The sequence below is a fragment of the Pinus tabuliformis genome, chromosome 5_1 (assembly GCF_031772625.1).
Source record: "Pinus tabuliformis cultivar Carrire ecotype Pingquan chromosome 5_1, CPIR1, whole genome shotgun sequence".
Classification (NCBI taxonomy): Eukaryota; Viridiplantae; Streptophyta; class Pinopsida; order Pinales; family Pinaceae; genus Pinus; species Pinus tabuliformis.
In genome coordinates, this window is record NC_142305.1 from 494,471,811 (window position 1) to 494,615,989 (window position 144,179).

A 144,179-nucleotide genomic window follows, 5' to 3' on the forward strand; every position below is an offset into this window, starting at 1 on the left:
GCAAATGAACAGCAAACCATCAAGAAAAACACTTAACACGATATTTTGATAAAGGAGTTCACCCCTCCTGGGCTACATCTCCTTGGTATAGTCTCCATGGCTTTGACCTCTGTATTTGCTCAAGATGGAAAAAATTATAGTTCACAATGTTCTACAGCTCATGAAATCTACTTCAATGGACTCATAGTATCCCAAAATCCCTAAGATGACTCTTCAAACTCTGCAAATGGACCACAGTTGTTCTGGGCTTGACCTCCTCCCTGGTGGCCCTAGGATCCATAAAAATTCAATGTGGAAAAATCACATACATAATTGCCCCATTTCCTTTGAAACATATTCCATTGTGTTCAGAATGTCAAAACTATCTAAGAACACCTTTTTTTGATCTCAATTTGGTTGAAAATTGCCCATGTTATTGTTGGACACCTAATCCTAAATGGGTTAGTGTGGAAGCCAAAAGACTAAGCAGTCCAAGAGACCTTGGGATCTGAAACCCAAGAGTCATATGTTGTACTATAAATGTATATCTCATGGTAATAAAAAAACGTATTGCATGCTTTATCTTTCACATTGTCTTTGCTGTCCATGTGTGTTTAACATGGTATCAGAGCCGCTTGTTTTTCTATGGCCTGTTATGTGCATGTCAGTCCTGCACCTTTGCCCATAATCCTGTGTCTGAGCTACCTTGAATAGCGCTGATGTGGTCTTCATTATCTCTATCACTGTGTACATTTTTTGCTAATGCGCTACTCCTGACTGACATCTCTGTCCATTACTCCTGTGCTGCTCACCTCTGTCCATGGTATTTTTAGCGCTGACCTGATTTGAAACGTTTTCCTTGTACCTGCGCTCTGGGCCTGACACGGTATCTCTGCGCTTGTCAGCAAAAACGCTTCTGCCATTATTAATGTAACAGCCACTTGCAATTTCAAACCCGCCAATTCGAGTTAGTTGAGGAATATGAACCAGTGACGGTATGACCGCTTGTATGTCTCTCTAAGAGTAAACTTGGTCGACCGTGTGGATTGCCGACGGTGTTCAAGTATCAGTTCCATTTGCCGAGCGCTGGTGTTTCGAACCATATCTCCCATATGTCATTTCTAGCTTAATATGCAGAGATTCCCTCACGCCTGTTATCGTCGCAAGTTTCAGAAGACTCTCCTCCCTGGTGATGTGAGTGGCTTATGCCCTTGAGCCAGTGTAGCTCCATGTCTAGTCTTAGCGATAGAGCCGTGTATTTAACATCTCCCCAGAAGTAGAAGAACTTCATGAAAGTCTGAGCACACAAGCTCAAATTTTGAGCCTTGGCAATCGAGTCCCTTAGCCAAGCAGAGGTTGAGTTCGTTTTTTAAGGTGCTGGTCACTGTGTGGAGAATATCTGAAGATGCTGGTGGTTCGAGCTATCCTTTTGAGAGGCAGCTCTAATGTTTAGTCACGGTTAGGAGTATCTTTCACTGTGGTCAAGTTTCCCTTCCTCCTCGGCTGCGTGTTACTCAATGTCTTGAGCGTATGGGCTGTAAGGGATGAAGCACTGTACAAGGAGGTCGTACTTCATAATCTGGTCATGAAACAAATACTTAAGAGGTTGTACTCTGCTACTGTGTATGACCACGAGTTCTGGAAGCTGTATTGAGGACGACGAAGGTCATTTTCCATCTTTATCGTTGTTGTAGCTTCACTGTGGGACTGCATGCTATCTCAGGGTCAATCTTTATGTGTGATACTGTTGAAATAATGACCACTGCCAATTGCTGTAGAGATAACCATATTTTTCCCTGGAAGGTTGGCTTATAAGCTTCTCAACTTTATCACCGGGACGCGATGAAGTGCCTTGGTCGCGATTTTCAACGTTGTAGCTTCTTATAACCTGCTTACCTTTCTGACTGGGATGCGATGAAGTGCTTCTGTGCCTGATCGTTGCGGGTTGGTCGACCTGATGCGAAATTATCCAATCATGCAGTGCCCACTCTACATCTGTCCTTGTCCATTTGTCACCATGAAGCATCCTTCCCGGCTCTTTCTTGACAAATAGAAAGCGTTCGCTGTCGCTGTCAATACCATGGAGATGCTGGACGATTGAAGTTACAGATTCTTCGGTAAGCTGCCCTTTGAGGCTTGAAAACATTCGCGCTTCATCTTTATAGTACTGGCGTTGCTGTAATGCCTCCAGTATAGATCTCCCAAAACGATTCTGAGCTCAAAGAGATTTAGCATGCGACTGCTCAACACCTTTCGAGGCAGTCACGCGTGCCGAGGACGAATTTAAGAGGTGGGTGTGGAGCATGTTTAAGTGGCTCTACTTTATAAGTTTCCACCTTCAGGTAAGCTCTCTGCAACAGTTGGCAAGCTCTTTGACCGCTTGCAGGGTGGATATAGAATTTGACATAAGCTCCTTCAAGATCGAATTCTTGGACAATTAACAACATGAATGCTCTTTGATAATGGCGGTAATGGTTTGACTCAGAAGTTGCATCTTAGATGTGATTGCTTGCTAGCTTCCCGTGAATACTTTTGTGTTAATTTCATAATATATGAGCAACAGAATGAGGCCGGCATTTCTCATGCTAATTTCCGCATCATTAATCCCTCACTCCTTCCGAGCTTTACTAATCCTTCTTTTCATTTCCTTGTAAGTTGTGTAAATCTGATCTGGAGCTGTAAATCTGAATAAGATAAGGACCAACACAGTAGAAGGTATCGTGGGAAAGCAAGCACTCGATAGCCTCGAAGCAAGAGCGCTTCTTACCAAAGATTCAAATGGGGTTGTAAGTGTGCATAATGTCATTTTGTCTCTTGTTAAGAAAACGGAAACAGAAATGAGATTCAAACTCACCAATGCAAGTCAAATAGAGGAACTACCTGAGAAGGATATTAAAGGTATTTGGGTTGAAAGCGAAAATACCGATATTTTCCGTAAACTAGCTACAAACTTGTATTTTCTGTGGTTGTTTCAGTTGAGCAGCATATCATTGTACCTGTGCTTGAAATCTTAATGAGTATAGAATATGGTGAGCTCCAGTATTGTAGCAATAATGCTACAATTCCTGGGGCTTCCTGTCTCTCATTTTATCAACCCGGTAGTTCGTACAAACTTGGAAGTGACGGTGTTGTATGCACAAGTACTAGCTCTTGTCGCAACTGTCACTTGGTCAGCTGGCACAAGTCCGCTAGGGCTCAAGCCAACTTCTATATGCTCTCAGAAGAAGCTTGCTAAATGATGGACGAAAGCTATCTCAAAGAAAACTAATCTACTTGGCAAAAATGAACTGAAAGCCAACCAAAGCATGGAAACCCTAGGAAACCCTAATCTGACTAGTTTGACCTCTATGATGCAATAGTGAGAGTGAAAATGTCTAAGAATGATGCCATTACCTCTAGTGATGTGAAATGCATGAACTCAAACTACTTTCATTAAAAAGAACATTGTTTTCATGTTTTTTCTTAAATGGTTGGAGTGATTGTGATTTTGTTCTTATTAGGGTTTGGTTGTGCAGAGGTGGTGCAAAGGGAAGGAAAGCTTGGGAAAGGTCAGGGAGGCTAGGAGAGGTCCCAGGGGATCGCTAGCATCATCCCACAGACGTTCCTCACGTTCAGATGCTCAGCAACCGAGTGAGTGGGCTCCTACAGGATGTCTGCAGGGGATCCTACAGGAAACTCAGGAATCCTACAGGAAGTCTATTAATTTCTACAGGATGTCCTACCGTGGGTGTTTTGGGTGATGGTGAAATGATGGAATGGTATGGGGGGGATATGTAGGATGGAGATTAAGCTGATGATGGCTCAAGAGTAGAGAAGTAGGATGGAGAACGAGTGTATGAAGTTGGTTGGTGGATGGAAGGCTAGAACAACGAAAGGTCAAGAAAATGAAGCTACGTGGGGAATGGAAGAGTTGGAAGATAACCGAGCTAATCAGAGGTCAAGGATGTGGCTTTGGGTGTGGTCAAGATGGAGAAGAAGGAAATGGAATGATGTGGAGCAGTGTAAATAAAACAAATTGCTTATGATTGTTCACCAAAAACGAGAATTCATTAACCTATGCTACCTGTGCTATGAACTCAATGAACAACAATGTAAATCATGAAGAGTAGTTGTGCATGCAGTTAAAATGAAGAAGTATGACTCAAGATTGAAGTGCATGGAAAGATCTATCATGAACGTGACAGTGTTGCAGTTTGCATAAAGGTAAAAGACTGCGTTTTTTGGTGGTTGGTGTAGACTGCACCCCAATCTCAAAACAGAGATGGCAGTGGGGTCTCTCTCAACCTATTTCTTGGAGCTCCAGTAAATTACAATCCTCCTATTCTAGCTAAGCAACTGAAAGCAATTTAACCATAAGCTAATCCTACTCAATCTCATAAAAACTAAATCAGCAGACTGTAATTTCGAATTGCATGTTAAAGCAAAGAAACAAAGTGCTGGAACGAAAGGTAAATAACACTACAAAACAGAGGAGGTCTATTGCTCTCAGGTTGGGCCCTAACCTGAGAGCTATAGCTCCCTTAAAAGCTCAGAACTAGATCCAAATCTGCTTGCCTTTATTCATAATCAAAAGTCTAATGTCATGCCAAAACTGGCTTACACAAAAACAAACACCGAGCTTGTAACTCGTGCTCAGAGATTACAATGATAATTCCAAAGGTCAAAAAGCTTCTAACATAGGCTACGGCCTGCATATTTATACATAATGAAGATCAGGCTGGCTTCCTTCATTCGTGGGGCTTGGCTGTCCAACTGGAGTCAAAACTGCTGTAAAACTGTTGATCCTGTAGAACATGTTGGCTGCCTTTGAGCTCGGTGGGGAGAGTTGTTGGAACTCGGAGTTAAGGTGATAATTACGAGGGAAGTCATTTAAGACTGTAGACAATCTCCCTATAAACCTGCAACATCACCTTTGTTGTCTCCTTGTCTCCATTTACATGGTCTTTTGCTCTCTTTAATGACAAAAACCTGAAATCACCATGTATTAGCCACATAGATATAATGCCTGCCCTTCTTCCTACAAACAACACGAATATACTAAGAAATGAATGCATAAGTAATAAAAGATGAATGGTTGAGCAAGTAAAGTAGGCCAAAATGAGCCCAAATTGTACCAAAAATTGGGGCTCATCATCACCCCCCAGCTAAACCATTTGCTCATCCTTGAGCAACTTTGCTCCTGCTCCTTGTCCTTGGCCGAGAACTAGGGACCGGAACATGCTCTTCCTTTCCTGTTTTTGGTGGCCCTGCCTTTTCTGCCCCTGGTGGTGACGAGGGTGGAACTTCTTCCCTCTTTCCCGTTTCCTTGAGCCGGGCTTCGGAAGGCGATTGGCCTATCTTTCGTGTCCAGGAAGTGACTTTTGGGCTTCCCTTCTCGGGGGTGGCCGATGTTTTAGAGGGAGTTTTCTCACTGGGTGAAGTAGGGACACTCCCTAAAGTGGGTTGGCTGCTGGGTGGAGGCTGCGGCTTGCCCGTTTTTATTCTTTGACTTCTCCTGGCTTCAAAAGGTAGAGGGATCTCCCTCTCTCTCTTCTCCTTTGGCTTTGCAGGTGTACTGAGGGCGGCTAGCGCAGCTGCTGCCTCCTTTTCGAGAATGCCAGCCTTCTCTTTCTTGCTTTTTACTTTCCCAGGGCTCCCTGTAGAAGGCCCCTTCCTTTCTGATTTCGGGCTTCCTGTAGAAGACCCTGCTTTATCCACTTTCGGCCCTCCTGTAGAAGACCCTTTCTTTACTAATTTTGGGCTTCCTGTAGAAGACCCTGTCTTGACCAATGTCGGGCTTCCTGTGGAAGACCCTTTCTCTGTTTTTGGGCTTCCTGTAGAAGCCTGCGTCTCTATTTTTGGGCTTCCTGTAGAAGCCTGTTTCTGCTTTCCTGTAGGCGCTGTTCTTGGGCTTCCTGTAGAAGCCTGCTTCTGTTTTCCTGTAGGGACTAGTGTCGCCACCTTGGCTTGCTTTGCTGCAGGGGTTTTACCTTTTGGTTTGGTTGCGGATGCTAATGAGGTACTGGGGCTGACGTGGACTTCCCCAGCTTTGCCCGTTCTGCTCTGCAACCTTCTTTCCCTTGCTGACAAGATGGGGGAGTCAGCTTCCTCCTCAGCATCTTTTTCCTTTTGCTTCTTCTCCCGTTGTTGCTCCTGCACTGTAGTCGGGGTCCTCGGGCTAGTTTCCTTCTTTCCCTCGGCCTCTGATTCTTCTTGTTCACTGCTAGAGGAACCTCCTTCTTCAGCCAGCATCCTTATGTCTCCATCTCTTGTTAAATTTCTGAATGATTCCCATGAGAGGGGAACCTTATATGAATGGAGCGCATCCTCCACAAGAAGCTTGATCAACCCATGGTGGGCTACCTGATCTGGTATGCCGTCTTTGAGCTTTGTAGCACACTCAATCAAAGACTGTAGCAGGAAATAAGGAATGCTCAGTTTCTGTTCTACAGGAAGATCAATCCGGTGTCTTAATTCAGTGAGCAACCGAAAGTGATATGCATACACGATGCTATAACGACCTTCACAGGTTATATACTTCATGATTTGCAAGCTGACTTCGTTCCATGGTGGCAACAAACTTGTTCTTCGCACCCCATTTTTGTCCTCCGAGAATTCCTCCTCAGGTGGGAAGAATTCTTTCTTGGCCTGCTGGCTCAACTTCCGTTCTTCCTTATCCCACGGCAGACCCAGTGGAAGTTCAGTGATTCTACTGATAGATTGCGGGGTGAGCTTGAGGCTTAGGCCCCTGAAATTCACTGTGGCCAGCGTCTTGGATTTCGGCCTCAGGGCCTGCAAGAATTCCTCGGCCACTTCATCATCGTAACCCTGCAGCTTATCACAAAATGATATCCATTGTGCTCGTGTGAAGAGCTCCACCACTTCCTGATTTCTCCTTAACTTGTCTGAATCAGTGGGTTCTCGTCTAATAAACCCACCCGGCATGATAACACAGTTTTCTTAACCGGAGGTGGTGATTGTGGAAGAGATTTTAGTTTACTGAGACAGAGCGTAGAATAATGCACATAACCCACAAAATTTTATCCCTGAGGAACTTAACACAGTCTAATTACTCAACATCCTGTAGAATGACAGTATAGGCACAACAGACAACAATTTCACCGTTTTCCTATGACCAGACTGTGGACAACAATTCTGCCACCTTTAATAACCAGTTGCATGAAGAGTTCAGGGTTACCTCTTTAATTGGCCACCTTTTTACGTGAGGCACCCGCTTTCCTGTAGAAAACTGCGTTCCTGTAGGATGACAGCGTTCCTGTAGAATGCCGCGTTCCTGTAGAATGACAGCGTTCCTGTAGAATGTAGCGCGCGATTCTCGGGAGAGACTGCAGTCGGTCTGCGCCTTGGGTGTGCTTCTCAATCGCTCTGATAGCCAAAGGCTCGGCATATCACACTACAGAAGGATCAGGATAGTCGCTCGAGTTCAAACTGGTGGTTGATACATGCATGAATGCAATCTAGCCAATTAGATTTTGAATTCGGCGGAATTCATGGCGCGGGGGTGAGCTGTCCCCGCCGGACCGTTGGGTGACGTCACCCCATCATTCAACTGTGCGTTCACTTGCTGCCGCATCAATTCCCACAGATCTGCCGCCGCCTCTTCGGTTAAACTCGTTTTCTCGACGGGATTTCTCTCACGTGCGTGCTGCTATTCTCTTTGTCATGGCCGCCACTCACACATCCAACTAGACCATTAACTGACCGACGTGGCCGGCCAAATGGCCATACGGTCGCTCAACCCATTCACCTTTACACTTAGCAATCAATCAAAGTAACATTCATGCAGTCTGATGGAAGGAAGGGTCGAGACACTTACCTGCATGGCTGCACACGATGTTTCGGCTCTTTGGGACGCTGATGAGTCGATTTACTTGCTGCTGGTGAACTTACACAGTCCCGGAGGTCCATGTTCACGAGCTGCCGATGATGGATGGAATGCTTTGGTTGCATGCGCCCACGTTTCACTTCATGTGGCCTGCGCGGTGAATGGTATCCACTCTAGCAGGCTTAACTGTTACAGGACTCCCGCGGGATGTCTTGGAACAGTTCTTCCTCCTTGGGTGCATGCTGCACGACGATGGATGGCCTCACGATCATGCTCTCGGAGCTTCTGGCGGACTGTGATGAATATGGTGTGAGATCTCTAGCGTTTTTCCATTTACAGTTTGCTTTTTTCTCGAGACTCATCGATCTGCTTTGCTGGTGCAGGTACTTTGTTGCATGTCGACAAGGATGGTGGAACAAGATAACAACAATGTGCATGGTTGACAACAGTGGCGTGCATGCATCCAAACCCATCCTTAGCCGTGAGATCTACTCATGAAATGAATTCTAGGCCGTTCTGAGCTTCTACAGGAAGTTTCCTGTAGAAATACAGAGCTTTCTATAGAAAGGCGGCTCTTCCTGTAGAAAGTCCGCACCTTCCTGTAGAAAATCCGCATCTTCCTGTAGAAAATCTGCATCTTCCTATAGAAAATCTGCATCTTCCTGTAGAAGACTCAAGCTGTAATGAAATTGCACATACCTTGGAGAAAATGAGTATTCTTGGAGGGGGTGCTAGTGAGGTGTCCTGGCTGCATGATGAGGACCCTTGGCTTTGAGTTGAGAGGCTTCCTCTCCTCCATAGAACACCTGCATGCAATTTTACATAATAACTTGCTGACTTTGTTTTTTTCTTTTTTTTTTCGAAAGATAGCAGGGGCGCCTCAGTGAGGTTTTCACCCTTGCCATCTGCCTTAAGCGCCTCAAAGAGGTTTTCACTCAAGGATCTTTTCCAATCTCTTTTTCTTTTTTTTTTTGAAAGACAATAGGGGCGCCTCAATGAGGTTTTCACCCCTATCACCTGCCTTGGGCGCCTCAGAAAGGTTTTCACCCAAGGATCTTTATTATTTATTTATTATTATTATTATTATTATTATTATTATTATTTTAGATTCTTCAGGGTATGCCCAAAGCAGAGGCAGAACCCTTCTCTATGACCAATACTGCCTTCTCCATAGTTTTGATGAACTCTTGTCTTGAGGGAGGCTTCCTGTAGATCTTCAATCGATGCCCATTGACAAGCATGGGGATGGCTTCCTCATCAATGGTCTGAATAAGAACAGATCCATTGTCATGACATTTTTCCACTGAATATGGCCCTAGCCATCTGGTTCTCAGCTTCCCCTTGAAATCTTTGTATCTGGAGTCATACAACAAAGCCCAATCTCCCGGCTGAAACTGCTTGTCATGGAGATGTTGGTCATGCCACACCTTTCTCTGAAGTCGAACCACTTCTGAGTGAAGGAGGGCCTGCATTCGGTGCTCATCCAGTCCATTCAACTGCAAGAGCCTTTCTTGTTGTGCATGGCTGAGATCTAGATCCAGCTGAGCTGCCATCCTTAAAGTGTTGTATTCAAACTCAATGGACAGCAAAGCTTTCTTCCCATAGACCAGCTCATAAGGTGTGAAGCCGGTGGTGGTCTTCCAAGTGGTGTTGTAAGCCCATGTGGCTTCAACCAGGCGATCTGCCCAGTCCTTTCTGCTGCTGCTCACCACCTTAGTCAAGATCCCTTCTAATGCTCTATTGGTGACTTCCACCTGCCCATTTTCTTGAGGGTGATAGGGGGTGGAAGTCCTATGCTTGATCTTGTGATGAGCTAGTAGATATTCAACCAGGTTGGAGGTGAACTGGCTCCCTTGATCGGTGACCAGCTCTCTTGGATAGCCAAACTTATAGAAGATGTTTTCTCTTAAGAACTCGGCCACCTTTTCTTCTGTTGCTGCTTTGATTGCTTTGGTCTCTGCCCACTTTGTCAGGTAGTCAGTGCACACAATGATGCAAGACCTTTGCCTCGAAGGAGGGTTGATTGGGCCCACAAAGTCCATACCCCACTTCTCAAATGGCTCAAGAGTCATCTGAGGTTGGAGAGGCATCTCATCCCTTTGGGTTGGTTTCCCCATTCTTTGGCATTGGTCACACTGGCTGACATATCTTCTGACATCTTGATGAAGTGTGGGCCAATAGTAGCCTGCCTGCAGGATTTTGAAGGCAGTTCTCTTTGCTGCAAAATGTCCTCCACAAGGCCCATCATGACAGGTGAGGAGGATATTAAAGACTTCCTCCTCCCTTACACAACGCCTTAAGATCTGATCGGGGCCAAGCTTGAACAGATTGCCCCCGATCCAAGTGAATGAGGCACTTTTTCTGATGATTCTGCTCTTCTCTCTCGAAGATAGGTGCGGAGGGAACTGTGCTGAAACAAGGTAGTTTGCTATATCAGCAAACCATGGAGAGAGTATTGAAATAGAAAACAGATGTTCATCGAGCATCTGGTCATCCACTGTTCCATCCTCATCTGCAGACAAATCCAATCTAGATAAAAAGTCAGCAACAACATTCTCTCTACCTGGTTTGTCAACAATGGTCAAATCAAACTGCTGCAATAAAAGTAACCATCTAATAATACGAGCATTCACATCTGGTTTATTCATTAAATATCTGATTGCAGCATGGTCAGTATGTACAAATGTTTGATAGCCAGTGATATAATGTCAGAACTTGTTCAGTGTATGGACCACAGCTAAGAATTCTTTCTCAGTTACGGTGTAATTCAGCTCAGCTTTGGACAAGTTTTTGCTAACAAAGTAAATGGCATATGGAAGTTTCTGCTCTACTTGTCCTAAAGCTGCACCTATGGCTTTGTTCGAGGCATCAGTGTGGATGTGGAAAGGTAGGGCCCAGTTTGGACCTCTCAGGATTGGGGCTGTCACCAACTTGTCTTTCAATTCATTCAAAGCCCTCTGACAATCGTCAGTCCAGTTAAACTCCACATCTTTTGCCAACAGGACAAACAATGGCGAGGCAAGCTTGCTGAAGTCTTTAATGAATCTCCGGTAATATCCTTCTAATCCCAAGAAACTCCTAACATCCCTTACTTTTTGAGGAGGTGGAACCTTTTTGATGAGAGCAATTTTGTTAGGATCCACCTGTAACCCTTGACAAGAGATGGTATGGCCTAGCATGGTTCCTTCAGTCATTAGGAATTCACATTTTTCAGGACTAAGGGACAAGTTCATCTCAATGCATTTGGTTAGGACTTTTCCCAGATTGGACAACGCTTCCTGGAAGTTGGCCCCATAAGGAGTGAAGTCATCCATGTAGATTTCCACTGCATCATGGACCAGCTCCGAGAAGATGCTTAAGACAGCTCTCTGGAAGGTAGCAGGAGCATTGCATAGCCCAAAGGGAAGGACTCGGTAGGCAAAGGTACCCCAAGGACAAGTGAAGGTGGTCTTATCTTGGTCTTCCGGGCTGATTTGGATTTGGTTGTACCCGCTAAACCCATCCAGGAAAGAGAAGAACTTCTTTCCTGCCAGTCCATCCAACACTTGATCTATGAAAGGTAGAGGGAAATGGTCTTTCTTGGTAGCTTTGTTCAGTTCTCTGTAGTCCACACAGATTCTCCATTTCCCATTTTTCTTGGGATCCAACACCAGAGGGGACACCCATTCACTATCTGAGATGGGGTAGATGAATCCGGCATCCAACAGCTTTTGCAATTCTTCTTTGACAATGTCCTTAAGGGCTGGATTCATTCTCCTCTGAGGTTGCCTAACCGGTTTACAATCCTCTTTGATGTATATGTGATGGGTACAGACCGAAGGATGGACTCCTTTCATCTCCTTATAGCTCCAAGCAAAAGCATCTAGGTGGCTGGCCAATAGACTACACAGCTCCTTTTCCTGAGAAGGAGACAGGGAGGAGCTGATCTTTAACGCTCTCTCAGGGCCGAACTCCACATTCTTGACTCTGGGAGTGACAGGGTTGGTTGTACAGAGATCCACTAAGGTGCTAGCTTGGGCATCCTCCACCAATTTCTCTAAGGATAGTGCACTGGAAGGTGGATTCTGGATCAAGGTCTCAATCAAGTCATCCTCGGTTGGGGGGTCTCTTCTAGTGGTATCTAGGGTGCACAGAGGTGCTGAGTACACCTCATCTTCTTCTCCTTCTTCCAACCAGAGTGGTAAGTCATGCTCTAAGGAGGGTTGGGCAGGAGGGTATAGGACTAGCTGCTTGGACATGGGACCATTTTTGATGGTCATGTTTCCTGCACGACAACTTATGTAAGCATCTACAGTAGCTAACCAAGGCCTTCCCAAAATGAGAGGATATCCAGTAAGCTTTGCCTTTGGTTGCAGAACCAGGAAGTCTGCAGGGTATTCCCAAGAGTCAATAGAGACCAAGACATCCTCCACAATCCCTTCGGGAGTCACGGTGGAGCGATCTGCTAGTTGCAGTACTGTCGAGGTCTTCCTCAAGGAATCCTGAAGATTAAGTTTGAGCATAGTATCCCTGGTCATCACATTAATAGCAGCCCCCAGATCAATCAAGGTGTGAGGTATGATGGTGTCATTGATGTGGACATCCACTACAGGACTTCCAGGATCTAGGTACTTTGGGCAGATGACTTGTCCTAACATAAGGTCAGACAGTTGTCCTATGACATTGATGGTTGAGGCATCTTTCTTTCGCCTACCTGGGTGTTTGAAGCACTTTTCCTTAACCAGTTTGTTGTATATTGGCACATCCTTGATGGCTTGGAGAAGTGGTATTTTCACACACAACTACTTGAGCTCTCCCAGAAGCTCATCCTCCTCTGGGTTGGGTTGTGTGGTGGCTGTTAGTCTCTCAGGAAAGGGTGGAATAGCCTTTGGTTCACTTTCCTGTTTATCTTCCTCATCCTCTGGGGGAGGAGGTTGGCGATCCGGAAGGGTCTTTCTAGATCGAAGATTGATCTCCTGGATCTCCACAGCATAGGTAGGACATGATGTTTCCCCAGTGTATACCTGCTGGGCCTGTCTATTGTTGGGGTTCAGGTTCGGTTGAGCAGGCATTTGAGGTTGTCTTGGAGGAGCAAGAGGTAAAGGCTGAGGTTGAACTGGTGGTGGAGGAAAAATGGCAGGGGGAGTGTTGTATTGGGGCCTCCACCCCGACTGAGGTGCACTCCACTGAGGCTGTGATTGGGCATGTGAATGATATGAGTGAGAAGTGGGTTGAGTAGGGTACTGAGGTGGATAAGACCATGGAGGAGGCATGGACCAGGAAGGATGAGCAGGGGGACCCCGGGAAGGCATAGGAGTCGATTGGTTGGGGCTATAATAAGCTTGAGGTGCCCCTTGCATTCCCTGTTGATAAGGTCTAGATCCTTGTGGCCTCCTTTGGTTGATGAAATAGAGAGGTTCAGTGGGGGCTTTTGTCCCTTGGTACATGGCTTTAAACCCAGGTAAGGTTGGACACTGATTTGTCGGATGGTCCTCCTCACAAATGAAACACACTTCAACCGAATGCAATGGGCATTCGTTCTTGGGGTGTCTTCTTGTGCACCTAGGGCAGAAGATGGCCAAGGCTCTCTCAGCTTCTTCTTTCTTCTGCTGGATCCTGAAGGTGTCCAGCTGCATGGCAATGGTCTGTCTCACCTCACTCTTAAGATCTTCTAATTGGTTTGCAAACTCATGTTGGGAGAAAGGGACACCAGTGGAGAGGAGATTTCCTCTACCTCGTTTCCTAGCTGCCCTGGAGTGATTTCTAAACACAGTCTTGATGTCCTCATAAGGCAGTTGGTAAATGTCCCCCCCAGCTAACATGTGAAGGGTATCTAAGAGGTCTTCAGGGACTCCTCGGAGCAGGACCAACTTGAGGGATTCAGGGTCAAGTGTGCACTTGGCCCGCTTATAGCTGAGTTGGAACCTCTCCTCATAATCCTCTAAGGACTCATCATTTCCCATGGTCATCCGAAAGATTTCTCCCTTGGCTTCCTTGGACCTACAATAATCCCGGTACTTGGTATTGAAGGCTTGCTGCATTTGAGCCCAAGTAGTGATACTATTCCCAGGTAAGCCCATGAACCAGCATAATGCTGCATCCTTAAGAGTTGAAGGGAAGAGTTTCAGCTTTTGCTCATCTTCAGTATAGTCATAGGTTCTACAAAGGACAGCAAACTCGAACAGGAAGGTATCAGGATCTTCAGTAGTCAGTCCATGGAAGTGAGGTAAGGCAGAGGGGCTAATGTTCTTCATTTTCATCTCTCCATTGGTCTCTCGGATGGGGAAGGCTCCTTCTATTCTCTCATCTTCTCTTCTATTGTCAGCCATAGCTTCAGATGGAGTGGTCTCTGTTAGCTACCTATACCAATAGGTTTCATATTTCATGATTGGCAAAGAAAGTTTCAAATATGCTCTGCTTTGAGGATGCAAAGATCACATATTTCCAAGAGGAGACCAGGTGTGTATATCGCTTGATAGGGACTCAATTTGATGGATGGTCCAACAGCCTAATCTGGATCATGCCAGGTTTTAAATTTTTAGTTGTAGAATAGAGAAAGAAGTCTGTCCAAACTGTTTAATCTTGGTAGACAAGTAGCTTAGGTAGAGAAAGTAAGGCTCCCAACTGCTTAATCTGGGACCTTGGAAGCAATAAGGGTAGAATTAGATAGAAAATCAAAAGGAAAAAGCCAAAGAAAAGAAAAGGCAAATAAAGGGTCTGCAAGCCTAAGTGCACCCTCCAAGAAGAAACAAAAAATGCTAGGCAAGTAGATGGGTAGGCAGATGGGGTTGCAGAAATATCATTCCTTACAAGTAAATGTGTGCTGAACCTATTCACAAAGCAAAATCAATGAATTGAGAAGGTGTTCTTCTCCATCAGGTTGCAGCAAAGAAAAGGCGCATGTCTAACCTCCCATTTTCCCCTTTTCCCATTCATTACTAACATTCCCTCATCAGTTGAGATTCATGGAAAAATTTGTGGTTTCATGGTGGTTCTTGTTCCTTTAAAAGCCACATTTCTTGTCTAAAGTTCTTTTCATTTTGATCTACTCCCTAAAACTAAGTGATTTTCAAATAAACTTAGTGATTTCGCCCCTCATCCACCCTTTTCATCCATATTAATCCCTAACTTCTATTATATAATTCCCCTATGTTACCCTTTCCCTACTATTATAACACCATGGTGTATAAACCCCAAACATTGTATAAATATCCCTCCCATTGGCATTATAGCCATATGTTCTCTGTTAGGGATCAAATTGACATCTGGTCAGTTTGACAAACCTTAGCCTTACCCCCCTCCCCCCTTCTGAATCCATTTGACCCATTAAACCCTCTATTGGCTAATAAAACCTTATGAAAAGACCCCTTTTACCCATAACCCGCTCTATTCACAAAGTACACAAAAAACCCACTTTTTCGACTTATCCAAAGTATCGGCGCGATATTATTTTTATTTGAAAATACATTGAAAAACCATCAAAATCCGCTACATCCCAAAGGTTTCCGCCGAGCACAAATCCCAAAAGAAATATTAATTTAATCCCGCCCCCCTTTCGTATTGTCCGATCACCTCACTGATCCGTCAACCGTCGGATCGGACCCCTTTGATCCGACGGCCCTCATACACATCGGACCGGCCCCGACGTCCGACAGATACCTTCCGATATCTGTCAGAGGGTGACGTCAGGCCTCTGCCACGCGTCACCCCCACAACGTATCGGAGGTACGTCTGACAATTCTGCCTCCGTATCAAAAGCGGTGCGATGTGAAACCGCTAACCACTTCTGGTTTCGGTTAATCCGCCCGGCCAACGTCATCGCCACGTCAGGCCCACGTCAGTGCTACCCCGCCGTCGCGTCAGCACCCTCGTCCGCCCCTGCGCTAATATGCCTGCCACCTCATTATCCTCGTGGACCAATCACAGCTTGCCACATCACCCGTTGACGTCATGCTGACGTCACCCGACCTTGACCCCACCCGGTGACATCATGCTGACGTCATCCAAAAAAAAGGCGCCAATGTCCCAAAAATCCATATTTTGGCCAAATTTTCGCGTTTTTTACACTTTTCGCCAAAAACGCTGTTGCTTTCTCTGCATGGTTTTTACGTTCAACCGTGCACCACCTTGCTGAACTTGACCTGGAGACCTCCGGTGCGCCATTTCTACCCGCATTCGTGACCGTTGCTCGCTACAATTCCAGGTATTTATCCTCCTAAATCCTTCATACACCTTGTTTGTCTGTAAATTCCCTCAAAAAAGCTTAAGAGACAGAGAAACTTATAATTCGCTGGCAAAATCCCTGTGCCTAGCCCCCATTTGCAACTGTGAGGTCGAAAATCATCAGCTGAGCCTTGTTTGCCTAAATTTTCACCAAAAATTGCACTCTGTTCGCGCAATCGCGAACCGGTTACTCAAACTGTACCTACTTGCTATAAAAGAGAGATTAAGACCAGACATTGGTCTTATTTGCACTTTAAGCAGTATTTCAATTGTTGCAGCTGATCATTTATCCTTTATCCCTGAGTAATTCACATTTCTCTGTTAAAGAAAACTCCTTTGTGTTACTCTGCATAGTAACACCCATCTATAATCCTAAGAGAGACCATGGATCCACCAGTAGCTCCTGTAGCATTGAACATTGCTCCATTGAATGCCCCTCAGAGAGAATTGGAGTGGCAACCTCTGGCAGACATGGACTATCAAATCTCAGAGGAAATGCTAATGAGAACCAAGTTCCACATCCACCTGCTCAATGAATTGAAGGCCAAACATGAGACTGGAACAGATGTGCTGGGCATATGGGATTCTTTTCTCCCTATCTTCAAGCTCCCTCAGGTTAACCAATTCCCTGATTTAATCCACCTATGTGCTGAATGCTATGACCCTACTCAGAGGGCTGTGCTTGACCCTTCAGGCTCAGTTGTTTTCTACATCACCCCTGAAGCTATCAAAGAGATGCTCTGCTTCAAGACTCAGAAGAAATTGGTCCCTTTATCACTAATAGACTTGATAAATCAAGGGGCTAAATTGACAGATGCTCAGGTCACTAAACTAAATCAGCTATACATTGAGTCTGACTCTGTGCAATATCCTCCTTTGAACCAAGTATACCTCAACCAGTTGGGCAGGGACTTGGTAGACATGATTAGTCCCATTCTGGGCTATAACTCAGTGGAATTGGTAGATCAAACTGTGCTGGTAATAATGCTCATGTTCGCTCCGGGCAAATCTCCAATCTGCTATGACTATGCCACTTACATCTCCGATAAAATGCATGAGCAGCTAATGAACTTGGCCAGAGAAAGGGTGTTCAGATACACCTCTTATATTTACCACTTAATCTTATATCATCAACATCAGAAGTTCTCTTTTCCAATCAAAAGAGTGGATGCCCAAGGCAATCCAAGATCAGTGGTCTATTGGTCCTCTGCCTTCCACTGTAAATCCGAGTCTCCTTATACTTATTGTGAGTTCATAGATCTCTTCATCCACCCAGCTATGTCTATGCTGATGAGCTCACCTCCTCCAAGACTCACTGATGATATGCAGAGAATTCTTCAGTTATCCAAATCATACAGCATTGGGGACTGGTACTTTTACCAGAACCACACCGTCATCAGGATATATGGGTGTGAATTGCCTCCCTACAGACTACCCAGATATGTACCCATGAGACTGTTTGCCCTAGAATACTTCAGGCAGTTTGGCAATGTTGATGTGCTTCACTTTTCAGGCAAAGGCAAGAAAGCACAGTTGAAGGTCAGGAACCAACTTGGCCACTTTATCTATAACAAGAGGGAGGAAGGTTGGAAAGAAGCAGACAGGATGCTTGAGTCCCTTGGCCTTCAAACCAGTTTCCTTTGGAAACCTTATGACCCCAATCACTTCATAACTTTGAGAAGGCTCAAATATAAGCTGTTTAGATATGATCATGTAAAGATTCCTCACATTGAAAAATATGCAAACCAAGTAAAATGGAGGAGAGGAACCCTAGAAGAGCCTGTTACACAAGAAGAGCTGAATCAAAGAGCAGTAAGGAATCTAAAGAAGATGGCTGACCTTGAACTTTGTTCACAGGTGTTTACCCTTCCAAGCACACAAGTGGGAGCAGTTGCATCCTCCTCGACTGCAAATCAGCAAGCAGCCAAAGCCACTGAGAATATATCTAGCAAAGGCAAGGAAAAGGAAATGGAGACCGAACAACCACCTCATGAGAAGGTGCAGCAACAACAGCAGCAGGTAGAACAACAACAACAACAAGAATCACAGCAAGAAGAAGGGCAGCATGACAAAGAGCAGCCCCCACAGCAAGAAGGGGCAGTTGAGACCCCAATTTTCACTGAGCAGCAGGCTCAAAACACGGTGCCTCCTAGGCAAGAAGCTACTACCGAAGCCTCAGTCCTCCAAACTCCACAAAAGGAGGATATAAGCAGGAAAAGGGACAGAGAGACTCCCTTAACCACATCAATAAGTCATGGTGAGAAAAGGCACAGAATGAATCCCCTTTCAGAGGAAGAGATGCCTATAGGGCAATCTTTGGGCATGGGCCCACCTAGTATGGAGGCATCTGCAAGTTCCTTCCAGCAGGAACAAGAGAGGACAGTGGGAGGAGAAGTCAGCTCCTCAAGCCAGCATAAAGAAGGTGAACTGGGCATCAAGCAGCAGTTCATTGACATAAAGAAGAGGAATGAGCCAATAAAAATACAGCTATATAATCATTTGTTGAAAATGGCTCCCACCAACCAGCAACGACTAATGTCTGCATATGATGTCCAGGAGGGCAAGATGATCATGAGTCACTTCATGCCAACTACATTGCAGCCACAGTCCCCTGCAGATTATATAAGGACCAATCTTCAGGTCCTTGCCAAGGACATCCACCCAATGGACAAAATTGAATTGCATAAGCAAACAGGTGAGATGGTCTATGCCTCCTTGGCAGACAAGACATTGGACAATTATAGGCTAGAAAATAGACTTAATAATACAACCTCCCAACTTGAGTTGGAGAGAGCATCCTCTCAAGCAAAGGACAATAGAATAAGGTCCTTAGAGGATATAATTATAGAGATTGGGCATGATCCCAAGGACATTAAGGGCATTCAAGAAATATTGAAGTTGAGGGATGCAGACATGGCAGCGTTGAGGAGAAAGATCAAAATCCCAGCCACAATTCACCCTCAAACAGATGAAGTAGCCCAGCAGAGGCATGATCAAGATGCCACAGCTTTACTGGTGTCTCTATATAAGCAGCTAATCCAGACTCAAGAAAAGCTGGGAGAATCAGAGGCTGCACAGGCAGCATTACAGGCAACTTTGAAGCAAAAATAAGAAGGTCAGACCTCCCAGCCTCCTCCTCAAATAATTAACCTTGAGGAAGCTGCTCCAACTACTGTTCCTCCTCCTCAACAAAAAGAACAGGCGGCACCATCCACCTCAGCACCACCACCAACAACAGAGCAGGCCTCAAGCCTGGACATGCAAAAGCTGAGAAATGAGATTCAGGCCCTGGAAGCTCAAATGATAGAATTAAAGGAGGCCAGGGAGAATTTAGCCAAGGTAAATGATAGATATGACAAATCCAAGCAGACTGTGGCAGAAAAGGGCAGGGAGATAAAGGCCCTCAAAGACAGGATAAAGGAGCTAGAAAAGGAGCTCAAACTTGATAAAGTTGTAGCTGAGCTCAAGACAGTGCTATGGGCCAATATTGGCCAGTCTATCACTGACCAATGGCAGTACATTGAGACAATTCATGAGCAGTTAGAGCTCATTGCAAAAGCACAGAAGGAAATTCAGAGATCAAGGGCTTCTCTAAGCAATATGCCTGAAGTTGCCACCAGGATGATCAATGTGCTTAATAATAGAACAAGTACTCAGTTAGCAACCATGGGAATTTCCAACAGGACTGAGACTATTCAGTTAATAAAGAGGGTCCTTACACTGAGAAGCCTAGTGCAGACATTAGAGAGAAGAACCCAAGACATGCAGACCGAGGTGAACAGATTTATGGATAAATTTGTGGTATTACAGAACAGAGGTCTCCCTGGCTTACTGAACAGCGCAGGAAGACTATTTACACATGAGCAGTATGCCAAGAGGGTCAATACATTCGCCACAAGTCAGATCACTGAAAGGCCCACCACCTCAGAAGAAACAGGGCCAGCTACAGGACAAAGTCTCTACAACAGAGTAGAGAATCTATTCTTTATAATGAATGAAATTAAACACCTGTTTGAAGTGCCTCCCAATTTTTATAAATACACAGAGGCAGATGAGACTATGGATGCAATTCTTAGGCATCAACTGCCCACACAGGAATGGTGGACTAAGGCAATACAGATGATCTTATAGACCAGGAAGCCATTCACTAAGTTTTTTCATAGAAAATACAAATTGGCATGCACAGGACAGTTTAATAGAATCATCATACATTAAAAGGTGAAAGCTAAGCCAACTCAGCAGAACTTTCGGCCAACAAAGCAAGATGGACAGCTACAGGTGACTGGGCCAAGAAGCTACAACAGAGCAGCCCCAAAAGCACATTTTCCGGCATTAATGCAAATCATTCCAACCGACTCGGTGGCCTCCAAAAGCCAAAATATCTTCTGACAGACATAAAGAGCATTTATGTTGTATTAAAGGCAGCAATAACTTCTTATCTGCTGTTCTGTACAAAGTTGGTGAAATATTTATTTCTCAGATGACTCAACGCCTTAGATATTTTGTATTACCGTTTGTATATATTTGCCCCTCGCACAAGCTTGCAGGGGTTGTTGTTGATTTCTTTTGAAGAAGTTTCTTATGCTGTAATCTTTTCAGAGTTTAATAAAGGAAGTGATGGAATTTCTCAAGTTCTGAGTTGTTTGAATGCGTTCGTGGTGTTTGTTAAAAGTTGCAGGATCCCTGTGCATCTCACAATACAATAAGTCTTTCTGTAACTCTCTTCGTTATGTGTTTCAATCTTTTACAATCCATACATGTTTCTAAGTTCTAGTATTTAACAGCAAAGAAAAAGAATAGCCTTCAGGATTTATTCACGAAATACCCTGAGCTCAATCTATGTTGTTAATGAATGTTTTCCTCAGTTATAATCTTGATAAGTGTAATTCTTAATTGCTACACTTTCAGAATATATCTTTCACAGTGACCCTTGTTTCAGGAATTCAGATTTGCTCCTGTGCAATATACTTCACTTTCACAGCATTAGCTTAATGGAGAATTCTTAATTGCTTTCCATTGGCTAAACATGCATCATCATACATCATCACTTAAGCTTTAATTTTGTTTGTTGGGATACCCAATAGGCCCTGCAGTCTGAACATTCTCACTCAAGCATTTCAAACAGTTCACAGCTCTAGACTCCATTGCCCAATGAATTACAACTGTCTAAACACTACATCTTAAGCATTGAAAGACATCCTTCAACCAAAACATAAACAAAAACCTGAGCATAATAGCTAGCCTAAAACACTATCAAAACAGAGACATATCATAAAGAGAGAGCCCTCTCTGATTGCAATTTGGCTAGAAACTGCAATCCAAAGATTGGTTAGTGGTTACCCCGGCCGTATTCCCTTGGGAGTCATAGGGAACAACCTGGGTGTTAACAGTCTCTAACTCTTCTTCTTCTATAGGGTCTTTGTATATCTCAGGATGTTCACCTATAGGTTCTTTTGGGTCACTATCACCAAAGAAGAGAGAAGGGTGACTCAGTGATGTGGTGGGGGTGTTGGGTAGGAATTTGCCTGATTTATCTCGGTTCCTACGAGGCATGAAATGGAAAAGAATTTCTCTTTTTTGATTGTTTTTGCTTTTTTTCCCTTGGTACCTGCAAAACTGAAACAGATTGATCTACAACTAACTATAAAGATGCAGAATTAAACTGAAAGCAGGAAAGAACTAATCTACTTTGCTCAAATGAAATTGCAGGAATGGAAACACTAGTCTACGCTTGCAGAATTGAAAGGCTAGTCTATGAAAGCAGGAAATGCTAGTCTATGAAAGCAGGAAATGCTAATCTATGAAAGCAGGAAATGCTAATCTATGAAAGCAGGAAATGCTAATCTATGAAAGCAGGAAATACTAATCTATGAAAGCAGGAAAGGTCTATGCTACTTTTGCAGAATGGAAATGAAATAAACTACTTAGCAGAAGGCAAGAGTAAGAAAATAGAAGAAAATCAACAATTACTAATACTCTGATGCTTCCCCGGCAACGGTGCCAAAAAGATGGTGAGCTCCAGTATTGTAGCAATAATGCTACAACTCCTGGGGCTTCCTGTCTCTCATTTTATCAACCCGGTAGTTCGTACAAACTTGGAAGCGACGGTGCTGTATGCACAAGTACTAGCTCTTGTCGCAGCTGTCACTTGGTCAGCTGGCACAAGTCCGCTAGGGCTCAAGCCAACTTCTATATGCTCTCAGAAGAAGCTTGCTAAATGATGGACGAAAGCTATCTCAAAGAAAACTAATCTACTTGGCAAAAATGAACTGAAAGCCAACCAAAGCATGGAAACCCTAGGAAACCCTAATCTGACTAGTTTAACCTCTATGATGCAATAGTGAGAGTGCAAATGTCTAAGAATGATGCCATTACCTCTAGTGATGTGAAATGCATGAACTCAAACTACTTTCATTAAAAAGAACATTGTTTTTATGTTTTTGCTTAAATGGTTGGAGTGATTGTGATTTTGTTCTTATTAGGGTTTGGTTGTGCAGAGGTGGTGCAAAGGGAAGGAAAGCTTGGGAAAGGTCAGGGAGGCTAGGAGAGGTCCCAGGGGATCTCTAGCATCATCCCACAGAAGTTCCTCACGTTCAGATGCTCAGCAACCGAGTGAGTGGGCTCCTACAGGATGTCTGCAGGGGATCCTACAGGAAACTCAGGAATCCTACAGGAAGTCTATTAATTTCTACAGGATGTCCTACCGTGGGTGTTTTGGGTGATGGTGAAGTGATGGAATGGTATGGGGGGATATGTAGGATGGAGATGAAGCTGATGATGGCTCAGGAGTAGAGAAATAGGATGGAGAACGAGTGTATGAAGTTGGTTGGTGGATGGAAGGCTAGAACAACGAAAGGTCAAGAAAATGAAGCTACGTGGGGAATGGAAGAGTTGGAAGATAACCGAGCTAAACAGAGGTCAAGGATGTGGCTTTGGGCGTGGTCAAGATGGAGAAGAAGGAAATGGAATGATGTGGAGCAGTGTAAATAAAACAAATTGCTTATGACTGTTCACCAAAAACGAGAATTCATTAACCTATGCTACCTGTGCTATGAACTCAATGAACAACAATGTAAATCGTGAAGAGAAGTTGTGCATGCAGTTAAAATCAAGAAGTATGACTCAAGATTGAAGTGCATGGAAAGATCTATCATGAACGTGACAATGTTACAGTTTGCATAAAGGTAAAAGACTGCATTTTTTGGTGGTTGGTGTAGACTGCACCCCAATCTCAAAACAGAGATGGCAGTGGGGTCTCTCTCAACCTTTTTCTTGGAGCTCCAGTAAATTACAATCCTCCTATTCTAGCTGAGCAACTGAAAGCAATTTAACCATAAGCTAATCCTACTCAATCTCATAAAAACTAAATCAGCAGATTGTAATTTCGAATTGCATGTTAAAGCAAAGAAACAAAGTGCTGGAACGAAAGGTAAATAACACTACAAAACAGAGGAGGTCTATTGCTCTCAAGTTGGGCCCTAACCTGAGAGTTATAGCTCCCTTAAAAGCTCAGAACTAGATCCAAATCTTCTTGCCTTTATTCATAATCAAAAGTCTAATGTCATGCCAAAACTGGCTTACACAAAAACAAACACCGAGCTTGTAACTCGTGCTCAGAGATTACAATGATAATTCTAAAGGTCAAAAAGCTTCTAACATAGGCTACGGCCTGCATATTTATACATAATGAAGATCAGGCTGGCTTCCTTCATTCGTGGGGCTTGGCTGTCCAACTGGAGTCAAAACTGCTGTAAAACTGTTGATCCTGTAGAACATGTTGGCTGCCTTTGAGCTCGGTGGGGAGAGCTGTTGGAGCTCTGAGTTAAGGTGATAATTACGAGGGAAGTCATTTAAGACTATAGACAATCTCCCTATAAACCTGCAACGTCACCTTTGTTGTCTCCTTGTCTCCATTTACGTGGTCTTTTGCTCTCTTTAATGACAAAAACCTGAAATCACGCCACATAGATATAATGCCTGCCCTTCTTCCTACAAACAACACGAATATACTAAGAAATGAATGCATAAGTAATAAAAGATGAATGGTTGAGCAAGTAAAGTAGGCCAAAATGAGCCCAAATTGTACCAAAAATTGGGGCTCATCAAAATATTGGAAGTGATGTTTGGTGATGTACCTCTGCTATAGAGGGTCTCAAACTTCCTCATCTCATTGGATGTGTGGTTGTGAATATATTAAAGACACTCCATATTTATTTCTCTGTCCTGGAGCTGAATACGTTGCATATATTACCACTGTGGTGTTTTCTCTGTAATGATGGAGCTTCTTTGATGTTATAACACTTATCTACAGCCACTGTTCTTCCTAACATTTGCTGGTATATTCTACTTCAGATCTCTGTTATTATTAGAGTTGATATATCAGAGGTATATGTAATCCATTCCTGTAGTTGAAGTTCGAATTTCAAAGAAGGAAGAAGTCATACAAAGCGTATCTTGGTATACCTGAGCATTTTAAGGGTGAAACATATCTATTGTATCTGTGTTGGAAGGACTTTGAGCCTCTCATTCTTGCTGGACTCAAATCTGTTTGTGATTGGCTAAATTCTTAGCTGGAATTAGTTGAGTGTTCATTTCTTTGTTGAGACAATGGCTAGATTTGATGATGTATTAGAGTTACTGAATACACTAATACACTCCACTATTGGTGGGAAGGTAAATGTTAGCAAAGACACTCTTTGTGACATTCAGACCTGCCTGCATGATGCACAAGAAATGATTTATTTTTTGCAACTAGAATCTCAGTTCCGACAAGATGAGCTTCAACAGATTTGTCATTCCAAATTGTTTTCTGCTCAAAACAATATGTTGTTCAAGGTTAAACCAGCAAGTGGTGAAATTAGTAAGATTGAGGTTGAATCAGATCCAGAATCCAATAAAGCAGTAGTTGTATATGCAGATGCAGAAACTCAGTCTGCACTTCCCAAGCCCATCATCAGACCTTGGGAACAGCTTGTCCACAACAAGCACAGAACTAGTCTTGGATATGACAAGGACTTGTCCTTTCATATTCCAGACTATGCCAAGCCCATTCAGTTTCAGAGTGCTGGATTCATTCATGACAGTTCAACTGCTCCTCATGACAGTTCAGCTTCAGCTGTTCCAGACTCTGCCCCTCTTCCACAGCAACAGCAACAACAACAACAACAACAGATCATAAAATGCCAACACTGTGACCGAGTTGGCCATTTCAAAGATCATTGTTTTGATCTTCATCCATGTAAGCACTGTCATAAAACCAATCATTCTTCACACAGATGCTTCAAAAACAAACGTCCTGCAAGAACAAAGATTCATCTTGGATGGATCGCTTCTTGGCAATGGGCATCAACAGCCAAGAAGATATTCCAAACACATGTCAGAACTTGTTCCAGAATATTGAACAGTCTTGCAGTTGAGTTTTCTCCATCTTCTCACCTTGTACCTGACAAGGGGGGAAATGATGGTCATCTACAAGCTTCAAAGCCACATCAAGCGAGCCTGAGCCACAACCTGCCATACCAGTTTCAGAGTTGTAGCCAGCAACAAAGATGCCCCTGAAAATGCCTTCAGCTGGCAATCTGGGACACTTCCTCTAGCAGAAGACTCCAGCTTCTTGCCAGTTTTGGAAGAATTCCAGGAATTGCAGAGTTGTTGGTCATCCTTAAACCATCACAAATTGAGAACACTTCCTCTAGCAGAAGACTTCAGCTTCTTGCCAGTTTTGGAAGAGTTCCAGGAATTGCATTAAGCATTCCAGAGTTGTTGGTTATCCTTAAATCATCACAGGTTGAGACTTCCCTTTTCAGGTTGAAGTTTTACCTTTTATGCGGGGTGAGACCTCCCTTTTATGGTTGAAGGTTTCCCTCTTTAAAACAATAGGATCACTTCCTCTAGCAGAAAACTTCAGTCTCTTGCCAGTTTGGAAGAGTTCCGAGAACTGCACTAAGCGTTCCAGTGTTGGTGGTCATCCTTAAACCACCGCCCTTTATACCAACATTTCATAGAGCACATTCAGCCTAGTGCTGCCATGCATTTTTTGCACATTTTGTATTACAACTCTCTTCTTGGACTCATACATAACCCTTCGGATTAAGGGGGGGAATGTTGGACACCTAATCCTAAATGGGTTAGTGTGGAAGCCGAAAGACTAAGCAGTCCAAGAGACCTTGGGATCTGAAACCCAAGAGTCATATGTTGTACTATAAATGTATATCTCATGGTAATAAAAAAACGTATTGCATGCTTTATCTTTCACATTGTCTTTGCTGTCCATGTGTGTTTAACAGTTATGAGAGAAACAGTTTTTCCCTAGAAATATTCTCCAAATCTAGAAAACTTTAGTTAATCCCGCTAAAATTGGGGATGGTTCCAACTTTAGCAGAATCCACCAAAATATCCACCAACTGTAAAGCATGCTTAATTAGATCTTAAGTGTACATAATTAGCACTAATCATCATTTAATATTAAGCACCTTTTATTAAGGGATAGGCCTGATTAATTAGGTTAAGCACAGTTTAGCATTAGATTAGTGGCTGACTGTTTTGTAAATGCTAGTGGTTAACAGTGGTGGTCACATGCGCATTAACTATTAGCGTTAACTGCTAGTGGTTAACCCCTAAACCTTTGGCGCTTAACCTTATAACAATGCACGCATTCCACCATATGTTAAGCCTTAATGTGTAGTGGAGTTGGTAATGTGTGTGGCTACTGGAGGGGAGGTCACACGGTCAAACCCCAGTGCCTCCAACAAATTTTTCTCCTTTGTCCTCCTAGCCTGCCAAAGCTGTTGGGAGGTGCCACGTGGGAGCCTCTAGGTTTGCCACGTGGAATTCTCTCATTAGCCCAAAATTAACCAATGAAATTGTGCCAAATCACCAACTTGAAAACCAATCAACCAGTGACACTTGGCGAGCCCTCATTGAGCATTGACTTGACCATGTTACCTACCCAGTCACCTGTCACGTTAGCAGTACAGACTGCTGACTGGGTAGTACCTGCAAAAAACTTTATTGTTTGATTTAACGGTCAACGGGCTCTAACTTCCTCATACGAATTCTGTTTTGAATGAAATGAGTTGCATTGGGATCATATCATCGCGACGAACAAAGTTGTTTAGCTTTTGGTTGATTCCGAGCACTTTTACTTTTGAGCTATTTTTTTCCCCTAATCTAGATTTCGATCAGTAAGTTCTTCCACTTTATGAGATACTCTGAAATTGATTGATTTCGTAGCTGTCAATTTCTTATTTCTGTGACTGCTTTGGGTTCCAATATGGATTTTCCTTCTTCGTCAAGTTCTGGAAATATTGTTTGAACTGGGATCTTTTACAACTTTTTAATGAGTGCCCACACTTCTTCGTCATTGTTCCATTCATTCTTTGCTTCGTTTATCCAATCTAGTTGGATAATAGAAATGGCACAAAACAATGCTTCCACATCCTCATCCTTTCTTGAGAATGCATATGCAACAACATTTTGCTTCTCTTTTTTGTAGATGATTTCAAAGTCATAACCCAACATCTTTGTGACCCATTTTTGATGTTCTTCTGAAGATAATCTTGGTTCTAAAAAGTATTTAAGACTATCGTGATCCATTTTTACCTTGAAGTGTCTTCCCATTAGGTAAGGTCCGAAGTTTAGAGGAACACTTCTTGGAATCAAATGAATAACATGATCATGATCACGAATAGGTGGGAGGCCTTTGGGAGTTTCAAATACCTTGGAATTATTGTCCAAGGCTTTTTGGAGATCTAGAGAAATAGATGATTTCGATATGGGAACCTCTAGCAAACATAATTGTGAAATTACACCTCGTTGTTCTTTATTTAGAAGCTTTGCCATTCTGTTAGACCTTATTATCTTTCTTGGTTTCCGTGTGATACCCCTTAATTCAACTGCTTTTCCTTTCAAAAACAAAATCATGAAAAGTTCTTGAAAATTAAAAGCTATTGTACCCAAGGATTGTAGCCATTAGATTCCTAGTACAACATAAGCACCACCCATTCGAATGGAAAGCATTGGGTTGTTCAATAAATATTCTCCCATGGATAGCTTGATATTATGGCACTTTCCAGAGAAATTTATGGTTCCTCCACTTGCAACCATCACTTGACACTCTGGTGTTGGATATAGGAAGAAATTCAATTCCTTGGATATCTTACAATGAATAAAATTATGGGTACTACCCAAATCAATCAACACTATTACCTTTTTCTTCTTGATATGTCCTTCTATCTTGATAGTTTGAGGAGTGGTAATTCTGGCCAATGCATTACAAGATATGGTCGGATTCATTTCTTCTTTCTCTAGGGTTTGTTCCTGGTGTATATCCTCTTCTTTTGACGTTTCTTGTTCCTTTTTCTTACTCCTTTTCACAATCTATGTAAAATAATTTCTTCTCAGTACACTTATGACCTTCAGTGTATTTGTTATCACAACTGTAACAAAGCCCTTTTTTCCTATTTTCTTCCAATTGTTGTGGTGTCAACCTTGTAGGTTGCGAAAGGCTAGGGGCAACAACACTTCCATCTTTATATTTATGAGTGGTAGGATTCCTTGTTGCCATAATTTTTCTTTCAATTTTTCTTGCCAACCTGAATGTCTTCTCCAATGAATTAGGTTCCCAAAGACGCACCTCATGTTGAATGTTATCCTTTAAATTCCCTATGAAGACATCAATCCTCTGCTTCTCTAGAATATCATTTACCCTTATATTCAATTTTTGGAAGTCCTTAATGTGCTCTACCATTGAACCCTTTTGTTTGAGATTTATCAATTTGCTAAAGAAAGTGTTTCTCTTTGTATCCTCATAATGTGCTATCATTTCATCTGTAAAAATTGACCAAGTGACAATTTGTTTATGGGAGCAAAGCCATCGATACCATACAAACTGATTGGGTTCCAAATATAAAGTTGCAATGTGTACATTTTGTGTGTTTTGCACATTATGGAGATCGAAATATTGTTCCATCTATAGTATCCATGTTACAGGATCCTTGCCATCAAAATTCCTCATATCGATCTTTGGAATGTGGTGGGTCTTTATTCCAATGTTAGAGTCAATGAAATCATGATTAACATTTCTTTTGTTCTCATCATGAGTTTTCTCTATTACCTTTTCACCATTAGGAAGCCTTTCTTGTAGCAACTTTGTCAAACCTTCCTTCAAACCTTCCATGTCTTTCTTCAAATCTTCAACATTGTCATTCTTTGATTCATGGCTAACATTTTTTTTGTTCTCATTCTGAGTTTTCTCTACTACCTTTTCGCCATTAGGAAACCTTTCTTGTTGCAACTTTATCAAACATTCCTTCCAACTTTCCATGTCCTTCTTCCAATCTTCAATGTTGTCTTTCATACCATCAATCTTAGCTTCCACGTCTTTCTTTAAACCATCCATCTTATCTTCCATGTCTTTCTTTAAACCATCCATCTTAGCTTATGTTACTTTTTGTGAGAGTGAAATTTGTTGCTCTTGGTCTCGTAATTTTTGATATATCATGTTGCATTTCTTCCTCTTCTTCATGAGTCATGCTAGAGATTTCAGGTTTCTTACTAGTTGTTTCCATTTTATTTCTTCGGGGCATCAATGATAATTATGCTTCACTATGCCCCTTGAATTTCTTTAAATTAACTTTTCAAATCAGACTTATGCAAAATTTAAAAACACTACACACCCTTTTTCACTTTATAGGATCCCGATATTGAATCTGATATATCTCTGAAATTTTGGATCTCCAAGATCTAAAATTGCGAACTGTGGTAGCCCTCTCAGTCCTATTACCAATGCCACCAATCTGATCAAAATTGGATTCTCCAAGAAAGTGTTATGCTCTATCTCTCAAGATGACCTGATTATACACATTATTAATAGAGAGAACTTGTATGAAGTGCCACATCTCACTATTTCAACCTTCGGACCTGAAAGCAATGCTCAGAAAACTACAGTCCATCCTCTTTCTGTAACTTCTCACAAAATTTCAATCTGATACTCAGAGAGAAAGTTATGACTATTTTCCCAAGGTCACCTGTTTGGGATGTAATTCGGGAGCCTGGAAAAACCCTAAATGTCTTGAACCATATCTCTAAAAATATAGCGAAAGAATATCTTAAATTTGGGCCTCACCTTAACTAAGATTTTAGCTTAAATGGGAGTTAATTTCAGTGTCTGAACCTTCGTAAAAAAAAATATAGCGAACATGCCATGATGACCTATTTGAGATGGAATTCTGGAGCTTGCAAAAACGCTAAGTTCCTCAGATCACATCTCCAAAAATATATGGAGACAAGATCTGAAGTTCAGTCCCAAGTATCATCAGGATTTTCAATCAAATGGGTTTTTTTTAGCTTCTGAAACATTGCAAAAAAAAAATTATAGTGAAAATTCCACGATGACTTGTTTTGGAGTAGCGAAACCCTATAATCCAAAGCTCTGATACCAAATATTATGAAACCAGCTCACAAAAAGATAGAAACGATAGATCAACGAATTAGAAATCAGCCTCTTCGAGGGGGCAACCTCCTTTACATTACACAAATGAACAATTCTTGGATGATACAAATGAAAAGACCTCCTTTCTATATATAGGAGTCTAAGCGGTCCCAATACAATCAAAGCCTACATAACAATAATATTGTAGGGCCGCAAAAATAAAAATAGTGGGCTTTTATGGGGTACAATAATAACAACATGGGGACTATATGGGCACAATAATACAATAAGGGGGTTTCACTAATAACAATAATAGTATAGGGACCTAACATCCACCACCGATGCCCATGTAGTAGGATGAAAGATCCTTAAGAAAACATGGCATGAAATAGGCAGTGTGGCATGGAGGAAGGTCAGATATGAACTGTTGAATCAATTTCTAATGATGACATGACTAACTCATGGCTGAAAGCGATGGATGGTTTCTGCGCTATGAAGAAGTCCCAAACATGAAGACTCCTAGATAATGAAGAAAAGTTCATGACATCGTGAGGAGGAGCTATTCAAACAATTGGTTGTCCCATCATCTCCACCTGAAGAGCTATTATAAATCCCTAATTAAGAGGGAGCCTGGAAATAAGTTTCTTACTTGGTAGAAACTTGGAAACAAAATTCCTAATCCAAGAGGGAGCTTAGGTACATTCCTTTACTGGAATAGATATGTCCTCCCTAATTAAGAAGGAGATATAGACACATCATTCTTGTCTTCACTTGGGAAGACATAATGGAGGATTGGGTAAACATCTGGCATCCGATGTTCTTTGAGGATGTGTTAGGGCATCCAAGATAAGAGTAGTTGTAGAGGACCGATATTCTTTGAGGACTGGGAATCCAAGATAAGGATAGTCTTGTTTGACCACACCCTGAGAACCCAGGTGGGGTATGTTCCGAGAGAGGCAACGATGAGATTGTCTATACATCATTAGTCTCACCAGCATTGTGCTCAGATCTCATGGAGAGATAGATATTTTAGTCAAGGCCTTTCTATGTGATAATGTTGGTTGATATGATGCTATACAAATGGCTTACCAATCCATCTCTTCTTATGAGAAATTTTTCAAATTGAGAATTACCAGGTACCATTATGAATACCTCCCTAGTTAAGAGGGAGTGTTGAAAAGTGTAACTAGGTTTGGTCTTCATAATGACATGTAATTTTGATTTTATGTAATTGATGAAAAGAAGAAAAATGAAATTATTATTGTAATGTTTGTCTCATGGGTTTCATGAGAAAGGAATTTTATTTTTAGTAATGGCTCCTATTGTGAACATTTAGGTTTTTTCATATATTCATAAAAGTCAAATTGAGTCAATGTCATGTATGAAGGACTCTTCTTGGGTGATCAGGAGCTCAGGACCAAGTGTCGTAAAATGGTAAAAAATGAAAGTGCTTAGAACTGATTTGAACCTAAATGACCAGATAGAGCTCATCTTTCTGATTCCGGCACCGCAAACGGTTCGGAAAACGGTCGCCGTATGAGAAAGTTATGCCAAAAAGAAGAATTGCCCAATAACATTGAAATTTTGAATTTTTTTCAAAAAAAATTTAAAATAGAATATTCCTAGAATATTCCAGGGAATATTCCTTTTGGGAAGCGAATGGCTGGATGCCACGTGGCAGGCCTGGAAGCCGCCATGTGTCCAAGGTGACATCAGCAATTTTGGGCGCATGTTTAAAATTTAAGTCGAATTGTGGTTTGAACCCGGGACTTCCCTTGTATCATTACAACGCTTTACCATTCCACCAGATGGGCGAGTCATGATATGAATACAGCGGGAATCGTTTATGAAGTTTATCGTTGTTTAGGGCGGGGCCCGAAGGGGGCCAGCCCCTAAGGGCCAACCCCCATATAATACGACCGTGGCGCTAAGAACCAAGCACCAACCTAACCCGCCAGCGCATATAACCCAAACGGTCATGTGATATATGTGTTCACATTCAAGTGTTAAACGCGGAGTCAACTGTTAGTCCCACCGGAGTTTACGTGCAATCCAATGCAAACCGCCCATCAATCCCGCCCGATCTCAAGCAACAGTAAAACAACCAGCTTAATGCGCGGTTTAAATTGGCGGCATGCTTGGCAGAGAGCACCAAAATGGGTGGGCTTGCCATATTTAGCGGCCCTATCTGGCCTTAACTAAAAGTCTAACTGGAGTTTTTCAAGGGCAATTGCCAGTTGGGAGTAAATGGCCATAACTTTAGCTAAGAAAGTTCGTTTTGGACGAATGTTTTTTTGATTTTGGGTCTCTTCGACCTTCTAAAGCCATTGGCACAGGTTTCACAGCCATCTGAGGTCGTTTTCAGGTGGTTTTGCTTCGTGGAAGTTCCAGGAGCCACTAGGGCCAAATCAGTTTGGGAGCTGCATTGGGAATTGTGCAGCCATTGAATGTGGAAAGAAGGTCATTCCTGAAGGTTTTCAGTATTCTGAATCTATTTCTACAACTCGTTTTTCCTGTTGAGGCATTCTTCTCACTATTTAGCTTCAGGGAAGCTTTCAGGGCCACGAGGGCCATTTCAGTGTTTGAACTGTTTGGGGGCTATGTTCATCCATTTTTGGTGATTCAAAAGCCTATGTCTACTATTTTCGACCTTCTGAGTCTAATGGAAGAGGTTTCAGAACCAATTGAGGTCATCTTCACCTCGAAATTCTCCATGCAAGTCTAAAGGGCCACCGGGGCCAATTGGGGAAAGTACTGTATAAGGTACAATTTCACTGTTTAGTGTTTGGGAAAGAGCATGTTTAGCTAATTCCTATCTTCTGATTCTGTATTTACAGTCAGATCTGTCTTTCGAGACACTCATATTCTTGTATTAGCCTTTGTAGCATTTTTAATACAAGAGGACAAGCCTAGTTTGAGAGGCTTGGTCCAGCAGATGTAGCCCAGAAGGGGTGAACTGCTTTATCATTTTGATGTCTTTATTTTCTGAAGATGATATGCTAAACAAAACTGATATAAAGTATTAAATAGCAAATATACATAACTTGCATACACACATAATCACCTATTCAGCTGCAGAAAGTTATTTGTCTTATTCCACAAGACATCAAATTTCAAGTATGTGTATGTCAAAGACTTCTAAATGTTTACTTTGTTATTTCTTTAGGCAGAGCCTATAGAGGGCTGGTAGCCTCTGGAACTCATCCTCTCTTTAGAGGTGACATGTCCGGTGAATGCCCCTACAGTCTATCTCTGTATAAGAAATAAGAAGTTTTCACATTTTCAGAGGTCACTTGGAGTGTATAGCTCACATTTGAAATTATGGAAAATGGATACCTTGCACCCTTAAACAAGTACATTCCATTTTCAGATCAGATGGTATCAGAGCATAGGTTTTCTTGATTGCTTGAAAGGTGTCTTAAGCAGTGTTGAAGATTGACTGCTTTATTATTCTGCAAATTACTTGTTGTTTGAGTTTGTTGAAGCTCTTTGGTTCATTTTTATAATGACAACTTCCATAAGTGAGTTCTCAAAATCGTCCTCCTTCACAAGATTCTTTGATGAAGGCTTGAAGCAAGAATTTTTCATCATGATGAATATGGTGAGAGAAATGTATGAGGATGAAAGGCAGAGCTCTAGACTTCAAGAGCAGTTGAATTCCATGAGGGAAGAGAAGCAATTTCTTTCTGACCAATTGCAGGAAATGGAAGGCCAACTTCATATTGCAAACATGAATCTGGAAAGGATGCATGAGTTGGAGACACAACTCCTTGTTGCCAAAGAAGCCTTAGCCAAGTATCAGCTTGAAGAAGAGGTAAACAATTCTAGTTTGTCTTCAAATTCTTATAAGAATGTTTATGTTGGTTCTTTTGAGAAACATACCAGAGGCATAGGGTCCAAGTTGATGTCCAAAATGGGATATGAAGGAAAAGGATTGGGCAAACATGCACAAGGTATAGTTGAGCCAATAATGGTTGAGGTAAGGCCTAAGAAATTGGGTCCTGGCTATGGACAATCTTATGGAGAAAGTTCCAAAGTAGCCATGAAGGCAATTGAAACAGTTCCTAGAAGGAGTTTCATTTCAGGTTCTCTATCTCAAGGTTGTAAAGGTTGTATCCTTGAGGAATGCAATAGTTTGAAACATACCTTGCAAGAAGAAGGTGTGCATAAGAATGCACTTGAACAAGAGAATTGTGAAAGCTCTAAAACCATTGAAGGGATTGATGGTGTTCCAAAAGGAGCTTCTTCTTCATTTGATTCACCTCCTCATGAAGGTAATGAAGGTGAAAAAGAAAGGTATAAATCTGATTTCAATCATATTTCCTTTGATCATGTAAAGCATGGTAAATTTCCACATAAGCATTGGAAAAAAATTGTATGTTCTTTTTGTGGTTTGGTTAACCATAGTGTTTCTAGATGTTGGAAAAGAATGGCAACATACAGGAAACTTTTGAAGGAAAGGAGGCAAGAAGCCAAAGTTCCATTGAACAATGCAAATCATGTTGTCAAGAAGATGAACATGTGTTGCACTTATTGCCATAAGCATGGACATATTGCTGAAAGGTGTTGGACTTTGAATCTAACAATGCTTCCATGAAAGTTGAAGAAATTGGAGAAAGAGTATGGCAAGAATGGGAAGGAAGTTTCCATCATTGATATGTGTCAGGATGATACACATGTTGATATTGATGTGTAGTTAAAGGAAGCGTCTTTGAAATGGATTGGTAATAAATGGTTAGAATTCTTATCCAATTAAAGTTGCATGTCTTTTGATTGAATGCATTTCTTTGTTAAGGGAATGCAAGTTGCAGGATGGAAAAGCTGAGTATGAGACTCACTCTATCACAGCAAAAGTTATATTCATTTCAGCTTTGAAAGTACATGTACATGTGATCGAGGATCTTGTACTTATGATTGTACTTAAGAGAAAGTTGAAGGATAAACTGCATGCATGAGAATGATATGCATGAGCACAGGGATCATGATGATTTCCTTGTCTATTAAACATGTATGTGTGATTAACTTGAAGGGTTGATTACTTTGTTTTTAACCATGCATGTAAGGTAATATTGACTTGGAAAAAGTTAATTTGGTCTCCAAGATTGTAAAAAGGAGAAATGATGAAGTGTTTCATCTTTGTAAAAGCCTTCTCATTTGGGAGGCAGCTCTTCTTTTGGAGCGGAGGTGCCATGGATGGGCATCGTGACAGCTGGCAAGCCCACATGTTCAGAGGAAGATTTCAGCTCATATATCAGCAAGTTTCATTGCTGGTTCCTCCAATTTCAAATTTTTCTGGCGAAAGAACTTGGTCGGGATTCGATATGTATTTGGCTTATGCAGCAAAAAGTCGCCATGACGATAGTTGGCAAGGCAAGACATTTTTGGCATCAATATGAACTTTTGGCTGAACGGAAGAGGATATTTCTATTCCTCAAGTGCTGTACAATTCAGTTCAGAGATTCAGTAAGCTTTTGGGGACCAAAAGCCCTCTCATTTGGGAGGTGTGATCAGGAGCTCAGGACCAAGTGTCGTAAAATGGTCAAAAATGAAAGTGCTTAGAACTGATTTGAACCTGAATGAATGGATAGAGCTCTTCTTCCTGATTTCGGCACTGCAAACGGTTCGGAAAACGGTCGCCGTATGAGAAAGTTATGCCAAAAAGAAGAATTGTCCAATAACATTGAAATTTTGAATTTTTTTCAAAAAAAAATTAAAATAGAATATTCCAGGGAATATTCTTTTTGGGCAGTGAATGGCTGGATGCCACGTGGCAGGCCCGAAAGCCGCCACGTGGCCAAGGTGACATCAGCAATTTTAGGCACATGTTTAAAATTTAAGTCGAATTGTGGTTTGAACACAGGACTTCCCTTACAGTATCATTACAGCGCTTTACCATTCCACCAGATGGGCGAGTCATGATATGTATACGGCGGGAATCGTTTATGAAGTTTATCGTTGTTTAGGGCGGGGCCCGAAGGGGGCCAGCCCTAAGGGCCAACCCCCATATAATACGACTGTGGCACCAAGAACCAAGCACCAACCTAACCCGCCAGCGCATATAACCCAAATGGTCATGCGATATATGTGTTCACATTCAAGTGTTAAATGCGGAGTCAACCGTTAGTCCCACCGGAGTTTGCGCGCAATCCGATGCAAACTGCCCATCAATCCCGCCCGATCTCAAGCAACAGTTAAACAACCAGCTTAATGCGCGGTTTAAATTGGCGGCATGTTTGGCGGAGAGCGCCAAAATGGGCGGGCCTGCCATATTTGGCGGCCCTATCTAGCCTTAACTAAAAGTCTAACTGGAGTTTTTCAAGGGCAACTGGCAGTTGGGAGTAAATGGCCATAACTTTGGCTAGGAAAGTCCGTTTTGGACGAATTTTTTTATTTATTTTGAGTCTCTTCGACCTTCTGAAGCCTTTGGCATAGGTTTCACAGCCATCTGAGGTTGTTTTCAGGTGATTTTTCTTCGTGGAAGTTCCAGGAACCATTAGGGCCAAATCAGTTTGGGAGTTGCATTGGGAATTGTGCAGCCATTGAATGTGGAACGAAGGTCATTCCTGAAGGTTTTCAGTATTCTGAATCTATTTCTACAACTCGTTTTTCCTATTGAGGCATTCTTCTCACTGTTTAGCTTCAGGGATGCTTTCAGGGCCACCAAGGCCATTTCAGTGTTTGAGCTATTTGGGGGCTATGTTCATCCATTTTTGGTGATTCAAAAGCCTATGTCTGCTATTTTCGACCTTCTGAGTCTAATGGCAGAGGTTTTAGAACCAATTGAGGTCATATTCACCTCGAAATTCTCTATGCAAGTCTAAAGGGCCACAAGGGCCAATTGGGGAAAGTACTGTATAAGGTACAATTTCACTGTTTAGTGTTTGGGAAAGAGCATGTTTAGCTAATTCCTATCTTTTGATTATGTATTTATAGTCAGATCTGTCTTTCGAGACACTCATATTATTTTATTAGCCTTTGTAGCATTTTTAATCCAAGAGGACAAGCCTAGTTTGAGAGGCTTGGTCCAGCAGATGTAGCCCAGAAGGGGTGAACTGCATTATCATTTTGATGTCTTTATTTGCTGAAGATGATATGCTAAACAAAACTGATATAAAGTATTAAACAGAAAATATACATAACTTGCATACACACATAATCACCTATTCAGCTGCAGAAAGTTATTTGTCTTATTCCGCAAGACATCAAATTTCAAGTATGTGTATGTCAAAGACTTCTAAGTGTTTACTTTGTTATTTCTTTAGGCAGAGCCTGTAGAGGGCCAGGTAGCCTCTGGAACTCATCCTCTCTTTAGAGGTGACATGTCCGGTGAATGCCCCTACAGTCTATCTCTGTATAAGAAATAAGAAGTTTTCACATTTTCAGAGGTCACTTGGAGTGTATAGCTCACATTTGAAATTATGGAAAATGGATACCTTGCACCCTTAAACAAGTACATTCCATTTTCAGATCATTGGGCATGTTACATTTTGTATTAGTCATCAAAATAAAAATGAAATCCCTCCAAGGTAAGCACAAGACCTCTCCTTCAAGTCGGATCAAGATGAAAGAAAGATAATCTCCAAAAGGAATGACAACCTTGTCTCCAAGTCATGTCGGCTAATTTGCATGGGAAAACTATTATTTATAAGAAGCTTGAATTTCATTCTAGGCACTAAATTTGTTCATGCATTTGAAGTACAACAGAAAATGGGAAAAGGATAAGTAGAAGCCTCTCATCTAGCGCAAGAAGAAGGAGAGGAATATGAGCTATTTAGGCATTGTTTTGGTTACTTTTTCCTCACACGTGTCACATATATTAAAGGTTTTGCAGTATGGTTTCCTCAATCAGCGAAGAAGCAGACAATAATATCTTTATGTAAGCATATATCACTGTCGAGTTCATAAGATTGGTTCTCCTAGTCAAGCGAAGAAGGAAGATATGTAGATTTTCATGTAGATTCACAGCTCATGTAATGTACTAAAACACAAGACAAGAATCTACTCAACTCTTTAAACAAAAAAAACCAATTATCGATGAAAACAATAATCGCCAAGAGGAAGATAATCAATGGCACATAATACAATATTTATCCGGGGAAAGCCACATCTCAAAACCCCTACTATCTATATTGCATTAATCAGAAATCCAAGATGAAAATACAATACTTGTTCTCACTAGAACAATTTTTGCACAAGTATGATCAGGTCTCTGTCTCACAAGCCCGCACTAACCAACACTTAGCCAATTTCTACTGTCTAATGAGCCCCTATTTCTTTGCATGGTTCCTGAGAGGAATAGCCCATATTTAATTGGGAATTCCTTCTTCCATAACTGCACAATCCAAATCTAGGTCCTCTTCTGATTGCATGCATGATTTGTACAACTCGGATCATTCTACAACTGATAGTACATTGCCCCTGCACTCTAGTCTCAACTGGGTCTTTCTCTGAACTGACATGCATGAGTTTCTCATGAGGGAATCTTCAGTTAGCTAGAGTATCACTTAGGATGCACCAGTGCACCAACTCACTGCTAGACCTCTACTAGTTCCACAAACAGTTAGAGCTAGCTTAACTGTCTATACCTCAGTCAAACTGATTTATCTAATCACAACTCAAATAAAATCAGTCTGAACCCCTAAAAATTAGGTATCACACTTACATGACTTCAGATAGACTTCCAACTCGAAATTCCTAAGCTAATTAAGTCAATTAAACTTAATTAACTATTTACAAGTTGCTATGAGAATAGAATTTGATTTTAATTCACAGTTTAATTCAAGGACATAGTAAACTAGAATTTCTTGTTGCCATTTCTCAACACTCCCTCTCAACAAGAAAGGGATTATCAGCTACCTCAATTATGTCTTTGTGAAACTCGAATTTACATCTTGACAATGCCTTTGTCAAAATGTCTGCATCTTGCTCCCATGTGGGAACCTACTCCAACAACATAATCCACCTCAATACAAAATCTCTGAGATGATGATATTCGATATCAATATGTTTGGACAGATCATGAAAAACTAGATTTTTAGAGAGTTTGATACCCAACAACATAATCCACCTCAATACAAAATCTCTGAGATGATGATATTCGATATCAATACAAAATCTTGAGATGATGATATTCAATATCAATACAAAATCTCTGAGATGATGATATTTGATATGAATATGTTTGGAACGATCATGAAAAACTGGATTTTTAGATAGTTTGATACAACTCTGATTATCGCAGTAAATCAAAATAATAAAATTCAAATTTGGTACATTGTGATTTTGTTTTTATTAATAAAATTACTAATACCTTTTTGGATTTAAAAAAATCATAATACACATATTACATCAAAATATATAAGTAGCACAATAAGTTAAGATCCATTTTACCTCATAAAATAGAATAATTATTATGTACCCATATTTAAATTTAATTAATAAGCACATAAACTTACAATATAACAATATGTTTAATCGTAGATATTCACGTCCACTTTGCCATAGATATTATTAACTTGTAAATAGACTTTACAATACCATGAGCCAATACCATGGCTCATCAATACAACATGCCCAAAAACTATCTCTCATTTCACACTCAAAATATTTTATAAATATTTTATTTGAATTTAATTTTATAATATTTTTTATTAAATTTAAAAGAAAAAATATTATAATTACTTTTAAGATATATTTACATCTCTATCACATGAAAATATATAAGATATAAATAGTGGTTATAAATTAAGATCCATTTCACCATATACATTAAAATTATAATTTTGTTACCATATTTAAATTTCATTAATAAGCACACACAAAACACTTAATACTTGAATTATAATAAGAATTTTAACCATGGATATTCACCATTACTTTATGTTGGATATTATTAACCATACCATATCATGGGCCAATACGATGGCTCATCAATACCACATGCCCAAAAAAAAAAAATACTTACAATTAACAAGACTTTTTACCATGGATACTATTAACTATACCATACCATTGGCCAATACCATGGCTCATCAATACCACATGCCCAAAAAAAAAATACTTACAATTAACAAGACTTTTTACCATGAATACTATTAACTATACCATACCATTGGCCAATACCATGGCTCATCAATACCACATGCCCAAAATCCATTCTCATTTCACAATCAAAATATTTTATAAATATTTTTTTAATTTAATTCTATTACATTTTTGGGCCAAGAGACACTCTCCATCCCAGTATGGAAGAGTTGTTGTAATGTCCACTTATATTATGTTATCTAAACATTTTGACCTGATCAAATTAGATAAAAATAGAAAATATATATATATTAATTAAAACATTTTGAACTAAAAAATAAATCTGATCCAAAGTATGGATCTAGGCTTGTGTTATTTAAACATTTTGGAGCATGGATATAGGTTTGTGCTATTTAAACATTTCGATTCGATCAAATTAACAATGGTTTTGGGGATCAAATTACCTATGGTTTTTCGCATGGTATTCTTCTTTAATGTAGCCTATATTTAAAGGCATAAAATTTTAATTAATTTTCCTTCTCTCCAAAGCGGCGTGTTATTTTAAGAAACTAGATAGATAAATAATTGATCTTACTTTTATTGGAAAAAGGGTTATTTTAAGAAACTAGATAGATAAATAATTGATCTTACTTTTATTGGAAAAAGGGTTTGAAAAAATATTTATAGGAAAGACAGAAAACTAAAGAGTAGGAAAACCACTTTTTTAATAATTTTTAATTGCCTGAGCATAAACCAACTATATATTTGTGCCCAGAGGGGCCAACCTAGTATGGCAGAGGTAATGTCCTATTTATCATTTTGAGCAAGTCAAATTACACAAAAATAAATATTTAATTAAATTAGAAGATTAATGTAATATAAACATTTTAACTTGGTCAAAATAAAATAAAAATAAAAAATAACCCTATAAAAATAAAACAAAAATAAAAATGACTCATATATTGAGAACCCATGGTATTGAGAATTCATAATATTAAGGCATGGTATTCAGGTGGAATATAACCTATTTAAAGGGGTAAATTAAATTATCCTGAATCCATCTTATCTCGAGATTCACCAAGGCCTAAGAGAGATCCAATCCCTTGAGATACAAACTTTTAAAAAGATATTTGATCTGTCTGTGCACTGGGTAGATATGGAGTTAAGATGGATCTACGCTGGTATTTGAATTTTATGAGTGTTTGTACTCTTACTTTCCCTGATTGAAGATACACTAGGTAGATATGGAGTTAAAATGGATGTATACTGGTATTTGAATTTCTTAAGTGTTTGTACTCTTAGTTTCCCTGATTGAAGATAAACCAATCGAGATTCATTAACTATCTATAAAGCTTAGAGTTTACTATAACTATTTGAAGATAAACCAACCTAGATGAAAGATTGATCGACCTTCAAATTTTTTTCTATGTTGCATCTAAAAACCCATCGCGTATAGCACTTTGTCGTATTTTTTCTATGTTGGATCTAAAAAACCATTGAGTATAGCACTTATCGTGAGGGATTTTAAATTTTAAATCGGGCAAGGAGTCTGGTGGGGGACATAGATAGCCTAACAAGCATCATACTTGAGTTTTTTGCTCCCACATCTATCCAGAAAGGCAACGCCGGGTTGGAATTGGGATAATTTTGGAGAAAAGAGGCCGATTCCATACTATCTCACACTCTTAACCCATGAGAATTGATGATAAGGTTAGGAGTGTGGGATGATATGTCTCAAAAATTATCGCAATGGCAACCCTGCGTTACCTTTCTAAAAAATTCTCGGAGCCAAAAATAACTCAAATATAACGTCAACTATGGCATCTATGTCACCTCCCAGACTCACTACCTCCAGATTTTCCAGACATGAACCTAAGCATTTTTATTAAAAAAAATCACTTTGAATGTTATGAGAGCAATTTTACTAATGTGTCCATCTCATCAAATTTATTCTCCATATTATTGGAGGTTTGGTATGCCATGATATATGTACATCATCTATCTCATAGTATGATGTGTAAGGTTGTCTGTAGGTCAACAAAGTTGATATTTTTACTCATATTAGCCAAAATAAAAAAATTTAAAAATCTTGACTCATAAAAAAATTTACACTTGAATAAACATTGGATCTTCTACACTCATGTTAAATCATTGTTTAAGATGAATCTTTTTTCCCCTTGGAAAAATCTTAATTTTATTCATAAGACAAAATTACATGTTGTATATGCTAAAAAGCATATGCATATGGTCAGTTCTTGTTTTCACAGGAAACAGGGAAATAAAAAATATAAAAACTATTCTTTTCTTCCTTTCTTTTTTTCCACCTTTCGCCAATCTCCATTGTTGGGAGTGGCTGTTACAATGGAAAGCTAATTTTCATTTGTATGTATGGGAGATTCTTTGTCAGAATTGGATCCTTCTGATCCATGAGTTCGCTTATTGCCACTTATTTCCATTCTTGTTAGTTGAGATTCTTGTTGCTGCAAAGGGTTGCTGGGGTCTTTCTCCTCCTTTAGTGTGTTGTTTTGAACCTTTTGATCATTCGTTTCTGCTTTATATTCTGTTGTTTCTGTTTTTTCTGCTTCTTCATCCAGGGAGTTGTATATTGTCATCATTTTGTCTTTTTTTGTTGCTTCTTGTTTTTTTTGGGGATTTGTTTTGTTTTGTTTTGCTTGAAGACGGGCAATATGGAGATGTCCAGTTTGTAGACATCCATGGCATTGGAAGGCTGTGTTTTCATAGTCTAAAGGTTGAGTCCATTGTGTATTATTGAAATTCAATGTTATGATGTCTCGTAATCCCTCACTAAGATCTACTTCAACACATATCCTGGCAAAAGTAAAAATCCCTCTTGTAAGTTTGTCCCGTCAATTTTTAGGAACTTTCCCAGGGTGTTCCATATGGCTATTAAAACTTTGTGATGCCCAGAAGTGTAATGGGAGGTTGTGTAGCTTGACCCAAACTGGCATCTTTGATACCACCATTGTGTTGACGTCCAATTCTGGAAACCAAAGTCTGTCCCTTATTGAGGATGCGTTCCCTTTCCTGCACTGTTCTAGATCTGACTATAAAAAACTCTTTGGGGCATAAGTATATTTCACAATTTGGTGACCAGACTTCATATATCCATTGGTGCAAAACATCATATTTAAGCCAAAACCCAATAAATCTGCATATAACTGATTTGGAATAGAGACCTGTGTACAAGTCATTTACCTCAGGCATGGCCATGGTGAGAGCAAGATTCTCATATTTTTGTTCTACAATGTAGGGCCCTGGTAGCTCGAGGATTTGGTTTCTGCCTTTTCCTTACCTTTAATTGCATTCTTAAAGGACCCTAAGCTCTTTGAGATGGTTCCAATGCATCCACTCCGCAGACACAGGGTGATCATGATGGTCAAAGTTTGTGGTAATGCCATAATCTTGAAGTGTGAGGTTATCCTGAAAACTGAGACCTCAGTAGATCAAATTTTACCTGCATGCTGGCATGCCGAGGTGGTTCTAGATTTTATACCTTAACTCTTGAATTCTCATCCCCTTCCAAATCTTCCAGCGAATATTCCTACCTTCCAGCGTTTCAAATATTTAAAATGAATCTATATTAGTAAATAAAAAATTATATACCTCCAAAAATAACAAACATTCACTGGAATTGAAAAACCATATTTATTTCACTCCTAAAATTATATTTACAAAAATATTTGGGAAGTACATTCATTTTTTTATTTACTTGTGTAATTTTTTGAAAATTAGAAAATGAATGTCTTACACAACTTTTACACAGCTGGTTTGTTGGGTCCCTATAATACTAGTGATTACCCCATTACTATTGTAGTTGTACCCATTATTAATATTGTTGTGCCCTTATTATCCCCATATTGTTATTATTGTGCCCCATAGAATCCCTCTATTGTTATTTTTGTCGCTTTATATTATTATTGTTAGGTCGGCTAGGTTATATTGTGACTCCTTGGACTCCTATATATAGAAATGAGGTCTTTTCATTTGTATCATCGAAGAATTGTTCATTTATGTAATGTAAAGGAGGTTGCCCCCTTGAAGAGGCTGAATTCTAAGACGTTGATCTATCTTTTCTATCTTTTTCTTGAGCTGGTTTCATAACATTTGGTATCAGAGCTTTGGATTCTAGGGTTTCGCTGCTCCAAACAGGTCATCGTGGCATTTTCGCTAGAACTTTTTTCTACGACGTTTCAGAAGCTAAAAAAAAAACCCATTTGAGAAGACGTCGCACTGAATCTCGGGTCCAAATTTTAGAGCTTTTTGTGCTACATTTGCGGAGATATGATCTGAGGAAGTTGGTCTTTTTGCAGACTCCTGAATTACATTCCAAACAGGTGACCTGGGGAAAATCATCATAACTTTCTATTTGAGCATTGGATTGAAATTTCGTAAGAAGCTGCATAAATAGGATGGACTTTAGTTTCTTGTATATCTATTTCAGAGCCAAAGGTCGAAACAGGGACACGTGGCACGTCGTACAAGTTCGCTCTACTAAACTAGTCTATAATCAGGTCACTGTGGGAGATTTGACATAGCTCTTCCTTGGAGAATCCAATTGGGATCAGACTGGTGGAATTGGAAAGAGGACATAGAGGGCTACTACAGGTCACAATTTCAGAATTGGATGATCAGAAATTACAAAGATACATCAGAGGAAATATCGAGCTCCTACAAAGTGAAAAAAGGTGTGTAGATTTTTTTAAATTTTTGCTTAAGCTTGGTTTGAAAAATTATTTTGAAGGAATTCAAAGGGCATAGTAGAGCATTGTTATTGGTAATTGATGCCCAGAGGAAAGAAAATGAAAACACCTAGTAAGCAACCTGAAAGCAGTAGCATGACTCATGAAGAAGATGAAGAAATGCTACATGATATATCAAAATTACAAGACCAAGTGCATCAAATGTCAGTCTCACAAAATCTAATAGAAGCTAAGATAAATGTCATGGAATCTAAGATAAAGGGCGTGGAAGATAGGATGAATGGCAAAGAAGCTAAGATGGACGATTGGAAGACAGATTTGAAGACAGACATGGAAGAATTGAAGATAAATATGAATAAGTTGCTACAAGAAATGGTCACTAATGGTGAAAAGGTAGTAAAGGAAACACATGTTGAGAACAAAAGAAATGTTAATCATGATTCCATAGACCCTAATGTTGGATCGAAGACCCGCCATATTCCAAAAATCGATATGAGGAAGTTTGATGGCAAGGATCCCGCAACATGGATATTACAGATGGAACAATTTTTTGATCTCAATAATGTGCAAAACACACAAAAGGTACGTATTGCAACTTTATATTTGGAACCAAATCAGTTTGTATGGTATCAATGGCTTTTATCTCATAAAAAAATTATCACTTGGGCAATTTTTACGGAAGAATTGACAGCACATTATGAGGATACAAAAAGCAACACTTTTTTTAGCCAATTGATAAGTCTCAAACAAAAGGGTTCAATAATGGAGCACATTGAGGAGTTCCAAAAATTGAACATAAGGGTAAAAAATATTCCAGAGGAGCATAGGATTGATGTGTTCATAGGGACTTTAAAGGATAATATCCAACATGATGTTCGCCTTTGGGAACCTGATTCATTAGAGAAGGCATTCAGGTTAGCAAGAAAAATGGAAAGAAAAATTATGGCAACCAGAAAGCACACCACTCACAACTATAAAGATGGAAGTGTTGTTGCCCCTAGTCTTCCACAACCTATAAGGTTGACACCACAAAAATTGGAAGAAAAAAGAGCAAAAGGGCTTTGTTACAGTTGTGATAGCAAATACACTAAAGGTCATAAGTGTGCTGAGAAGAAATTATTCTACATAGATTGTGAAGAGGAAGAAGAAAAGGAGCAAGAAAGGTCAAAAGAAGAGGATATACTCCAAGAACAAAGCCTAGATAAAGAAGAAATGAATCCGACCATATCTTGTAATGCATTGGCGGGAATTACCACTCCTCAAACCATCAAGATAGAAGGACAAATCAAGAAGAAAAAGGTAATAGTGTTGATTGATTCAGGAAGTACCCACAATTTTATTCATTGTAAGGTAGCAAAAGAATTGAATTGCTTCTTATATCCAGCACCAGAGTGTCAAGTGATGGTTGCAAATGGAGGAACAATAAATTGCTCTGGAAAGTGCCATAATATCAAGCTATCCATGGGAGAATATGTATTGACTAGCCCAATGCTTTCCATTCCAATGGGAGGTGCTGATGTTGTACTAGGAGTCCAATGGCTACAATCCTTGGGTACAATAGCTTTTAATTTTCAAGAACTTTTCATGAAATTTTCTGTGGAAGGAAAGGAAGTTGAATTAAGGGGTATTGTAGGGAAACTGGGAAAGATAATCAGCTCTAACGATATGACAAAGCTTCTAAAAAAGGAACAAAGAGGTGTAATTGCACAATTATGTTCGCTAGATGTTTCCACATTGGAATCATCTATTTCTCCAGATCTCCAAAAAGTCGTGGACAATCATTCCAAGGTATTTGAGACTCCCAAAGGTCTCCCACCTATTCGTGATCATGATCATGCTATTCATCTGATTCCAGGAAGTGTTCCTACAAACATCAGGCCGTACAGATATCCCTATGCCCAAAAGAGTGAAATTGAACGTATGGTTGCAGAAATGCTAGAGGCTGGTATAATTCAACCGAGTCAAAGTTCTTTCTATGCTCCAGTAGTATTGGTGCACAAGAAGGATGGATCATGGCGCATGTGTCTGGATTATAGGGAGCTCAACAAGCTCACTATTAAAGATAAGTTTCCCATTCCTGTCATTGATGAATTACTGGATGAATTGCATGGATCAATTTACTTCACCAAGTTGGATCTTCGTTTAGGATATCATCAAATCAGAATGAAGACTGAAGACATTTCAAAAACAACATTTAGAACTCATGAGGGTCATTATGAATTTTTGGTCATGCCTTTTGGCCTTACCAATGCACCTTCAACATTTCAAGGTTTGATGAATTCAATTTTCAAACCATTCCTTAAAAAATTTGTGTTAGTATTTTTTGATGATATACTAATCTACAGCAAGTCTTGGAAGGATCATGTTGAACATGTTGACAAGGTGCTACAACTATTGGAGGAGAAACAATTATATGCAAAAGATCCAAATGTTTCTTTGGAGTACAAGAGGTGGAATATCTGGGTCATATTGTATCTCATGAAGGAGTTAAGGTAGACCCTAGCAAAATTAAAGCCATTAAGGAATGGAAAATTCCCACATCCATAAAGCATTTGCGAGGATTTCTCAGGTTGACAGGGTATTATCGCAAGTTTGTTAAGAATTATGGGAGAATAGCAGCACCTCTAACAACATTATTGAAGAAAGATGCATTTTCATGGACTCCAGAAGCAACAAAGGCCTTCGAACATCTTAAAGAGGCAATGTGCCAAGCACCGGTCTTAGCTACACCGGACTTCACAAAAACCTTTATTGTGGAATGTGATGCTTCAGGAAATGGAATTGGTGCTGTTTTAATGCAAGATGAAAGACCCATTGCTTTTGAAAGTCGTCCAATCAAGGGAAAGTTTTTACACAAAGCTATTTATGAGAAGGAAATGTTGGCAATACTCCATGCACTTAAGAAATGGCGACCCTACCTAATGGGAAGACACTTCAAGGTAAAAACGGATCATGATAGCCTTAAATACTTTTTAGAACAAAGATTATCCTCTGAAGAGAAACAAAAGTGGGTCACAAAGATGTTGGGTTATGACTTTGAAATCATCTACAAAAAAGGGAAGCAAAATGTGGTGGCAGATGCACTCTCAAGAAAGGATGAGGATGTGGAAGCATTGTTGTGCACCATTTCTATTATCCAACCAGATTGGATAAACGAAGCAAGGGAGGAATGGAAGAATGATGAAGAAGTGTGGGCACTTATTCGAAAGTTACAACAAGATTCTAGTATGTCTGATACATTTAGCTGGCAAAATGATTCATTATGGTACAAAGATCGCTTATACCTCTGTAAGAATTCCCAGCTAAAACAAAAGATTCTTATGGAATTGCACACTTCTCCCTTAGGAGGGCACTCGGATTTTTAAAAACTTACCACAGGGTTAAGAAGGATTTTTTTTGGGATGGCCTTAAATCAGATATTCAAAAGTTTGTGGCGGAATGTTTGGTTTGCCAACAAAATAAAGTTGAAACAATTAAGACATCGAGTCTATTACAACCTTTATCCATTCCAAGCCAACGTTGGGAGGAGGTTTCAATGGATTTTATCACAGGTTTACCCAAGTCTGAGGGAAAGAGTGTCATCATGGTGGTAGTTGACAAACTTACCAAGTATGCACACTTTTGTGCATTATCACATCCATTTAAAGCCAGTACAGTTTCTACTGCATTTATGGAAACAATTCAAAAGCTACATGGAAACCCAAAGATTATTGTAAGTGACAGAGATCCCATTTTCACTGGGAATTTTTGGACAGAATTATTTTCTTGTCTTGGTACTCAGTTAGCTCATAGCTCATCTTATCATCCCCAATCTGATGGGAAAACTGAGATAGTAAACAAATGTTTGGAAGGATATCTTCGTTGCTTTGTATCTGATAAACAGACACAATGGGTCAAATGGTTGCCTCTGGCTGAATGGTGGTATAGTACTTCCTTCCATACAGCAACAAAAATGACCCCATTTATGACACTTTATGGGTATCAGCCACCATCCATCACATCATATTTAAGAGAAAATTCTAAGGTTCAAGCAGTGGAACATCACATCAAACATCAACAACAAGTCCTCCAACTCTTAAAGGATAACCTCGTGTTGGCACATAATAGAATGAAACAACAGGCAGATCAACATCGTAGCGAAAGAAGTTTTGATGTAGGTGATTGGGTATTCCTACGGCTACAACCATATAAGAAAATGTCCCTCAAGCAAGCTAAGAAGGATAATAAATTATCACCAAAGTATTATGGTCCATACAAGGTGTTGCAAAAGATTGGTACTATGGCATACAAATTGTAGCTTCCTGCAGCTTCTCGATTGCACCTAGTTTTCCATGTTTCATGTTTAAAGAAGGTTATAGGCAACAAGCTCCCAGTTCAAACAATATTGCCAAAACTTGACGAGGAAGGAAAAATTATATTGGAACCAGAAGCAGTCACAGAAACAAGAACTCGACAGCTACGAAATCGATCAATTTCGGAGTATCTTATCAAGTGGAAGAACTTATCCGCTGAAGATTCCACATGGGAGGATGAGAATTTTATACAGAAGCATCCAAAAATTCTCAAGCGTTGAGGACAACACTTTTTTGAAGGAGAGGGGCATGTTGGGTCCCTATAGTACTAGTGATTACCCCATTACTATTGTAGTTGTACCCCTTATTAATATTGTTGTGCCCCTATTATCCCCATATTGTTATTACTGTGCCCCATAGAATCCCTCTATTGTTATTTTTGTGGCTTTATATTATTATTGTTCGGTCGGCTAGGTTATATTGTGACTCCTTAGACTCCTATATATAGAAAGGAGATCTTTTCATTTGTATCATCGAAGAATTGTTCATTTATGTAATGTAAAGGAGGTTGCCCCCTCGAAGAGGCTAAATTCTAAGGCGTTGATCTATCTTTTCTATCTTTTTCTTGAGCTGGTTTCATAACATGGTTCATGTAGCTTTAAAAATGGCTTAACACGAGGCACTTGCCCATATAAGGTCAAGGCTCTTGTGTCCATGTATCTGTGAGTTGCATCAATGGCTACTCACGGACTGCTCAGTCACCTCTTTCAAAAGCTACACTTGTTCGGCATTCCTCAGATTTCCCTACATGGAAATGGGTTTGCTCAATGTGCAGACATCCTTGAGTTTCAGAAGTTCGTTCCGTGGTTTCTGCAAAGGCAGGGTGCTGTTATGCCTCACTTCTCCATGGCGATCGCTGACGGGAAGAATTAAAGAATTTGAACAAAGTTGTGAGAGACATCTTCACTAGGAAGTTGTCAACCTACAGAGGCAGGGTGTTGTTATGCCTCGCTTCTCCACGGCGATCACTGACGAAAAGAAGTAAAGAATTTGAACAAAGTTGTGAGAGACAACTTCACCAGGAAGTAACAATCTAAACTTTGAAATGGGAACTATAAACTCAAAATGGGAACTATGGCCAAAAAACCCCGAAAAAACATAAAAAACAGTGCTAAAAATGAAAAGTGTGTATACTGGAATGATGATTTTATTTTTTAGGGGTCAATTTTGAACATGTTTTAAAAATGGCAGTGACTACGAAATTTTCATGCAAAATATAGCTTCAAAACGAAAAAGTGATGATACTGGAACGATGATTTCTTTTTTTAGGGTCAATTTTCAAACTTTTAAAAAAATGCTAGTAAAACCAAATTTTTATGTGCCAAAAAAAGTTGTTTATGAGAAAAAAAACAAATTAATGTTTTTGGTAGAATATCATTTTTCTTTCCTAAGTATAAATTCAACACGTTCTCAACCATAACATGCTAGATACAAAATAAATTGAAATTTTTTCAACTATAAAATTAAAAAACCATGACATGATGATCTGGAATGAACTTCAAAAATTGCAAACCTGATGATGTTGCCCATTCTGCAGTATTTGAATACTTCTTGGCCCATATTAGTGTTTTCCCATCACTTTTTTTGATACGAAATTGATGTTGGAAGCTAATGTCATTAAGTTGTTCAATGCATTTCCCCTCACCATATGATCCCAGAATAAACCTTCGCATGTCAACAGTTTCTTCCAACACATCAAAAGTAGGCTCTGGCATGTATGATTTCTTAATACATTCAATTAGTGATGGAAAGCTCCCAACTTCCTTCCTCCTCAATGAGACTGAAAAATGACTAAACATCTGATCAATATGGTCATGAGTGTGCCCAACAAGAAGGAAATCAACCTTTACCTTTTGAAAAATTCTCAATTCAACAAGCATGTTTAGATATCCAAAAACAACCTGATTTTTGTTTTCACGGCAAGCGTTGTGACCCTATTGTAGATACAAAACTTCAGGAAGATTACCAGACCAATGATAAATCACATCATGAATTATGGTTATGGTCAGATTTGCATCATTTTGAATATTTGGAGCTGTGAAGTACACCCTTGGTAACATTTTCCATTGAAGACCATACAACTGACCAAGTGAAACTGAATAAAATTTTCCTCCTGTAAATTTTTGGGTGTGTGAACAAAATGTGGTAAAAGTGTTTTCTTCTGGTCCATACCATCAATTATCAAACCCACACCCGTCCTCCCACACCCGCCATACCATGGTAAAGGTGGCCGCATTGAACTTGAGATGCCTCTTCCTCCAATTTAAAATCAAATTTTCCTTGCAATTAGATTCTGCCCACAATTAGAGCGTTTACCTCACGATTAGATTCATGGATTGCTGCAAATTTTCATCGAACGGGACAATTTGGCGGCTCCATATTGTTTGATGAGCTAACACCAACATAAATGTGTCGGGAGGTAGCCACATGGCTCAGCTGCCCTGAAAATGGGCGACAAGGAAGGTTAGCTTATTGTGGGCTCTGGCAGCGCACTTAAGGATATAGATTTTGATCTGCCAACCAGTACAAACACTCTCAGCGACAAACAGCTATTAATTACCAGTTTTCTTATGAATATAGATTTTGATCTATATGCACAGTTTGATATACAGGTATTAGTCTCTGAGGAGGAAGAGGAACTCTTGTTCTGGGATTTCTCTGCTTAATATCGTATTGTATGCCCAATAAGCATTGTTTGGGCGATTCATAGTAGATGGGGTGATTCTAAGAATTGTCGGGTGGCGGGGCGATTCTCAGAATCGCCCCGCCACCCGACGATTCTCAGAATTGCCCCATGTGCGCATGACGTAGCAGCTTTTGCTCTGAAAGGGAACTCTGCTATTCTCAGAATTCCCCATTCTGTATTAAATGTACCCATTCTGTATTAAATGTACATACAATTGCTTTCAGCAATTGTTGGATTATGATGAGACAAACACAAATATTTTAATTCAGGCGAAATGATTCAAAATTTGAACATTTCAATCTGGAAATTTCATGTTTAATGACTCGTTATTAGCACAATTACTTCACTCCAAAAGATCTCACTGTCTCTACAAACATTTCACTGTGATTTATGTGTGCAGAAGTAGCTTTAGGCTGTAGGTGGAGCTTAAAAATCTAGAAAATTGCCGACATTTTGAAAACTAATTGGGGGTTTTTGAATGTGTAACAGGCGGTGTAACATCCATGGACGATTTCCTCGAGAAGTTTTTTCCACATGTCTACCGACGAAAGCAACATCACTTGCGTGAAACAAACTACTGTAAATCATAGTTACCAAGTTCGAATTCGAATTCAGATTCGAATTCGATTTGATATGATAAAAATTCAAATGAAAATTTTCTAATTCGGAAAAAATTTGATAGTATACATCATAAAAATTTGAATATATATACTTTATTTTTTGTAATAATAAGATATTTCCACTATTTTTTTCTAATTCATCTTAGATTTTAAATAATTTTGAATAATTCTAGATTATCTAACCACTTTTAAGATACAATTAAAAATAAAATACCCATACTTCCTCTTCCCAATAAGAACTTAAATCCAAAAAGTCTAATAGATAAATACATATTTAGAAAATCACTATTCTAAACTTATTTATTTAAAATCTTTCAAAATATAAATATATTTAGAAAATAAATAGTAACCAAGTTCCAGTTTTTTTTCTTATTTTTCCAACACTACAAAACAGATTGAAATTGAAAAGAAAAACTTTTCCAATTTACACATTTTTTTACATTTTTTTTTTTAAATAAACACAATTATGTATTCAAACTTTAGAACTTAACATTATATGTATATGTCCAAGAATCTTGAACAAAACCATCCTAACATCTAGAAACTAAAACTAACTCCTGACTCCTTAAAAAGCACTAACATTTCGGAAGCCAGTTCACACCATGATTTGAAAAGGCTCAAATGAATAAAACTGTAAAAAAACCGACTCGAATTTCCTTGAATAATTTGCTCTCCGAATCGAATTGATGAATTTCTGAATTTTTTTCCGGATTCGGACGTATTTGGTAACTATGGTATACATTATATATTCTCATATTTAGTGCAACTTCACGTTTTTGGAGTTGTTTTGTTGACATTATAACTTTGATATATATCGTACAGTGGTATATACATTACAATGTGTTGATAGGGTCATCTGTGGAAACAACTTTCAAGAACGCTTTTGAATTTGTGCGAGAATCAAAACATAATATGGACAATAGAATTGTGGAAACAAAATTTATATTCATTCAACATATCAGCGTTATATAAAGTGGCAGTGATGATATATGGATGACATTGATATTATTTTATTACTTACACTTTGGGCATTTCTCTATTGTAACATTTCTAATACATTGCACCATTTTTCATTCATCGCATGAGGTTGTTGGCGCTCATTTCCACATTAGATTCCAACAACCGAATAGGAAACACAATCATCGATGTTGTTTATTCTCTCCGTGGATTTGGAGGCCTGAAGAAATAGGAAAAATGATGGTTAGTATCAATTGCACATGTCGTGATGCTAAAATTTCCAAAGACTATGGATATTTTTCTCAGACATCCTCAAACGGAGAATACAATTGTTATGTTAATTTTTCCCACGTCCTAGGAATTTCTTTTGCCCCGATTCAGTCCTAATTGCTATTCTACCAACAAACAAAGCCATCTGAGCTCGTTCACCCATCTGATCCCTAGCATCATATTTAAATAATCTTTCAATTGTATCATGAGGTTGTGCTCTCGTAATCTCTTCAGATAAAATTCAAGGTGCAACTTGTTCCTGGTTGCGCAATGGATCGTTTGGGAAGAATTCCACCTGTGGCCCTGCTGCTGCTGCTCTACATGGGGGATTCCCTGCAAACACCCATTAATGCCCAGGAACTTTCAGTTACCTCTGACTGGCTGGGAAGGAGGCGGTCAGACCCTTAAACACCAACACCACATCTCAGTCGTCCACAACCAAAAACCCTAATCCATCACAACTGTAGATTTTGAACACTAATTACAACTGTGATAAAGTTTAATTGCCGATTAGTCTAACCATCTAAATGAATCTGGAACCATCATCGACTAAGGGTAGATGTAGGTAAGCCTACGTTGTTGAGCGCATGTCAACCGGTATAAGACAATCACATTATTAAATTGAAAACAAGTACATTATACAATTGGAGCACCATGACACGATAATTCGAAGTTGACGTATTCCTTGACCTTTGTACCCTTCGTGGTGGCGGCGAGGAATACGTTAGCCTATTTATTTGGTACGATCTACTTGAAACTAAGGTTTAGCATTTGAAAATCATATAATTTATATATATATATATTAAAAATTAAAAATTTTGTATAGTACGAAAAAACTAAACTCTAGTGTTATCGCTGTCACTGCCTACCATAGTGACATAATAATACAAATAAAATTTAAATCGGTCAATCATGTTATGTTGATAGTGTATTTGTAAACAAGTTGGTGTATTTTGTAACATCAGTCAATATAAAATTATAATAGCCGTATAAAACTAATAGCACAACAACAATTCTATGTTGACATAGCCTATATGATGATTATGCTCTACTGATTATTGTGTATTGATTTGGACTTACTAATTATTTCACGGAGAAGCTACAACACCATAACCGATATGCGCAAGAAGATAACTATTCATTTCTGAGCCATGCTCCATTGCTCAATATAGGTCTCTCCGTTAGGGTATTGCATTTCTCTATATGAGAAACTTTGTGGCTGTCAATAAAAGATCATCGTTATAGTTACCAATTGTATTAAAACCCTTCAAACCCATAAAAATTGTAGTAAGGAATCATGGTCCAATGATGTGTCTTAAACGCACCACATAAACAATAAAAATAATTATCAAATTTATTATCTAATGACAAGTTATGGATTAAACAATAATTTGATACACACCATGAAGTTTCAATAACTCGACGATGCATTGAATATATGTAATGTTAAGCTCCATTGATTTTTCCATTAATTGCTGCCTTGATTTATGGAATTGCAGCTTTTCTTAACTTATGGAAACCAACTGCAGTAGTTTCCTTAAGTTAAGAAAATCAACTGCAATTACTAAATTTATAATTGGAAGCTACTGAAGTGGTCCATCACTTTGATCTGATCTCTACCTTGATTTGTGGTTTTTCTAACACATAGCTTTTAGAAGCTTGATGGAAGCTTAGCTATATGTTTATCTGTTGGTCCCCAAGCTCATATCTCAACCCCCTTCAGTTCTACACCATCTAGCTGAGATAGCAGAGCTCGGAAGTGCCTTCAGATCTTTTGTGTTCTTTTTCTTTTGCTTGGATTGAAGCTGGAGTGCTGAAGAAGAAGCTTGTGGACTGTGGCCTGCATCAATACATCACCAATGGCTGGAGGTAACTCGTATCCCTGGGCATTAAGATTTAATGATTCTTTTCAGTTATTCCGCATATAAAAGAATCGTTGTTGAAATTGAAGAATTTCTTACATTTGGTATCAGAGCAAAGTTTACCTCTGTCTTGGTGTGAGATTTAGCTTCACACTTTTCGGTTCGTAATTTTCAGTTTCTCGATTTATTGGTAACGGCCATTAGTGTATTATATGATTGGGTTATGCATGGTATTCGTGAGGTTTTAGATGTGAGTGGTGTTATTTTTGGTTTATTTTCTGAGAATAATTTCAGCTTATCCACTTGCAATCACCGAAGCCGTTACATACATTGCATGACGTGAATGGCCGCCTCTAACCAGCAACCATCTGAATCGTTCCTTTTTCGAGGACGAATATGCTTAGTTTGGATCTTGAATTCAGGAATTCCCAAGGTCGAAACTGATTGAGATCAATCTCGGTTTTTAGTATTTGCTGAGCGGATCAGTTGAAGAGACTCAAAGCAATTGAAGGGTTTCGAGTTTAGGTCAGCGTAATTATTTCAGATTCCTGTTATAATGACCGTGCTTTCATTAAGAGCCGCTAAAATTTGTTGATTTATCTGTTAATAGAAGTTTGCGGCTACTATTGTTTTGTAGCGGTGAGCGTCTATGCAATGAGTAGATCCCTTGATTTTTCAACATGAAACAGAAAATTTCATCTGCGGCATCCATTCTTAGTCTACCTACACTACTAATTTGTTCCTCATCATCACGACAAATGATCGTGCCTTCTTACTGGGTGTGATAAATTTCTTTCTTTTATGAATTTTAACACCTGGTAATAAAAATGAATTTTTCCGCAAAGTGCGTGCTCTAACGATGCCACAAGCATAGGAGTTTAATTTACGTGATTTGTTAAAGATTTAGAAACCAGAAGGATAACATAAATTGATAGGCTCCTATCAAACTAGAGATCAAGAGAACCCTATGAGTTCACCATCATTGCATTGGTTAGTTCACTGTTATTTCATCGGTTAATGTGTCAAGATTTGGATGTGGAGGAATGCGGCCATTGATTATGACTGCGCTTCTGAGCTTTCTTTTTTCTCAGCATGATAAACATATTATTATGTTTGTCAAAATGCCTCTCGTGAATTACATGATAAACATGTTATTTGTAAAGTTTGCCTACCGTATCCCAAACTTTACCATATGTTATGTCCACGTGAATGAGGGGATTAATATATATTATGGTTTTGGTTATAACAATATTCCTTTTCATATAATCATACCATTACCTTGCCACGTATTTGTGATACGTTGGTTTTTGTTTTATATGGTATTTACATAACCTTTTCATGACCTCCATTTTCAGTAACAGGATACCCGGATTCTATCGAACTAAAGCTTGTTTTCTTTATCGAGAAAATTAAAGAGCGATTGCCATCGCGGTTTTTATTTTTATTTTTTTATTATTTTTCCCCTTTTATTTTTGGAAGTCTCGCACTCAATTGCGAGTATGCAGATATGAAATTATGCAGGTATGCATGGTTTGCCTATTGTTATATGAATTCAAGGGCTAATTGTTTACAACGGCATTTTAGATTTTTGAATAGGCACAGTTGTTTACGGAAGCCATTCTTCTTCTGTTCTCATGATGATTTTATTTTTATTTTTAAATAAAGAAGTAGTTCCAGCACTGAAGCTACTATTTATAGGTAAAAATTTACTCAAATGACCTGGGCATGTATCCATGGCAAGAAATATGTAATGTAAATTTTAATCTTGTGCTTAGTTTCCACTAACGAAGGAAAGGAAAAAGGAAGTTAGTGCAATTATGGGACAGTTAGAATAAAAGTCACATAAAAGAAACAGTACGAACTAAATGACTTTTATTAAAAATTATGCTATACCCATAACAAGTTTTATATAGACCGTATACAATATATACGCAATACTCACAATGTATGGAAGTATTGTAATATTGTTTGAAGCACATTATTAAGCAGGTCATAAAGGAATTATGGCAGACCGTATTTTGAATATATTATTTATTTATTTAGGTTTATTTTGATCTTCGGATCATATGCATATTTGGAAATTTTTGCAAATGATTGGTTATGTGAGAATTGAATTCTCATGGGTATAAATTATTTTTAATTGTGGAGGCTAGAGTTTAAATATGAGGTTTTTGTATTCATTTTATAAAATATTAGGGGAAATGAATATAAGGATGACCTTTAAAGTATTACTTAAAGAAAATAACTCTAAATTGTGAGCAAAATAGCTTGTTTGCTGGTCTATTTTGTTGGTTTATAAACTCCAGGTTCAGTTTATAAATTGAACAATCAATTTGTAGTCATTTTCGGTAATACTGACTGCTTTTTGATTATGCTGGAGAATTATTACCAGTTTTATGGAGTTTATTAAAATGTCATTTTGACTTACTCCTTTCAGTAAACATTATTTTTCTCTCTGGTTAAGTTTTGTTTATGCAACAAAATTAATGTCTGGTGATCCATGTAATTTTAATTAATTAGAGAGTAGCCACAACATCTTTAATTAAATAAAATTATATATTGATTGGCAAGATCACATAAAGATTATTTAGACATTAAATTGTAATTAATTACACTGAATATAATAAATTTTATCCCACAGGAATTTTTATTATATTTATGTGATTAATTAGGATAAAATTTCATAACCTACCCACAGGAGTTATGAATTAATAAGTTTTATCATAAAGTTTCATTGAATCTGCTTGAATTGAAAATTTAGCCCACAAGCAATTTTCATGTCCTTTGATTCAATTCTTTTTAGCATGTTTTACATTGGTAAAACATGAAAGTTCATAAAGTTTTATTGAATCTGCTTGAATTGAAAATTTAGCCCACAGGCAATTTTCATGTCATTTGATTCAATTCTTTTTAGCATGTTTTACATTGGTAAAACATGAAAGTTCATAAAGTTTTATTGAATCTGCTTGAATTGAAAATTTAGCCCACAGGCAATTTTCATGTCATTTGATTCAATTCTTTTTAGCATGTTTTACATTGGTAAAACATGAAAGTTCATAAAGTTTTATTGAATCTGCTTGAATTGAAAATTTAGCCCACAGGCAATTTTCATGTCATTTGATTCAATTCTTTTTAGCATGTTTTACATTGGTAAAACATGAAAGTTCATAAAGTTTTATTGAATCTGCTTGAATTGAAAATTTAGCCCACAGGCAATTTTCATGTCATTAGATTCAATTCTTTTTACCATGTTTTACATTGGTAGAACATGAAAGTTTATTAAGCCTCAACATAAGCATGTGATTTTTATTTTGATGCAGTAGTACAACCTGCAAATTTCTCTCAAATTCGTTCTGACATTCCCGAACTTGAGGAAGTAATCTCGTTTGTTTGTTGTGAATCTGATATGGTTAATGTTAATATTAACACATGGTGGATTGATTCTGGATCAACAATTCACATTTCGAATTCCTTGCAAAGGTTTGCAAAACCTAAGGAAGCCAGTGGGAAGTGAGCAAAGCATCTTATCAGGAAACAAGATGGGCTCGCATGTGGAAGCTATGAGAACATGTTATTTAACTTTAAGTAGTGGTTTTGTTTTGGAGTTAGAAAAGACCTTTTATGTTCCAAGTTTTTCTAGAAACTTGATCTCAGTTTCAAGGCTTGTACCCTTTGGATATTCCTTAAACTTTTCAGAAAAATCTTTCAGTCTATTCTATAAATCTGATTATGTTGGGAATGGTATTTTGTCTAATGGTCTTTACTGCATTAATTTACAAAACAAAGTCACATATGATTCAACGCATGTTCACACTGGCACTATAAGATGTGTTATTAATGAAGATTCCTCTAAATTATGGCACCGGAGACTAGGTCATATCTCCATAGATAGAATTAAAAGATTGGTAAATGAAGGAACACTTAATACTCTAGATTTTACTGATCTTGAGACTTGTGTGGACTGCATAAAGGAAAAGCAGACCAACAAGTCAAAGAAAGGTGCCAATAGGAGTTCAGACATATTAGAAATCATACATACTTACAGATTTTTCCATCTCACAGCACTAGGATTGTGGAATCAAGAAATGCAAAGTTTCTTGAAAATGACTTGATCAGTGGGAGCGATCAAATCAGAAACGTAGTTTCTGAGAAAGATCATTCAGAATCTCAACTTTCCACTTCAAGTGAAAGATTGGTTATTGTTCATAGCACCCCTCAAGTACAAACTGGTGTTGAATAACCAATTGTTGAAGTTCCACAAGCTGTTGACGATATTCCGGTAGATCAAGGAGTTCAAGAGTTGCCAAGAACTTTTGAACAACAAGTTGAACCACATACTTCTCAGGAAGATGATGGTACAACATTAAGAAGATCTACTAGACCTGACATTGCATTTGTTGTGGGAATGTTGGGACGATATCAGAGTGATCCAGGTTTAGACCACTGGAGAGCTGCAAAGAAAGTAATGAGGTACCTTCAAGGGACCAAAGACTACATGCTTATGTATATCCTGTTTGAGGCTGCTTTACATGGTGTATGGCTTAAGAATTTCATTTCTGGGCTTAGAATTATGGATTCTATCTCTAAGCCATTGAGAATATATTGTGATAATTCAGCTGCTGGTTTTATGGCTAAAAAAGTGGGAGTTGAAATAAACACATCGACATTAAGTTTTTAGCTATAAGGGAACGTGTTAAAGAAAATAAAGTGGTCATTGAGCACGTCAGCACTGAGTTAATGATCAATGATCCTTTGACTAAGGGCATGCCACCGTTTAAATTCAAGGATCATGTATTGAATATGGGACTTGGTTCCATTATGCAGTTTTTTCATTGTATGGACAATGTTAATGAAATTCTTAATTATTGTGATGTTTTTTCTCATATTTATGTGCACCTTAAGTTGATTTGAGAAAATTCATTTAAGAAGGACCAAGAATAAACATAGGGTTTATTCATTAATATATTATTGCCACATAAATTATAATAAGAATAGATCCATAGTAATACATGGAAGATAATACTCGTCATAAGAGGACTTATCGCCATGATTCATGTATCTATTACTTAATAAAGATTGTCAATGGTTTTTGAGACATTAAGTTTGGAAGTATGGACCAAGTGGGAGAATGTTAAGCTCCATTGATTTTTCCATTAATTGCTGCCTTGATTTATGGAATTGCAGCTTTTCTTAACTTATGGAAACCAACTGCAGTAGTTTCCTTAAGTTAAGAAAATCAACTGCAATTACTAAATTTATAATTGGAAGCTACTGAAGTGGTCCATCACTTTGATCTGATCTCTACCTTGATTTGTGGTTTTTCTAACACATAGCTTTTAGAAGCTTGATGGAAGCTTAGCTATATGTTTATCTGTTGGTCCCCAAGCTCATATCTCAACCCCCTTCAGTTCTACACCATCTAGCTGAGATAGCAGAGCTCGGAAGTGCCTTCAGATCTTTTGTGTTCTTTTTCTTTTGCTTGGATTGAAGCTGGAGTGCTGAAAAAGAAGCTTGTGGATTGTGGCCTGCATCAATACATCACCAATGGCTGGAGGTAACTCGTATCCTGGGCATTAAGATTTAATGATTCTTTTCAGTTATTCCGCATATAAAAGAATCGTTGTTGAAATTGAAGAATTTTTTTACATGTAAAACATAGTGCACATTCTTATGAATAACCTTTAGCTTTCGAGAATTATAATTTATTACAGAACTCCTCATGGAGATGCTCGTATAACTCCACCACTATCGTAAGCGATATGGAATCCAACGTGCAAAGAACATGATTTTAATTGGGAAACATGTAGTCACATTTCACCAACATTATTCAATGAAGGGGCGAAGGTTAAAATTGAAATGAGTTAATGATCAAAGGTTAGTGTAGAAAACAACATTATGGAAGCTAAAAATGTTCACTGTAACATGTGAGTGAAATTGAGCTTTTATATTATCTGTTGATCAATTATTCTTAATTTAAGTGATCCGATATTTAATTTAACTCTGAAGTGTAGCAAGTGAAGTAAATACTTGTGCCATGGCTAATGGCAGTGTGGATGGCAGCCATGGTTTTCCTGGATCCGAACCAAGCGTCCACTTTGAGTTTTCAGTTACCTCTGACTGGCTGGGTAGCGTTGGATTTAGCAATCAGGTAAGTGATCTTGGATGCCCAATATGCATTGTTTGGGGTGATTCATAGCAGATGGGGCGATTCTCAGAATCGCCAGGTAGCGGGGCAATTCTCAGAATCACCTCGCCACGGCCCCGCCACAGTGGTGGTGGCAAGGCGGTGGTGGTGGGGCGATTCTCAGAATCGCACCATCTGCTACGAATCACCCCAAACAATGCTTACTGGGCATCCAATACGATATTAAGTGGATTTTAGAATAGGAGTTCCTTTTCGTGAGGTAAAACTTATATATAGATATGAGTCAATAAAAATTATGGTAGCCAATTCATCCATGAAATGGGGACGAGCTAATTAATTTTCTTTGACAAAACTGCAGATTGGCATGCAAAGAGATCAAGATTGGCAGCCGAAACACAAAGCTGGTATGTAATATGGCAGAAGAAAAAGTGAAGAATCCACATGGGTGCATGTATCACAAAATTTTTTGTAATTTGATCAATTTATGGTTTAAATTGCAATTCTGATAATCTATTTCGATTCAAAAACCATTTTTTTGTAATTTGATCAATTTATGATTTAAATCGCAATTCTGAAATTCTGATAATCTATTTCGATTCAAAAACCATCGTGCAGTTTTTAAATACCCAAATTACAAAATTGGGATTATTGCAATCTTGACGTCTGGATTTGAGGTAAATCCTCAATGAAAACAACATCAGAAATATTACAAACTGGGTGGCTACATTTGAGATTATCCTCCATGAAAACAACACCGCAATTGGGGCGACCTTGTTGCAGATTACGCTACATTGGAGATGACTTTTATTATTGAATTATGACTAGATCTATCCCTTAAGGATGCATTGTCATTTTTATTTTCAAATAAATTTTGGTATTTATAATGTGTAGTATATAATTCTACTGAGTCCCTTTTTAATATTTCATAAATCCATCTTATATATTTTCCGTCATTTTACATTTTCACAAATCCGCTTTCATTTTTATATGCAAAGGACGTTTACTTTATAGTCCCAAATATTATAGTAGTCACTTCCGAGTGCATGTATCAAATTTACTAGTGCGTGGGTGCATGTATCAAATATGGCAGAAGAAAAAGTGAAGAATCCAACTCAGTTGTTTCTTCTCGATGAACATGTAGGTTTCTCTTTCTTTCTGTCTATTGTTTTTTTGGAATAATTAACTCTGACTAAGATATAAATGAATAATTTGGAATAATTAACTCCAACTAAGATATAAATGAATAATCAATCCATAAACGTCTTTCTTTCTTTCTTTTGTTTTTTTGAATAATTAACTCTGACTAAGATATAAATGAATAATCAATCCATAAATGTTGATTAGATTACATTGTTTGATTATTTCTAACAATCTTCATGGTATTCCTTCTCAACAAAAACCATAGTATTCCTTCTCAACAAAAACCAGACTAAGGTTAACCAATAAGGTTTCATATCAAATTTGGTTTGATATGTGATCTATCTCCTCTCCTCAGAATTATAACCTATCCAAATCTCTTATTCATGATGCATAGATTAGGCATCTATGCCAGGTTTGCAAGCAATTATAAAAATCTGCAATATGTTTAGTATTTATGACTTTTCTTTTTCACCCATGGATCTGCCACATCTATTTGTTTCCTTCCCATCCTTTTTTTCATTGGGTATGACACAATATTTGCCCATCTTCCATTGTCAGATATTTTTTGATGCTAAATAATCTTGGCAAGCGAAAAAGAGTGGTTATTGGTGTGTATTGTGAAAGAAAAAGAGACAATCTAACATGGTTTACCTCTTCTCCATGTTTTAGATGAACACATAGGTTTCTTTCTTTTTTCCAAAATAATGAACTCCGAATAAGATAGAAATGTAGGTGTCTTTTTCTTTTGCTAAAATAATTAACGTATGATGAGATAGAAATAAATAAAGAATTATGAATTGGGATCACAAATTTCAAGATTTGAGTATACTCAAATGTTCATTTTTACATTCTCTTGTATGTTTGTTTTGATTAGGTCTATTGAATCAAATTGGTTTTCAATAGGTTTGTTTTGAGTATGTGAGGTTTCTAGTGTCTTAATTAATTCAAGTGGAAGAGATCTTTCGTACATATCATTAGATTATGAAGTGACATTGGACATAATTAGGCTTTGGGCCATACCCTTTTAGAAACAATAACCCAAACTAAATGATTAGTTATTAGACCTTTTTATTTAGTCAATCTAAACTAGAAGATTATAAAAAAAATTCCTTTCATTGCTCCTCATAAACCAAGATAGATTGATTCATCCCTCCTTTTTAGTGTACAAAGAGGAGTGCTTGATTTTTACTCAAAAATATGGGGTGTTGATGTATCTATATATGGGTGCTCAGGTTTTTATATTAAAAATTTTCTCCAGTGCTTGATTTGTAGTCAAAGAGATGTGGTGATAATGTATCTAGATATGGGTGTTGAGTTTTTTATATTGAAATTTTCTCTTTGTTTCAATTAGAATTAGAAGGGTTTGTTCTTTTTGTTTTCCTTATAATAAACTATTGTTCTCAATTGAAATTGGATCATTTGTATTAATGTTTCTTTTCAATGTAAGTTTGAGGTGCAAGTTACTTATTTTATTTTTAGACTATGATATTTAACACATAGTGACCTATGCTTAATAAACTAAAATTAGGAAGGTTTAATAACTTGCTTAGTTTTTTTTATGGTTTTGGTGTAGCTTGTTTGTAGAGAGACTAGAGATTTGTCCCCTAGGCAATAACATTCTCTTGCATCTTTGAAATCTTATTTATTGGTTCTATGTGCTTGCATTACCATCTTTTATTAAATGGTATTTGAAATAGTTATTCAAGAAAAATTCTAAACATTTCAGCGTTTCATGATAAAATGTTCATTTTTACATTCTCTTGTATGTTTGTTTTGATTAGGTCTATTGAATCAAATTGGTTTTCAATAGGTTTGTTTTGAGTATGTGAGGTTTCTAGTGTCTTATTAATTCAAGTGGAAGAGATCTTTCTTACATATCATTAGATTATGAAGTGACATTGGACATAATTAAGCTTTGGGCCATACCCTTTTAGAAACAACAACCCAAACTAAATGATTAGTTATAAAGAATTAGAAATTTCACAAATATAGTAAACCAATATTAAGTGTGATTTATGGCCTTAAATGAGTTTTGGAGTGTAAACTTTGAAATGCCACAAAACTAAACTTAGAGGTCAATAGAGCGTGTGAGGTCTAATTATTGGATAGAGTTCTTGAGAAAATTCTCCTATAACATTAGAGTTAAACATGAGGCATCTCAAGTCAAGTGCCTAATGGTTAAGAGCATGTGTTTCCTCCTAATAGGTCATAGGTTCAAAAACCAGAAGGGGTTAGAGTAGATATGCCTTCGTAGACAATAATCAAATTGTTGCATGGAGGTGGGTCTCTTGTCCCACAAACAAGGGGGTTTCATACACCAATTTGGTGTCTGGCTTGGCTATGACCTTAAAATTGGATAATAATAATTAGGATATAGATTGTTAGAAATTCATAATCTATAAGGGTGAAAGCATGGAGCTGGGTTACACTTTTTGGCAAGAGATGGCACGTTTGGGTGGAAAAAATGATTGCTCAATTGAGCCCTTTTTAAATGCTCGATCAAGCCATTTGAACACTTAAACAATGTAACCCAATGTTATTTAGGAGCTCAATTTAGCCATGTCTTTGCGACAGTCAAATGAAGGAGATTGGGTTTTGGATTTATTTTCTGGCTCAGGTAAGTTTTATTATATGGAATTGAATTTCAATATGTTATTTATTAATTTATATGTTATTTATTAATTTATATGTCATTGTACTAATTTACTTCATTATTTCTTTTGTGCTTGATAATTAGGTACAACACTAGCATGTTGCCTTCAAAAAGGAAGAAATTGCATTGCAATTGAAAAAGATCCAATACAGTGCAATTTCATTCAGCAAAGAATTAATGCTCTTCAATTTCTTCCATATGCAATGCAAGAAATTGGGTTGAAGAAAGGGATTTTAGTGAATCACGTGTGGCAAAAAAGGCAAAGGAACCCCAACCACCATTACATGGAATGTTTGGAAAGACATACATTGGGAGATTCGCAGACATCAAAGATCCATTAGAAGAGGAAAATAAGCAAAAGGAAGAAGAAAATATTGTGGAAGAAGACAATGATAAAACCCTAGAGGACAAAGAGTTTGGATTATGTGACATTGTTGATTAAATTTAAGTTATGTTTGGAAATCAAGCTTTGCAATGTTTTGACTTTGACATTTTATGAGAAGAATAAACACTCAATTAAGGTTGTTATGCGTTCAATATTTGTAAGATGTGATTTTCGTGTTAATTTTTAAGTTAATAATTATTTTTTGAAAAAAAAATGATTATTATTATTTTTTTGACATGAAATTCATTAAAAAAAACTATTATTTAACCATTTTAGTTAAAATTTTCATATAAAAATTGTGATTTTGACATGTCAATTCTAGCCAAAAATTATCAAAACGTGTAGTTTTTTAGTTATATTTATGTTAAAAATTGTTATTTTTATGTCCATTGTTAAAAATATTGTTTTTTATAAACAATTATTTCATGTGGATTGAAAATGTGGATTGAAAAATTAATTAAGGATGTATAAATATGTAGAATATCGAAAATTCAAAATATCGACGTTCTAATTTAAAAATGCGAAACAATAAAAACCTTACTACAAAAAAATTAAAATTAAAATAAAAAGCAAAAAAATATGAAGAAAACAACCACTTCAAAAATTATTAGATTTACAAAATAATTATTTACATTTCATACATTAGAAAATTTAAAAGTAAAAAAATAGGTCTTTTAAAATACCCACTTTTTTAAATCAACATGAAAATCACATAATGTACATTAAAAAAAAAAATTAAAGTGCCAAAAACTATGCTCTAAAAAAAACATGTGTGTTCTGCATCACCCTTTTCAAAATCAGATCACTTTTTTGTTATCTCTACGAAACGGCGGGTAATAATATCAGTTCCCGTTTCAAAGTTTACATCGTTAAGTTGTGGGTGTTCCCATTTCAAAGTTTACATCGTTAAGTTGTCAACCCACAGGAAGGGAGAATATCTGCAGAGGAAGGGAGGTACAGAGGTATAGACTGTGCAACTCCATTTCCTTCACTTCTTCAAAAGGCAAGCCTTCACTTCCTTCTTATCAAATTTGAAAAAAACTCAATTCCTTAAATTTAAATTTAAATTTAAATTTAAAATAAAATATGTATCATATAGAGACTTATTTTTCTAAAATTTTAAAAATAGAAAGTAACAAACATTATATTCAAATATTTAAAGAAAAGTTATTAATTTTTTTCTCATAAGAATGGTCATGTTTACTTATCTCTAACAGTGATGTTTCTTGTATAAGATATTACAACCCTTCTTATTTAGGATGATAAAAAATAAATGAGAGACAAATTGTGGAAGACATGTAAAGTAAAATCTAGGAATGAAAACTCAAAACTAGAATCCTATGTAAAAAATGGAATACTAAATATTAAAAATAGGGTTTAAGTAATCTCTACATACTAGGAAATTTATGTCTCTCTTCTTAAGTCAAATCCATATAAACTTTGAAAATGTAAAAAACATCCTCATTTCTGAAAAGAAAATGCGTGCATTAGTTCAAGATTTCAAATGGCCTTGAGTTTAATAAATGAATGCTAAATTATCAACTAATAAATCAAGGTGGAGATGCAATGAAATATCATGTTACTAAATTCAAAATTTAGATAATTATATAAAGATTTGATAATACAATCATCAAACTTTCATAATAGTTCAACTGCAACACTAATCACCACTATCCTCCAACATTTGTCAATATGCTAGAAGTGTGTTTTAGATTCTTTTTACATGTTTTTAATTATAGAATTTACTTTTGTTTCAAATTTTGTAATATAGAATTTTTTGTTAAAAACACTACTGATTGTTAAAAACACTACTGATCGCTATCCTCCAAGATTTGTTAATATGCTGGAAGTGTGTCTTAGATTTTTTGACCTATTTTTAAATATAGAATTTAGCTTCTTTTCAAATTTTGTAATATAAAAGTTTTTGTATTTTACCATATTTTGAATATAAAATTCCTTTCAAATTTTATAATATAAAACTTTTTTTTTGCTTTTTACCATATTTTGAATATAGAATTTAAATATATTTTGAATATAGAATTTGTTGTAAACCAAAACCCTAACGGATTGAATTTGTATTGAATTTTACAAATTAACGGATTCGGATTTTTTGGGCCAATTCACCCGAACTTGGTAACTATATTGCACTATTCATTCATTTGCTAACTATGTTGCACTATTCATTCATTTTCGATCCAACCTATTCCCTCATGCTTGAAACGATATTTTCGGCTAAACACACTCAAAGTGTAACCCACATATGTCAAATGGAAATTAAAAAGATAAAAGGGTAACCTATACCTAACCTCACTAATTTAAAAAAAAACACCAAAGTCATTAATTCACGAACCTTTAAAATTTAACAATATAATATAATATATATATATGAATTGAATATAAAATATTATTATATATATTATTTTATATTCTATGCATTTTATTAAAGTAAAATATAATTTTGACATTAAAAAGATAAAAGGGTAACCTATACCTAACCTCACTAATTTTAAAAAAAAAAACACCAAAGTCATTAATTCACGAACCTTTAAAATTTAACAATATAATATAATATATATATATGAATTGAATATAAAATATTATTATATATATTATTTTATATTCTATGCATTTTATTAAAGTAAAATATAAGAAAATAGGAAGAGTAATGAATTCACTACCTATGATATAGTATAATTTGTAGAATTAAAAATGAAAGGGTTAAATTAACCTAAATATAAAAAATATATATATAATAACAAATTTTATGTTATATTTCAAAAATATTATTTTGAAAATAAAATGAAATTTTGTATTTTTTAAATATAATACTATAAATTTTTAATATATTAAAAAGAATGAATGTTGTTGAAGAATATGATGTATAATATGTTTCAAAATGATAATAAAAAGTAAGGTAATTATTCGAAAGCTTTTAATTATTATGAACCTTTATTTCAAATTTGGATCTTTAGCGCATGAGACATTGAGAAAAGAGATGAACTTTATTTTTCAAAAAATATGTATCATTTTTATATATTTCCACCCCAAGAAACAATGTAAGGAGACATTAATTCAAATGAGAAACTCTAAGCTATGTTTTTGCAATATGAAAAAATAATAGAATAAATTAATTTTACAACAAACAAATTCTTTTTTCCAAGTACATATTTAATAAAAATCTTTTCAAGTATGAAAAAATAAAATATAATATATATATAGTCTTTCGAGTATTTGGCTAATTTTTTATTGATTAATATTATTAAAAATCCAACTAAAACTCTAGATTAATGGAAGATTTAATATTGCGTACATTCACAACTTCAAAAAAAAAATATTATGAGATTATATTATTTCTATTTAAAACTAGCTACAACTTGAAATCTAAAATGGAAGATTTAATATTGTGTACATTCACAACTTCAAAAAAAAAATATTATGAGAATATATTATTTCTATTTAAAACTAGCTACAACTTGAAATCTAAAATAGTGATTTTAAAGTAGTTAGACATTTAATTTATAATTCCAAATTCTATAGCAAATTATTATTTTCTCTTATTTCATTTATATCATCACTTATTTAAAACAATTTAATATTATAATAAACTTTGATTTATTTATCAGATTTCACTAATACAATAATTTAAAACTCAAACAAATTAAATAGAATTTTAGAATATAATTTTATTTTTCAGAAAATATATTTGAATTTAATTTTTCATAATTTTTCTATATAAAAAACATTTATTTAATATATATATATCTATATATATATATATATAAAAGATGATCGAATTATAAATCTAACCTTTAAACTTATTTTAAAATATAGTTAATTAAACTTTAACGTTATGCTTATTAAATTGAATATATATATATAGTAAAGATTTTCAAACCAACTATTAAAAACCAAAAATAATATAGAAACTATGGATGAACATTACACATTGATATTCCTTTCAACATTTCACAGCAGAGTTTTTTATTTCAACTTTCCACTAAATCACAAGTTTTTGCTTCCACTAAATTCAACCTTTTGACAGTGCTTTAGGTTTTTTGTTTTCTTCATTCTCTCAAACAGACCGTACTTATAATGAAATCAAAAGGAATTTTGGAGACATATAGGAACATAAAATTATTATTTTTCATTTTAGTTCACCAACCTTTTCAATATCCAAACAAAACCAATGGCTTTATCCAGTAAAAATAATAACAAACGATAAGAAACCGTGGAAGGTAATTAGGGATAAGAAGAAACCTCTGCAAGTACATAGGGGGGGACAAGAAGCGGACTGGCAACATCGAAAAATGATCTGTTGATAATGAAAAAATAATTATCACTGTAACAACAAATTTGGAAAATAATTAAGTATAAGCTGACACCCAAACAAAACTGTGGATATATGAAAATTGTTTCACTTATGGATACATAGGGAGGCTTGCACTTATTGCGCTGGTCCTCCCGCAAGTATTGCTTAGAATCCGCTGAACAGGCTTCAGATCTATTGACTAAGTCATCTTGCAGGTATAAGAGAGCTTTTTTCTGGAGTGAAGAAATTATGTATGGAGCGGCTGTAAAGTATACATAGTTTTGTTCAAGATTGACCACATAACTTGTGGAGACTAAATCTCATCACGTCCTCTGACTAAAAAACCACTCACATAAAAAATAATTGTGACGAAGGATGGCATCTTCTACTTTTTTGCCCCGTAATTAAATGTTTCTGAGTGGGTTTTGGTCGATCCATTTTTGCTCGGAAGAGTTTCAGCAACGTCAATTATACCTTTTTCCAAATTATTCTTGTGATTGAGATGCGCAGCCATGACAGGAACCCAATATGTGAGAAAAGAAACCCTAAATGATGTAGAAGTAATTATTTCGCCGTTGCCAAGACAATTTAGAAACCGATCAATTAGATCCAAAAGTGGAGTATTTAGACCAAGAATGGGCTTCTTTGGACCAGAATATGGACTAACACTACCAGAATATCCACTGTAAGAACGATTTATTGCGATAGGAAGTTCAGAATCGTCGCAAAATAATTTGAACAATATTTCAAACAATTGCCCATCACATCGCTGAATCACATTGACAATCCATAAAAGTGCAGTGTAAGCAGTAAGGATAGAATACTTATCAGATTTAGCGCGTTCGATATTGTTACTAAATTCTTTCAGAAGTGCAGACCCACAAATTTTTGCAAAGGATGCATTTGACTCACAAAACCCTACGATATATTCCTCAATATATTCGTTTTGATCGTATGAACCACTCGGAATGGTGGACAACATTCTTTTCAGAGAATGTTCCAGCATCTGTAATCCTCCATAATCTGATTTTATCTGGCTAATCCCGAGTCTAGTAGCTAAATCAAGCAAGTATTGATCTCCAAAGAGAAGTTTGACTTCTTGTTTAGTAGTCCATCGAACAGCATTCAAATATCTCATACATTCCTCCACGCAGTTATTAAAGAGGAGTTCAGCAGCAATTGGTAGAATACAGAGGGCTTCGTCCACACCAGAAAAACGAAAACGGTTCCCTGATTGAGAAGAATACATAAGTTGAATACATTTAATATACATCTCGATGCTGTGAAAAGTTGTTAGCTCCATTTCAATAGGTGGTTTCTCCGAGGATCATCGCTCACATAACAACGTTGCAAAAAATTCAGAACTTTTCAGAATTTGAGAGTGGAGATACAGAGCATTTCTTCCATGCTGCCCTCCAACTTTACTAATTAAGTGTAGTATCATGTCAGCGGTGCTCTGGTCTCCGATTTGTAACCACTGTTCTTCCATTGCTATAGATTGCCAAATATTCGAATTGAAAACCACTTGAGAAAATAGTCTGAAGCATTGTTAAGACGGCAACAAATAACTAGGCTGCTATCGGGCCTTTAATGCGCCCAATAGCGGCCATCACCATACATATCCATGCTATGCATTAGAAGTCACATTTGACGGAGTTGTTTTTAATGTGATTTTTTGGGAGTTTTTATGGTGGGTTTTTTTGGTGTAATTTCTCTAAAATCTGGTAGGAGTTTATTGAAATCACCAGTTTGATGGGTGATGCTGTGCAATGGAAGTACCCTAGGGATTTTCCAAGGTGTTGAATTCATATATATAGTGAAAAAACTAGTTTAAATAACACAAATCAAGATTTCACCTCAAATTTTTCCACCAGAAAGTCCAAAAAGTCACACTACAACTCCATATTCCACCTTCTCATCGACTTTTCGGCTTTCCGGACTTCCCATCTCCTGAACTCGATATCCGTGCTTATGCCTTGTTCACTCTCCTTAACGACATTGTCCGTTACAGAGTTGTCTAAAGTGTCACTTTTTGGAAGCTTTTCCGGTGGGTTTCTACAGTGTAATTTTTCTAAAATTGGACAGGAAATTATTGAAATCACAAACTTGATGGGTAACTCCTGCACAATCAAAGTGCCCTAGAGGTTTTCCCGGGTGCTGAATCCATATATACAGTGAGAAAACCAGTTTGAATAATACAAATCAATATTTGAGCTCAAATTTTTCTGTCAGATTCTGACACTGGAAAGTCCAAAAAATCACATTAAAAACAACTCTGTCTGTTACCATCTCTGTTTGCAGTGGCAAAGCATCCTGGGTCCATCTCATACCATCGGCGCCATCCATGCATCATTCATTTTGAATTTGTAATTGTGCGGGCTTGAATTTCGAAATTTCTGTCTTTCAGCCTAGTATACTCGTATCGAATTTGTAATCCCTTCAGCTTCTTCTTCTCTCATTTTGCCCTTTACTCTGCAATCTTCTTGCTGCCATTAATGGGTTTTATGTATGTTTCCACTGCATGACTGGTAATTTTTTCTTTGCACTCTTGGATCCTTGCATTAATAGTTGCATATAGTTATATATTTAAATCCAAGACATACAACCGTTGCATATAGTTATATATTTAAATCCAAGACATACAACCACAAATGGTTGTAGATTGTCACATAGTTATATATTTAAATCTAAAAATGGTTACAGATTGTCACCGTATATGTTAATTTATGATTAGGTTTTTTATGACTTCGGTATTTTTCTACAAGTTTGATATGATTGTGTTTTTTAAAATTAGTTTGGTATTTTTTTTTAAGATACAGAGCAAACTACGGAAACGCAATAAGAAGAGAAGAACACAGCTACGGCTATTAAATAACACATAAAGCCAAACATTAATTTACAGAAGATCAAGCAGCTACAACTACCTATAATTCGGACTCCATGCATCCGGACTATGCCTCGTCTACATTTATATAAAAACTAAGTCGGTTATTTTCCCTTTCGACACTAAATAGGTTGAGGCGGTGATGGCTCTTCGAAACTCAACAAGTATGGCGGTGCACCCCTTGAAGTCTAAGTAGGTAATGGCGGTGACGGTGAGGCAGTGTACAGTGTGGTGGTGGCAATGCGTTGTCCGGAGTAATTATTTGCAATACTCTTTTTTAATTACGACTGGAAATTTAACCATGACTTAACATAACTAAAAACATGTTTACTGGTCTAAGTCTCAGGCTTACAATGACTCAAAAACTTTGAAATCAACTCTTTCATTGGATTGCTTTTTCCTTTTCTTTTTTTTTTATTTTGTATTCTCTCAATAGTTTCATCTTTGCCTTTTTGCTAAAAGGTCCATGCTTGTACATTTGCTGGTGCAGTTTCATCTTCACCTTTCTTGCCATAAGATAGTGATGGAGATTCTCCTTTCTTGATTGCAAATTAACATTCTTTGTATTCAATATTGCTGCAGGCTCTTAGGACTTGTACTTGTCCTTAATGCTTGCAATTTCTTCTTTTATTGCTTCTTCTTTGCTGTCAATATCTACACACTTAAAAATAATGTGAATTTATATAAAAAATCATAAAAAGAACCATATTATTGATTCTTTCTATCCTGCTCTTTGCTCTTTTGAGAGAGCTTTCTTTCATCTTTCTCTGCCAAATCTTTATACTTAGTTCCATCTGGCTCACCAACTTAATCTTCAACCTGGACTACTGCTCCATTGAGTAGTTTATCTATGAGTTTCTTTTCCTGCAACATTTGGAACCAATCTTCACTTGAAAGGTTTTCATCATCATATATCACTTTCAGTTCTTCAATTCTTTCATCCATGAGTTCTCCACGCAACATGAAATCCAACTCTTGGCTCTGATTTACAGCTTCACTCAGCCTCACCTCTTTCGCAAACTCAAACACACTGACAACTTTAGTTAGCTTCAACAGTTAACACACAAGTCTTCCTCACCTTGGATCAATGCCCAACACAGGCACAAGAGGTCTCGATCAGGAACTCTCAACACACACGCTTCTTCCCAACAATTTCAAACAACAATCAACACACTGCTTTGACAACAGTGCAATACCCAGTTACGACCTTTCTTCAACAACGACGTTTTCTTCACAATTCCAGTCGGCAGTTTCCAACACGCCGGTCAATCTGCACAACACTCAACACATTCTTCAATGCACCTTCTCATGCCATGTGGATCCAACACTACTCCAAGCAACTCCACATTGTTCACGAGGCCTACGAGTTCTCCATGCCGCTTCTTCTCACACGGGCTGCTTGCTCCTCAGGTTTGCAACTCTACCACACCACCGGTTTGATCCAACACACCACCGATTTGATCCAACAATTTCTTCAAGGTATCAGACAGTGAACAACGCTCTCTGTCCAATGGTTTGCGCACTGCAACAAACAGCTTCACAACACTCTCAGGTGGCACGATCCACCACTCTATCTCGGCGCCTATAATGGTAGACAACAAACTTCCAACAATGCTCGTTTTTCTCGTGAATCTATTTTTATTCACGTAGTTCTGAAGTCACAGCATGCTTGGATCACAGAGTCAATACACACTCACTTTCTGGCACTCCACGGGTATCTCATCACTCAATCAGACAACAACTATCACTTTCCAACCGCTCTTTACTTCACGAACAGCCGATGCTCTCTTCCACGAGCATGAAGTAACTATCCTCCACACTCACGGCAACGTAAGTTACTTTCCTCCACATGAAACAGGCCAGATAGTCAATCAACGAATCTCTAGATGATTCATCATATATCCGTTGGTCATCACCCAACACACAACAACCAAATCCTCCACTTATGACATAATAAGACAATCGCTCCTCTTACCACCACAATTACACCAATTGTAGCTTCAACTTTGCTAGCAATTCCTTAAACCATACACGTTGGTCGCACAAATATCGGCAACTCTGCCTCCACACTCCAAATACATGCTTCTCACACCATTCAACTGAGAAAAGCAAACCTAACTTCAAATTTGAAGCTTAAAAACCCGCGGAAACAACAATATTCTTTGCTTTTCACCTTTACACCTTGAAGATTCTTTGAAAGCTTCACCTCCAAGCTCACACTTATGCGTTGTTATCATCATTTCTTGTCTGTTTGACATAGGCTTCTATGGCACCTCGCAGCAGCAACCACTACACTCTCAGCGTATTTCACGTGCTCCAACAACATTACACAGAGATCAACTCTCACTCCAACAGACCTTCACACCCCTTTCACCGAGCCCTCACGACCATGGCTGGCTCTGATACCAAATGAAAGATACAGAGCAAACAGCGGAAACACAATAAAAAGAGAAGAACACAGCTACGATTGTTAAATAACACATAAATCCAAACATTAATTTACAGAAGGTCAAACGGCTACAACTGCGTACAATTCGGACTCCATGTATCCGCACAATGCCTCGTCTACATTTATACAAAAACCAAGTGGGTTATTTTCCCTTTCAACGCTAAATAGGTTGAGGTGGTGATGGCTCTTCGAAACTCAACAGGTTGAGGTGGTGATGGCTCTTCGAAACTCAACAGGTATGGCGGTGCGCCCCTTCAAGTCTGAGTAGGTCATGGCGGTGACGGTGAGGCGTGTACAGTGTGGCAGTGGCAGTGCGTTTTGAGGGGTAGTTATTTCCATTTTTCTATCTGTGTGGTATGAAATTTGAAATTTGATAGAGATTTTTTAGAATAGTAATTTGAGTATTGTAATATGTATAAAATTCGATAGAAATTTAGTAATTTGAGATTTTTTTATTTGTATAAGAGGAATGACTTAAAGATTTTTTTATGGGTTTGAATTTATTTATGTATTTGGAAATTTATTTTAAACAAGAAGAAATTAAAATCTCATTCAAAATTGTATTACTTGATTTTTATTACACAAAAAAAACTAAAATATTTGTTAGTAATATTAAGCCAATTAAAATTCACATAATTATATCTATATGTATGCTTTTAGAATATATGTTTTTAATCATCAAACTACACTTATTCTTTAAGGTAAACATTGATTTTATGATTATTTTATACTTTCAAAAATATGTTTTGAGACTTATTTTCCACTTCTAAATAGATGCTCGGTTATCTTTATGTTTTTGATGGAGTGGTAATGGGAATTGTTTCCATTGTCTTTATGTACTTAAATTAAATATAGTTATGAGTTTCAATTGGAAGAGAACTTAATTTGAATTTTGTTGTCTAATTTCACAATAGACAGGGTGGTTCATTCATTTGATCATTGACATTAGAAGTGTTAGATTGAGCCATGTTTTAACCATTAAATCAGAAGTACTATATTGAGCCATGTTAATCATTATTGTTTATCATCTAGTTAATGATAACCATAGTGTTGTGGGAACAAAAATCATAGTAGTATCATGTTAGTTGACTTTATATGCATGGCAATGTTATTATGCTTGTGGTGAATTTATTTAGAGTTATGTAGTTGATGAACTCAACCTTGAGGTATTAGGAATGAACACATAATTGAAACCAAATCAAAGAATAAATGTTAGCAGAAACTAATCTTAGTTAGTAAATAAAATTGCAAACAATCCAATTGATGAGTTGCACTATTTATTTTCATTGATGATAGAATTTGTCTATTGATTTGTACATCAAGCATCAATGTTGATTTGGTTGGGAGTCCATATTAATATTATAGTCACAAAACTAAGAACTCGAAGAAAAACTAGAATACAAGTTTATATATATGTTATGCCATGTAATTCATGCAAAGAGAATAGGAGCCTTGGAATCCATTATCAAGACAAAGATTTCTACATAATTCCTTAAATATGCATAAAATTTATTTTTTGTAGAAGATCCAAGTTGGTGAGGTGTGAGGGCCATAAGTACCACATTCACAAGTCCTACCAATCAAAGTATTTGAATCTTTGACCTTGATAAAGCTATTAGTACTCAAGGAGAAATATAATTCAATGTGGAAGAGAGAGGGATTGGAAGATACACTGGTCATCAATGCAGAGATTAAAGAGAAGAATTGACACTTGAAGGAGAAGGTGCATATGTTTGAATAAACGTTAGCATAGCTATGAAATAATTTTAAGACCTATGAATTTTTTTTCTATTATTAGAGAATCATTTTGTTGGATAACAACCCTCCGTCACCCCTATTCTAGTGGATTGGAACAAGAGTAGAGTCCATCTTATGCAACTAGGAGAGAAGGTGATTCAAACAAACAAGATTCATACAATTGCATACAAAATAGTTCATACACAAATGCGTAAGTTAAATAACATACATTGCTAAAGTAACCAAAATAGTCAAACTACAAAAACAACATATGCATGAAAACGTGTTGCCTCTGTTAAGTGAAAGTTCCATCCATACATACACCATTGAAAGCCACTAGCCCCAATAGTGGAACATTACAGTCAACACCCTCCGCTCCTCCAAAGAGATGTACTCGTTCTACGATGTGGAGAAGCCAAGGCTTGTCACAATACTCTCCAAGCCTCCTCTAAGTAATGCCTAACCAAAATCTTAGCTCCCAAAAGCCTGTACTATGAGTTATGAGGTTATATATATAGCAAAGGGTGGGGTGACCCTTAACATTCCCCTTTGACTCTTAGACTACCCTCATGAATCTTCACATTACATAGTGATTGTTCACATTCCACTAGTGATGCTTGGAATTTCACTTACAACATATTTACAAAGTACAATTTCCACATATACCCATGTGGGACAAAAATAGGCTTGAGTCAGCCTAACAAGACAAACAACATCACTCGAGGTCTTGGGGAAAGACCAACTCAGTAACCTCCTTGTGGTGGTCTTCGATGACGAACTGATACCAAGCATGGTACTGTGCTATCGTGTCCCCGTACTGTTAGGTGATGTATTTATCGAAGTGGACCCTTTCCTCCATGGCTTCCTAGTATATGGTTATGAAACCTTTTTCCAGCTCATCCTGAAGCATGTGCAACACTGTCCTGAGTGTGGCTGGACCACCGATATACTTCTGCATGTTCTCTGTGCTCAGTTGCAAGTCATCACTGGTGGCTTTGTGCATCAAATGCTTTATGTACCCTTCGATCTCCAACATGACTTGATTCTTCCTCATGGCTTGAGTGAGGGTTCCAATGGAAGGGATCTTTTGTGTCCTCATTATGACATCCAGACTCCTGTACAACTATGCATAGGAAGCCTCAAAGCTGGTGATGAGCAGAAGGATTTGTTCATAGTTATGGATCAAAATCTAAATCCGTGCTTTGTCTAGCTCTACTTGCAGCTTCATCATCTTGTGCAAGTAAAGAGGGGCCCCTTTCTACCTCATTGTCCATTCTTGTACATGCGCAATAGTAGCATGGATGTCCTTGAGATTTTGGGTTGTCTTTGCGCACTACTGCTGAAAACCGTATAAATGGAAAATTGTTTTGTGCATGATGACAAATTTGCTATACAGTGTCTGCGTGGTGTTCTCCAAAGTTGATATCTTTGTAAGTAATGCTTTCTTCATTTCTGCCATATCGAATCTTGCGGACTGCTTTGTTATCTTCCTAGCCTCTTGCAAGTCCTTCACCATCTTATCATTCTTTTCTATCAAGAACTTGACCGTTGAACTCATGGCTTCTGTATAAGCCTTAGAAGCCTCAACCATGGTCGTTGGATGTCTTCTAACATCTGACACAATCACCCTTTCCTCTATGTGTGCAGGTGATGTGTGATCATCCGGGAGTTGCTTTGTATGTGTATGTATAATCCTATGTTGTGACTTGTCAAATGACAGATTGTACACATCCATCTTCGGATCATCATCAATGAGAAAAACCTCTCCTTTCTCGCATGGGACTGGTTGTGATTCTGGAGGTGGCGGAGATTGTGGTGCGACCTCGGATGCTCTCGACATGAGATCAATGTATTGGTCTTGTGGCTCCTGTTTCATCTCCATCTTTGTTGCCTTAATCATATGCTCAACCCGCTGAGAAAATTCTTGAACCTACACCTTCTCACCCTCTTCTTCATTTGTTAGCTGCTCCACTATCTCAACCTGTATATGCCCAATTTTCTCTGTCAGTGCACCTTGTCTTTCCTCCTGTTCTTGTTTTTGCTTCTATTCTCTTTCTCTCCTGTTGAGCTCTTTCTCTACTTTCAGCTTCTTTTATGTTTCCTGCAACTTCCTCTCTAGATCTTCCAACCTTTTCTTCTCTCTCTTCCTCTATTCTACTCTCTTTTTGCACTATCATCTCTTTGCCTCTACCTCCAAATCTACTTTCTCAACAAGAAGATCTTCTCTAAAATTTTAGCTTTTCTCAACCTTTGCACTCTTGACAATCTTCTTGTTGCCTTTGTCTTACGTCGATTTTTTGCTCATTGTTGTTTCTTTTTGTGGTGTTGCTGCCTGCAGTGCTGCTTTCCATTCCACATTTATGTTGACCAGTTCATTGAGCCTAGAGGAGTTGTAGCAATACCCCCAAGGATCTTCCTCTGGCCAATGACATGCCCCGTGGATCCATGGGTAATTCACCTTCGCACAATGGTTCTTTCATATGTACTAGGGATCATATGAATTGAAACTCTTGGTGCTGAACCCAAACTTCTTCAAGTCCTCGGCCTTTTCATCCACATCCTTCAAGGTATGGATCTCGTACAACCCAATACACAAAGGAAGAGCAGGCCATGGTGCCTTCTTCCTCTTATGCAGTCCTATTGATAACCATGTGGAGATGTGATACATAACCTCTTGCATGACCAGCTTGTTCGTGGCAAAGCTCGACAGCTCACATGGAAGCTTCTCTGCGCCAAAAATCATAATGAAGGTGTCATCGAGTAAGGCATACCAATATGCAATGTTAAGCAATCCTTGCATTGCTTCTTGGGACATGCAAAGTGGATCTTGTTCGAAGATCAACCTATACAGCGGGGTGATGAAGTGTTCAGATAGCCTGGCCATGAATCCTCGGTAGCTCCACTCAGAGCAAAACTTGCAATAGATGTTCACATCATCCTCTGATGGAGTCCATGTGCAAGCCATGATAGGGAACTGTTGTTGGGCACAGATCGCATCGAGCAGGTACACGGACATAAAGAATCTTTCTTGTTCATCCTTAGGCAGACTCTGGGCATTAGACACATGCACTTTTAGCTGAAGAGCCAATATGTATGACCAGTTAAATGACTTTCCTTCATTTTCCAACTCATCCAACATAACCACCCAACTTTGTGGGAAGGTCTTCGTTCTCTCTTAAACATATAAGCAGCATGCAAAGATGACCAAGATTTGGTAAGCCTTCCTGAGTGACTTCATATTTTAGACCTGGTTGGGTGTCGCTCTGAACTTCAATGGCTCTTTTACCCAACGATTCATTATGTCTCTAGTATTCGCATTATTGTTGGGAGTGGAGAACAGTGCATCCATGTGATTCACTGGTTGGGACAACTGATACATCTGATGGTAGTTTTTTGACCTAAAGGTGGCAAGTTTTGTTCCACTGGTACTGCTCAGTGTCATCGTCTCAGGATTGGTATGTGAGACAATCTAGTGAATGACATATGCGCATGGGAAGGCGAGGTACTTGCATGCAACCCTGTACAAGCCTGACTTCTAAACGTTGACATAGACCTGTCAATCTTCCAGATCTTCCTTGAAACTGCCTGCAAATATGTCCTTTATTTCCTACCATGTAATCTTCATGTCCTTTTCTACGAACAATTGTGTGTTTGCATAGATGGGAAACTTCATTGGCACATGTTCATCCACATCTCCAGTGATACTCTCTACAATATCCTTTGATACAACTCTCTTGGAAACCATGCTTCCTATACGGCTAAGAAGTTGCTCAACAACTGATGTACCTGGAGACAAAGCAGAGACTCACACCAAGCAAATGTCAGCTTAAAAAAACAAAGCACTTCAAGTATTGATCATGCAACAAACTAGGCAAGTGCTAGGAAAGATTGCACAATTCTGACTCTCATAGGTGAGGGACTGTCAGCTAGATATGCACATTGCACAGTCCTAGTTGCCAGTGAGAGGTATTGATGACTGGAATTGCGCAAAGCATAGTCCAGTGTGGCTTGTTGTGGATTGGAACTGCACAATGCGCAATTCAGTTTAGCTTGATGTTGGCTGGTATTGCACATTGCGCAATCCTAGTGGGCAAGGCTCGGGACTGTCTCCTGGAATTACGCAGAGTGCAGCTGGAGCCAGTGACTAACAACCTCTACGCAATTCCTAGAGCCAAGGAAAAGCCTTGAGTTCAATAAATGTGCAGTGCATGCTAAGAAGAGCTAGATTTGAGCCAAGGTAGCTCAGATCTTCCCAAGGGTGACTTGTAAACTAGAATATCTGAAGGTGTGTGCGAATTTTGGTGCAGATCTGAGTGAATGTTGATGCATGAAATCAAAACAAATGCAAGAATCAGTCTAACAAAATAACAACGAAGCTTGTGAGGAGAGTCTCCGCAACGACAACCGTTAGTGCAAAAACTGGGTTATGGATGTGACGCTTAAGAAAGGCAATGCAAAACTTGAAACAACACTTCTAAAAGTTAAAACAAACTAAAATGTTAGTGGTCGTTCAATAAAACATGTAAAAAAACACTCACACAAGCCAAGGAAACAAAAGTGACAGAAAAAGCAGCAAAAGACTTAAAAAGCAAAACTTACTTGGAAAAGTTATGTTGATTGTGCCAAAGGTTCCTAGATGCCTCGGGAATGCCAGAGCTCTAAGATAGAATGTGAAAATGAGCTTTGGTGGTATCCATTAAATAGATTTGATCGATTTAGGGTTTATGACACACATGCCAAAAGTCTAGGAAAAAGCGACAGTTTTCTAAAATTAACTCAAGTGTAACTCCTAGTGCTAAAAATAGATCCCTATTTTTTAGGGATGTTTTTTTTTTTTTTTTTTTTTTTTTTTAGGAAGGGCTACCATGCATGCATAGATAAATCGCACATTTCTGAAGGGAACCGGGCAACCTGCTGGCACATGCATCAAACAACAACTGAGAGAATGCTTTTGTACAATTCCTGGGTTGAGTGGATCTGGCTGCCTCTCATGCTCTGTGGAATTTTCCAGCCAAAGGAAAGTTGTCAGTTGGGTCTGTGCATTTTTGGAGCCGAAGCTCATTGTTGGGTTGATCTGTGCAATTCTTGAGAGCAAGGCTCATTGTTGGGCTACTCTGTGCAATTTTTTAGAACAAGGTTGGATGCCCTCTAGGACTGCGCAATTTTCCAAGGCAGTGCATGAATTGGATGCAGCCAAGTCGGGGTCAGCTTGTGGTTAGACAACAAAGCAAGTAAGTGGCACAAGTTGTAAAGTGAAAGATAAATTCAAATGAAAGCACAAGTACCTGAGCAATGCAAGACAAGTTGCTAAGATTTTAGGAGGGAGGCTCCAAAATGAAGAGAGGGAAAAATTTTGGAGGGTGGGTGCAGCCGCTACAATAGGAAACCATGTTTGACCAGCGGTCACATAGGGGTAGTGGTACTTAGACCACATAGATTGTATATTTTCAAGCTCATTTCATAAGGCACTTTCACATACGATACAAACTTTGTATATTTTCAATTTATGGATACATGAACATTATTTTAGTTTATGGATGCTTATTATTACAGTTTATGGATGTTTATTTAATTTAATTTGTATATATTTTCATATGGACAATTCATTGTAGAAATTCTTTGTAGATTCAAACTGCTAATTGTAATTTACTAAAACAATAGACTTGAATCTACTCTACCAACTGGAAAAACAATTAACGATCGCTAAATCAAAAAGCATATAAGAGAAAGAATTCAATCAACACATTACATAATTATTTCCTGGGGAAAGCCACAGCTAAAAACCCCTGCTATCTGTATATTACATTAGTCAGAAAATATGAGAAGATTACAATGTTTTCTCAAGCCCGAGCAACCTCTGCACTATCTCTATCTATCTCATAGCTTCCTAAACAAGCCTTGGCCAATACTTAACCAATTTTCTTCTTGCCCAAGTCCCTATTTCCTTGTGTTGTTTCCTTGGGAATTAGCCCCTATTAATTAGGGAAATTCCTCAATTGGAATTGTGCAATCCATCATAGGCCTTCCTCTGACTGCATGCACCACCTGTACAATTTGGATGATTATACAATTGATAGTACACTACCCTTGAACTCCAATCTCAACTAGGTAACTCATAGATCACACATGCATGAGTTATTTATGGTTGAATTATCAGTTAACTGGTTGAACACATGAAGTAGCACCCCACTGATATACCTCCTACTAGTTTCTCCATCAATTGGAACTAGTTTAACTAAATTTAACTCAGTTATACTGCATTAATTAATTACAACTCAAAATAAACTCAACCAGGGCTCCTATAAAGTAGGGACCACTCTACATAACTCAAGTTAGACCCTCAACTCGAATTAACTGAACAAACTAAGTCAAATTAACTTAGTTAACTCGTACAAGTTGCCTTGTGATATTGAATTACAATTTTTCTCCTAATTTAATTCAAGGGAAAATTAAATCAAGATTTTCTTTTTGCATTTTCAACATTTATTGATACATTCATTATTTTAGTTCATGGATGTTTATTAATTCTTGTTTATGAATGTTCATTAAATTTTGGTTTATGGATGCTAATTATTTCGATAGTTTAAAAAAAAAAATCTATAGAATAACTTTTGTTAAAAGAGATAGCAATTTAAAATTAATTAATTAAAACACTAATATTTATATTTTAAAATACAATTTTACTTTGTATTTAATAACTTTTATCATCCATTTTGTGAATATTTTTCAATTATATGTGAGACTAGAATTCTCTCCATGGTATTGAAAAAAAAAAGGTTATAAAAAATCCATATGTAATCAACTAAAAACTCAATGGTATAACATTTCAGCACTATGTAGGACTCCCCATCACGCCATGAAAATGAAATTTACAAGATTAAAGATGTAAAAGTATTATGTAGTCACCATCAAGCCATGAACATGGAATCTTTAACAATCAAGTAGTAAAATTTTACAAAATATTCATTTTGATTTCTAGTTTCATAGACTAAGAAAATAACTACAATCTTACTATGATGCAAGTCACTATGATACTTAAAATGAACTAAAATATATCTACACATTTGAAATGCTACTAGTTATAAGAAATTTTAATGCTTAGAAGTATGTGGTTTCCATAATTGTGTTTATTCTACCATCATGAATTGGTAATGTTAAAGTAGTTTAACAAATTAATATTGTTTACATTTCCACAAAAAAATATAAACCTAAGTCATATGTATTAGAATTTAATAATCTAAAATACAATTAATGATATGTTTCTATAGTTTTATAAACTTTCCTAGATTTACTTGGTTATTCAAGTATTTCAATCAATTCCTTATCTTAAGGTTCAATTAAAAAGCACAAATAGGATTGAAATAAGATTTATTCAATTTTAAAAGATGTAGATTGTAAACACCAAATCAGTTTTATTCAATTTTATTTCTTTTGAGGTTATCTACAACTATATATATATATATATATATATATATATATATAACCTCAAAAGAAATAAAATTTTATTTTATATATATATATATAGATATATATATATATATATATATATATATATATATATATATATATATATATATATATATATATATATATATATATATATATATATATATATATATATATGTTGCACTTTTTACAATCCAATATGAAACATGTGTGTAATTGTTTCCATGCTTTATATCAAATTGACACATGGCATTTATTAATAATATTCAAATATTTCAATGTTTTTCATAACCTAGATGGTTGAATTTCCATGTTAAGTAAATTAATATTATATCAACTTTATTGTTCTACTTAAATGGCTTTTCTAGAACCCATTATGATGTTTATATCTATAATTTTTCTTCCATGCTCAATATGAATACGATACATGAAATTTAAAATAACATATATCGAAAATTTTAATTTAATCTAAATATAAATCCTTGTTGATTTAAATTTTAATTAAATATTATATCCCTCTTGATTCTAAATCTATGGGGTCCACTTAAGGATCTTATCCCTAAAATTAAAACCTCGAAATTTGGAAAAATCTAGAAACTTAAGCACCTCAAGGAACCTAAAGCTTATAACATATACACCATTATGAATCCATCCTATCTGTAAATATACTTTCATTCGCTACAAATATATAAGAATGATGCACCACGAGGGGTATGGGTGCATGGTGCCCTTTCATGGGGTATCTGTAAATATGTTTTCATATGGTTTCATTCTATGTTGAACATTCCCATATTCATTTTGATTTTGTTTTTCTATGATTTTATTCCTAATAGCTAATATAGGGAAACATTTCTCTATGAATTTTATTCACATTCAAAATTAAAAAAATTAAAAATTGTTCAATTGTCACATTCCTAAATTACAAAATTCATATGTTAACCTCTTATACTAGAATAGATTACACTTGACTTCTATAGAATTGGCTTCAAGGCCTGTCATTTGCATCACCTACTCATCTAGTCAACGGGTGATACGAATGCAAGTCTCCATAATATGTTCATGGCCAGATTCTGTCATCTCCCATCTCCTTGTCTCACCTGCCTTTGCTTTGATTTCTGTGAGACTAATCTGAGATGCTATGATTAGATGATTGTATTGTCAAGATACATATTCATGCATAAAATATTTATAAATAATGTGGCCACCCTGTAATTTTAATCTAAATAAATATGTTGCACTTTTTACAATCCAATATGAAACATGTGTGTAATTGTTTCCATGCTTCATATCAAATTGACACATGGCATTTATTAATAACATACAAATATTTCAATGTTTTTCATAACCTAGATGGTTGAATTTCCATGCCAAGTAAATTAACATTATATCAACTTTATTGTTCTCCTGAAATGGTTTTTCTAGAACCCATTACGACATTTATATCTATAAAATGTCTTCCATGCTCAACATTAATACGATACATGAAATTTAAAATAATATATATCGAAAATTTTAATTTAATCTGAATATAAATCCTTGTTGATTTAAATTTTAATTAAATATTAGATCCCTGTTGATTCTAAATCTATGGGGTTCACTTAAGGATCTTATCTCTAAAATTAAAACCTCAAAATTTGGAAAAATTTAGAAACTTAAGCACCTCAAGGAACCTAAAGCTTATAAAATATACACCATTATGAATCCATCCTATCTGTAAATATACTTTCATTTGCTACAAATATATAGGAATCATGCGCCAAGAGGGGTATGGGTGCATGATGCCCTTTCATGGGGTATCTGTAAATATACTTTCATATGGTTTCATTCTATGTTGAACATTCCCACATTCATTTTGATTTTGTTTTCTATGATTTTATTTCTAATAGCTAATATCAAAGGGAAACATTTCTCTATGAATTTTATTCACATTCAAAATTAAAAAATTAAAAAATTATTCAATTGTCACATTCCTAAATTACAAAATTCATATGTTAAACTCTTATACTAGAATAGATTACACTTGACTTCTATAGACTCGGCTTCAGGGCCTGCCATTTGCATCACCTACTCATCTGGTCAATGGGTGATACGAATGCAAGTCTCCATAATACGTTCATGGTCAGCTTCTGTCATCTTCCATCTCCTTGTCTCACCTGCCTTTATTTTCATTTTTGAGAGACTAATCTGAGATGTTATGATTAGATGATTGTATTGTCAAGATACATATTCATGCATAAAATATTTATAAATAATGTGGCCACCCGGTTTTTTAACCTTTTCAAAAAAATGACCCATCACAACCATGTCACAAATTTGGTATGTCAAATGTATGTTTTCATACGGTTGCACCAACCTACTTCTTACTTATATGCATCACATCAAATAGTATACCACGTTCTCTTCATTTCCTAAGGAGACAATGATAGCAAATACATCACCTACAACCAAAATAAAAAATATGTATTAGTTATATGTCCAATATTTCAATTTATAGATGAAATCGTTAATGGTAGATGTGACATACCTTCCCTTACAACATTAGAGACTCGATCATGACCAAGTGAAACAATGTCCTCTTCAACGTGCATCTCTTGCCATGTCAGAATTGGATGAGGTCCCTTTGGATTAAGAGGGGCATATTTCCATCCTTTCATGTACCTGATGTTAGACTCCGTCTTCTCAAAGTCCTCTGTCAGAGTCAAATTGACAGGTGGCAAAGGAAGAGTGACTGTTGTGCAACTTGTATCTAGTAATCTTAATCATGAAAACCCATGCTCTTTTACTTGGTCTGCTGAAAGAGAGAGAGAGAGCTTGGAAGTGAGAGATACTCTTATGGTCGCATTGTGGTGGTTTCTTGTAATAACGAGTTTGAGGGTAATTCATGTTTTATCTCAAGATCATCTAGTAAACAAAAAACATTATTTGAGATTAACCTGGACATATGCAATTTTGATATTCGTAAATGGGAGGTTTAGGCACCACTAATATCAGTTTGTATGTTGGGTTCAGTTCTCTTCTCATTTGATTTTGGCCAAGCCGAGGAAATATCCCATGCAGGAAAAGCTCAGCTCAAGAAATCTATGGTTGGCAGCTCATACTTAATGAGTTTAGTCCGGTCTCACACATACTGGATTTATGCATGTCATGTGTAAGACTCTGTTTCATCAATTTGGAGCCATTTCAGAGCTGAAATAGTTGAAGAATATAATACAATTGACAGAGGAAATGGACACAGTATATTATGGACTCCTTGATGAAGCTTCTAAAATTGTTGAGAACTTAAATATCTCACTAGAACGTTATGAGCTAACAAAGCTGCTTTCAGGACCATATGACAAAGAAGGTGCCTGCCTTACAATTACTGCTGGAGCTGGAGGCACAGATGCTCAATACAGGATTGGGCAGATATGCTATTGAGGATGTACTTGCGCTGGGGCGAAAAGCAGGGCTATAAAGCACGGGTTGTCGAAAAATCTATTGGAGACAATAAAGAGGAATTGAGATAGTTATTTGGGATTAGGTGGTGCTATCTTATCATCTACTGCAAATACTATGTCATGGATGGAAAAAGGGGAATATAAAAACTGTGCCAGCCATCAACTACAGTGCAACTGATACAAATGGAGATGATGAAGATCCAAGTATCAATCAGGAAGGAAGTGGAAGTGAGAACCTCGACTTTTCAACAAATAATGATGCCAGGTTTTGACTCTTCATTCTTGGGACGTAATCAGACTTTACAGAGAATTTCCAAGCATGTTTGTTCTGAACTCCAAAAGGATTCTGAACTAATAGTTCTAAGTGATTCAGAGGAAGAGAATGCAAATGATGTAAACATTGGTTAATCTATTGTTTCAGTTTTTGCTATTTCGGATACTTTGTGTCAAGGTGTAGAGTACCATTGAATTCCTATGAAGGTTTGCAGGAGGAATCACAGTTTGATTGCATTGGTATTACCTAAACCTTCATTCATCCGCACTTATTGGATCCTTTTCTGAAGTGATTTTACTCCAGCATAGCATCAACGCTCCACTTACGTCATCAATTTGTCAGATCAATTAGGCCTCGATTTTAATTCAGATTCTAATTAGGTCGCAGCATTCAGCATCAACTCTGTCGCTGGTCTTGCATGCCCATCGAGGATTATGAGACCAGGATTTTATTTTATGATTTACGTAGAAAAATTACCCTTTCCTATGGTGTTTGTGTGCAAGGGATAACCCAGTTTTAATGCAGTAGCAGGTGCTTAAGAACTCTTGTAGTAATGGATGTAAGCCTTTTGATGCCTAAAGATGTATGACTGACTCGATGCTACAATGATGCAAAGATGATGTGTTTTCTTGGTGAGTTTTGGCAAAGATGATGTTTAGATGTCTCTACGAGCATTGTGGAGAGGCATCAGAAAATTCCTATTGTGCTTTGCTTAACTTCCTAATGGAAGCATATTTTTATCATGACAAAACCAACTCTCAACAAATATGAACAGGATCCTGCCGTGAAACGTTTGTGCGTAAGGAGATTTGAAGAAAAACAAAAAGCCAAGCTACAACATGTTATGCGTAGCATAAAAAAGCAACAGCATGTAAATTCAGAAAATATTGATTGGGGTAGCTATTCGCCTCTCCAATAGTTGAAGGATCCACAGGGGTTTGCTGAGAAGCTTTTTCTCGCCTTCCGACATGCAATGAGCGATTTGAGGTTAAAATGATGATTATTAAAGTGATTGCTAGGTCAGTGGGACTCCATCATTTGATTTTGTTGAATTTTTATCCATTTCTTCAGCAATATGTTCGGCCTCAGGCAGCAGCAGTCCAGGCCTGTCATGATATGGTGCCTCCTGATGCAGTTGAACCATCACGGAAGCAGTTGGTGAATCAATTTGTACATGATTGAGCTCATACTGAGATGATTGCTGTTGGTTTAAATGATGTAAGGGAAATTTGTCTACGAATGCCATTGTTGATGATTGAGGATTTACTTCGTGGCCTTGCCCTGTATAAGAAGTCTCATGAGAAAGCAGTATCATCAGCGGCTCGATCCCTCATTGGCATCTTCAGACAGATATGCCCATCATTATTGGATGAGAAAGATCGTGGGGGGGGTCTGTATTTTGTGATGTGGCAGTCAATTGCGAATACTCCGGCATTCGATCCGTTTTCAAAGTACATGCGGTGGATTTACTCCAAAGTATCAAGATCCTTTCCTAATTTCGGTAAAATGGCCAATGCATTTCCAGAAATTTGGGGGTAGTTGTAATTTCCAGAATATGCAAAGTGGCAGAGAACAATATCCGATTGCCTATGTTTGTCTTCAGTGATGGGATTGACACCTGTAAATGTCACTTCTAAATCATTGTCCGAAGAATCCCAGGGACTGTAGGGACAACAATCTCATTCCTCCATTTGCTCAGGTTAAACGTTTGTGCGTAAGGAGATTTGAAGAAAAACAAAAATCCAAGCTACAGCGTGTTATGCGTAGCATAAAAAAGCAACAGCGTGTAAATTCAGAAAATCTTGATTGGGGTAGCTATTCGCCTCTCCAACATTTGAAGGATCCACAGGGGTTTGCTGAGAAGCTTTTTTCTCGCCTTCAGACATGCAATGAGCGATTTGAGGTTAAAATGATGATTATTAAAGTGATTGCTAGGTCAGTGGGACTCCATCGTTTGATTTTGTTGAATTTTTATCCATTTCTTCAGAAATATGTTCAGCCTCATCAACAAGATGTAACACACCTTCTGGCAGCAGCAGTCCAGGCCTGTCATGATATGGTGCCTCCTGATGCAGTTGAACCATTACTGAAGCAGTTGGTGAATCAATTTGTACACGATCGAGCTCGTACTGAGATGATTGCTGTTGGTTTAAATGTTGTAAGGGAAATCTGTCTACGAATGCCATTGTTGATGACTGAGGATTTACTTCGTGACCTTGCCCTGTATAAGAAGTCGCATGAGAAAGCAGTATCATCAACGGCTCGATCCCTCATTGGCATCTTCAGACATATATGCTCATCATTATTGGATGAGAAAGATCGTGGGGGGGGGGGGGGGTCTGTATTTTGTGATGTGGCAGTCAGTTGTGAATACTCTGGCATTCGATCCATTTTCAAAGTACATGTGGTGGATTTACTCCAAAGTATCAAGATCCTTTCCTAATTTCGGTAAAATGGCCAATTCATTTCCAGAAATTTGGGGGCAGTTGTAATTTCCAGAATATGCAAAGTGGCAGAGAACAAGATCCAATTGCCTATGTTTGTCTTCAGTAATGGGATTGACACCTGTAAATGCCACTTCATCAGGGTATGCTAGAAGGATGCGCTATTCTCTCTTCAGAAGCGCTGATTGTTTTTTTTTTTTTTTTTTTAGTTTTATTTATTAAATAATGATAAAACAAATCCCTGGTTTTGGGGTCGATTTGTTTTTCCCCTAGCATATTTTATTTAATGTATTAAAGAATCATTAAAAGAGATCAGAGGGAGTAGGGGAGAGAGTTCTGAGCGTTGGTGGAGGAGAGAACTGAGCTCCATTGTACAGTCTTTGACAGAGTTTTTTAATGAACTACACAACTCTGGCTCTTGAAATTCCTGTGGTATGACAATTTAGCATAAGTTTTCCTTCTATTTCATTTGTAACCTGTTATGTTTTCATTTCACTTCATGATCATTACCAATTGAACAAATGAAGATTTTAGGTAGAATTCATAATATTTTATGCTCTGCCTATAAGTTTGTTCATATTTAATTTTTTCTTCTGTTTGACAAGGATTCATCCTCTATGCCCTTGTCAGCTCCTCAGCAGTCTTGCCATCTCATTTAATCTAAATTTGGTGTTAAATTTCTTGCCTACCTTGCCTCAGGAGATAATATGTGTTTTGATTACATTTCTCTGTTCAAGCTGTTTCTTTGCCCCATGCAGCCCAGATAAACCCCATCATTTATTTAAAAATCCCTTTCTATCAGTTTACTAGCCTAAAATCAGTGTTCCTTATTGGTTATCTCTGCCCGTTGAAGATCTTTGCCGAGATAGACCGGAGAGAGCCCTCTCCTGCCCCGTAGGGCTAGCTACGCGGCTGAGTGGTTTGATGTTACCTTGGAGTTTACCTTTCTCAGCCTGAGGTGAAATTTCAAGCCCTAACACCTGTGCTTTTCACATTGATCAAGTCTACATCCATCAGCACCACTACAAAACTCACAAAAAATGTTAGTTTTCTTGTCTCAATAGGAAATAGTTCCCCCATGTCTTCACTTCGCACTGAATGTAATTCCCTTGTACCTTCTATAGTATTACAATACCAAGGAATGGATCTATTCATGTCACCAAGTTCAACATTCTAGAAGAACCTATGTATGGGTCTAATAAATCTATGACTTTCAAGTCCTAAATGGGATATGCACTAGTTGACCACCTCTAGTGATGATTTGAGTTAATCTACATCATGACTCATTTGGTACTTCCTAAATGCTCACTTCACACAAGAACTTGTACCATCATGCTTACCTTTTCCATGTCCTGTTTCAAAATAATTCCAAGTATGCTAAATTTTTGTCTCCTTGTCTAGCCGACTCAACCAATAAAAATTGTGTGCTAACTTGAACTACCCTGCACAACCATCTGACCATATCCAATGCTTTCTAAATGATATGTCATTCTCTTTTAATGATTCATAAATTAGACCAAAGCAATGTTGCCCAAATAATGTGTCATGCAACCTCATGATCATCGTTGACGTAGAAGTGATACTCCTTAATCACATCACGTGACTCATTAGTGTTATCCCTACCATCAACATTAAAATGTGCATGTTTGTATATAACATGTACGAATATGGACACTTGGTCCGAGTGATAGTAATTACTTTGGATCTCTGTATGAGGAGAAAATGTGTAATTCTTGGCAAATTTTACCACTAATAAGATTTCGCCTAGCTGAAATACTTCACAAGAATGCTTAAATCCATAAGTTTGCCACTCAAACCTATGCGAGTGTTTGACATATTTACAAATCTGGTTTTGAAATGCCCACATGAATTCTGAAATAGGAATCTCATCCTAAACATAGTTGATCCTCCTAAGTTTCGAAGTTGAATAAGATGGTTGATTTAGCATGGAATATTCATATCGTTGTCATGTGACCATGGCATATAACATCCCAGACTAGTTGGGATCAATAGGAAAGTTCTTACGGAACAATGTAAAATTGCCACATTTAGTGCATCTTCTCCCACCTATACATATTTTCTTGTAAAACAACTCTTATGGCTCCCTTTTGCATAATATTGATGAAACAAAATTGTGCACCATAAGAGGAGAAGGGTCGTCATGACAGTTATTCTTACAAAATTCTTGTAACGTGTCATAATGAAGTTGGAGTTCAATGTGATATCGATAACAACATGTGTCTTGGATTGTATTAGGCCTAATAAACCATGGTTTCAATTGCTGAAACATCCTTATGGATATCTTGACATGGGGATTTTTTTCATGAAATTCCTTGAGCAATGCAACTTTTGTCATTTCTACAAAGTGTTTAGCGTGATCTACATACTCAACTTTATATAGGTGATTCCATATGACATACTTTCTATCTAGAATAGCATGAGAATGGCTCTCCCAAAACTCTACCACAAATGGTGTGATTCTTGTTGTAAGCATGTCTTGGTAGGGTTTCCTAGTGATAACATCCCAACAAGCAGCTTCATCATTTTCATTTACTCGAACCCTGAATTTGGTATGCTTGTGTAATGTTTTTTCTCAAGACATGGAGCAATTTTGGCATTATTGCCAACTTTTTTTGTCTTGATGTACTTGGTGCAACAATAGCAGTTGTAATTTCCATACGAGCAACTCAAACATTGGGTTTTCTTGATTTTCCAATTATAGAGAATGTATTTGATATATTTTTAGTGACATTCATATGTGTCTTCCTACTTTTAGCATCTTGAATACCTAAAAGCTTTGTGGCATGTTTTAGTTTCTTATGTTTGATCAACTCATGCAGTATCTAAGCTTGTGCTTCTCGAAATATTGTCAGCTGATGTTTCTAATATGCTCTCTAATAGTTTGATTAGAAATAGGCTCCCCAAGGTCCTCTCTCATGCTTGCATCCAAATTTTCTGCAAACCTTCCACTCAAACCAATGCAAATCATAGTTATCCTATCAACTTGAGAGAGAAAAACCTGTTCTTATGATGGTTGATCAGCTTGATAGGGCACATCTTGTTCCTCATGTGTTTGATCAATTTCCATCCTTGCATAGCGAAATACAAAATACATAAGTGAGTGAATCATAAGTATTTAATATTAGATACACATGTTTATTTAAGAAAACATCGTAAGTGGAAGGTCATGATATTATTGTTAGGGTATTCCCCTTATTTTCCTTCGAATTTAGTGATATTTGATGGCAACTTGGTTGGCATTGGGGGCCATTGTTGATTATGGGCAATGTGATCATTTGTGAGTTTTGTCAAATATGAGAGATTCAAGGAAGTAGAAATGGTATCATTTTGGTGTTATCCATTATGTAATGATCTTATGTGTTGGTGTCAGTACCCTATGTTAGGGTCCTATAGTCTAGGAATCAAAGTGTTTTCCTATCTTACTATTTCATTTTGGAGGTTTGTTTGTCAATTTTAGCCTATGAGTCACTATGTGTCATTGTCTAAAGAGTCCCTTATGTAAAATGGTCAAAATATTTGTAAAGGTCAAATTTTTAAAGGCTCAATAGTCCATGAGGGGTCATTATTAGAGTAGAAGGGGTCATGTCATGGGTCTGTTAGTGGTTTATGTCTCTCATACCTCCATGATTTCAAATTTCATCATCATGACACGAGAGGGCTTTGGGTAGCTTAAAAATTAAAAAAAAAAAATGAAACTTCTCTCATTTTATCTCATCCAAATTCCTGTTTAAGCTCTGGAGCAAGTTGAAAGTGAAAGACATCATTGAGAAATCCGAAGGAGAGGTTTCAAGTCGAGTTCAAACAGTCGCTGCGAATTTGTTGTGAAATTGATAGTTTTTTCTCATAGTTTTCAAAAGCTATTTCTAACCAAATGGAGCTGAATTTTTGGAAAAATGAAAGTGGTTATTTCCAAGAATGGGCCAAAGAATGAAATTTTCTTCAGTTTTTGCACAGGTGCCATAGATTGGAAGAGTCAAATGCATCTTTAAAGTCTATTTTCTAGGTTTTGGATTTTCCTATTTTAGTTATGATGTTTAGGTGCCGATTGTGAATAGTTGGAGAAGAATATTTGGAAACTGAGAGAGTTTTCTCTCAAGGACACCCTCATCTACAAAAACCTCCTTCTGTTATGTAAAATTTTTCAGGATTCGGGATATATGATCTTGTCTTTGAACCCTATTTTTCCATAAATTTGGTCCCCATTGTTGTGCAAACATATCAGTCCCCTCTGTTGTGCAAGTTTATCATTCATGGTTATTTCATAAATTTGTATTTTGGGGCCTTCTAGAAGTGATTTTGTTGGTTGGATAAGTGTGGATAAGTTAGTTTAGTTGATTTTCCAGACATTATGTTTCTAAACTATCTTAAGTTTTAAACCAGTGATGTTTCTAAATTATGACAGTTTCGATATGGTAGGTTCATGTTTTTCTACAGATGCATTGCATCTAGACTATTCTACTTTTGTGAAGTGAATTCGACCACATAGAGTGGTAATTTTAAATTCCTTTTTGTATTGAACGATGTAAAGACATGTAAAAAGGGATTTAGGGAGTGAAAAGAGAAAACTATGTAAATAGTGGAGAAAGTTTTAAAGCAGTGATCCGTACATCTGTTTTGTTCTAGGATTCTTGTGTCAAACATAATGGTGATGTGCATCTCATTGTGATTTGCATTCCCTTATAGTTTTCACATGTACCTTTGCTTATTAATTGTTTGAAAGAAAATTATGTTATAGATTTTACATTGGTAACTTTCTCATGCTTGTCAAACAATTTTGGTGTTTTCTTCTGAAGTTAGATATAAGATTCATTTAGACATGCTTTATATTTAATGGATCCTCACTCTCATTTCATCTCAACCATACTACAACAAATTTTGTAGATCTAGAAGTCTGACTACCTCGCCCTAGTTCAAACTAGTATGTTGATTGTGATTGGTTACTGTTGTGGTCACCAACAACCCCCCTCTTTGTTTGGTATTAGCAATAACACCAAGCAAAGGGGGACCCTTAACAAAAAATCCAAAAAATATTTTTATCAAAATTTTTGTATTTTAACTCCCTAAAGCTATGTCGCATCACGAAGAGAGAGTGAAGCGTTTCCTATGCGCATAAATAAGTTGCGAAGAAGCGATGCGAAATTCATCGCATCGCGTATATTGAGAGCGCTCTTAAATGAAAATCTTAAGGAATCACCAACGGCCGATATGCAACGTCACATATCGCAACATCGCATAAGCAGCACACAGTGATTGAATGAAAAATGCGATCTGCGATCTGCGATCTTGCGATTTGCAATCTACGATGAATGAGACTATCAATTCCTGTGATGACACTTCTTGATATCGCAATCCTCGATACTGCGATGCGAATTGCAGAAACCACTCATCGCAAGATTTCCTCAACATAGTCTGTAAACCCAAAATTGATCGCGCACCTTAAGGGAAATTAATGATTGTACGCCAAAATATCCAAGAATGATTGTGTTGCGTTTTTCGAAGAGTCAAGTCATTATGAGTGTCATGATTATGCATTCATTAGAACTTAAAGCTTTCGTGTCAATATTTCGTCATTTCTCTTTTCCTTTGCGTAAACTGTAAGGCAGCAATTAATATAAATCAATATGCAGGAAACATCCAAGGAAAAGGGGAAAGTGCCAATACTAGGAGAACAGAGAGGAGATGCCTTCGCAAATGGATGCCGCATGCAGCAGGACCGCGGATTCTAGAGTATCACTCAACAGATACTGATGGAAATAGACTATCCAAGACTCAGAGTCAAAGGCGCACAAAAGCAGCATGTTTACAAAAGATCCTGAAACTCAGACTGCGTAAAGCAAAAAGAAAGACGTTAAAGAGGGAGGACGCTCCAGAAAAGCCTAGAACAAAGAACGGAAGAAAGTTTCAATACAGAAGATGGTTCAGGCAATGAAATCCCTAACTCATTGAGTCATTTGCACGGCCAGAAACCGAAATAGCAATAGCGCAATCAGTTTGAAAGAAATCTGGGTTATACTAAGTATACACACAGCGAATACAACCAGCCAGAGGAAGATTTTCGAAAATATCTTCTAGTTTGTCAGAAAGAGGTGCCAGCTCTTGTTATTTCTACTTTTATCACTTGAACGAAAGGAAAAGACAACCAGCCGACTCTTTCCAGGCGAAGGTTGCATTGCTTACAGCACTAAGGAGCAGATACAAAAACGGTTAGAAATTAGATTCAATTTTTAGAAATAAATTTGTTTTAGTAAAAGGGCGGTCATTTAAAGCCGTTTCCTAAATTTGTGTAATTAAGATTAATTAGTTAGTAGTATTTAACCCTTCTCATGGCATTTGGAGAGGGGTTCGGAAATTTGTCAAAAAACTTGTCCTCAGAACATGCACTTTTGCACCCTCGGAGGGGGTTTTTGATGAATGGATGGATCGAGATTTATTTATGTTTGCATTTTAATGTCTGCTACTGATGTTGCACTTCTGTACTCTTAGTAGATGTTAGAGCAAGTAGAGATAAATTGTTATTGCTTGAAGTTTGTGAGTGAAATCAGTCATAAATGGTACTTTTATCTCTTGACCAATTTCTGCTTATATTCTTAGAGTGATATACAGCTGAGTTGTTTATATGTTAATGTATGAATGTGTGGGTTACCATTTGGCACTTCTGTACGGTGGAGTCATTTATTTGTGCTTGACATATGAATAACTTATTATGCGATATGTTGTTCACAACTGTTTTGCCTAACTTTTTATGCAGAATGGTTTATCTTAATTGATTTCTATTCTTATGATAGCTGAATGATATTTATTACCAGTTATTATTCGAAATATTTTTAGATCGCATAATAGAAGAAATCTACCCCGGGTTAGCGTAGATTAGATGTGTTTTTTTTGTTAGATTACAATAGCATAGAGTCAGTTTAGAAGTTAGAATTAAATTAGCTTAAAATACTTCTAGATCAGCATCATCAAACTCTACACACACACACACCCCTTAGATTGGGAAACTAGTCCCATTATCCCCAGTCGGACCCGCTATACCAAACGGGCAAGGAGCTGCCAACCAAGTTCCAGACCGGGTGGGTATCCCCCTTGTTGTTGACCCGATTTTAGGGCCCTCAACATATTTGACGCTAGAAGGAGGGCACGAACTATGAATGGCACCTAAATCAAAATCTAAATACCATTCTCAGAGTAAATCACCCTCATCAACTCCCCCGACTTCTCCAGTACGGTTAAACCCGGAGTTAGAAGTCGCTCGAGTATCCACCGCTGCTACATACCCTAATATATCAGACCAACTTATCATTGAACCCCCTGAAATTCAAACTCTGATTCGTAAACTCCAGGGATTCTCTATTTTTACTTAGAGGTCTGATAAATCTCAAAGCAGCGTGACTTCGCAGTACAACCCTGCTCATCCCCTGACCAGATTGAAGAGTGAAAAATTTGGCATCCAACCAAGTGAACTCCCTCTCCCCACCAGGAAAAGAGCAAGGAAAACACCACCAGAGTCTGACAGTGAGACTCTTTCATCTACTTCGTCCATTTCAACTCCCTCACTGCGAAGTCAGCCACCCACATCTTCATCCCAAATCACTCATCCATCTTCCACAACCCTTCCTCTTCAATCATCAAAGATCATATTATCTTCATCTTCTCAGCAGCAGGGATCATCCTTTGCACTTTCATTAACTAGCAGCTCAACGATGGCCCAGTCTCCATGGAACAATCATGGGGCGGTTTTAATGCCTCCACCCCTGAGCCCAATACCGGCCCATCCTGAGAAATGGCTACCTAAATTCAATCCAGAAACAGGCATGCTAGCTGAAGAGCATATCAATAATTTCATGCTTTTTGTTAATCTCAATGGAGTTACCAACGAAGATGTTGTTGTCCGGCTTTTTCCCTCTACAATGCAAGGAACAGCCGGGTCATGGTACTTTTCGTTACCTTCTGGGTCCATCACAAGTTGGGACATTTTTCAAAGTCAATTCCTTACCAAGTTCGGTGATGACAGATCAACAACGACGTTGATCAATGACCTATCCAATCTTAAAGCTGAGGCTAGAGAACCCATTAAAGATTTCAATTTACGGTTCAATAAGATCCTCAACAAAATTCTCGCTGCTTCCCAACCCAGCGAGGAAGTAAGATGTGAATGGTATATCACGGCCTTACCATCAAACATGGCTATCTTCGTAGATAGGGCAAACAAGACGACCTTAGTTGAAAACTTGACAGAGGCGTTAGCAGTAGAAAAACGCGTAGTAGCCCTAGAAAAGAGATCTGCAATAGAGGAACGCAAATCTAAGAAAATCTCTTTCAGAGAAGACACCAAGAAGAAACAAACGAAAGATCCTTTCAATTTGGAAGGATTACAAAAAGTATTAAAGGCCATGTCCAATGAGATGATTGACATAAAAAAACAAGTAGCAGAGACTTCTTCAGAAAATCCCTACAGAGCTTTTAAAAGAAATCCTCCCATGGAGGTGAAACCACCCAATGTTGTCTCAAACGTCGAATCTGAAGAAGAAGAAGAAGAAGAAAATACCACTGAAGGGCAGACCGATGATGAAGAAGTTGTGGAACTACAAGGAATGTGGGATTTCATCCTCCCACAAGAAGAAGATCAAGAAGCATTTCCAGTTAGCACACGAAGCAAAAATCAACTTGATCCTCCCCAAACTACCCCTAAACAGAAGGGCGCAAGCCCTGCAACAAAAGATAAGGTCGCAACAAAGAAAACAACTGCTAGAGCGACCCAATTTAGCCCAGTCCAATCAGATCAAACACCTCCATCAAGAACACTAATAGTGTCGGATGAAATGGATTATAACATTATCGATGACATGAAAAAGACTAGGGCTAATATCACTCTTTACGAGTTGAGCAAATTGAAACATCAACAGAAAATAATGATGAAAGAATTACATGCCGTGCCTACTACATCTTTACCTACAGTTGTAGCTTCCCACAGCATGGGAAGGCCTCCAACCAACACGATCAATAAGATTGATCCAAATGACATCGCCTTGATTGGAGGAAGATCAAGATCTCATACTCCTCCTTTTCTCCTCACTTATGAAACTTTCAATAAAAACGTGCACAATTGCTTGGTTGATTCTGGTGCTTCAACGAATATTTTACCCAGATCAATATGTGCCAAATTGAATGTTCAACCACAAAAATCCGTTGTGCGCATAGTTCAACTTGATCGATCCCAAGTCGAAGTGATTGGTGAACTTAATCAAGTGACCATAAGATTGTCGTCTAACCCGAAGGTATGTCAAGTTATCGACATTCTAGTATCTGATATCCCTGAATTCTATGGTTTGATTCTTAGCAGGGATTGGTCCGAAAAACTCCACGGATATTTCTCAACCGACTGGTCGCACATGTGGTTACCCTACAACGGTAAACCGAATCAAATAAAGGTTGAACGAGAGTTACACCAAAAGTACATAGTGACGGAATTGGAAGGAGAAAATGAAGCAATAACATACAACAGCAGTATCATAGGCAATTACTCGGTAGATTCTTTCCTCGGCAATTTCAATGCTCATACCTCACCTTACTTAGAAAATTCAGTTTTGTCCCAAGTTGAAAATTTTTCCCAAACTGATAATTCAAAGTGTTTTAAGTTTTTAGATAACCCTGTAAATACATCTTTGTTTTGGAAATTATATTTTGATGGCTCTAAATCTAACGAGGGAGCAGGAGCAGGATGCATTCTGATTAGCCCAGATGGAAATAAGGTCATGCTTACGTGCAGACTTGAGTTCGATTTCACAAACAATACAGCGAAATATGAGGCCTTGGTGCAAGGCCTATACAAAGCAATCGGGTTGAACGTTAAGTATCTTCAAGTCTTTGGAGATTCTGAGATTGTCGTCAAACAGGTACGTAACACCATACATTGCCTATCAGGTCATTTGAAGCACTATCAATCTTTAGTACAAGATCTGACTGCACATTTCATAGCATTCAATATTTCGTCAATCCCAAGACTCCAAAATGTGAGCGCAGACCTGTTAGCTAACGTAGCCTCTAGACTTTTCCCTCCGAAGATTTTAGTCCAGATAGATTCTCAATAGAATTAATCTTTAAACCATCCATCCCTGAAAACATCACCAACTAGAGAGTATTCAACGACGATCCTGACATTGTAAATTTCCTCACTTCTGAAGGATCCTACTCAAACCAAATAATTGACGAAGACCATCATGATCACCAAATACAACAAAATAGCACTGATAATTCTATACCTAAATCGGTGGTTAAGTTAGAAGACTTATATGATTTAAAAGGTCGGTTTAAAAGGTCTACCAATTCTAAACTCTACAGTTCGACTCTGAACTATGAATTAGTGAACCTAGGAACTGATGAGAAGCCACAAAACGTTAATCTAGGCCACGACCTAGCCCCTGAAGAAAAATCAGCATATATCCGTCTTCTGAGACAATACAAAAACGTTTTTGCCTGGAATTACGATGAGCTGAAGACATACGACACTTCTATCATTCAACACACTATCCCTATGATTGACAATGAAAAACCTGTCCAGCAGAAACTCAGAAAAATCCACCCAATTTAGAAAATCAGATAAAGACTGAGCTAAATAAGTTGTTGAGAGCCAGAATAATTTTCCCCGTCAGACATTCCAAATGGGTATCCAATATGGTGCCCGTTAGAAAGAAAAACGGAGATATTAGAATCTGTATCGATTTCCGGAATCTCAACAAATCCTGTCAGAAAGACAACTTTCCCCTCCCACCTATGGAGCAAATATTACAGGTAGTAGCAAGCTCAGAATTAATGTATTTTCTGGATGGATTTTCAGGATACAATCAAGTGCTGGTACACCCCGATGATCAGTTGAAAACCACATTCCGAACTAAATGGGGCACATACGCATATTGGAAGATGCCATTTGGTCTGATCAATGCCGGCGCTACCTTTCAAAGAGCCATGGACATCACATTTAAAGGTTTAGTCAATAAATCTGTAGTGATTTACCTGGATGATATAACAGTGTACTCCAAGAAGCGAAGCGACCATCTCAAATACTTGAAACAAATCTTTCAAAGATGTTTAAGGTATGGGATTTCACTTAACCCAAAGAAATCTTTTTTCGCATTAAGTGAAGGGAAATTGCTAGGATTCATAGTGTCAAAATCTGGTATTCACATTGAACCTAACAGAATCAAAGAAATTTCCGAAATATCCATGCCCCATAACAAAAAGGCCATGCAATCTTTCCTTGGTCAAATCAATTTTGTAAAGAGGTTTGTCCCGAATTTTTCACGTATTATTTCTCCTTTACAAAATATGATAAAAAAGAATTCAAATTTTAAATGGGGTCAAGATGAGCATGAAGCATTCAACTTGATCAAACAAGCTATCATTAACGCTCCATCTTTAGCGACCCCAAATTTTTCAGAATCTTTTATCTTATACACATTTGCCTAAGAAAAATCTTATGCCGCGATTTTAACTCAAGCAAATCAAGAGAAGGCGGAAGCTCCAATCGCATTTTTTAGCTCGAACTTACAAGGTGCTGAACTCAATTATTCAGACGTGGAGAAACAGGCATATGTTGTTTTCAAAGCGATCAAATATTTCAGACCTTTCTTACTTAAAGCCCATACCAAAGTCGTAGTACCGTTTCCAGCGGTAAGAAACCTTCTGATACAGAAGGATGTGGGCGAAAAGAGAGCAAATTGGATCACCACTTTACAAGAATACGATCTTGAGATCAAGCCAACAAACATCGTAAGAGGTCAAGGCTTCTGCAAGATGTTAGCTGGAGCATCGCAAATTCCTGAGAACTCATCTGAAGAGGTACATACGTATGAGGTAAGCCTAAACGACGCAGAATCATTATATGCTGACACCATTTATTATCTTAAGAACAGGTATGCTCCATCACACCTGGACCACACCAAGAAAAGAGCTCTGAGATTGAAAGCTAAACAATACCAGCTCATAAATGATGTTCTGTTTAAAAGGAATTACGATTCTGTGCTTCTTAGGTGTCTTGAGAAAACTGAAGCCAAAAAGGTTTTGCAGGAACTCCACGATGGACCAGCAGGTGGACACTATGCTGGAGAAGCTACTGCACATAAAATCTTACGTGCAGGATATTATTGGCCCACGCTGTTCAAAGACTCATACAATTACGTAAGGAAATGCCAAGTCTGCCAGACTGCTGCAGGGAAACAAAAGAAATCGTCCATGCCACTACAGCCGGTTAACATCGAGCAACCATTCAGCCAATGGGGCTTGGACATAATAGGTGAGATCGTTCCTCACTCCTCTAAGCAGCATAGGTATATCCTCACGGCAACATATTATTTTACTAAATGGGTAGAAGCAGTTCCTCTCAAGACAGCTAATTCTGAAAACTTATTGAATTCATAGATCAATTTATAATCACTAGGTTTGGATTGCCAACGGCCTTAATGTTTGATAATGCCTCATACTTTTCTGGAAATACAATGACTGAGTTTGCACTTAAAAGAGGGTTCAAACTGAAGTATTCTGCCAACTACTATCCGCAAGGTAATGGATTGGCTGAATCGACAAACAAGAACCTAATCAGGATTATTAAAAGAACAGTCGACCAAAACCAAAAGAATTGGCACAAAGCGCGGGTAAATGCTTTATGGGCAGATAGAATTACAAAGAAAGCTTCAATCGGCACTTCTCCCTTTAATTTAGTTTATGGGAAAGAAGTGGTTCTTCCAACTCACTTAGTCATTCCCTCTTTGTCTGTAGTGCAATACATCGATGAAGTATCTACTTCCTCCTTACAATTGAGACAAATGGAAATAATCAAACTAGAAGAACGACGAGAACAAGCTAAGAAAACCCATGCTCACCACCAAGCGCTAATAAAATCCTCTTTTGACTCAAGCATAATAACCAGAAAAAACTTTCAGATGGGAGATTTAGTTTTAAAATGGGATAAGGCTCATGAAGAAAAGGGCAAACATACGAAATTTCAGAAGCTGTGGCTTGGTCCTTTTCAGATTGTAGAAGTCATAGGCCCATCGACGTTTGTGTTGCAGGATTTGGCAGGTAGAAGAGATTCTTTGCCTGTGAATGGACAGATTCTTAAAATGTATTTTCCATAGAAGATCATTCTTCTATTTTTGTAGGATAGTTTTAGTTTTTTATTTGTTTTTCTCTTTCTTATAAATAAAACCGGTTGTAAATGGTCACTAAAAAGGATTCATGAAAGAGCACACCAATTCTCTATCAGATTTTGATTTCGCTTGTACAAGTAGCAAAACTTTTCGAAAAATCTGATTTTTATTATTGACAAATAGAGTTAACTTTAGCCTGAATATGATGTTAGTTTCAACCTCAAAAAACTTTGATGAAAGCAACCTTTGGTAAAAAATTGTTTTATATCAGCACAATGAAAGGTATCATCAATAATAAAATAAATATTCTCTGTAAAGCTGCTATTTTCAAACTCTATTATTGTCGTCCAGAGCTTTCTTAAGGAAAAACAATGACTTCCTCCCTGCTAAAGGAAATCGCAGCATTCAGAGGAACAATCCGAGAAAACACTATATCTCAAAGAATAAGAGGTCTCATCACGAGCCGACTTATCATGATCACAGATATTATAACTTGCTGACTTTGCCAATACTGTCTATCAAAACAGGGCAACGACTCAAGATTGTTGCAATCAAAAGACAAGGGGTCTCATCAAGAGCCATCTTGTTCAGCAAAAGTGTAAATCAAGTGAATGACTGTGTCATAATTTGGCCACCAAACCAAGACATTGTTCTTTAGAGAATAAAAAAGGAAAAAGTGTCAAAAAGGATTTTTCTTTGAAATGTTGTAAATAACCTCAAGCAGGAAAAAGGATCATTGCTGGATAACATGGTAACCCTGTCGAGGCTATGGATGCTTGCGGGCAGCAAAGGCTCTACCTACGACAAATGAGCATATTTTAAAGCCAGTATGCAGAGAAGACCTTATTTTATCTTTAAAAAAGACCGAGTAATGTCTGGTGTGAATACAAGAACTAAGCCTGAGGAAGCAGACAATTGGAATATGAAAAGGTTGAGACAAAGTATCATTGACAGGATAAGGGGTAATGTACTCTGTCTGTCCATAACAAAATTTAGACATATGAAAATTTTTCTGTTTCGGAAGTGGAAATTCAATAGAAAAGCAGAGATAACTGGTTCTTCACAGTGAATCGCCATTATTGTGGTCACCAACAACCCCCCTCTTTGTTTGGTATTAGCAATAACACCAAGCAAAGGGGGACCCTTAACAAAAAATCCAAAAAATATTTTTATCAAATTTTTTGTATTTTAACTCCCTAAAGCTATGTTGCATCGTGAAGAGAGAGAGTGAAGCGTTTCCTATGCGCATAAATAAGCTGCGAAGAAGCGACGCGAAATTCATCGCATCGCATATATTGAGAGTGCTCTTAAATGAAAATCTTAAGGAATCACCGACGGCCGATATGCGACGTCGCATATCGCAACATCGCATAAGCAGCACACAGTGATTGAATGAAAAATGCGATCTGCGATCTTACAATCTGCGATCTTGCGATTTGCGATCTGCGATGAATGAGACTATCAATTCCTGCAATGACACTTCTTGATATCGCAATCCTCGATACTGCGATGCGAATCGCAGAAACCACTCATCGCAAGATTTCCTCAACATAGTCTGTAAACCCAAAATTGAGCGTGCACCTTAAGGGAAATTAATGATTGTACGCCAAAATATCCAAGAATGATTGTGTTGCGTTTTTCGAAGAGTCAAGTCATTATGAGTGTCATGATTATGCATTCATTAGAACTTAAAGCTTTCATGTCAATCTTTTCGTCATTTCTCTTTTCCTTTGCGTAAACTGTAAGGCAACAACTAATATAAATCAATATGCAGGAAACATCCAAGGAAAAGGGGAAAGCGCCAATACTAGGAGAACAGAGAGGAGATGCCTTCGCAAATGGATGCCGCATGCAGCAGGACCGTGGATTCCAGATTATCACTCAACAGATACTGATGGAAATAGACTATCCAAGACTCAGAGTCAAAGGCGCACAAAAGCAACATGTTTACAAAAGATCCTGAAACTTAGACTGCGTAAAGCAAAAAGAAAGATGTTAAAGAGGGAGGACGCTCCAGAAAAGCCTAGAACAAAGAACGGAAGAAAGTTTCAATACAGAAGATGGTTCAGGCAACGAAATCCCTAACTCATTGAGTCATTCGCACGGCCGGAAACCGAAATAGCAACAGCACAATCAGTTTGAAATAAATCTGGGTTATACTAAGTATACACCCAGCCAGAGGAAGATTTTCGAAAATATCTTCTAGTTTATCAGAAAGAGGTGCCAGCTCTTGTTATTTCTACTTTTATCGCTCGAATGAAAGGAAAAGACAACCAGCCGACTCTTTCCAAGCGAACGTTGCATTGCTTACAACACTAAGGAGCAGATACAGAAACGGTTAGAAATTAGATTCAATTTTTAGAAATAAATTTGTTTTAGTAAAAGGGCGGTCATTTGAAGCCGTTTCCTAAATTTGTGTAATTAAGATTAATTAGTTAGTAGTATTTAACACTTCTCATGGCATTTGGAGAGGGGTCCGGAAATTTGTCAAAAAACTTGTCCTCAGAACATGCACTTTTTCACCCTCGGAGGGGGTTTTTGATGAATGGATGGATCGAGATTTATTTATGTTTGCATTTTAATGTCTGCTACTGATGTTGCACTTCTGTACTCTTAGTAGATGTTAGAGCAAGTAGATATAAATCATTATTGCTTGAAGTTTGTGAGTGAAATCAGTCATAAATGGTACTTTTATCTCTTGACCAATTTCTGCTTATATTCCTAGAGTGATATACAGCTGAGTTGTTTATATGTTAATGTATGAATGTGTGCGTTACCATTTGGCACTTCTGTACGGTGGAGTCATTTATTTGTGCTTGACATATGAATAACTTATTATGCGATATGCTGTTCACAACTGTTTTGCCTAACTTTTTATGCATAATGGTTTATCTTAATTGATTTCTATTCTTATGATAGCTGAATGATCTTTATTACCAGTTATTGTTCGAAATCTTTTTAGATCGCATAATAGAAGAAATCTACCCCGGGTTAGCGTAGATTAGATGTGTTGTTTTTTGTTAGATTACAATAGCATAGAGTCAGTTTAGAAGTTAGAATTAAATTAGCTTAAAATACTTCTAGATCAGCATCATCAAACTCTACACACACACACACCCCTTAGATTGGGAAACTGGTCCCATTATCCCCAGTCGGACCCGCTATACCAAATGGGCAAGGAGCTGCCAACCAAGTTCCGGACCGGGTGGGTATCCCCCTTGTTGTTGACCCGATTTTAGGGCCCTCAACAGTTACTAAATTATTATTTTGACTCCATGCCCAATGGAATCTCTCTTTCACCTTGTAGCCACAATTAAAAAAAAAAAAATCAATCTTATTATCCTAACCAGCCTAAAACCAAAATCCCTACATTCATTCAATTGCTTGATAGAAGAACATAGCGAGAGAGCCCTCTCCAAGGCTAGGGAGCTGGACCTTAGCCTAAAAGTGGTCTGTGGTTACCTCTAGGATTTATGTCCTCAGCCTGGAGAAATTTACAGAGTGCTAACACCCTGCAAGGTGGTATTAGTACCCTGCAAAGTAGTATTGGTTGGATTACCTTGTAGAGCAAGGTTGGTTAGAGTACCATATGGAAGAGTGTTTTTACTTCCCTGGGGGCTGGTGGTGGTGGTAACTTGAGAGGAATTGATCCCCATAAGGTGGCTCTAAGAATGGATGTGCCAAACAAGATGGCTTGGTCTTGTATTCTATGGTGTTTCTACACCGTAATGGTGAGAGACCAGGCACTCTGCCCAATAATGATGGGAGATCTTCTGGGCACCTAGAGTGATGGGTAACCTTGGGGTCCCTTATGGTTCCCTATTAAGTGTGTGGGAAGATATGGTGAGGGGGATTTTCTTTTAGAAAATCAAATGAATCACATACATAATACAAAGTGAAAAATAAATGGTTAATTTTCTCCTTAATTCTAATGTGTGAAACAATCAACAAAAAAAATTTGTGAGGTTTTGCATATTAAAAGGACCTAACGTCCTTCTGCTTAAGTAGTAACTGGGCCTTGTGAATATTGTATATTAGGGTACTAGGGCCACATCCTGAAAGTACTAGTAATTCTTCCAGCAACTAAAAACCAACCAAGGTATGTAGAGTGTTATAGTAGGGGGTACTAGGGCTACATCCCAAAAGCGTTGGCGACTCTTCCGGTAGCCTAACCAAAATTGCCTCACGTGGAGTGCTCTTGTACCCGCTACCTATAGGGAAATATTCCCCAAGATTTAGCCTCAAAGTTACCTATTTCTAGTGGGAATGAGTGAATCTCAACTTCTAGGTGTCAACTTTGGATCCATAACCCCTTCCAAGTGTTGGGACACAACAAGGGGGCCCGTAATAATCTGTCATCTAAGCCTTGCGCCCTTCATGAGTTTCTTCTCATTACCATTTTTTTCACTGGATGATGTAGGATTTAAAATCACCCTAAAAGAAAACTTCTATATTTTTTAATGAAAAACAACCACGATCTCTTATGGGGTTCCTACCCCTATGGTCTTACCCTGAACTATTGAACTATTTTGTGGCCCCTATGGGGAATTTAATTGGTCCAAGTTAGGTTTTATTTTAAAAGGGTCTTCGCTTTGCTTAAGGTGTGCCAAATTGTAAACTAAAAATAAATTAAGTGCAAATATTCCGAAATAGGATACCCTTTGCACAAAGTTTAAGTGAATTTTGTGTGTGTAGTGATGGTGTGTTCAAGGTGAATAGTGGAAATACAAAGTGTTTGAATTTAAAGTATGTGGATATGTGCTAATCCTTTACAATTCCCCTAATTACACTATGTGATGTTTGTTCCTTGCAAAAGAAAATATGTGTAGATAATGGGCCACTTAATTTTCCTAATTATGTTATGTTAGCATATAGGGAGAAGGAAAATTATTGGTTTGAGAAACATTATACCAACTAAATTGAATTAAGTAACTTGATAATTAAATATTAAAAAAGAATCATTCAAATATATGTATACTTTCCTTTTAATATGCATTTCCTTAATATTTACTCAACTTATACATGTTGATGCCTGGAACAAATCAAAGTCACATGAAACCATTATAGATTAACCAAATGAACAAATAAATTTCATCAAACCAATCCATTGAAATAGCTCAAATTTGTTGCTTATGCATAAATCACGATTTAACTTTAAGGGATACCACAATTGAGAACACATAATAGAGGAGCACACACATGGATAGAATGAGTTCAATGTATCATTCAAGATATGAGCTCAATTCATTTCCTTATAACTATCATCCAAAAAAAAATTTGGTGCCTTTATTTATAGCTACCATCCAAATATTTGTTTAAATGAATTGGCTACTAGGATTGATGCATTTGGCGAGTAGAAAATTATAATATTTCAAGAATGGTAATCAAATATCTTAGATAAAAAATTATGTCCAAAGTTGTCAAACATTTTTATAAAAAGCTAAAAATTATTTTATAAAAAGGTTATTATAGACTAAAAGTATATTAAAACTATTAAATAACCTGAAGGGTTAGCTCAATCGGTCGAGTTCTCGTTGTTAAAGCACCTCGCTAATGGCAGGACATGGGGTCAGTTCTTCTCGACGCCCTCAAGGTTAGACTCTGTTAATAAGTCGATGGGACATGATCCCTTCGCGTAGATATACCCTAATATATCCTCGGGGAAAAAAACATTAAAAGGATTAAAGTCTTATCATTTGTGCAGGTAATTTTTCCTCAAAATTTGAAATGTTTCTATAATGATGAAAGCATTGTTCAATAATATTTTTTTATTGTATGTCATTTGAGTTATCGTCATGAAAAGTGTATAATCATTTTAGCTAGCTTATAAATTTTGTTTGAAAGTTATAAAAGGTTTACTTAGTATTTGTTTGTAATCCAAATTTATGTAAAGGATAAGAAATTTGCAAACTAGTTGAAGGTACGCAATTTGTCAAATAGTTGCAAAGCCAATATACCTATTTATTAAGTAATCTAGTCCTACAATCAATAATATATTTTCAATTTCCTCCCATCACATGTTTAAGAAATGAAAAAACTTAACCATTTGGGCATAGGATTGAAGGTGTGTGATAAAGGTGATCTATTGTTTTATAACCACAAAATTTTTCTAGTGAATAGGCTCAAAGCTTTGTTTGGTTTCACAACAAGTCACATTTACCAAGTGAATCATTTGATATTTTTCAAAATTAGTTCTTCTTAGCAACAATTTTTCATTTCTTCAAAAGACTATATAAATCTCAAACTAAAAGTGATCCCTACAACAAGTATGATATTATATTTGTGTTCATTGTCTCATTCACCAAACATTTCAATGAAAATCCAATGCCAAGTAAAAGGGATTGTAGAAGAGAAGGAAATAGAAAAGTGATTAAAAAAGGCATAGGTGTTAGGAATAAAATTAGAATAATTGGAGAGTAAATAAAACCTAAAGAAACCAAAGAGAGTGCTCAAAAATGAGAAGAGGATGAAGATAGAAAAGTTGATGAATAAGATATTGCATAGTAATTTGCAAGGTTGTTGAACTAAAGACTAATAGAGATTAAAGTCTATTCTTATATAGGTGTTGACAAGGCAAATTTTTGCTATGCCAACAAGGGGAACTAACCCGATCGCAAACCCCAATTAGATCTTCTTTCGTTTGGAATGGCTAGTTCCAACGGGTCTTCAAGGATCCCATAAACTGTTATAGGTGTTGAAAGATTGCTTCTTGGAGGAATACTTCAATTAAATCAACAAAAGAAACAGCTAACCTATATGTATCAAATCCTATCTGCACTAATTTTAACTACTTATGCTAATCCTAACTATTCTAATCTATCCTACAGGAGCATAACAAAAGAGATTAAACATCATATTAGATTCCAAGTCCAAATGAATTAATTACTGGTTCACAGATTAACAAGGTTGTATTAAATCTTTATTGCAATCTAATTATTTATACAGGAATACACAATCATTTCCATACAAATAAAACTTGTAACTGATGTTTAACAAGGTTTCGAATCAGAAACCGTTCATGAATTAACCATGGTAACAAATCATATTTGAATAACCAAGACTAGTCACGAACTGTCTGTTATCAATATGCACAAAAACAAAACATATTTTTATTTATGCCAGTGACAATAGCCTGATTCTAAACACATGAAAGAAAAGGAAAATAAATCTGAAAAAGGCTCTTTCTCGACCCAAACAGTCTCCTTTATTAGCACAATAAATCAAAGTTGTTCTCCCAAAAAAAAAGTGCTCCCTCCATCTCCAGAGGTAATACTTATGCAGGAAGAAACTGACTCTCTGTATCCCCTGACCCTCCATCTTCCCATCTTATTCAATATAAAAATTAAACATACGGATGTAGAACGGTCCATCCAACTGCCGACACCTTGAGGCTACATTTGCTAGGGCGTTTTATTTTCTGGGGAAAATGAAAGGATGTCAATTAAGAGAGTGTGACTGCATGTCATCTCTCTACACCTATATGGAGCGGACGTTATTCCCTATCATTTCCTGAAGGAAACTGAAGACACTGCGCTCATCATCCCACATCTGGCATGTTTTAAGGTGTATCTGGAGGTAATGACATCTTGATGGATCAGCGCTGTCATGAGTGCTTCCACTGAACATAGAGCGTGCCTCCATTATGCACTATGGCGCTTCGTATCCCTTTCTTGCAGAGTATGTTTTTGCAATATCGACATCGGCGGTGCAGAGGTGTCATATTGATATAAATCGCATTCATCCGTTACCAGTCCACTCGAACGCGCCTCTCTTCTCTTGGTCCTCGCCTGTTGAAATAGTTCATATTAGCTTATGATTAAGAGAAATATGACAAGCATGCCTAAAAACACAAATCTTGCTCTCAATAACACTTTTATAAGATCAAAAGGAACAAGTGTGAAAGAATCGGCCCCTAGTTCAGCCAAGGTTGCGATGAGATCAAGTCGCAATCGCACATCGCAGCGGGCAGTCATAGGCAACATCCCCCTCATCCCATCGATTGCGATTTGCGATTGGCCGAACTCGAAAATGTATGTATTGCATTTAATAATCCTTGCAGGTCTGCCATATCGCATCATGTTGTGTATTAGAGGAACATCAGTTTGCCTTTGAAATCTCTGAGTTTTAATAGATCTGGTGTGTTTCCTTTTATTTCTTAAGTCGTGTTAACAGTGGGTCAGCCCTGGGTTTTTAATTCATGCATTGATTAAGTCCCACAAGCATAAATCCGATTTACATTGAAAATCGACGCATAACACAGAACCGAATCCGAAATCCAAACTTGAAATACTATAGACAGGAACCCATACCCTATCGGGTCCACGAAACACTATTGCATCGCATCGTTTCAGTGGAGAGGAACCAGGCTTATTGAACTGCCGAACTTCAATATTGCGATGGTGGAAGCGGACCCAAAATCATATTATGCTGCGCTTAATAATCTTAGTGGGTCCGCCAGATCGCGGAGCACCTTACGTATGGGCCTTGGGTTCCGCCGATTGCGATATGTGATAGGCCGGACCCAAAAAATATATGCACTGCGGTTAATAATGCCGGCAGGTCCGCCATATGGGATTTTCCTTTAAAAACCTGGACCATAACATTTTATCGGAATACACGGGGAAACACAGGAAAACCTGCGGTCGGACCATAAGGCTGGACTTCAAATATTATGCACCTGGGTCTATAGTTATTGTCGGGTTTGCTAATCGCATCGTGCCTTATGTATAAGCCTCTGGATCCGCCGATTGCGATATGCGATAGGCCGGACCCAAAAATATATATGCTGTGTTTAATAGTTCCAGTGGGTCCGGTATATCACAGTGCACCTTATATATAAACCTTGGGTTCCGCCGATTGCGATATGCGATTGGGGAAGTAGACCCGAAAATATATGTATTATGCTTGATAATCTTGGTGGGTCCACCATTCACAAAACGTTGAATCTTGTGCTTTGAGTCTTAGCAAAGTGTGATTGCTATTTGTGATTGGAGGCCTGATCGCATCGCATTTATTCATGAGAGATAGGGCTTGCCCTTTGATCAATGTGACCTGCGATATACAACAAAGGTATGCAATGAGGATGAGAAAAGATGTTAAGTCATGCATGCTTTGCAAAGCATTTCTATTATAAAAGAGTTATAAAAGGAATAAAGATGCGATGGAAGGTTTATGAGGATTGAAAGAGTCCCGAAGAAGGATATGAATGAAGGGCTAGACTGGGTTATAAATGAATCATGCTGCAGAGATTTATTCAAGGGGGACCTTGACCATTAAGAATTGAAGATTTGACTCGGCATAGAGTTAAAATCCCTGAGATAAAAATAGATCATTCGGAGAAGTGAAATATCAAACCTCTAGGGGACCCATTTAGATTTGCTACCAAAGCATGTTTTAATAGGGTGGTGATTGTGGCCACAGAAAATGGAAAATTGTTGGGCGAACCAGTTATCTTTGTTTCCAAATAAACCTTGGATCTATAGAACATCAGGGTGTTAAGATAAACTTGAAATACAAACTGTATAGATGGACAGGTGTGGGTTCCACTTCAACATTAATTGCTTCAAGCGGGATAAAGACAAATAGCTTCTACTTACTGATAGGGTTTTGACAGGCATTCTCCAATGGTAGTATTATGGGATTTATTGACCCTCCTTTACCTGTTTTCTACTTTCAAAAATCCTTTCGGGGCCATCACTGGTCTGTCAATACCTGTTTAGGTGTGTACCTCAACTCTTTATCGCTCATCAAACTTGATGTAGATATGTTTATCTACACTTTATGTAAGAATTTCAGTGTTATATTTTCGTATGATTGAATGGGGCACAGTCATGGATCATGCCATATTTTTAAACCGCTTAAGCAAGGTTGGGCTTGTTGTGTCAACCGGTACTCTGAGCCCAGCAACAGTCCCTACTCCAACCGGCTTCCCAAACAACTTGTCCTTCCAAATTGGCACAAGGACTCAACATTTCATTTTCTTTTAAATAAGTCCTTCCAGTTTCAGGCACAAGGACTAGAGCACAATTGGATTTGCCATAGGATATACGACAACGAGCTTAGCCCATGAAAGGAGGTTTACTTGTAGATGATAGATATTGGAAATTTTAGTGTGGTGGACGGGACCAATGGAGAATAACTACAAACCTTACAGGCAAGTATAGGCTAGGTCTAAGTGGGATTTTAAAAATGCAGCGTCCCGCCATGCCAGTCCAGTTGTGGTTACACATTTTTTCATTTTATAAAGATGCCCCTACATGCTCCAGGTATCCAGGTTATCAACAGATCCTACCTAGTCCCCAACAGATGCCAATGAGTGGCTCTGATTTGAATTTCACCGCTGATTTTCCAGTTCTCATAGGCTCATTGAAAGTTTGCTTGATTTGCAAGGTAACGATGAATTTAGGATTGATAGACTCATCAGCAGGTTATTGAGGGAGGAAAAAAGCTGAAGGTGGGGAATGAGGGCAATCTGAAGAGATTTATAAAGGTGAAAATGAGACTGAAGGACCGAAATTAATTGGCTGAAAAGGACTGAAATTCGAAACAGAAGGAAAATAAACTTTGCAAAAAACAAGAAAGGACAGGATGAAAATGTAACTAAGCTAACAACAAAATAAAATGAATCCTAACCTACTCAAGAGGTAACCACCATGTGGTGGCTATTGGAAGTATCTCTTAAGATGTTGGCCATTAACATGGAGTTTTTTAGTTTCTCCCTATAAATTTTTCAATCTGTAAGTTCCGTGACTGATTTTTTCTTCAACTTGGAACGGGCCTAGCCATAAGTGTTGGAATTTCATGTGCTTACCTTTTGGCTCACTCAGCTTGTCCCATTTCAAGACTAGATCTCCTACTTGGTAATATTTATCTCCTGCCAGATGATGGTCAAACCATCTCTTTACAATCATTTGGTGATTTCTAAATTTATTTCTGGATTTATCTCTTAATTCCTCCAACCTCACTAGTTGGTTGATCCTTTTTTGAAGTAAGGCTGAAGGGGTCCCTCTCGAAGCTTGGGAGAGCTTTCAAGAGGGAAGGATAACATTGGGAGGTAGGATGGCTTTCTGTCCATAAACGAGGAAGTATGGGGAGTTTCCCAATTCTACTTTTGGGGTGACCCTGTCGACCCAAAGGGCATTTGTTAGAGCGTTGTGCCAGTTCCTCTAGTTGTCGATGACAGATTTATGGATTATGTAGATGAGGTTTTTATTTGAGGACTCTGCAACTCCATTTCCCTGGGGGTAATATTTTGATGCATACCTTATGTGAATTGATTTATCGATAGCAAATTCAGTCAATTTTAGTGATGAAAAGTAAGAAGCATTATCAAATATGAGATCGTCAGGGATGCCAAACCTGTTGATAATAAATTTCTCAATAAATGATATTACCTCGTCTTCGTTAACCTTACGAAGCGGGATGGCTTCAGTCCATCTGTTGAAGTAGTCAGTTGCCGTGAGTATATACTTATGTTGTTGTGAAGAGTTTGGAGTGATCTCACCTATGACATCTAGGCCCCATTGCTGGAACGAGCAATAAATCATAGCAAGCTTGAGGAGAACAGCTAGCTTTCTTTCTCGTCCTGCGGCAGTTTGACATACCTTGCATTTCCGAGCTTAGGCATGCGATTCTCTGAACACTTTGGGCCAATAATATCTTTCTCATAATATTTTGTGAGCAGTGGTCTCTCCTCTATAGTGATCACCTGCTAGGTCGTCGTGCATTTCTTTCAAGACATGATCGACATCATCCTTTTCCAAGTACCTCAGCCAAACTCCATAATTTTTCTTGTATAATGTGTCATTGGCCAAGTGATACTGATTATATTTTAATCTGAATGCTCTCCTTCGTGATGCATCCATGTGCTCAAGACATGATCCCCGTGTTAAATAAAAGTGTATGTCGTAATACCATGACTCAGGATCCAAAAGGACTTCCTACGTTTTGCGCTCAAACATCAACGTCTCATTAATCCATATTAGGGGCTCTTCCCTGAATTCTACTTGTGAATTTTGTATGCTCTACACTTCTGGTTCTTTAGACGCCCCTTCTTTATCCACCAAGGCTTCTGCCATGAGCTCACACAATCCCTGCCCTCGAACTATCTTCACCGGCTTAATCTCGAGGTCGTATTCCTGAAGGGCGGTTATCCAATTCCCTCTTTGTTCACCCATTTATTTCTACACGGAGAGGGCTCTTACAGCAGGGTGGGGAATGATTACTTTAGTCCTAGCCTTTAATAAATAAGGGCATAAATGTTTTACGGCTTTAAAAATCGAAAAACCTTGTTTCTCCACGTCTGGGTAGTTCAGTTCTGCTCCTTGAAGATTAGAGCTCATATAAGAGATAGGGACTTCATTTCCATCATCATTTTTTTGGGTGAGGATTGTGGCATATGAAACATCAAAAGCAAACGTGTACAATAAGAATTCCTTGTCGAAATTGGGGTTGACCAACGTAGGAGCTTTTGCGATGGCCTCCTTAATTCGCTGAAATTATTTCTTGGCTTCATTGCTCCACCTATACACAACGTCTTTCTTCATCATTCACTGCATGGGACACACTATTTCTGTGAAACCTGAAACGAATTTCCTAACGAAATTAATTTTCCCAAAGAAAGATTGCATTGCCTTTTTATTTGCAGGGGGTTGTATTCTCATGATGGTCTCTATTCTTTCGGGATCAATAACAATCCCTTCTTTAGAGAGGATGTGACCCAGTAGTTTCCCTTCTGTAACTGCAAAAACGCTCTTCTTGGGATTCAACGATATTCCATACCTTTGACATCTTTCGAAAATTTGTTTCAGGTGATAGATATGATCCCTTTTGTGATATGAATACACAGTAATGTCATCCATGTACACTACTACTGATCTGTTAATCAATCCTCGGAAAGCTATGTCCATAGCTCTCTAGAATGTGGCGCCCGCATTAATAAGTCCAAAAGGCATTTTATGATATGCGTAAGTGCCCCATTTAGTGTTGAAGGTTGTCTTGAGCTGATCTCCATTCGCCACCAACACTTGATTATATCCCGAAAAACCATCCAATAGGGACAACATTTCAGACCCAGAAACACACTGAAGAATGTGTTCCATAGAAGGGACTAGATAGTTATCTTTCTGTGATGCTTTGTTCAGGTTTCTGAAATCGATACATAATCTGATGTCTCCATTTTTATTTCTTACTGGCACGATATTGATTACCCAGTGGGTGTGCCTGACAGGAAAGATGATTTTGGCATCCAGCATTTTGTTTAATTCTTTCTTCACCAACTGTTCCAGACTTGGATGCATCTTGTGAAGCTTTTGTTGGTATGGCCTAACATCCTTCTCCAATAGAATCACATGTTGCATAATGCTGGTATCAAAGGTTTTTAAGTCGCCATATGTCCATGCAAAGACATCCTTGTATTCTTTAAACAGCTTAACAAACACAACCCTTTCTTGTGGAGAGCATCCTAAGCCCAAATTGACATTTTTTGGGTCTTTTTCAGTTCCAAGGTTGACCGACTCATACTTCATGGATGAGCTATGCGTTTTGCAGTTAGTCAGCTTCTTAAATTTATCATGCAAGTCATACAAGTGCTCCATCTTGACAACTAACTTGGGAATTATATTGGACTGATCTTTTCCCTCATCTTCATTCTCATTCAAAAGCCTATCATGCTCTTTTTCATCAATGAGTGCATTTTTTAATGTCTTCTCGTAGTGCAGGAACTCAAGGATTTGCTCGTCACCATCGAATACCTGCCAATTTGAGATGTTATCAGGCACAAATGGTCTGAAAATCAATTCAACATAATATTTATTCTTGTTTAATCTAAGATCAGGCAAAAGTTTTGAAGCCACACTAGCGATCAGATTGGCATCTAGGTTTTGTCCTTGAGGTATGTATGTGATATTAAAAGAATCAAAATTGTCAATTAAGCTCCATACCTCATGTTGGTATCTTACTAGGTGTGGTGAATTACAATGTATACTTTTCCTTACCTGGTTAACAATTATCTGTGAGTTACCGAAAACTTTAAGATTTTTCACCTTCATATCAATGGCTTTCTTCAGGCCCTGCAGCAAGCCTTAATATTCTGCCGTGTTGTTGGTGCATGCGAACTCCAACCGGCTGGCCATCATATGTTGGTTCCCTTGCGGGTCAATGAGAATGCTCCCAACACCTACACCTTCAAGGCAGTTAGAGCCATCAAAATATAGTTTCCAAAATATAGAATCTAATGTTACATCAATTGAACAACTTTCTATGAAATTAGTCCTATCATCTACTATAATACAGGATAATTCATCAGTTGGATTGCAGGGGAGAGCTTCCAACTGTGTGTTTGTCACAGTTTCTTCAACTGTCTCTGCATGGAATTCTCCGAAACAAGTTTCGATGGCACAAACGTCAACCCAAGCATAGAGTTGGTAAACATTACAGGTTCATTAGGGCCATTTAGTTCTGTCACCACATACTTCATGTACCTTTCTCGATCAACTCTCAACATATCACCCTTTCCCTTCTAAGGCAACAAGAGATGGGACCAATCGGTTGAGAAATATCCGTTCAGTTTTGCTAACCAGTCCCTACTAAGCAGCATTCCATAAGCCTCGGGTATGTCAACTACCACTATGTCAATGACTTGTGAGTATTATGGTTTGGTAGCCATCCGAATCAACACATCTTTCAATTCCCAAATTACTTTCACATTCGTTCTATCCAATTGCATAATTCGAGTTCTAGTTTTCTCAGGTATTGCATGAAGTCTTTTAGCAACAGCGTAAGGCATAACAGTGGACGAGGCACCGAAATCTACCAAACAATTATGTACGTTCATGTTGAAGATCTCAAATGTGATAAGGAAAGGTGGAGTCATGGATTTTGATTTCCTTCCTATCATGGCTGCGCTGACATCTTGGGGGGTTTGATTCATTTTTGACAGAGTGGCTTCCATAGCTGAGGGTGTTTGGGCTGTACTGGAGGTACTGACAAGTCTGGACACCAACTTCTTGGTTTGGCTACTCGGAATGGTGGGAGATTTGCAATTCCGTTCATTCATATCTTTCAACAGCAAATATCTTTGTGGCGTTAACTTTAATAAATCAAAGTATGTAATATTAGCTCGAGATTTCTTAAGAACATCCACAATATTGTAATCAATGTTATAAACAGGGTAGGACAGAGTAAACATACCGGTTTTTCCATTCTTAGGTGCGAGTTTACCATTTTGAGTCGCCTTCATTGTAGTTGGAGATGCATTATCTTTCTTTGGATAGTTTGCAACTGGAGTACTCTTGGAATCACCACTAAGTCTACCCTTCTCAACAGGAACTTTGGGAGCAGATGCCTTCAAAGGGCGAATATCTTTCTTTGTTTGGTCTACAGGCTTCATCACGCCTACAAGTGGCCCTTTACTTCATGTTTGGATTTCATTAGTGTGGATTTCTGTCATGCTAACTCCTTCGTCGTCGTCATTCTCATTTGTGTAGGAATCCCATAGTACATTTGTTTGAGATTCTTCATCCAAGGGCTCTTCTACTTGGTATTCTTCCTCATTTTCTTGTTTTGGCTACAACTCCACTATAGGTTCTTCGTTGTTAAGGAGCGATCCGATAAGAGCCAGCTCTTCCATATTTAAATTCCCTTCATTGGGTGGAGCAGGCAATGCATGTTGACCATGATCACCTTCTGTCTTCTTATGATAGAAAGGTTTGAAAGATTTTTTGTTTCTATAATCTCCTCTATTCCCACTTGTGCTCTCTCCAGAATTCATTTTCATATTGATGACTATGTTTGTCAATTTCTTAATGATCTAATGCAAACCTTCCACACCTGTGGTGTCCCTTTCTTCGACCTCAGCCAATTTGTTATCACTCCCATTATTCTTCTTGGATGACTGAGAGGCTTTCTTTTCTTTGGCTGTATGATGACATGTTGTGAGACTGATCATTTCATTCTCAACTTTTACTGCTTCACCGAGAGCACCCTGTAAGGTTTGTGCGTTACTCCTTTTTACCCACATCGCAGTAGGGACAGGGAGAGAAATGATGTATAATTTCATGAGCACCTCCTCAGTAGGTCTAGCATTAGCTGGGATTCTTTTGAACAAGGTGTTGAACCGGATGTTGAAATCCTTGACCTTTTCTTTGGCTTCCATTTCCAAATGGGATAGTTCTAAAACTAAGGTCGTAGGTGTTTTGTCATGACCAAACTTGTCTAAAAAGGCCTCTTGAAAGGCGACCCATGAGGTGATCGATCTTATTCTCAAGCTAAAGTACCATGTGGAGGCCACACTAATAGAATAAAAGGGAATAAGCGACATACTACATCTTCATCGGCTACCCCCAACATGCGCACGGCTAGGAAGAAAGAGTGAATATGGTTATCAGTAGTGTCTCCCCGCTCAGGGTCGAATTTAGGCAATACTCTTTCTGCATTCTTGGGTAAGGCATGCTACTGCCCAGGTACCGCTATGGCATCCTGAGAGAGCTAGGGAGGGAGTGCTCCCGAAGGAGGTGGGGGTTGGTTCCGACTCGGTAGAAGTTGATTCCCACCTGGAAGAGGAACATTAGCCATATTATGGATAGGTAGGTTCTGGTTGAAGGTTTCTTTGAGGCGTTCTTTATTAGGATTTCCAAAATTGGGTTAGGGATTACCTTCAGAGAGTGGATCCTTGGGAATTTCTTCCCAAGGAGTGTCAATACTTTGCAAGGACTCTAACACAATGTCTTCAAGAGAAGGGGTTGCAGATGTCTCTTCGTTTATGGAACAGATCCTTGTCTTTCTTTTAGTTGTCGGAGGTAAAGAGTGAAAGATGGGGAGCTGAGAGAGGGAACGAGCGTAAGCCCGAGTAAGTACTCTAACTGGTTGTTCCTAAGTGACAAGATACTCCCACAGTGTCTCTTCTTCGGGTGACCTAAACACAGGACTTAGAGGGATCTCTGTTTCTTCGAAATGAGGCTTTTCCAAATGGGAGGAAGGATCTTTTCGACCTTTACGATCCATGCATTAATCTTTTCAAATCCATGCGTGACATTTATACGTGAAATCATAAAAAGTTGTGGACGGTGGTTCAAGCCTTCCTTCTAGCGCCAATTTTTTGACAGGGCGAATTTGGAATGGCTAGTTCCAACGGGTTTTAAAGGATCTCGTAAACTGTTATAGGTGTTGAAAGATTGCTTCTTGGAGGAAGACTTCAATTAAATCAACGAAATAAACAGCTAACCTATATGTATCAAATCCTATGTGCACTAATTTTAACTACTTATGCTAATCCTAACTATTCTAATCTATCCTGCAGGAGCATAACAAATGAGATTAAACATCATATATAGATTCCAAGTCCAAATGAATCAATTACTGGTTCACAGATGAACAAGGTTGTATTAAATCTTTATTTCAATCTAATTACTTATACAGGAATACACATTCCTTTCCATACAAATAAAACTTGCAACTGGTGTTTAACAAGGTTTCGAATCAGTAACCGTTCATGAATTAACCATGGTAACAAATCATATTTGAATAACCAAGACTAGTCATGAACTGTCTGTTCTCAATATGCACAAAAACAAAACATATTTATATTTATTCTAGAAACAACAGCGTGATTCTAAACACATGAAAGAAAATGAAAACAAATCTGAAAAAGGCTCTTTCTCGACCCAAACAGTCTCCTTTATTAGCACAATAAATCAAATTTGTTCTCCCGAAAAAAAGACCCCCTCCATCTCCAGAGGTAATACTTATGCAGGAAGAAACTGACTCTCTGTATCCACTGACCCTCCATCTTCTCAGCTTATTCAATATACAAATTAAACATACGGATGTAGAATGGTCCGTCCAAATGTTGACACCTTGAGGCTACATTTGTTGGGGCATTTTATTTTTTGGGGAAAATGAAAGGATGTCGATTAAGAGAGTGTGACTGCGTGTCATCTCTCTGCACCTGTATGGAGCGGACGTTATTCCCTATCATTTCCTGAAGGAAACTGAAGACACTGCACTCATCATCCCACATCTGGCATGTTTTAAGGTGTATCTGGAGGTAATGACATCTTGATGGATTAGTGCTGTCATGAATGGTTCCATTGAACATAGAGCGTGCCTCCGTTATGCACTATGGCGCTTCGTATCCCTTTCTTGCAGAGTATGTTTTTTCAATATCGACATCGACGGTGTAGAGGTGTCATATTGATATAAATCGCATTCATCCGTTACCGATCCACTCGAACGCGCCTCTTGTCTCTTGGTCCTCGTCTGCTGAAATAGTTCATATTAGCTTATGATTAAGAGAAATATGACAAGCATGCCTAAAAACACAAATCTTGCTCTCAATAACACTTTTATAAAATCAAAAGGAACAAGTGTGAAAGAATCGGCCCCTAGTTCATCCAAGGTTGCGATGCGATCAAGTCGCAATCGCACATCACAGCGGGCAATCATAGGCCCTCGTCCCGCTGATTGTGATTTGCGATTGGCCGGACCCGAAAATGTATGTATTGCATTTAATAATCCCTGCGGGTCTGCCATATCGCATCACGTTGTGTATTAGAGGAACATCAATTTGCCTTTGAAATCTATGAGTTTTAATAGATCTAGTGTGTTTCCTTTTATTTCTTAAGTCGTGTTAACATCGGGTCAGCCCTGGGTTTTTGATTCATGCATTGATTAAGTCCCACAAGCATAAATCTGATTTACATTGAAAATTGGCGCATAACACAGAACCGAATTCGAAATTCGGACTTGAAATACTATAGACGGGAACCCATACCCTATCGGGTCCGTGAAACACTATAGCATCGCATTGTTTCAGTGGAGAGGAACCGAGCTTATTGAACTGCCAAACTTCAATATTACGATGGCAGAAACGGACCCGAAATCATATTATGTTGCGCTTAATAATCTTGGCGAAGTCCGGCCTTATGGTCCGGACCCGAAAAATATATGCATTGCCGTTAATAATGCCAACAGGTCTGCCATACGGGATTTTCCTTTAAAAACCCGGACCATAACATTTTATTGGAATACATGGGGAAACACGGGAAAACCCGCAGCCAGACCATAAGGCTGGACTTCAAATATTATGCACCCGGGTCTATAGTTATCATCGGGTCTGCTAATCGCATCGTGCCTTATGTATAAGCCTCGGGCTCCGCCAATTGCGATATGCGATAGGCCGGACCTGAAAATATATATGTTGCGTTTAATAGTTCTGGCGGGTCCAGTATATCACGGTGCACCTTATATATAAACCTTGGGTTCCACCAATTGCGATATGCGATTGGGGAAGCGGACCCGAAAATATATGTATTATGCTTGATAATCCTAGTGGGTCCGCCATTCGCGGAACATTGAAGCTTGGGCTTTGGGTCTTAGCAAAGTGTGATTGTGATTTGTGATTGGAGGCCTGATCGCATCGCATTTATTCATGAGAGATAGGCCTTTCCCTTTGATCAATGTGACCTGCGATATACAATAAAGGTATGCAACGAGGATGTGCAGAGATGTTAAGTCATGCGTGCTTTGCAAAGAATTTCTATTATAAAAGAGTTATAATAGGAATAACGATGCGATGGAAGGTTTATGAGGATTGAAAGAGTCCCGATGAAGGATATGAATGAAGGGCTAGACTGGGTTATAAATGAATCATGCTGCAGAGATTTATTCAAGGGGGGTCTTTACCATTAAGAATTGAAGATTTGACTCGGCACAAAGTTAAAATCCCTGAGATAAAAACATATCATTTGGAGAAGTGAAAGATCAAACTTCTACGGGACCCATTCAAATTTGCTACCAAATCATGTTTTAATAGGGTGGTGGTTGTGGCCACGACAATAGGAAATCTAAATACATATTGAGGGAATTATTAGTAACCGAATGATATGGAGAATATTTTGAACTTGGGAGAATGGGAGATTCTTGAAAAATCAAGCTAGTGATTTTTTAATTGAAGGGCCAAGTTGATTTCACGAGAGCAAAAAAATATCTATATCTATATTTATACAAATTTAATTATAAGATAATTTATGACTAAAAAAACATACAATACATAAATACACACTCCATACAAGAAGGAACATATTCAACTAGTTTTTAAGTATGCTAATATTTGAAAATAATTATTCAAGATAAAATTAGTTGGAAAAACTTTTCTTCATTAGAAGAATCATATCATTTAGCAATCTAAAAAGTGTAACTAAAAGTACCATAAAACAAAAGTAAGAACTTTCTTAAAGAAAGAACTTATCATAACTATAGAGAATTTCACAATTCCAAACAAAAAGTGAAAGAAGTGTGGGATGAGAAGTATGAGAAAACCAATGAAATTGTTGATAAGAAAACAAAAAGAAATCAAGAGATATAAGTTTTAATGGAATGAGAGAACAAGGAAGATTCTTCAAGGTCTTATCAACAATGGATGTGCATTGTTATCATTTGTGGTGAAGAGGGGCACAATTGATTTGAGTGTTTTCTTGGGAGAATGTACACGGAAATTTTAGCACAACAATCAACTAGGGCACAAGGAGGGTTAAGAGGATTTTAAAAACTATATGTTTCTACAAGGAACCTTTTTTATGCACGTGTGAATAAGGATATGAAATGTCTTTTATGTTTTCAATTATTTTCATCAAATCTTGACAACTTTATAACCTCTTTTCTACTTTTGAAGCATAATTTGCAATATATTTCACGATTGATGTTGAGAAACAACTAAATGAAATTAGACATTTATATTTCCATAGTCTAAGAACATTAACATTGTAAACATATATCCTATAATCAATATGAGCATGATAATTTATTTCTTTTGCATTTATAATATATAATTTAATATTGATTAATCATGAGTCTTTCGTGGAGCATTGTAGTGATATGCAATAATAGACTCCTTTTTGTGTAAGCACAAATCTACACTACACTCTGTATGTCTTAAAAAGCATATTTTCTAACAAAATCTCATAACCTTCATGAGGATTGAAAGAAGAAACTTGTGAGGTTTTCAAAGGTAGGGATCACCATTTAGGATTCAAGGAACCATTATGTTATGATGATGGATGTCACGAATATTAATGTTGATATATGTTTAACAAAGAATGTCTTGTCAACATGCACATTAGAAGGAGGGATACTCTTGCTCCTTCTAGATATTGACACCTTTTATCTCTTTTAACTCTTACAAGAATATCAAGCTTCAATCAAGCTAATGTTTATAGGTTTTGGAGCATCTATGTGACAACCCTTTTTGCTAATCCCCCTTGTAAATATTGTCATGAATTGTAATTCATGTAAATAATATATGGAAATATAACAGTTTTCTTTGGTTAAATCACATCCTTAGTATTTTTGGGTTAACCTCAACCATTACAATTCGAAGGTGGTTCACAATTTGCATGAATTCAAGTGGTTTCCGATTTGCAATGAACCATTAATCACACCAAGTGATTTTTTTAAGTTGTTGTTGCATCTCAATTTTTAAATACATGGTATTACTTTCACTGTTTTTTTTATCTTAGTTCTATTGTTTCATTCTCCATTTTTTTCTTGTCTTGAATCATATTTCCTAAGTCATACAATATGGAGTAGGCAATATGAGAAGTGATACAAAAATTTACCTGTATTTGTATGAATTTGTTGAATTGCATAATCTTCTTGTTATCTCAATGTATGTCGTCTTTTCCTGATCCTTTCTGTTAACACCCAGGTTGTTCCCTTTGACTCCCAAGGGAATACGGCCGGGGTAACCACTAACCAATCTTTGGATTACAACTTCTAGCCAAACTGTAATCAGAGAGGGCTCTCTCTTTATGATTTGTCTCTGTTTTGATAGTGTATTAGGCTAGCTATTATGCTCAGGTTTTTTTGGTTTATGTTTTGGTTGAAGGATTTCTTTCAATGCTTAAGATGTAGTGTTTTGACAGTTGTATTTCATTAGGCAATGGAGTCTAGAGCTGTGAACTGTTTGAAATGATTGAGTGCGAATGTTCAGACTGCAGGGCCTATTGGGTATCCCAACAAACAAAATTTAAACTTAAGTGATGATGTATGATTAGCCAATGGAAAGCAGTTAAGAATTCTCCACTAAGCTGGTGATGTGAAAGTGAAATATGTTACTCAGGAGCAAACTTGAATTCCTGAAACAAAGATCACTGTGAAAGATATATTCTGAAAGTGCAGCAATTAAGAATTACACTTATCAAGATTATAACTGAAGAAAACATTCATTAACAACATAGATTGAGCTCAGGGTATTCCATGAATAAATCCTGAAGGCTATTCTTTTTCTTTGCTGCTAAATACTTAGAAATTAGAAACATATATGGATTGTAAAAGATTTAAACACATAACGAAGAGAGTTACAGAAGACTTATTGTATTGTGAGGTGCACAGGAATCCTGCAGTTTTCAACAAACACCAAGAACGCATTCAAACAACTCAGAACTTGAGAAATTCCATCACTTCCTTTATTAAACTCTGAAAAGATTACAGCATAAGAAACTTCTTCAAGAGAAATCAACAACAACCCCTGCAAGCTTGTGCGAGGGGCAAATATATACAAACGGTAATACAAAATATCTAAGGCGTTGAGTCATCTGAGAAATAAATGTTTCACCAACTTTGTACAGAACAGCAGATAAGAAGTTATTGCTGCCTTTAATACAACATAAATGCTCTTTCTATCTGTCAGAAGATATTTTGGCTTTTGGAGGCCAACGAGTCGGTTGGAATGATCTGCATTAATGCTGGAAAATGCGCTTTTGGAGCTGCTCTGCTGTAGCTTCTCGGCCTAGTCACCTGTAGCTGTCCATCTTGCTTTGTTGGCCGAAAGTTCTGCTGAGTTGGCTCAGCTTTCACCTTTAATGCATGCTGATTCTATTAAACTGTCCTGTGCATGCCAATTTGTATTTTTTATGAAAAAACTTAGTGAATGGTTTCCCGGTTTATAAAATCATCTGTATTGCCTTAGTCCACCATTCCTGTGTGGGCAGTTGATGCCTAAGAATTGCATCCATAGTCTCATCTGCCTCTGTGTATTTATAAAAATTGGGAGGCACTTCAAACAGGTGTTTAATTTCATTCATTATAAAGAATAAATTTTCTACTCTGTTGTAGAGAGTCTGTCCTGTAGCTGGCCCTGTTTCCTCTGAGGTGCTGGGCCTTTCAGTGATATGACTTGTGGCGTATGTATTGACCCTCTTGGCATACTGCTCATGTGTAAACAGTCTTCCTACGTTGTTCAGTAAGCTAGGGAGACCTCTGTTCTGTAATACCAGAAATTTATCCATAAATCTGTTCACCTCGGTCTGCATGTCTTGGGTTCTTCTCTCTAATGTCTGCACTAGGTTTCTCAGTGTAAGGACCCTCTTTATTAACTGAATAGTCTCAGTTCTGTTGGAAATTCCCATGGTAGCTAACTGAGTACTTGTTCTATTATTAAGCACATTGATCATCCTGGTGGCAACTTCAGGCATATTTCTTAGAGCAGCCCTTGATCTCTGAATTTCCTTCTGTGCTTTTGCAATGAACTCTAACTGCTCATGGATTGTCTCAATATACTGCCATTGGTCAGTAATAGACTGGCCAATATTGGCCCATAGCACTGTTTTGAGCTCAGCCACAACTTTATCTAGTTTGAGCTCGTTCTCTAGCTCTTTGATCCTGTCTTTGAGGGCTTTTATCTCCCTGCCCTTTTCTGCCACAGCCTGCTTGGATTTGTCATATCTATCATTTACCTTGGCTAGATTCTCCTTGGTCTCCTTTAGTTCTGTCATTTGAGCTTCCAGGGCCTGAATCTCATTTCTCAGCTTTTGCATATCCAGGCTTGGGGCCTGCTCTGTTGTTGGTGGTGCTGAAGTGGATGGTGCTGCTTGTTCTGTTTGTTGAGGAGGAGGAACAATAGTTGGAGCAGCTTCCTCAAGGTTAATGATTTGAGGAGGAGGCTAGGAGGTCTGACCTTCTTCTCTTTGTTTCAAAGTTTCCTGTAATGCTGCCTGTGCAGCCTCCGATTCTCCCAGCTTTTCGTGAGTCTGGATTAGCTGCTTATATAGAGATACCAGCAAAGCTGTGGCATCTTGATCATGCCTCAGCTGGGCAACTTCATCTGTTTGAGGGTGAATTGTGGCTGGGATTTTGATCTTTCTCTTCAAAGCTGCCATGTTTGCATCCCTCAATTTCAATATTTCCTGTATGCCCTTGATATCTTTGGGATCATGCCCAATCTCTATAATTATATCTTCTAAGGACCTTATTCTGTTGTCCTTTGCTTGAGAGGATGCTCTCTCCAATTCAAGTTGGGAAGCTGTATTATTAAGGCTATTTTCTAGCCTATAGTTGTCCAATGTCTTGTCTGCCAAGGAGGCATAGACCATCTCACCTGTTTGCTTATGCAATTCAATTTTGTCCATTGGGTGGATGTCCTTGGCAAGGACCTCAAGATTGGTCCTCAAGTAATCTGAAGGGGACTGTGGCTGCAATGTAGTTGGCATGAAGTGACTCATAATCATCTTGCCTTCCTGGACATCATATGCAGACATTAGTCGTTGCTGGTTGGTGGGAGCTATTTTCAACAAATGATTATATAGCTTTATTTTTATTGGCTCATTCCTCTTCTTTATGTCTATGAACTGCTGCTTGATGCCCAGTTCACCTTCTTTATGCTGGCTTGAGGAGCTTACTACTCCTCCTACTGTCCTCTCTTGTTCCTGCTGGAAGGAACTTGCAGATGCCTCCATACTAGGTGGACCCATGCCCAAAGATTGCCCTATAGGCATCTCTTCCTCTGAAAGGGGATTCATTCTGTGCCTCTTCTCACCATGACTTATTGATGTGGATAAGGGAGTCTCTCTGTCCCTTTTCCTGCTAATATCCTCCTTTTGTGGAGTTTGGAGGACTGAGGCTTCGGTAGTAGTTTCTTGCCTAGGAGGCACCGTGTTTTGAGCCTGCTGCTCAGTGAAAATTGGGGTCTCAACTGCCCCTTCTTGCTGTGGAGGCTGCTCTTTGTCCTGCTGCCCTTCTTTTTGCTGTGATTCCTGTTGTTGTTGTTGCTCTACCTGCTATTGTTGTTGCTGCACCTTCTCATGAGGTGGCTGTTCGGTCTCCATTTCCTTTTACTTGCCTTTGCTAGATATATTCTCAGTGGCTTTGGCTGCTTGCTGATTTGCAGTCGAGGAGGATGCAACTGCTCCCACTTGTGTGCTTGGAAGGGTAAACACCTGTGAACAAAGTTCAAGGTCAACCATCTTCTTTAGATTCCTTATTGCTCTTTGATTCAGCTCTTCTTGTGTAACAGGCTCTTCTAGGGTTCCTCTCCTCCATTTTACTTGGTTTGCATATTTTTCAATGTGAGGAATCTTTACATGATCATAGCCAGACAACTTATATTTGAGCCTTCTCAAAGTTATGAAGTGATTGGGGTCATAAGGTCTCCAAAGGAAACTGGTTTGAAGGCCAAGGGACTCAAGCATCCTGTCTGCTTCTTTCCAACCTTCTTCCCTCTTGTTATAGATAAAGTGGCCAAGTTGGTTCCTGACCTTCAACTGTGCTTTCTTGCCTTTGCCTGAAAAGTGAAGCACATCAACATTGCCAAACTGCCTGAAGTATTCTAGGGCAAACAGCCTCATAGGCACATATCTAGGTAGTCTGTAGGGAGGCAATTCACACCCATATATCCTGATGACGGTGTGGTTCTGGTAGAAGTACCAGTCCCCAATGCTGTATGATTTGGATAACTGAAGAATTCTCTGCATATCATCAGTGAGTCTTGGAGGAGGAGAGCTCATCAGCATAGACATAGCTGGGTGGATGAAAAGATCTATGAACTCACAATAAGTATAAGGAGACTCAGATTTATAGTGGAAGGCAGAGGACCAATAGACCACTGATCTTGGATTGCCTTGGGCATCCACCCTTTTAATTGGAAAAGAGAACTTCTGATGTTGATGATATAAGATTAAGTGGTAAATATAAGAGGTGTATCTGAACACCCTTTCTCTGGACAAGTTCATTAGCTTCTCATGCATTTTATCTGAGATGTAAGTGGCATAGTCATAGCAGATTGGAGATATGCCCGGAGCGAACATAAGCATTATTACCAGCACAGTTTGGTCTACCAATTCCACTGAGTTGTAGCACAGAATGGGACTAATCATATCTACCAAGTCCCTGCCCAACTGGTTGAGGTATACTTGGTTCAAAGGAGGATATTGCACAGAGTCAGACTCAATGTATAACTGATTTAGTTTAGTGACTTGAGCATCTGTCAATTTAGCCCCTTGATTTATCAAGTCTATTAGTGACAAAGGGACCAATTTCTTCTGAGTCTTGAAGCAGAGCATCTCTTTAATAGCTTCAGGGGTGATATAGAAAACAACTGAGCCTGAAGGATCCAGCACAGCCCTCTGAGTAGGGTCATAACATTCAGCACATAGGTGGATTAAATCAGGGAATTGATTAACCTGAGGGAGCTTGAAAATAGGGAGAAAATAATCCCATATGCCCAGCACATCTGTTCCAGTCTCATGTTTGGACTTTAATTCATTGAGCAGGTGGATGTGGAACTTGGTTCTCATTAGCATTTCCTCTGAGATTTGATAGTCCATGTCTGCCAGAGGTTGCCACTCCAATTCTCTCTGAGGGGCATTCAATGGAGCAATGTTCAATGCTACAGGAGCTACTGGTGGATCCATGGTCTTTTTTAGGATTATAGATGGATGTTACTATACAGAGTAACACAAAGGAGTTTTCTTTAACAGAGAAATGTGAATTGCTCAGGGATAAAGGATAAATGAACAGCTGCAGCAATTGAAATATTGCTTGAAGTGCAGAAAAGATCAATGTCTGGTCTTGATTTCTCTTTTATATCAAGTAGGGACAGTTTGAGTAACTGGTTCGCGATTGCATGAACAGAGTGCAGTTTTTGATGAAAATTTAGGCAAACAAGGCTCAGCTAATGATTTTCGACCTCACAGTTGCAAATGGGAGCTAGGCACAGGAATTTTGCCGGTAAATTATAAGTTTCTCTTTTTCTTAAGTTTTTTTGAGGGAATTTACAGACAAATTAGGTGTATGGAGGATCTACGAGGATAAATACCTGGTATTATGGCGAGCAATGGTCACGAGTGCAGGTATAAATGGCGCGCCGGAGGTCTCCAGGTCGAGTTCAGCAAGGTGGCGCACGGTTGAACGTAAAAACCATGCAGAGAAAGCAACAACGTTTTGGCGAAAAAGTATGAAAAACGCAAAAAATCGGCCAAAATATGGATTTTTTGGGACATTGGCACCTTTTTTGGATGACGTCAGCATGACGTCATCGGGTGGGGTCAAGGCCGGATGACGTCAGCATGACGTCATCGGGTGATGTGGCAAGCTGCGATTGGTCCACGGGGATGATGTAGTGGCAGGCACATTGGCGCAGGGGCGGACAAGGATGCTGACGCGACGGCGGGGTGGCACTGACGTGGGTCTGACGTTGGCCGGGCGGATCAACCGAAACCGGAAGCGGTTAGCGGTTTCATATCGCACCGCTTTAGATACGGAGGCGGAATTTGTCAGGCGTACCTCCGATACGCTGTGGGGGTGACGCGTGGCGGAGGCCTGACGTCACCCTCTGACAGATATCGGAAGTTATCTGTCAGATGTCGGGGCCGGTCCGATATGGATGAGGACCGTCGGATCAAAGGGGTCTGATCCGACGGTTGACGGAACAGTGAGGTGATCGGAGAATACGGACGGGGGGCGGGATTAATTTAATATTTCTTTTGGGATTTGTGCTCGGCGGAAACCTTTGGGATATGGCGGATTGTAATGGTTTTCAATGTATTTTTAAAATAAAAATAATACGACGCCGATACTTTGGATAAGTCAAAAAAGTGGGTTTTTGTGTGTTATTTGCAAATGAAGCGGGTTATGGGTAAAAGGGGTTTTGCATAAGGTTTTCTTAGCCAACAAAGGGTTTAATGGGTCAAATGGATTCAGAAGGGGGAAGGGGGGTAAGGTTTAGGTTTCTCAAACTGACCAGATGTCAATTTGATCCCTGACAGAGAACATATGGCTATAATGCCAAGGGGAGGGATATTTATACCATGTTTGGGGTTTATACACCATGGTGTTATAATAGTAGGGAAAGGGTAACATAGGGGATTTATATAATAAAGTTAGGGGTTAATATGGATGAAAAGGGTGGATGAGGGGAGATACCACTAAGTTTGTTTGAAAATCACTTAGTTTAGGGAGTAGATCAAAATGAAAAGAATTTTAGACAAGAAATGTGGCTTTTAAAGGAACAAGAACCACCATGAAACCACAAATTCTTCCATGAATCTCAACTGATGAGGGAATGTTAGTAATGAATGGGAAAAGGGGAACATGGGAGGTTAGACATGCTCCTTTGCTTTGCTGCAACCTGATAGAGAAGAACACCTTTTCAATTCATTGATTTTGCTTTGTGAAATAGGTTAACACACATTCAATTTGTAAGAAATGACATTTCTGCAACCCCATCTGCCTACCCATCTACTTGCCTAGCATTTTTTGTTTCTTTTCGGAGGGTGCACTTAGGCTTGCAGACCCTTATTTGCCTTTTCTTTTCTTTGGCTTTTTCCTTTTGATTTTCTATCTAATTCTACCCTTATTGCTTCCAAGGTCCCATATTAAGCTGTTGGGAGCCTTACTTTCTCTACCTAAGCTACTTATCTGCCAAGATTAAACAGTTTGGACAGACTTCTTTCTCTATTCTACAACTCAAAATTTAAACCATGGCATGATCCAGATTAGGCTGTTGGACCATCCATCAAAGATTGAGTCCACATTAAGCTATTTACACACTTTGTTTTCTCTTGGAAATATGTGATCTTTGCATCATCAAAGCAGAGCATATTTGGAACTTTTCATTGCCAATCATGAAATATGAAACCTATTGGTATAGGTAGCTAACAGTGGCTGCACATGGGGATGGTGTTTCATTTGAAAGACCAAGAACAGCAGGTCAGAATGCCTTGGCCCTTGACTGCTCTTACCAAAACTTTGAAGTATGCTGCTTTGAAGTGCCAAAATTGTGCTCTTTCTATCTTGGTGGATCTCTGAACCTATTTGCCTTCTGCTGATAGTTAATAAAACTTGAGAAATTGCATTTTCACATCTTAACAGAAAATAATATATATACATCTGAATATGTACAAGGGAAACTCAGGCTGCACTTATGGGTAGTGGTCAAAATAGTGCTTCAGCATCCTGCCATTCACAGGACCTTCATCCAAATCAGTTTCATTAAGACTTTTAAGGAAATAAGTATTGTTTCCTTGTACTGCTTGGACAGCAAATGGTCCTCTCCATAGGGAATCAAATTTTCCATGTTTTCCTTTATCTTCTCTTCTTGAATCCCACTTGAGGACTTTGTCTCCAATGCTGAAATCTTCTGCCTTAGTTCTTCTGTCAAAGGCCTTCTTTAATTTTTCTTGCAAAACTTGAACTCTGCTGTAGACTTGATCTCTAGTTTGCTGCAGACATATGATTTGATTGATCCTTCTTTGCATATCATTTGGTTCAGCTTGGATTTCTTGAAGAAGTTTCATAACAGGAACTCCTAGTGATGAAGGGAATTTGGCTTCTAATCCATAAACCAACTCATATGGGCTGGTCCCAATTGATCTTTTAGTTGTTAGTCTATCAGCCCATAAGGCATTGACCAGCTTCTTGTGCCAATTCTTCTTATTTTCTTTTAACACTTTCTTTATGATGTTTACTAGGCTTTTATTTGATGATTCAGCCAGGCCATTTCCTTGGGGATAGTATGCAGTAGAATGGCCCAAGGTAATATGAAATTTGTGGCAGAAATTCACCATCTTTTTAGATCTGAAAGCAGCAGCATTGTCTGTTATTATTTTGTCAGGGCAGCCAAATCTAGCCAATATGTTGTTCTCCAAGAACTGAATGATTATTGAATCATTTGCTTGTCTGCATGGAGCAGCTTCAATCCACTTGGTGAAATAGTCTGTGGCTGTTAGAATCCATCTGTGTTGTCCTGAGGATGAGGGATGAATTTCCCCAATGAAATCCAAGCCCCATTGTTGAAAAGGTCTCTCTGTTGCAATAGGCCTTAAGGGAAGTGGCAGTAACTTTCTCTTTCCCTCAAACACTTGGCATTTGTGACATGATGTGGTAAACTTTTTAACATCAGAGAAAACAGTGGGCCAATAATAACCAGCCCTTAGTATTTTGTCCACAGTGGACTTCCAATACAAGTGTCCACCACAGTCCCCTGCATGAAATTCTTTCATGATATTGTCAGTTTCATTTTCAATTAAGCAGTGCAGCAATATTCCTTCATGGTTTTTCCAAAGCAAATTGCCATCCATCACACAAAATCTTGAGGCTTTCATTTTTAAGAACCTACACTTAGTTCTGGACAATCCTGGGGGAGCACACAGGTTTTGTAACACATAACAGATATCAGAGTACCAGGGGGATTGTTCAAAGGCTACATTGATCTTTGGAGTCGCCATCTCCGGTTCACTGTCTAGCTGGTTGATGTCTAAGGCTTGGAAGTTTGATTCTATCATTAATTTAGCCAAACCTTGCCCTTTTATCAGTTTTGTAGGTTTTATTTCAATATCAAATTCCAGGATGTTGGCAATCCACTTTCCTCTTCTGCCCTCTAGGTTTTCTTGAGTGAGTATGTCTTTTACAATAGGACTTGGCACATATGCTACAACATGGGAATAAAGGATGTAAATCCTAAAGTCTTTAATTGCCTTGACCAAAGCATAAGCTTGCTTTTCCATGATTTGATATTTTAGAGGTGCATCTCTAAGAGCTCTGCTAAAGAAAGCAATGGGCTTCTCATTTCCTTGGTCATCTTTCTGTAATAAAACAGCAGCAATAGTATGCTGGGAGGCAAAAGAGAAGATGATAAATTCTCTGTCAAATTGAGGATTTGTTAAGACTGGGGTTTGGGTAAGGGCCAATTTTATACCTTCAAAGGCTTGATTTGCTTCAACTGTCCATTTCACTTTTGAATCTTTCTTTAGCATGTTATTTAGTAATCTGATTAGTTCTGCTAAGTTTGGGATAAACCTTCTCAAAAAGTTGATCTTTCCCAAGAATGCTTGCAATTCTTTGATATTTCTTGGGTGGGGCATTTGTAAGATAGCTTGTATCCTATCTGGGTCAATTCTTATGCCATCTTTTGAAATGATGTGTCCTAACAGCTTACCCTCTTCCAAACCAAATAGAGACTTCTTGGGATTCAAGGAAATTCCATATTTCCTACATGTTAAGAAGATCTGCCTTAAGTGTTTCAAATGTTCTTGGTCAGATTTTGAAAAAGGTGTGAGGTCATCTAAGTAAATGACTAAAAAGTCATGAATCTCCTTTGCAAAAGCAATATCCATTGCTCTTTGAAATGTTGCCCCTGCATTTTTCAATCCAAAAGGCATTTTTACATATTTGAAAGTTCCCCATGGGGTTGTAAATGCAGTTTTGTCTTGATCATCAGGGTGTACCAGGATTTGATTAAAGCCTGAGAATCCATCAAGTAATGAGATCCTTGAGGCCCCTACCACTCTTTGGAGAATGTGATCCATCTTGGGTAGGGGATAATTGTCTTTGAGGGATACTTGATTCAGATTTCTTAGATCCACACAAAGCCTTATTTCACCAGTTTTCTTTCTTGTAGGGACTAAGTTTGAAATCCAATCAGAGAACCTGATTGGTGCTATGATGCCAGCTTTAAACATTTTTTGCAATTCCTTTTCAATTGAAGGAAGGAGCATGGGATTGATCCTTCTCAATTTTTGTTTGAATGGCTTTTGATTAGGCTTGAGAGGGATAGTATGCTGGATAACAGAGGTATCATAGGACTTTAGATCCTCATAACCCCATGCAAAGACATCCTGAAATTCTTTGAAGAGATCTATGTATTTGGGTTTTTGATCAGGAGGTAAGGATGCAGACAACTTTATTATTTTGGGCTTGTCAATGGTACCAATGTTGCATTCTTGAATAGCTGCATTTTTGGCTTTCTAGGGATATCATTTGAATCAAAGATGTCCTCTAATGGAGTCAGGCCTGTTGGAAGAAAATTGTCTTTCAGCTCTATGATTTCAGCTTCAGCATTGGCCACTTCTGCACCACTGATTTGTTGAATTTGTTGTATATTTTCTTTGTTGAAAATGGTTGGATGTAACATTTGTTTTGCTGTTCTAGGTGATATTGGGTGATTAACCTGTTGAAACTGTATTTGTGATTGACTTGCTCCATCAAGTATTTGTGATTGACTTGCTCTCTCAGTGTCAATATTTAATCCTGCAAATTCTTGTTGCAAAGTTAAAAAATTGTTTATTTGTATATCATCCTCAAATACTTGCCAATCTTTAACATTGTTTGGAATGGAGGGTCTATGTTTTATCTCAGCTGTGAAACAATTGTTAGGTTCCAACGGTAATTTGCAAGTACTTGCAAATGTGGCCAAACTATGAGCATGAAGATTATGGGTCCTAGAAATTTTGGTGATTTGGAATTCAGAGAAGGAGTTTAGTATTTCAGCAACAGCAGACCTATAAGACCTCAATCTTTTGTCATTGGTGACAAAATTTCCCTTCACTTGTTGGATGACTAAATCTGAATCTCCCATGATTGAAACCCTGGCAGCTTGTAAGAACTTTACTAACTTGAGGCCTAGTAAAAGAGCTTCATATTCTGCCATGTTATTAGTACATCTGAAGTTTAATCTATATGCTCTGCCTTCTGCATGACTGTTTTCTTTATTGTGTACCCAAACTCCAGCTCCTGCCCCTAATTTGTTGACTGAGCCATCAAATTCAAGGAACCATAGAATATTTTGTTGTAGGGGAGACTTAATGATCTGTTCATGAGCTGGACTTGTAAGTTGAAGTTCTGGTTTTTCATCTGGTTTGTCTTCTAGGACAGTCTCATCATTTAATTGAATATGCTTGACTACTAGAGCAGCAACAGTGTTTAGTGATTGATTGACTGTTGTTTCATGGGTGGTAGTTCGTTCATTAGTGTCTTCCTCTTGTATGAGTATCTTGGTTTCAACATCATTATTTGAGAGAGTTGTATTGTCATTGAAGAGAATGTATGAGTCTATGTCTGAATGGACAACATATATGGGAAAGTTTTGAGGCTTTTCTTCACTGCTGACCATGTATTTCATGAGTGTTTCTCTGTATAGTCTTTTTGGTTGCCCAAAAACAGAGATGGTGGCATATGACATGTCTAATTGCAGGGAACCTTGGAGTTTAGCCCCCCATGATCTTGATAACAGCATCCCATACTTAGGTGGGATATCAGCAACTACAACATCCATTAGAATTGTTTTGTTTGGGTACTGAACAAGAGACACACATAGATCTTTTATGAGACCTAAACACTTGACTTGGCTGGAGTCAAAGGAAAATAAGTCCTTATAGGGTCTTGTTATATCTAGATTCAATCTTTCCATGACTGCTTTTGGCATGAGGTTGTGAGAGGCACCCGAGTCAAACATTGCATTATGTAATATTTTATCATGGATATGTAAGCTGACATAAAAAGGCAAGATCCCTGTGACTACGGTTTTTCCATCCACTTCTGGGCCAAACAGTAATTCTGGGGTGTCATCCAACACATTGACATCATCTTTGCTGTTGGTAAGTTGAAGGGACTTCTTGATCTGTTGTTTATAAATGTCATGCTTGGCTAGTTCTGAGAGAGGAATTGCTATCTTTAATTTGCCAATTTCAGTTTCTAGGTCAAAGGGTTTTTCAAATTGGGTCTTAGGGTTATGTATGACAGTCCTTTCCTTGTTCACTAACTCTTCTTCTTGATTCTTATCTTGATCTTGGGGCTTGTCCTTTTTACTTGTCTCTTGAGGAGTGACATTTGGATTAGGGTGAGAGGAAGATGTAGCCATAGGCTGCTATTTTGAGAAAGGTGGTTCAGTGACTTCTTCAATAGTTACTTCCTCTGCAGGTGAAATTGTTTTGTCATTAGGCTCTGTGACTATGGCTCTTTTAGGCTGCTGGTTATCCTTTATCTTTTCAGGCTGATTTACATTCACAGTTCTGCTCCTTAGCTTGTACTGTTTATGGACTTCATAAACAGCTGTGTCATAGCCTTGTTTAAAGTCAAATGATTCACCTGATTTGGTTTGGAACAGTTTGATTTCATCATCCTCATGATCTTCTTGTGTTAAGAAAACTTGACTTTCACCATCCAAACCCATTAAATTAATATGAGGATCTTCATTGGGTTCAGTTGATGTAGAAGTCTCAGCATAGTTTTCTTGAAAAGGGGGTCTTATGTCTGGATCAGCATTTGCCTTGCCCATGTTTGGGTTTTGAGTTCTCCTAAAATTTGGATTCCTGGTAGGGTTGTTCTGTGGTGCTTCCCATGATGATTTTCTTTCAACTGATTCCACTCTATCACCCAATCTCTTCATACCATTGAGTATTGCATCCAGCTTTTGATCAAAAGCTGAGGGTTCTTCTTTGAAGGTTGTTCTCTTTTCCAACCTTGCTCTGTTCCTTTTGGCAATCAGGTTGGCTTCCACTGTGACAGCAACCTTTTGGGCATCTGCAAGGGTTTCAGGAGCTCTTTCCTTCAACTGATAGGCCATGTCAGGGTCAAAACCATCAGGAAATTTGTACAAGGCCAAATCAGGAGGAGGTCTTAGATTTTGTGGTATTGCATTATATACATTGTTGAATCTTGCACAATACTCCAAAACGGTCTCTTGAGGACCTCTTCTGATTGTGTCATATTCACCAAGTATGTGAAGGGGATCTTTCTTTTTCTCCCATCTGTTAGTAAAGGCTTGGTAAAGCTCATCAGGAGTTGTGATGGAATTTGCATTCAGGGATCTAAACCAAGTTCTCACATCCCCAGTCAGGCTTTGAACGAAAATTCTCATTCTCACACTGTCATCATCTATTTCATAGTTCTCAAAATGGTCTTGCATCTTTCTGGCATGCTGAATGGCTGTGAAAGGGCCAGTGGAGTCAAAATATGAGATCTTGGATTGATAGTCCTGGGGTAGAGCTGCAGCATTAGCAGGTAACTGCAAAGGTGCATACCTATTGGCCATATTTACAGGGTTTAAGGGGTTGACAGGGATAAATGGGATAACAGGGATGACTGGTATAACAGGGTTAATGGGAGGAGTAGAAACTAGGATGTTGGTCAAAGGAATATGTGCAGTGGATGAAGGTGTGAAAGGAGGGCTTTGAGATGTAGAAGGGGAACTGGGGGAATCAAGGGTAGATCGAAACAGAACCTTGATTGGAGTTGGAACAAGGTTTGGATGAACTGTCTCAGGACTTGAATCAACAAGAGTTTGCTGTCCCTGCTGCTTCCTAATGATCCTAGGGATTGTATTAGGATTTTCAAAAACAGCTGGTGGTTCTGGGTCAGGGTTTGACCTAGTATGTCTGGTTTTCCTTTTAGGAGCCAGCTTCTAAACTTATTTTTGGTATTTTGCAGGATATTTTGTGTCTACAGAGGCCAGACAAGATTTTGAACTTACTGTGTATTTTCCAAAGCTAGCAGCAAAGGGAATGAGCAGCTTTCAAGAGATAAACAGAAATTAGAAAATCCTGAGGAAGTCCCCAGTGGAGTCGCCAATTATGTTAACACCCAGGTTGTTCCCTTTGACTCCCAAGGGAATACGGCCGGGGTAACCACTAACCAATCTTTGGATTACAGCTTCTAGCCAAACTGTAATCAGAGAGGGCTCTCTCTTTATGATTTGTCTCTGTTTTGATAGTGTTTTAGGCTAGCTATTATGCTCAGGTTTTTGGTTTATGTTTTGGTTGAAGGACTTCTTTCAATGCTTAAGATGTAGTGTTTAGACAGTTGTATTTCATTGGGCAATGGAGTCTAGAGCTGTGAACTGTTTGAAATGCTTGAGTGAGAATGTTCAGACTGCAGGGCCTATTGGGTATCCCAACAAACAAAATTTAAACTTAAGTGATGATGTATGATTAGCCAATGGAAAGCAGTTAAGAATTCTCCACTAAGCTGGTGATGTGAAAGTGAAATATGTTGCTCAGGAGCAAACTTGAATTCCTGAAACAAAGATCACTGTGAAAGATATATTCTGAAAGTGCAGCAATTAAGAATTACACTTATCAAGATTATAACTGAAGAAAACATTCATTAACAACATAGATTGAGCTCAGGGTATTCCATGAATAAATCCTGAAAGCTATTCTTTTTCTTTGCTGCTAAATACTTAGAAATTAGAAACATATATGGATTGTAAAAGATTTAAACACATAACGAAGAGAGTTACAGAAGACTTATTGTATTGTGAGGTGCACAAGAATCCTACAGTTTTCAACAAACACCAAGAACGCATTCAAACAACTCAAAACTTGAGAAATTCCATCACTTCCTTTATTAAACTCTGAAAAGATTACAGCATAAGAAACTTCTTCAAGAGAAATCAACAACAACCCCTGCAAGCTTGTGCGAGGGGCAAATATATACAAACGGTAATACAAAATATCTAAGGCGTTGAGTCATCTGAGAAATAAATGTTTCACCAACTTTGTACAGAACAGCAGATAAGAAGTTATTGCTGCCTTTAATACAACATAAATGCTCTTTCTATCTGTCAGAAGATATTTTGGCTTTTGGAGGCCAACGAGTCGGTTGGAATGATCTGCATAAATGCTGGAAAATGCGCTTTTGGAGCTGCTCTGCTGTAGCTTCTCGGCCTAGTCACATGTAGATGTCCATCTTGCTTTGTTGGCCGAAAGTTCTGCTGAGTTGGCTCAGCTTTCACCTTTAATGCATGCTGATTCTATTAAACTGTCCTGTGCATGCCAATTTGTATTTTTTATGAAAAAACTTAGTGAATGGCTTCCTGGTTTATAAAATCATCTGTATTGCCTTAGTCCACCATTCCTGTGTGGGCAGTTGATGCCTAAGAATTGCATCCATAGTCTCATCTGCCTCTGTGTATTTATAAAAATTGGGAGGCACTTCAAACAGGTGTTTAATTTCATTCATTATAAAGAATAAATTTTCTACTATGTTGTAGAGAGTCTGTCCTGTAGCTGGCCCTGTTTCCTCTGAGGTGCTGGGCCTTTCAGTGATCTGACTTGTGGCGAATGTATTGACCCTCTTGGCATACTGCTCATGTGTAAACAGTCTTCCTGCGCTGTTCAGTAAGCTAGGGAGACCTCTGTTCTGTAATACCAGAAATTTATCCATAAATCTGTTCACCTCGGTCTGCATGTCTTGGGTTCTTCTCTCTAATGTCTGCACTAGGTTTCTCAGTGTAAGGACCCTCTTTATTAACTGAATAGTCTCAGTTCTGTTGGAAATTCCCATGGTAGCTAACTGAGTACTTTTCCTATTATTAAGCACATTGATCATCCTGGTGGCAACTTCAGGCATATTGCTTAGAGAAGCCCTTGATCTCTGAATTTCCTTCTGTGCTTTTGCAATGAGCTCTAACTGCTCATGGATTGTCTCAATATACTGCCATTGGTCAGTAATAGACTGGCCAATATTGGCCCATAGCACTGTTTTGAGCTCAGCCACAACTTTATCTAGTTTGAGCTCGTTCTCTAGCTCTTTGATCCTGTCTTTGAGGGCTTTTATCTCCCTACCCTTTTCTGCCACAGCCTGCTTGGATTTGTCATATCTATCATTTACCTTGGCTAAATTCTCCCTGGCCTCCTTTAGTTCTGTCATTTGAGCTTCCAGGGCCTGAATCTCATTTCTCAGCTTTTGCATATCCAGGCTTGGGGCCTGCTCTGTTGTTGGTGGTGCTGAAGTGGATGGTGCTGCTTGTTCTGTTTGTTGAGGAGGAGGAACAGTAGTTGGAGCAGCTTCCTCAAGGTTAATGATTTGAGGAGGAGGCTGGGAGGTCTGACCTTCTTCTCTTTGTTTCAAAGTTGCCTGTAATGCTGCCTGTGCAGCCTCCGATTCTCCCAGCTTTTCTTGAGTCTGGATTAGCTGCTTATATAGAGATACCAGCAAAGCTGTGGCATCTTGATCATGCCTTAGCTGGGCAACTTCATCTGTTTGAGGGTGAATTGTGGCTGGGATTTTGATCTTTCTCTTCAAAGCTGCCATGTCTGCATCCCTCAATTTCAATATTTCTTGTATGCCCTTGATATCTTTGGGATCATGCCCAATCTCTATAATTATATCTTCTAAGGACCTTATTCTGTTGTCCTTTGCTTGAGAGGATGCTCTCTCCAATTCAAGTTGGGAAGCTGTATTATTAAGGCTATTTTCTAGCCTATAGTTGTCCAATGTCTTGTCTGCCAAGGAGGCATAGACCATCTCACCTGTTTGCTTATGCAATTCAATTTTGTCCATTGGGTGGATGTCCTTGGCAAGGACCTCAAGATTGGTCCTCAAGTAATCTGAAGGGGACTGTGGCTGCAATGTAGTTGGCATGAAGTGACTCATGATCATCTTGCCTTCCTGGACATCATATGCAGACATTAGTCATTGCTGGTTGGTGGGAGCCATTTTCAACAAATGATTATATAGCTATATTTTTATTGGCTCATTCCTCTTCTTTATGTCTATGAACTGCTGCTTGATGCCCAGTTCACCTTCTTTATGCTAGCTTGAGGAGCTTACTTCTCCTCCTACTGTCCTCTCTTGTTCCTGCTGGAAGGAACTTGCAGATGCCTCCATACTAGGTGGACCCATGCCCAAAGATTGCCCTATAGGCATCTCTTCCTCTGAAAGGGGATTCATTCTGTGCCTCTTCTCACCATGACTTATTGATGTGGTTAAGGGAGTCTCTCTGTCCCTTTTCCTGCTAATATCCTCCTTTTGTGGAGTTTGGAGGACTGAGGCTTCGGTAGTAGTTTCTTGCCTAGGAGGCACCGTGTTTTGAGCATGCTTCTCAGTGAAAATTGGGGTCTCAACTGCCCCTTCTTGCTGTGGAGGCTGCTCTTTGTCCTGCTGCCATTCTTTTTGCTGTGATTCCTGTTGTTGTTGTTGCTCTACCTGCTGCTGTTGTTGCTGCACCTTCTCATGAGGTGGCTATTCGGTCTCCATTTCCTTTTCCTTGCCTTTGCTAGATATATTCTCAGTGGCTTTGGCTGCTTGCTGATTTGCAGTCGAGGAGGATGCAACTGCTCCCACTTGTGTGCTTGGAAGGGTAAACACCTGTGAACAAAGTTCAAGGTCAGCCATCTTCTTTAGATTCCTTATTACTCTTTGATTCAGCTCTTCTTGTGTAACAGGCTCTTCTAGGGTTCCTCTCCTCCATTTTACTTGGTTTGCATATTTTTCAACGTGAGGAATCTTTACATGATCATAGCCAGACAACTTATATTTGAGCCTTCTCAAAGTTATGAAGTGATTGGGGTCATAAGGTCTCCAAAGGAAACTGGTTTGAAGGCCAAGAGACTCAAGCATCCTGTCTGCTTCTTTCCAACCTTCTTCCCTCTTGTTATAGATAAAGTGGCCAAGTTGGTTCCTGACCTTCAACTGTGCTTTCTTGCCTTTGCCTGAAAAGTGAAGCACATAAACATTGCCAAACTGCCTGAAGTATTCTAGGGCAAACAGCCTCATAGGCACATATCTGGGTAGTCTGTAGGGAGGCAATTCACACCCATATATCCTGATGACGGTGTGGTTCTGGTAGAAGTACCAGTCCCCAATGCTGTATGATTTGGATAACTGAAGAATTCTCTACATATCATTAGTGAGTCTTGGAGGAGGAGAGCTCATCAGCATAGACATAGCTGGGTGGATGAAAAGATCTATGAACTCACAATAAGTATAAGGAGACTCAGATTTACAGTGGAATGCAG

At 38.1% G+C, this 144,179-nt stretch overlaps 1 protein-coding gene across 1 annotated transcript; it reads right to left on the reverse strand.

Annotated features, from left to right (window-relative positions):
* Window positions 1-70,945: 70,945 nt before the first annotated feature.
* LOC149165654 (BTB/POZ domain-containing protein At3g50780-like) lies at window positions 70,946-71,863 on the reverse strand. Its single transcript, XM_089429899.1, has one exon. It carries the CDS (start codon window positions 71,861-71,863, stop codon window positions 70,946-70,948), a length of 918 nt encoding a protein of 305 aa, XP_089286025.1.
* Between the last annotated feature and the right edge of the window lie 72,316 nt (window positions 71,864-144,179).

Bases quoted from the DNA above. Each gene is read 5' to 3' on its own strand.
- LOC149165654 (XM_089429899.1), bottom strand. From the start codon at position 71,863: ATGGAGCTAACAACTTTTCACAGCATCGAGATGTATATTAAATGTATT.